This window comes from Gambusia affinis, linkage group LG08 (assembly GCF_019740435.1).
Source record: "Gambusia affinis linkage group LG08, SWU_Gaff_1.0, whole genome shotgun sequence".
NCBI classification, from domain to species: Eukaryota; Metazoa; Chordata; class Actinopteri; order Cyprinodontiformes; family Poeciliidae; genus Gambusia; species Gambusia affinis.
Window position 1 is genome coordinate 13,213,856 of NC_057875.1, and position 116,241 is coordinate 13,330,096.

At 40.0% G+C, this 116,241-nt stretch overlaps 7 protein-coding genes across 11 annotated transcripts; 5 read left to right on the top strand and 2 right to left on the bottom strand.

Moving 5' to 3' along the window:
• Positions 1-20,518: 20,518 nt before the first annotated feature.
• On the top strand, positions 20,519-32,825 carry slc17a8 (solute carrier family 17 member 8). The gene is given in 12 exon segments (XM_044124581.1): positions 20,519-20,682; positions 22,096-22,351; positions 22,998-23,116; positions 25,146-25,260; positions 26,087-26,178; positions 26,808-26,905; positions 28,108-28,250; positions 28,322-28,471; positions 28,824-28,956; positions 29,285-29,395; positions 29,667-29,794; positions 30,574-32,825. Coding segments are annotated over 12 exon segments (1,773 nt in total). The 5' UTR covers positions 20,519-20,584; the 3' UTR covers positions 30,904-32,825.
• A 1,262-nt stretch (positions 32,826-34,087) lies between these two features.
• Positions 34,088-49,802, top strand: nr1h4 (nuclear receptor subfamily 1, group H, member 4). Of its 3 annotated transcripts, none has more exons than XM_044124576.1 (11): positions 34,088-34,239; positions 36,301-36,389; positions 36,505-36,668; positions 39,493-39,870; positions 43,982-44,122; positions 44,865-45,007; positions 45,083-45,181; positions 45,269-45,368; positions 45,834-45,980; positions 48,775-48,888; positions 49,014-49,802. In XM_044124576.1, the coding sequence occupies exons 3-11, from the start codon at positions 36,572-36,574 to the stop codon at positions 49,250-49,252; spliced, it is 1,458 nt and encodes a 485-aa protein (XP_043980511.1). In that variant the 5' UTR covers positions 34,088-34,239; positions 36,301-36,389; positions 36,505-36,571; the 3' UTR covers positions 49,253-49,802. The 3 variants fall into 3 exon arrangements, with proteins under 3 accessions (XP_043980511.1, XP_043980512.1, XP_043980513.1); XM_044124577.1 differs by having other exon boundaries at positions 34,100-34,239; positions 36,344-36,389; XM_044124578.1 differs by lacking the exons at positions 34,088-34,239; positions 36,301-36,389; positions 36,505-36,668 and adding an exon at positions 37,947-38,112.
• A 176-nt stretch (positions 49,803-49,978) lies between these two features.
• On the bottom strand, positions 49,979-57,728 carry c1qtnf13 (C1q and TNF related 13). Its single transcript, XM_044124579.1, has 3 exons — positions 57,586-57,728; positions 54,216-54,400; positions 49,979-51,781 (listed from the first exon to the last, which is right to left on the bottom strand). The coding sequence occupies exons 2-3, from the start codon at positions 54,244-54,246 to the stop codon at positions 50,724-50,726; spliced, it is 1,089 nt and encodes a 362-aa protein (XP_043980514.1). The 5' UTR covers positions 54,247-54,400; positions 57,586-57,728; the 3' UTR covers positions 49,979-50,723.
• ube2na (ubiquitin-conjugating enzyme E2Na) lies at positions 55,674-63,384 on the top strand. The gene is made up of 4 exons (XM_044124580.1): positions 55,674-55,813; positions 59,958-60,204; positions 60,495-60,635; positions 62,269-63,384. The coding sequence occupies exons 1-4, from the start codon at positions 55,784-55,786 to the stop codon at positions 62,313-62,315; spliced, it is 465 nt and encodes a 154-aa protein (XP_043980515.1). The 5' UTR covers positions 55,674-55,783; the 3' UTR covers positions 62,316-63,384.
• Positions 63,385-64,736: 1,352 nt separating this feature from the next.
• On the top strand, positions 64,737-77,860 carry nudt4a (nudix (nucleoside diphosphate linked moiety X)-type motif 4a). 2 transcript variants are annotated; one of them, XM_044124790.1, is made up of 5 exons: positions 64,737-65,188; positions 70,884-70,994; positions 74,061-74,105; positions 74,305-74,392; positions 76,542-77,860. In XM_044124790.1, the coding sequence occupies exons 1-5, from the start codon at positions 65,090-65,092 to the stop codon at positions 76,742-76,744; spliced, it is 546 nt and encodes a 181-aa protein (XP_043980725.1). In that variant the 5' UTR covers positions 64,737-65,089; the 3' UTR covers positions 76,745-77,860. The 2 variants fall into 2 exon arrangements, with proteins under 2 accessions (XP_043980725.1, XP_043980724.1); XM_044124789.1 differs by having other exon boundaries at positions 64,740-65,188; positions 74,302-74,392.
• A 1,000-nt stretch (positions 77,861-78,860) lies between these two features.
• eea1 (early endosome antigen 1) lies at positions 78,861-98,958 on the top strand. Of its 2 annotated transcripts, XM_044124690.1 has the most exons (30): positions 78,861-79,007; positions 83,043-83,120; positions 83,208-83,320; positions 83,839-83,893; positions 83,985-84,050; positions 84,156-84,186; positions 84,273-84,377; positions 84,827-84,948; positions 85,047-85,202; positions 86,014-86,028; positions 86,273-86,389; positions 88,361-88,699; positions 89,011-89,160; positions 89,296-89,415; positions 89,712-89,915; positions 90,673-90,873; positions 90,976-91,089; positions 91,231-91,386; positions 91,457-91,596; positions 91,694-92,024; positions 92,114-92,215; positions 92,287-92,481; positions 92,570-92,752; positions 93,377-93,562; positions 93,639-93,770; positions 95,079-95,264; positions 95,348-95,586; positions 95,861-95,981; positions 96,068-96,166; positions 96,271-98,958. In XM_044124690.1, the coding sequence occupies exons 1-30, from the start codon at positions 78,984-78,986 to the stop codon at positions 96,391-96,393; spliced, it is 4,203 nt and encodes a 1,400-aa protein (XP_043980625.1). In that variant the 5' UTR covers positions 78,861-78,983; the 3' UTR covers positions 96,394-98,958. The 2 variants fall into 2 exon arrangements, with proteins under 2 accessions (XP_043980625.1, XP_043980626.1); XM_044124691.1 differs by lacking the exon at positions 86,014-86,028.
• A 626-nt stretch (positions 98,959-99,584) lies between these two features.
• On the bottom strand, positions 99,585-114,631 carry plekhg7 (pleckstrin homology domain containing, family G (with RhoGef domain) member 7). Its single transcript, XM_044123961.1, has 17 exons — positions 114,274-114,631; positions 112,910-113,670; positions 112,265-112,287; positions 109,018-109,136; positions 107,880-107,920; positions 107,428-107,529; positions 106,879-107,028; positions 106,533-106,628; positions 104,766-104,864; positions 104,326-104,439; positions 103,791-103,965; positions 101,651-101,766; positions 101,402-101,489; positions 101,227-101,306; positions 100,976-101,129; positions 100,760-100,857; positions 99,585-99,866 (listed from the first exon to the last, which is right to left on the bottom strand). Exons 2-17 carry the CDS (start codon positions 113,525-113,527, stop codon positions 99,756-99,758), a joined length of 2,184 nt encoding a protein of 727 aa, XP_043979896.1. The 5' UTR covers positions 113,528-113,670; positions 114,274-114,631; the 3' UTR covers positions 99,585-99,755.
• Between the last annotated feature and the right edge of the window lie 1,610 nt (positions 114,632-116,241).

Genomic DNA, 116,241 nt, shown 5'->3' on the forward strand with positions numbered 1-116,241 from the left:
GCCATCAGATCTGCCACCTTGAGTCCTCTTGAAGCATAATCTGCCGGATTTTGACTTGTTTCAACATAAAACCATCGATTGGGGTCAGTAGAATCTATGATCTTCTGAATCCGATTTGCAACAAAAACGTGAAAAACGGGCCTCATTCTTGATATACCCCAGTACCACTTGTGAATCCGTCCAAAAGTACTCAGCATCGATCTTCAAGTCAAGCTCTTCTCTGAGAACTTTACTTACGGCTGCAGAGATTGTGGCAGCGGTGAGCTCTAGACGTGGAATACTGACAATCTTCAAGGTGCTACCTAGCCTTGGCCATAACTAAAGTGCAATGGACTTGTTCTTCAGCCACGATCCTGATATACGAGCACTGCCCATAGCCATCGTTACTGGCATCGGAAAAGTGATGCAGCTCTATTTTCTGGATCATGCCAAGATTGTTGGGAACAAAGCACCTTGTTATTTGAGCGGTTTGAAGATTGTTCAGGTCATTGAGCCATGCCTCCCACTTCGGCCTTAGCTCCGGCGGGACAGGCTCATCCCAACCTACACCTCGCTTGCACATTTCTTGCAAGATTCTTTTCCCAGTCAAAATGTAGGGGGCCAGAAATCCTAGCGGATCATATATGCTGGCGACTGTGGATAAGATGCCTCGACGAGTGGCTGTTCTTTCTTGTTGGACCACATTGAATGAGAAGACATCCTTTTCGATGTTCCACTTAACTCCTAGCACTCTCTGAGCTGGTAGCTCTGCGTAGTTTAAGTCCACGTCCTTGACTTGTGGAGCACGCTCACTCTCTGGAATGCTCTCCAAAACCTCTTCGTTATTGCAAATAAACTTGTGCAGACGCAGCTGTCCCTTCTGACAGACTTCTCTTGCTTCATGAACAAGTTGCTTGGCCTTTTCCACGGTGTCCAAACTGACAAGACCATCATCCACATAAAAGTTTCTGCGGATGAAGCTTGCTGCCACGGGGTACTCATGCTCATATTTGGTGGCGAGGTATTTCATACCGTAATTCGCACAACCTGGCTGGCGATGACGCCCAAATATGTGCACCCTCATGCGGTATTCCTTGGGCTCACTTGCTGTGTTCCCATTCTCCCACCACAGGAACCTCATGAAATCCCGATCTTCTGGAGTGACATGAAAGCGGTGGAACATTTTCTCCACGTCAGTTGATTGCAATTGGATACTGTCGGAACCGACACAGCACTCCAGTCAAGGCGTTGGTTAAATCCGGTCCCGTGAGAAGGTGGTCATTCAAAGTGCCTTCATATTTGGCAGAGCAGTCAAGACAACTCTAATCTTTTCTGGCTTTCGCGGGTGGTACACTCCATGGTGTGGTATGTACCAGGTGTTCCCATCTTTTGATGTTGCATGGACTTCCTCTGCATCACCATCTTTGAAAACATTGACCATGAACTGACCATAGTCCTCCTTGTATTTGGAATTTTGTCCATTTTTCTTTTCAGATGTTTCAGCCTAACTGTGGCTAGATGCTGGTTGTTAGGAAGCTGGGACGCTCTCTGAAAGGCAGAGGCATCTCCAGATGACCATTGTCATTATGATGGATTCCCTCTTTCAGAATATGTAGGAACTGAATATCTTCTTGGGAGATCGTTACATCTGTAGGATTTGTATCCTGAAAATCTCTCTCAAGAGCCTTAATCGCACATACAGGTGTAATAGGTGGAATTTCCTTTACAGAGGTGCGATAGCAGAATCCTGCATTTGTTTCTCCACCAGTATTAGGCGTTTTGGCACCAACCACGCTCCACCCGAGGTCTGTTTTCACTGCATATGGCTCATGCTCTGCTCCGGATACGACTTCTTTTGGTTTTAGAGCTCTGACGCAATCGTAGCCTATTAGCAGTCCAGCAGAACAGTCTAGCAAATCTGGCATCTCGTCAGCTATGCTAAGCAAATGTGTCCATCCTTTGGCTGTTTCGAGTTGGAATGCTGGTCTTCTCCAACGGAATATCGTCTCGAGTGTAAGCTGGTGGTAGTTCAATGCATTCTTGAACTGTATCCTCTGACCTTTAACCCACAGGCTCTGTGACAATTCACTATTGACCTGTCAGTCATTGTTGACAACTTGAGCTTAATTGGCTCAGTGTGTGCTTAGTTTTTCACACACATCTTCAGTGACAAATGTATTGCTACTTTGTGTATCTAACAGAGCATACACTAAGATCTCTGGGCTACTCTTAACAGTACTAGACAGCCACACTGGGACTATCATTGAAGTGCGTTCAGCATTCGCCCTGTTCATACTACGAAGCAATAGCGGTACTGTCTCTCTGTTGGTTGGCTTCAGGCTTCTCCTCTTGAGCCGGTTCGTCATGAAGCGGCGTTGGATGGCTTTTTCTACAAACATTGCATGTAGCCCTTTTCCGACAATCCTTTGCAACATGGCCAACTCTCAAGCAGGCGAAGCACATCTTGTTGGTTTTCACAAACGCTTTCTTCTCTTCAAGAGTCAGAGCAGCAAACTTTTCACATTTGTAAATGAAGTGGTTTTCTTGACAGCATATGCATTTTATTTGATTCTTTGTTTGAGCAGCAGATGAATTATTTGTCGAGCCTGCTGATTCACCTGAATTCTTAGCTGGAGGATCTTTCCTTTGAGCAACCCTTGTTGTTGTCACTAGGGTTCTGGCCTTGATGCGTTTACTTCTGTGCCTGGTTTCTCGTCTGTCTTCTTCAAGGCATGAAGCGAGGAAACCGGGTTGCAGGCAATGCGTGCCTCCTCGGCTAAGAAGTTTGAGAATACTTCAAAACTTGGGTATGGCTTGCAGTCATCCAATTCCTTGGTGACAATTCGATTCCATCGAGTTGTTACCCAGTCAGGAAGTTTCTGGAGTAGCTTTTGATTCTCTTCACAATCGTCTAGAACTTTAAGACCTGATATATGAGGCATTGCATTTTTGCATGACACAAGAAAATCACTGAACTCTCTTAATTTTAGTGGCTCCTTTGGTCCTATCTTGGGCCAGCTACTAAGTTTACCCCTAAAGCTCTTTTGCACTATGAATGGGTGTCCATAGCGCTTGTTCAGTGCATCCCAGGCTTCGATATGCTTCATCATCACTTGGTAAAAGGTTCCTTCCAGCACAGACAGCGCATCTCCGCTTATGTATTTTCTGAGATAAAACAGTCTATGTGCTGGGCTTGTACAGGTAGTCTCTATTAAGGCTTTAAAGCTGGTACGCCATTCAGTGAATTTCAGCGGATCACCAGTAAAAACGGATGGCTCCGGTGCTGGAAGTCTTGTCATCATCAGAGATTCTTTGAAGGCTTGCACTAGCGTCGCATCATTCAGCTTTTGCTCTGACTGTTTTTCAGAATGAAGAGGGACTGGTGTTTCAATCTGAGCACATGGCGCTGGGTTATACTGAGTTTGGAACTGACCTGGAGACAGAGATATACTTTTCCTTTCTCCTTGGGGCTGACTTGGAGGCAGAGTTATTTCTTGCTTTTCTCCTGTTTCAACATTCATTTTCATTTCCTCCTCCTCGTACACATCATATTCAGCTTGCATAGCTTCCAGATCCCTCTGGTTTTCCAACATTTTCAACTTCTCTTGCTGAGCAAACACTTCCTTTCTTTGTGCAGCTATTTCACTCTCTCTGTTTATTTCAGCACGTTTGGATGCTAAACGTGCAGCTACTTCCGTTTTTTATTGACATTCGACTTCCTCTGCTACGCTACCTCGCCAGCTCTCGATACAGTAGATCCATATACTGATTTCATCATCTCTCTGAAGTAATTTGATGAGCGATTCCTTCACTGCAGCAGCATCAAACTCTTTGCCTATTTCTGAGCAACGATTTTCAACAGAGCAACTACTTCCTTAGTTACTGAGGTGCAGCTATCCATTCGCCGTCTTATGTCTTGGCTTGGTGTGGTCAATGCACGTAAGCTTTCATACTCCTGCTTTAGGTGTGACTCGTATCTTTCTAATGTAGCTGTCATATTTTCAAGACTCTCTTTGTCACATTCTTCTTTGAGTTGACTCCTAATGTACTGAACCTCACCTTTAAAGCTTACATAAGTTAACATAAACTTTCTTTCCTTTTTGGCACTCTCTTCTTTTGCATAGTTAAGCCACTTTTCGGTTGGTCTACGCTCTCTTTCTGATCGCCTAGGTTGTTCAGATTCAGAAATTGGTTCCTGACTCTCTACGCTATGTGCTTGCAGACTGTTACCAATTTCAGCAATGCGTTCTGTCATTTGGTCTCTTAATGTTGCATCTGTTTCAGTTTCTAACTTGGTTTGTAAGTCTATTTTTTCTTCTTCAAGAGCCTGAATTACTCCCTCAAGTACAAGAGCACTCTCTTCACTTTGATCCATTTTCTGAATTATTAATAATCAAACTCTTAAGCAAAACCTTAAACTAAACTTGTGCTACAAGTTAACCTCAGCATTAATTTCAAATATCAAACATACATATAGAAACCAAACAAGAAATCCAAAGTTGAAATATCAAGTTCCTTAATAACACAGGCCAGAAATATTCACACAAAATATGTACACAATGGCCTTTCACACTTAAATTCAAATATTTACATGTGATAATGTTTCTTATCAACTGAAAACCTGAAAGCCAAGGGCTTGGTGATACCACTCACGACCACGGCGCGCTGTTGCCCTCTTGTGTTGACTTGTGGAAACGGCGCAGTCTCAATCCTTGTCCTCATTGCAAGCCGACGCCATATTTTGCAAGTCACTGCAATCGCAACGGTCCGAGCAGATTGCAAGGTTGAAAGACGAACGGTAGTTTTCTTTAAGCTGCAGGCGAGTTGTAGCCTTCAAGCTGCAACGGTCCTTTTCCCCTCTCCCCGATCCATCTCAGCATGGCTGGCGAGAAGTTCACAGCTTGCTTTCACCGCGCGGCCTCCCTCGTTGTTCTCCAGCGTCGAGCCGAGCTGCGCTGCACACGGTGCACGTGTTCACTATAGCTGCTCCCAACTTTTCTCACTGGCTGATGAAGGTGCAACGCTCCGACTGATGGTTTCAAAGGCTTTATTAAATAAATTTTCAGAATGCCCAAGACCACCGTGAACACTGCAACAAAACACACGGCGACAAACACACGTCAGCAAACCGCCATGTATCCCTACATGAATTATTCAAATGAAACCTACCACACATATACAAACACAAGAACACTCAGTAAATTGTTCACACCGTATGCCTCTCCAACCAGAAGGCCAGGAGCCGCCAGAAGTCCATTGTCCTCTCCATTACCGCTTGCACACCAACCGAATGAAAACGAAACTTAAAGTCCCACACCAAAAAGCATCACGTGACCAAGCGATGACCCAATCGCCTGCGCTCGCAACACACAGTAATAAATAAAAAGGAAATTTAAAACCCTAAATTTGAAATTGCCTTGCAACGGTTTGTCTGGACGGTCACATATATTTTAGGTAATATATACCTATATTACCTAAGATGAACATGTTACTTTTTATATATTTTTTAAGCATAATCAAAAAATGTGTTCCTTTATTTTCAGTCACGTGTGTTTGTATTTTTTCTTACTCAGTCTGAACTGACCCTAAGGCTGGTTCCAACAGTCCAGTACATCTAGTCCTGAAACTAGAACTGATTTATGTGACACTAAAGGAGGACTGGCTTCTACAGGCAGAGTCTCACTGTGGCAACCTTAAAGCTTAAAACAAATAACCGATTCGGCTCCTCCGTTGTACATATAAAACGCGTAACTACACTGTGTATTAATTAAAACTGATTATATTTGCAAACAAAGTGCTAAATAAATCTACTGTAACGTAATGTAACACGGTGTTCTCAAGAATACTACCTTAAATAAACACATAGAGAGCGATAAACACAGGCCCCGCTGCTGCTAAGCTAGCTTTAGTTGTGATTTACATGTACGGGTAATCCTTATTAGGAGCGAATAATTATATTTAACAGACAATAGGTTTTTAATATTTGACTTGTTTAGGTTGCGAAACGGTGGTGGTTTGACAAACAAGGTTGTACAGCTGTTACATAAATGGCGTAGCGTTAGAGGGCGAGCTTGCTCTACTGATCTACTGACCTAGTTTCAGAATAGCGCAAACTCCTCAGTTGAGCGGAGCAACAAACTGACAATAAACACCCCTGGACCTCACCTTGTCAGCCTAAACCTCGATTCAAGGCACCCCCTACTGCCAGCATTTGCAAGTATTACCAACGGTGACAACGGTAGTGTTGTGTTTCATTTACCTGCCGGTTCGCTTCCCGCTCTGTCACCGCCGCCAGCCGCTACGTTCTGTGCCGACATGGCTGAAGCAGAAGCCGGTGCGCTGGGGCCCAGGACTCCAATACATGGATGAGCCAGTCGACAACCCCCGATTATGTAGGACAGGGTTGTGTAGGTTCCACTAAATGTTGTAAAGCCGTTTTAATAAATTCTCTACAGGTAGAACTAAAAAGGGAATAAATAAGGATGAGAGGGGTTGGAAACGTGACCAAAATTACCGGCGTGCTGTGCAATGAGAGAAGTGAGAGGGAAACGCGGAAGCAAGAGGACGGTCTCCGCCTACCCGTTCACCGCTGCTGATCCCGTTCTCTTCATGACAGTCAAGAGCTACCCCTTCCGGACTTTGTTAACAGCACGTTAATTAATTAATTAGTTATGCTAGTATGTCTCTGTAAGTTGGAATAACATTCCAATTTGAATATCATTGAAATAAATAAATATACTATGTAAATCTTGCAGCTTTTGCTTATTATGTTAATGTTGATAGTTATGGCGTACATTTATTAATAACGCTAGAATGTTGAAAAAAAAACCAAACATATTTAGACAAAAACTTTCATCACATACAGTACACATACTTGTTTGGGGCCAATCAATAATTTGCTTCCATACCCAATTGCAGTAAAAGCACAAGGCATTTATTCAGCTGTAGCTTCAAGTTACTGTCTTGTTGCTTCAATATTTCATAGTATTCTTTCCTCAATTACACCAGTTAATCCTGCAGCAAAATGACATGAAAGTTGTAGTTGAAATAAATTACACAAAGTATCTATCTATCTATCTATCTATCTATCTATCTATCTATCTATCTATCTATCTATCTATTTTTTTAACAACTCGATGGCGTGACGCAAACGACGTGGGCGGGTAGAGAACTGACTGCGTCATCTTGTTGTTAGAATATGCAAATATTTTCTTTTATGACGTAACAGAGGTTCAACCCTGAACACTGACGTCTATTTTTACTTGTATTCTACCCATGGTAAGATCCAGTCCAGTTTTCGGGATTTTGGAGAGTGATCAGAACATTTTTAGCAGCGATTTTTTTGCAAAGTAAAACTAGAAGAATCATTCATCTATTGAACAACTTTTCTTTGCCAGGATTTACCCAGACATTGCAATGTCAAGAAGTTTTAACACGTGTATGTGTGATGCAGAGAAAGAGGAAGAATCACGCAGACTGTGCGTGTTGGAGCATGAAGCACTTGAGCCATTTTCCTTGGAACAGAGATCTTGTGATCATGAGGAAGAGTCTTTGACAGGAAAAGCCAAAAGTGACCAATACAGAAGCAAATACCTTCAACCACAGGTTGAACTTTCGAAGGTGGACTCAAATTGTAGCAGCAGTACCAACCCTAAAGAAAGCTCTTTTGAATTTCAAAATCTACTTACAAGTATCAATTCTAGTGGACTTCAGACAGAATTGTTTAGAGAGACTTTGGCGAAGGAACATTGGAAAAATCTGTACTTTCAATCCCAGGCTTGGTTGTTGAAAGTGTATTCACTGTGGAAAAATTTAAGGAAGCAGCTTCAGGAAAATATAGGTTACCTTGCAGTTGACAGTGCCTCTGATAATGACAAAAACATTGCTTTAAATAGAGAGATTAGCATTCTATCTTTGGTTTTGGATGAACTTCATGTTCAAGCGGAGTTTTTGCAGCAACAAGAAAACCAGGCACAAAACCAGCTGATTCCAAGAGATGTTTTTCCTGCTGAGCTTGAGCAAAATGAATGCAGGCATTACATGTTGTCAGAGGAAAAATATGGAGAACATTATGCGCCCAGAGCACAGAAACCTTCTGTTTCTTTTGAAATCAATTCTTCAGGGTCTAAGCAAAAGGAGATCTATGCTGGAAAGGCTCAAACAAGCAAGGAGACAAACTATAGAGCTGCGGATACTGAATCTGTGGCGAGATTTCTTTCTGTGAAAGGAGTTCCAGACTGTGAGCTTAGGCAGAGAATATCTTTGGAGCAAAAACACAAGAGACAGCAAACCTTGGACTCACAAAGATTTGGTGTACCAGAAGAAGAAGAAGAAGAAGAAGAAGAAGAAGAAGAAAGTAATCAGGCATTTCTCCTGTTGGAAAGACATTGTGATCACAGGTCGTGTTTAATAAAAGAAACAGCCAAAAAGGATTATTACAAAAGGCAATACATTAAATCAAAAGCTGAGCTTTATAAGATGTTTTCAAAGTTGGAGAAATTCAATGTCTGTTTTGAAGAAAACGTAACTGAGTTTGAAAATGTGAGTTTAGCTTGCCTTAATCTTCAGAAAGAGATATTTAAAGTGAAGTCAGAAAAGGAGCATTACATAAACCAATTCCTTCAGTTCCATGCTGAACTCTTGAGAGTGCATTCGATGTGGCAGGACTTAAAGATAGAGCTTGAAAACAAGATGTTCGAGCTTGAAAACACAAGTCCATCTTGCAGTGCCACCCAATATTTAAGTAGCGATATTGATAGACTAAGTTTAGCTTTGGATGAGCTTCTGAATCAACTGGAAGCATCTAGGCAGAACATCGACCAGTCAGAATATTCAGCAATGGCAAGTGAAGAACTTGCAAAAGGGACATTTTCTGCTGAGCTGGAAGAAAGTGAACAGAGGCGTCACAAATTTCTGGACTCTGAAGATAACCAATATGATGACTCTGAGGAACAAGACCTTAATGGCTCTTTCAGAAGAATTGTTACAGATTCAGCAGAAGAGAAGATCTTTGCAGTACGGGAGAATGTCAGTCAGGAATTTGAAGAAGACATGACTGTGCCTGAAAGTCCAAGTTCATCTGGAGATGAAAGCTTTGAAAAGGTAAATGAACGCATCAAATTTGCACGTAAACGTGAAGAGAAACTTTATCAGTTAGTAGACCCAAAAGACAGATTTTCTGAAGAGCCTGAGTACGACAAGCACAGGCTCTATATGATTTGGGAGGAAGAATATGAAGTCTCTGACACTACAGAAAGTGAGCCAGAACAAATTTCTGCCTTGGAAGATGAACTTGCCGAGCAAAGGTGTTATACTCAACAAACCCAGGGATCTGAAATGCTGTGTGTTCCAGACGAAGTTGTTATGAAACCACTTTTGGAGAAACAGAAAGTTTATCATCTTGAGGCAGAGTTATCAAATGAAAGGGTGGAAAAGGACTATTACAAAAAACTATACAATGAATCACAAAATGTGGTCTTGCAGTTGCATGCAGCGGTAGATAAATATAATCTGCACCATATAGAAAAGTCAGCAGAACCTGAAACTTCAAGTTCATCTAGAAATGATGATGATGACGATGATGATGATGAAAGTGCGGAAGATAGCATAAAAGGTGTGTGGAAATCTGTAGCTAAACTTGACTTTCAAGTTCAAACGATCAAACAGTTAGTTGAAAAATTTAGGAACGTACCAGATCCAAAAGAAGTTCTTAGCACGAAGGACAGTTCTTTACAGAATGACCTTAGAGACACATTTGATGCTCCACAACCTGCACAACTGGAGACAACAGCTCCTGAAAGCGATCAAGAACTGATGACCAAGTTAGTTCTTCTTCAACAGAGAATTTGTGATCTTGAGGCACAGTTATCTAAAGAAAAGGATCAAAAAAATCATTACAACAAACTATATAATGAGTTGGAAGTTGAGCTCCTGAAAATGCACACAGCACTGGATAAGATGAATCACAAATATGAAGACAGGACAGCTGTATCCAACACTGCATATTCATCTGGAAGTTATTGCAATGATTATGTAGATAAAAATGTCGAACCTGGATGGAAATCTGAATGTACTGAAAACATTAAGACATTAGCAAAACCAAGCGAAACAAGTATGAAGGACTCAATCCATGAATCCGTGCCAGAGGACACCACTTTTGGAAAACAAAACGAACTTGAGGATACTAACCCTGAGGACTTTACTGTGTCTGAAGACCATCGTGTGTGTATAACAAAAGCAGAAATAACTCATTTACATTCCCTTCAACAAAGAAATGATGATCTTGAGGAGGAATTGCTTAAGCAAAAGGATGAAAAGGACTATTACAAAAAACTATACGACGAAGCACAACACGAGTTGCGTGTAATGCAGGACAACTTCCTTTTGATATCTGAAGAGATGGCAAAAACAGCCAAAGAAGAGCCCAAAGAAACAATTTCTTCCAAGGCTGTGCACAAAGAGAACACATCTTACATAATTGTAGATCCTGACAACAAGGAACTGGTTGTGCCGACTTTACAGGATTCTAATGTTATAGTGGAAACTCATGCTCCACAACCTGCACAAGCAGAGACCTCTGCTGCTACAACTGAGAGATCTAAATACACACATTACATAAGCTTGGATACTAATTCTCAGCACTCTGGCACATCTTTGCACATCACATCTCCTGAATGTGATCAAGAACAGATATCCACTTTGGGTGGTGGCCCTCTAAAAAGAACACAAGATACAGAACGAAGCAAAGAATCTGAAATTTTGTGTCAGCTAGAAGCAGAAATAACCAAGGTAAATTTCCTTCATCAGAGAGTTTCCACTCTTGAGTCAGAGTTATCTGAAGAAAAGGACCAAAAGTACTACTACAGCAATCTATCGAATGAATTGCGTGCTGAACTCCTGAAGCTGCGTGCAATACTAGAGAACAATAGTCAGAAATCTACACACAAGACAGCTGTACCTGATACTTCAAGTTCATCTGAAAGTGATGGCAATGACTATGAAAATGAAAATATCCAAGCTGTGCGGAGATTTGCAGATGAATTTGAATGTAAGGTTCAAAACATTTCAGAACTCACTGGAAGACTTAAGAAATTAGCAGAACCATGTGACGATATCCAAGCTGCGCGGAGAGTTGCAGATGAATTTGAATGTAAGGTTCAAAACATTTCAGAACTCACTGAAAAACTTAAGAAATTAGCAGGACCATGTGAAGCAAATATGACAGGCACATTTTCTTCAGAGACTGACCAAAATGTGGAGATCTCCACAGTATTGGATGCTGAGCATGAGAACCAGGATGCGTATACAACAGAAGCAGAAATAAATGAGTTACTTTCCATTAAACAAAGAAACAATGATCTCGAGGAGGAATTGCTTCAGGAAAAGGATGAAAAGGACTATTACAAAAAACTATATGATGAAGAACATCTTGAGCTGTTGGAATTGCGTGTAATGCTGGACAACTTCGTTTTGAAATCTCAAGAGATGGCAATAACAGCCGATACATGCATGATTGTAGAAGAGCCCAAAGAAACAATTTCTGTGTCCTCAAGTTCTTCCGACATTGAGGACAAAGAGTACACATCTTACAGATTTTTAGACACTGAAAATGATGATCTGTATGTGCCTACTTTACAGGATTATAGTGTTGCAGTGGAAACTCATACTCCACTAACTGCACTACTGGAGACCTCTGCTGCTACAACGGAGGAGCCTAGAGGCACACGTTATGTAAGCTTGAATCCTAATTTTCAGACCTCTGGCACATCTTTGGACATCACAGCTCCTGAATATGATCAAGAACAGATATCCACTTTGGGTGGTGGCCCTCTGACAGGAACACACGATACAGAACGAAGTTTGTCTCAGCCACAAGCTGAAATAAGCTCGGTATTTTCCCTTTACCAGAGAGTTTCTGATCTTGATACAGAACTATCTAGAGAAAGGGAACAAAAGGACTACTACCACAAACTATATAATGAATCGCAAGTTGAGCTCCTGAAATTGCAATACTAGAAAAGACACCTGTGCCTGACACTGCAGGTTCATCTGGAAATTATGACAAGGATCATGTAGATGAAAATATCAAAGATGCGCTGAAATTTGCAGATGAACTTGAATGTGGGGTTCAAAACCTTTCAGAACTCACTGAAAAAATTAATAAATTAGCAGAACCTCATAAAGCAAATCTGAAGGGCACATTTTCTTTAGAGACAGACCAGAGTGCAGCCAGCTCTACATTTTTGGATGCTAAACAATATGATCATGATGTACCTAAACTACAGCACTCTAGTGACTCTGTGGAAACAACGGATTGTGAATCTGGGTCAGAGGACACCTCTTTTGCAACACCAAAGAAATTTGAGGATACTCAAGCTGAGGAGTTTATTTTGTACTCTATTGAAGCTCCAGAATCTGACGAAGAACAGATTTCTACTTCAGAGGATGATGCCCTCCAGCGAAGACAAGCTATGGAGGAAATAAGTGAAGAGGATGATGCCCTCCAGCGAAGACAAGCTATGGAGGAAATAAATGAAGAGGATGATGCCCTCCAGCGAAGACAAGCTATGGAGGAAATAAATGAAGAGGATGATGCCCTCCAGCGAAGACAAGCTATGGAGGAAATAAATGAAGAAGAAATCACCCAGCTGTCTTCAGAGCAACAGAGTGTTTATGATCTTGAGGTGGATGTACTTGCAAATGCAACTTCAACTGGTAGTGACAATGCAGAGCTTCTACATTTACCATCAGATGTACTTCAGCTTCAAATTCATTTGTCTGAACAATCTGACACAATACCAAATCAAGTAATGCCAACAGAAGTAATTCCTAGTGCTACACTAGGAATAAGCACTCAAGACGTTGCAGATTCTCACTTGAGTGAAGCAGATGAAAATCAAACTATGCCCCAGGAAAAGAAAGTCTCATCTGAAGTGACAACTCCAGAATGTGAGCAGGTTGAAGTCCTTACTCCTGTCAGGGAGCAACACGAGCAAAATCAAGACACATTTTTTACAACAGACAGAGATGCTGCTGTGGAAACAATAATTCCAGAAGAAGAGACTGCTGTCATTGAGGCAGAGAATCGTGACATCAATCGTGAATTTTATAACATCTCTTTTGGCCAATCTGACGAAACTGATGAGGTAACAGAGAGTACATCATTGGGCTTGTCATTCTCAGAAACTGAGGACGATGTGTTTGACAAATATCGGAAAGACCAACAGACCACTTCTCAGCCTATTTGTTCGACTTGTTTATTAGAGAGATCAAGTTCTTCAGATGAATTAAGACAAGATGATAGAGTCCAGGAGACCCAACAGGTCAGGCGGCGGACCATGCGTTCTGGAAGTCACTCAGCTGGACGAACCCACCTTGATGAGGCTCCAGTGCCTTTAGCTGTTAGGCGTCGCCTTCCAAGTGTTTGCCGTTCTTCAGCGTATTTACTAAAATATATTTTACTGATAGCTGCCTTCTCCCTTTTGGGTACATATATATGTCATGAATATTTTGTTATGAGACCCCACTTTAATGTGAACTACAGTCTCTTCAAACTATTGGAACCCTTCTGCACCTTTGAAAATGAATTACCAGTTCCCTTCTAATTTAGCCTACAAGAAAGCCAATGCATTTTATTTGGATAAGCTTACAAAATCCCCAAAGAAACAGTTTTTAGACAAGTACTATTGCCAAAAAAGAGAAAAGGAAACCGGAAGATCTTAATAAGAAGACAATGACAAAGGAGCAGGAAGCTTGGAGATTGGCCATACGGTCAGAGGGACCCAGCAAGGAGGACTTGAAGGTCACAATATTGCAGAGACCCACCAGGAGGACTTGGAGGTTACCCAGCTGGATTGACCCACCAGGAGGACCAAGAGGTCACAACATTGGAGAGACCCACCAGGAGGACTTGGAGGTCACAACATTGCAGAGACCCACCAGGAGGACTTGGAGGTCACAACATTGGAGAGACCCACCAGGAGGACTTGGAGGTCACCCAGCTGGATTGACCCACCAGGAGGACCAAGAGGTCACAACATTGGAGAGACCCACCAGGAGGACCTGGAGGTCACAACGTTGGAGAGACCCACCAGGAGGACTTGGAGGTCACCCAGCTGGATTGACCCACCAGGAGGACCTGGAGGTCACAACATTGGAGAGACCCACCAGGAGGACCTGGAGATCACATCGTTGGAGAGACCCACCAGGAGGACTTGGAGGTCACCCAACTGGATTGACCCACCAGGAGGACCTGGAGGCCACAACATTAGAGAGACCCACCAGGAGGACTTGCAGGTCACAGCATTGGAGAGACCCACCAGGAGAACCTCAAGTTCACAACATTGGAAAGACACACCAGGAGGACTTGGAGGTCACCCAGCTGGAGTGACCAACCAGGAGGTCTTGGAGGTCACAACATTGGAGAGACCCACCAGGAGGACCTGGAGGTAACAACGTTGGAGAGACCCACCAGGAGGACTTGGAGGTCACCCAGCTGGATTGACCCACCAGGAGGACCTGGAGGTCACAACATTGGAGAGACCCACCAGGAGGACTTGGAGGTCACCCAGCTGGATTGACCCACCAGGAGGACCAGGAGGTCACAACATTGGAGAGACCCTCCAGGAGGACCAGGAGGTCACAACATTGGAGAGACCCACCAGGAGGACTTGGAGGTCACCCAGCTGGATTGACCCACCAGGAGGACCAGGAGGTCACAACATTGGAGAGACCCACCAGGAGGACTTGGAGGTCACCCAGCTGGATTGACCCACCAGGAGGACCAGGAGGTCACAACATTGGAGAGACCCACCAGGAGGACCAGGAGGTCACAACATTGGAGAGACCCACCAGGAGGACCAGGAGGTCACAACATTGGAGAGACCCACCAGGAGGACCAGGAGGTCACAACATTGGAGAGACCCACCAGGAGGACCAGGAGGTCACAACATTGGAGAGACCCACCAGGAGGACCAGGAGGTCACAACGTTGGAGAGACCCACCGGGAGGACTTGGAGGTCACACAGCTGGGGGGACCACCAGGAGGACCTGGAGGTCACAACATTGAGAGACCCACCAGGAGGACTTGGAGGTCACAACATTGGAGAGACCCACCAGAAGGACCCGGAGGTCACAACATTGGAGAGACCCACTAGGAGGACCCGGAGATCACCCAGCTGGATTGACCCACCAGGAGGACCAGGAGGTCACAACATTGGAGAGACCCACCAGGAGGACCAGGAGGTCACAACATTGGAGAGACCCACCAGGAGGACCAGGAGGTCACAACATTGGAGAGACCCACCAGGAGGACCAGGAGGTCACAACGTTGGAGAGACCCACCGGGAGGACTTGGAGGTCACCCAGCTGGAGGGACCCACCAGGAGGACCTGGAGGTCACAACATTGGAGAGACCCACCAGGAGGACTTGGAGGTCACAACATTGGAGAGACCCACCAGAAGGACCCGGAGGTCACAACATTGGAGAGACCCACTAGGAGGACCCGGAGGTCACCCAGCTGGATTGACCCACCAGGATGTCATGGAGGTCACAACATTGGAGAGACCCACCAGGAGGACTTGGAGGTCACCCAGCTGGATTGACCCACCAGGAGGACCAGATGGTCACAACATTGGAGAGACCCACCAGGAGAACCTGAAGTTTACAACGTTGGAGAGACACACCAGGAGGACTTGGAGGTCACAACATTGGAGAGACCCACCAGGAGGACCCGGAGGTCACAACATTGGAGAGACCCACTAGGAGGACCCGGAGGTCACAACGTTGGAGAGACCCACCAGGAGGACCAGGACGTCCCCCAGCTAGATTGACCCGCCAGGAGGACCAGGAGGTCACAACATTGGAGAGACCCACCAGGAGGACCCGGAGGTCACAACATTGGAGAGACCCACTAGGAGGACCCGGAGGTCACAACGTTGGAGAGACCCACCAGGAGGAACAGGAGGTCACCCAGCTGGATTGACCCACCAGGATGTCATGGAGGTCACAACATTGGAGAGACCCACCAGGAGGACTTGGAGGTCACCCAGCTAGATTGACCCACCAGGAGGACCTGGAGGTCACAACATTGGAGAGACCCACCAGGAGGACTTGGAGGTCACCCAGTTGGAGAGACCCACCAGGAGGACCTGGAGGTCACAACATTGGAGAGACCCACCAGGAGGACCTGGTGGTCACAACGTTGGAGAGACCCACCAGGAGGACTTGGAGGTCATCTGGGTGGCCAGAGTGATCTAACCGGAAGATCCACAGAGGGGCTGATCTAAAGTAAAACAGAAGGCTTATCTTATCACCTAAAATAAAGAAAAACAGAAGCATCACAATCAAAACCTTTACAACCCAGATCCTGGGTTGTAAAGGTTTTTTTTCGAAAGATATCCATTAGGTAAAGTTAATTTGTCATGTCAAATGTGCATATCTGTCACAAAAATAAGAAATATGCCCTTATATGTTTCATCAAAAGGGCTAATGTACTTCACTGACTAGAACATAGCACACTTTAAGGTGTCCGGTTCTGGACAGGACCTTTACTTATTAAATTTGCAAGAACAGGTTTTTCTCCAGGCGCTCTGGTTTTTTCCCAAAAATCGTTCACTTTGGTTAAGTGAAGCACAATTTGAGAACACTACCACATTAACAAAGCACAATTACAAATTTAGTCTGTACTGCAGACTAAATTATTTTTAATTTCCTTACATAAACTGTCATAATATCCTAATACTTCAAATTGAGATGTTTCACTTAAAATACACAAAAAGTGAAAGAAAAATCCACGACACGTAGGGACTGGGGGGGGGACCACGACACATGGGGGGGTGGGAAACCACGACACATAGGACGAGGGGGGGGGGAACCACGACACAGGACGGGGGGAAACCACGACACGTAGGACATGGAGGGGGGGTGAGAGGGAACCACGACACATAGGACTTGGAGGGGGGGTGGGGGGGAACCACGACACATAGGACTTGGAGGGGGGGGTGGGGGGGAACCACGACACGTACGGCTGGGGGGTGGGGGGGAAGCCACGACACATAGAACGGGGGAACCACGACACGTAGGACGGGTGGGGTGGAGGGAAACCACGACACGTACGGCCTGGGGGGAACCATGACACATAGGACGGGGGGGAAGCTACGACACGTAGGACGGGGGGTGGTGGAGGGGGTGGGGGGAAACCACGACATGTAGGACCGGTGGGGGGAACCACGACACATAGGACGGGGTGGGGGGGAAACCACGACCCATACGGCCGGGGGTGGGAACCACGACATGTTGGACCGGTGGGGGGAAACCACGACACGTACGGCTGGGGGGTGGGGGGGAAATCACGACACGGGGCCGGGGGCCCATGACACGTACAGCCGAGGGTGAGGAGGAAACCACGACACATAGGACGGCGGGGTGGGGGCGGAACCACGACACGTACGGCCGGGGAGTGGGGGGGAAAACACGACACGTAGGACTGTGGGGGGTGGGAGAACCACGACACAAAGGGTGGGGGGGAAACCACGACACATAGGATGGGGGGGGGGAACCACGACTCGTAGGTCCGGTGGGGGGGGACCACGACACGTACGGCCGATGGTGGCCGGTGGGGGGGTCGGTGGGGGGTTGGGTGGGTGTCGTGGTAGGACACGTAGGTCCTATGTGTCGTGGTTTCCACCCAATCCCCCGTCCCACCTACGTGTCGTGGTTTCCCCCACCCAACCCCCCACCGGTCCTAACTTTTGTGGTTTCCACCCCACCCCCAACCCCCCCACCGGTCCCACGTGTTGTGGTTACCCCCTCCACCGGTCCGCGTGTTGTGGTTGTGGTTTCCCCCCACCCAACCCCCCACCGGTCCCACGTGTTGTGGTTTCCCCCCACCCAACCCCCCACCGGTCCCACGTGTTGTGGTTTCCCCCCACCCAACCCCCCACCGGTCCCACGTGTTGTGGTTTCCCCCCACCCAACCCCCCACCGGTCCCACGTGTGTTGGTTCCCCACCCACCCAACCCCCCCACCACCATACGTGTTGTGGTTCTCCCCCACCCACCCCTCACCGGTCCCATGTGTTGTGGTTTTCTCCTCCACCCACCTCCTACATGTTGTCCCACATGTTGTGGTTTCCACCCACCTGTCCTATGTGACGTGGTTCTCCCCATCGGCCGTCCTGTCAGGACATTTCTCCTCCCCCATCGGGACACCTGGGACAGGTGGTTCTCCCTGTCCCAAATCGGACGTCCTACGTTTGTGGTCACATGGGATTCACACATTTCCACATAGGGGAAATATGTGATTTACATATTTCACATATTCACATATTTTTGTATAAAATAATGGTCCCATTATTTTATACAACTATAAAATGATGAGACCGTTATTTTATAATTGTATAAAATAATGGGACCACCTTTTTTTTTTTACCATGAAATGTCCAGTTTCTTCATGTTATTCACTTTTCACAATAAATATTATTTTCTAAGACATAACTTTATACTAAAGTAAACTTGTAGCTATGAATCAAGACTTCTAAGACAAGTATATATGTACACAAAACAATTTATTTACTTCTGTTTGAAACTGTTAAGAACCAGGAACAACTTTTAACATCTGAGCATGACACCATACAGATTTGCCCCAAATGAGGCCCAGACAATAAACGTGTCGAAACCAGATGTGTAGAAACGGATTTAATACCATCAGTGCCAGTCCAGAGAGGGAAAACAAAACCTCAGACATTGGACAAGGATGGCCGACTTACTTTAATACTCTAATGCTCTCTCAGCTACTTGTTTCTCATCCCATTATAAAAGCTTCTCACTATACAGTATCAAATTCTCCTGCTTTTCCCTGTTATTCTCCCCAACTTCCTGCCACCCACATTAACTCTTATTGTTATTTTGCCTTGTGTCTTTTTATAAGTTGTATCATTTTATTTAAGATATCTTTATTCATTCATTATTTAATTTTGCTTGTTACATTCAGGGTGTAATGCCAACATTACACCCTAGGAGGGTCACCAATTCATCATAAGGCAACACACAGGATAAACAATGCACACACTTAAACACAGTTTGGCGAGACCAATTAACCTGTCTAGAAAACCCACACATGCACAAGGAGAACATTAAAACTTAATTGAGAAAAACCCAAGGCTGGGACTCAAACACAATAACTTTTTATTGCAAGAGAAACGATATATAACAATTTTCCACTTCAACCACTTCTTCTTTCCAACCGCTAGAGGGCAGACATGGCATTCGACACGTCGAAGTGTTTCTCTTTCAATCCTATTGATAAACTATTTTCTGTTCTCCAAACCTAAACTATGGTTGCATAGAAAATAATCTCTTCTGTAAAAAGAAGAGGCTATCTAAAATCAATTATTTTAGATTATTTGAGTTATAATTTCAAGATATTTATGATAAAGTGTATTTGTGTAAAACCTTGAACATTAAGTTTAAAAAGGCAGATGGAAAATATCAAATTGGCTCATGAATTATCAGAAAGAACTATTATGCTTTAGAGAAAAGAACCTTGTTTACTAGAAAGTGCTCAGCTTGCAGCTATCCTGCGGAGAAGATTGCCAGCTGCACATTCAACGATTACTATTATAGATCCCACCGTTTCATGCTCAGAGCACATCATCCAGTCTGTTAATTTGATTTTCAAATCATATTTTTGATTTTTAAAGACTTTTTATTAAAAAAAATCTGCAATTGGGAATATATTTGCAGCATGAATGGTTAGACGTCCCTTCTGTTAGTCTTTTAGTGCCCATCATTTTAAGATGTGTTTGTGTAACATTCACAGGTTCATGTCAACTCTAATGGACTCTGTCATCTCATTATCATCAGAGAATGTTTATGATGAAACATTTTAAATATAAACACATTTTCATCATAAACATTTCATAACTATTAAAAAACGGCATACACAGAGGGGCTGTCCTGGATTTTGAAGGCTCTGTCTTTGGTTTCAAGCTCACCCATTCTGCTTCACAGCAGTCCTCTCCTCAGCATGTCAGGCTTATGCATATTTCATTTGCTCGTCTTCAGGGCAGCTATCAAATGAATCAAGCTGGATGGATAGAGGTGGAGCTGGGGAGCTGATGAGGAGGATGATGTGTGAAAGCGAGGGGCTGGGTTTGGGGACAACCACTAACACCTGCCCCCTCCTCTCCATGAATGAATGGGTTATGAGATGAGAGGGGATCTGGACGATTTATTCTCTTCAGCTGCAGAGAAGAACGGGGCCACAATGTTTTGGGACTAAAACCTGGATTTCACACCTCTAGTTTGCTCCCCTTTGTTCAAAACCACTCCTCAATGGATCTTTTAAGGACGCATACATTTCTGATTCTGTTGCTCTTAGGACATTGAGGTACACTTTTCTCTTCTGCACGGATCCAAAAGTTGGAAAAGTCCTCATCATCACTTTAGGACCTCTAGCACCACAGGTGTCAATCCCAACTGGTACACAGTGAAGGAGGATGACAAGCGGCATCTAGTGGATATTTTTTTTCTCATTTTCTTCATAAGAACTACTGAGTAGCTAAGATTTTGTTTTGGGATAAAAGAAAAACAAAAAACCGAAAAGATGCCTTTTGATTTTGCAAGTTTGAAAAATCAGGTGCTAAAACCTGGGAAGGAGGAGGTCAAGAATACTGTGGGGGATTCTTTAGGAAAGCTGCAGAGGTGAGAGGGTTAATTTGTATGGAAATGTGCAGAAATTAAGCCATAAGGCTGCAAAAATGGTGCTGATGAGGATCAACCTCAGGGGTGAACACGTAGCATCGTCTGCCATAAGAAATCCTGGCGATAAAGAAATATCTGATTCTATTCCTTGCAGAGGGAGGCCAGTGATGTAATCACAGGTTTTATTTGTAGGCAGTAATGCATATTTTACATCTAATAAATTCTTAACAGAAGAATTTGTCAGCGGTGGAGAAGCTTAGACATGTATTCAGACGACTGTCTTTAGAAAATAAAGTGGAGGATTATTTAGACAAGACAACAAAAATAGAATTACAGAAAAGAAAATAAAGGCAACATTATTATGAAAACAAAAGACATTTATGTGATATAGAACAAAGTGATGACAGACATGTTTAGTGTGGGTTTTGGCTTAGCATTTATTCAAGACATAATTCTAATAATAACGTCATAAGAAGATAATGAAAAATAATATAGTGATGTGAAACCTAACAGAATTACTACCAACACTTATATTTCCACTGCCACAAATAATAATAATAATATTTATACTAATAATTGTGGCAATATTTATTTGTTCTCAATTTATGATGATTATTATCATTATTAAAATTATTTTGTAATTTTTGCAATACTTCTCCTAATTTCTGTCTGAAATATCAGATCCTGGACCTGGAGGGAATGATTTACTTTCAGCAACAAGAGGCACAGTGGAGGCAAAAACATAGCAATAGATAGAATAATGTAGAATAATGTAAAAAAAAAATCTGTGCAACAGCAGCAAAGTAACAGGCAATAACAGCAAATAGACTCACACAAAGATAGAGTATACAATATAAAAAACAGAATTAAAAATATAATACCGTACATTAAGGTCAAAACTTCAACATAAATACAGTGTAGTTATGAAAAAATACTCCAATCTAAAGTAATGTGAAATGGAGATGATTAAATAAAAAAAAATATATAAAATGCACATGTCTCTTTGAGCATTTAAAAGACAATATTTACAATTAGTGCCAATAATAAAAGCTCTGCACCAAGAAAGTGGCAGATGTGAAAGAAATATTACAATCCATCAAAGCTTGTTCTTCCCTCTCTTAAATTTGTGCAGAAGAAAAACTGTGCAAATTTCAGCAGCCCTCTGCACTGTGGAGATGCCTCTGGTAATAGGAGATCTATTGCTGGCTGGTGTGAACAGAGACATGTTGATTCAGGAGGCAGAATGGATGTGAAGAATGAGAAACCTTAAAGAAACCTGATGACAGCAGATCACTGATCTTTATCCTTGTTTGCTACTGATTTTTACTAACACACTATATAAATCTATATAAATACAGTGTGACATGAAAATGCAGCAAGGTGAACAGATTGCCATTCCCTTTTACTCTTTAGGAAAATGGACGGTAGTAATGTTGAGGATGAGGAAAACATTGAACTGACAGAAGATGGACGACCGGTGACATCAGCACCACTTCCTGCCCCCCTGCTGGACTGCAGCTGCGGCGGTCTGCCCAAGCGCTACATCATTGCCATCCTCAGTGGCCTGGGCTTCTGCATCTCCTTTGGCATCCGATGCAACCTGGGCGTGGCCATTGTAGAGATGGTGAACAACAACACAGTCTATATCAACGGGACGCGAGTGATTCAGGTAGATTGAAACCCAACAAGCTAACTGAATACTGTTTTGTTTTTACTCTTTGGCATTAAAGGTTTTAAGATATACATGTCTCAGTGAATTGCATGTTGTAAAAGATGATTTACTTTTATTCTTTAAAAAAAAAAAAGTAACTTATGAGCAATGTAGCCAATGTGTATGCATAACCTTGAATGGCCTTGACATAATTTTTTGTGTAGCTGTAAGGCCTAATCATCAAGATTAACAGAAATAATGATAACAATGATTTTTCAAAATATTTTGCAAATTTTTAGTAGTTTCAAGTCAGACATTCACTTCCCACGAAACATATTTTCAAGTAAAAAGGAAATGTAATAATTCTTTTTAGAAAACTTATTATTGAGTGTTCTTCTGTGCCTTGCATAGAGTCATCTTAAATTCACATACAATTAATTATAAAAAGAAGGGTTTTTAAATCTTATTTTGCCTTATGAAATATTGCTTTTGTTTCAGACACAGTCATGACACACAGAAATGTCAATGTTCACTTTTTTCATCATACATTCAGAAAGGAATTTAGATTAGTTACCAGTATGTGATAATCAAGGGAAGCACTCTGTATTTTATTCCCCAGAATATGAACATTTTTGTCTCATTTGTTTTATTAACTCCATTTCAGAAAGCTGAGTTTAACTGGGACCCAGAGACAGTGGGGCTGATCCACGGGTCCTTCTTTTGGGGCTACATTGTCACTCAGATCCCAGGTGGATTCATCTCCAACAAGCTGTCTGCCAACAGGTCGGGGTGCTGTCAGTGTCGTTTGTGTTACCGGTATTAGTGCTGGAAACTCAGCTTTAGCAGTAAAGATGCCCTTTTTCATAAGGATGAACTGGGTGTCACCCTGATTACCATCAAATACCATCAAATTTACTCAGTAAATAAGTAAGAGAACTAGAATTAGGGGGAGCTCTTCTTCTGCTCCTGCGGTTTGAAGGGTTAAAACTGTTTGGTACGGTGAACATTACTGATGGAGCAGATAGCAATCCTGTAATAAAAGCTTCACAGGAAAAAAAGGACATGCCACTGACAGAGTTAATAATGAAAGATCCTGCTTCTGATTTCCTTCTGAAACAGCAGCAGCTGGAATATTACAAGTGTCACTTACATGCTGCTTTGGAAAAAAAATGGAGGACGGGGATTTTGGGTAAGAGGGAGCATGGCAGCACCGTGGTGGTGAAGCAGAAGCTTGTGGGTTGAATGGGTTGTCTTTTTATCTCATTCAGTGAATGACAGAGGTGTCAGATGTGTCAGGCTATAAGGTTGACTGAGACACTTTGACAGACAGATTCGGAGATGTGGTGCTTTATTAGTCTACTGCAGCTTACAGATACACACACACACACACACACGCACGCACACGCACACACACACACACACACACACACACAGTGTTTGTCAAGCTTTCACCAGCTGCCTAAAGATTTGGTCAAGATCACAAATATAAATGCAGCTCAACAAATTAGAAAATTATTGAAACAATCATTTATTCCAGTTCTAAAATTACAAATAGTATATCAGTCTATATATATATCTATATCTATATATATCCTATCTATCTATCTATATATAGATATATCTATATATATATATATATCTATATATATAGATATATCTATATAGATATATCTATATAGATATATCTATATATATAGATATATCTATATATATAGATATATCTATATATATAGATATATCTATATAGATAGATAGATAGATAGATAGATAGATAGATAGATAGATAGATAGATAGATAGATAGATAGATAGATAGATAGATAGATAGATAGATAGATAGATAGATAGATAGATAGATAGATAGATAGATAGATAGATAGATAGATAGATAGATAGATAGATAGATAGATAGATAGATAGATAGATCTATAGATATATACATAGACTGTGTAGCCAACACAGACATAATGGTAGTAATGAATCTAATATAAAACTAGATATTAATCTAAACATGTACAAAAAAAAAATCTTATTTACAAACTGATTAAGAGTGGCCTTAAATGCATTAAAGGAAACAATTTATTTCAGCTTTAAGTCTTTTTGCAGTTGATTCCAGACTGAGGGAGCAGCAAACTGGAAAGCAATTTTTTTTTGAAAGATCATTGCACACCGAACAATTAATAAAATATAATCACCTGAGCGCAGAAAATAAACACCTGAAAATATTTTAACAAAAAGGGACAAGAGATACAGTCCCAATACAATAAAACAGAGGCACTAAATCTGTGATGAAATGATAAATCTTTATAAACAAGATTTAATTTTGAAATAAGAACCCAGCTTCAGCTTCATCTTTTTTACAAGCTGTTGAAGGTTGAGAACAAAACCCAGGGAATAATCAATTATAAAACCTAAATATTTAAAAAAGGCCCAGTGAAGGTTTATTTCCCATGAAGCATTTTCATTGAAACACATAAGCTATTCTTTTTTTTTTATTTTTATAATTATATTTATTGGTTTTTAACGTTTTGACAAACAAACAAATACAATACAAGACAAGAACAAGAGAACAATCCAGCTCTTAAAGTTACATACCTATATACGAGCATATGCGTACACATACACACATATACATATACATACCTATCAAAGAGAAAAGAAGGGAAAAAAAAAAGGATAGCAATGGAAGACAAATGGTCTATACCAAAACATCTCAGATGTTTACAATTCGGACATCCTCAAATTACAGACATAAGCTATTCTGATGGAGTCTGGCTGTACTGATTCATTGACGGCCCTTGTTTTCTTCACAGGGTTTTTGGGGCTGCCATTTTTCTAACATCAGTGTTGAACATGTTCATCCCGTCAGCTGCCAGGGTGCACTACGGCTGTGTCATGTTTGTACGCATCTTGCAGGGGTTAGTGGAGGTAAGGAAGGAAAATTGTCAGCTAATAGAAAATGTGCAAATTAATTTAGGTTCCTAGAGAGAGAGAGAGATGAATAATAAGGCAGGTCACCCTTTACCAAGCACTGATTAAGCATGAACCAGGAAAAATACTTCTAGATTTGTGTTGGGGTGACATGTCGTCATTCCTTATACGCCTTAGCAATGGGTGTTTTTATTTTCTTGTTTCAGGTACTCTAATGTATGCTATGCTTTTGCAGACCAAATCAATAGCCGCACAGCTGTTTCTATGGTCCCTCTGAGGTTTACAGAACCACAGAAGGAGAATTTCAAGATAACATTTGTGTATTTAAATATTATTTTATCAGTCAAATCAAATCAGTTTTTAGTTAGGGCCAACTTACATCAACATGAACAGATGGACAAGCAAAAACTACCTTCAGTAGTTTTATCTATATTTTCTGCCATAACCGGACCATAGAGGTCATTTATGATGTGGCTCGAAGTGAAAATGAGTTGGACACACTGGCTCTAGGATGTTGGAGTGGAATCATCTGATTGCCAAACATTGGATTCATTAAGAGCAATGTGACAGAAAAAGTTGCCTACCATAAAAGTTGGAAATATGAGATAGAAAAACCAAGGAATTCCAAAGTAGGAGAGCTAGACGTTTTACACCAGCCTCAACTTTTATATCCAGCCTTTGTCTTTGTCTATTGAAAGAATGATCATCTACTAATAGTTGTGCTTTCCCCCCAAAAAAATCTGTCTAAGACTTAAAAACCTGCCTCCTGTGCATCCCCAAGTCAGTCCTTGGTCTTTGTCATTCTGCACCCTGCTCCCTTTAGGGCGTCACCTACCCAGCGTGTCACGGGATGTGGTCCAAGTGGGCTCCACCTCTTGAACGTAGTCGACTGGCGACCACATCATTCTGCGGTGAGTCACGTCGCTCCTTTCTTTAATCTAACAAACAGCAGCTCTGAGCTTTTTTCACCATTCCAAACATCTTTGATGGAACCTCCTCACAAGTCACAGGGAGTACGGCAAGTAAATGGACATGAGCGAGCGTGCTTTGCTTTGCAGATGCTGACCCTTGCTGCCTCTGTTGAAATTTGAATAACAGTGTCACACTTTAAATTGGTACCATGACAACCCGTGCATCAAAACCCTCTTGACATTGTCTGTAAATGAACACAGCTCACCTGTGTAAACTGAAGGAGCTTTCCTGTCCATTCACCTAAATGAAGTGTCACACTGCTGAATGTCCAAAAACCCTCTCAGCGTTGCTGCTCTATAGAAATCAGCCGTGCTCATGAAGGCGTCAGACTGCAGAAAACAGGCTAAAACACCTTCTCAGTAAGGGCAGCACTAATGGCTCATTTTGATGGTGTTTGCTCAATGACTCTAATGCATGTCTTTGATTTGACTATGGTCATTAAGACACATTTGAACTCCCCGATGTTGGTGTCTTGTATTATAATCCTGAAAAAAAAAAAGCTAACAAAAAAAAGCATAACCAAGGGAAAACATGTTTTATGATGACTATCACTGAGATGTGATGCCTGACAGTGATGTTTGATATCATCCTACGCCGAATGTAATCGCCATGCCGTTAGCTGGAGTTCTGGTGCAGTATGTCGGCTGGTCTTCAGTCTTTTATCTTTATGGTGAGGAACAACAAAACAGACACAAAATTTACACAACTAAAGTCATTTACACATTTTAAGTTGTAGTAAAACAAGTAAAAAAAAAAAAATTGGTCTAATTTTAATAAAAATATTATTGGCACATTTTCAGTTCAGAAACATTTTCCATGTTAACCACCCTATCCAATGGTCGTACATGGTGGCGGCAGTATCATGCTTTGGGACTGAATTTTCTTCAGCAAGTCCCTCTAGGAATAAGCATGTTAGATACTGGATGGATTGATATTGAGACAATTACAGTTATGGACTTCTGTTGTAGCCCAGTACAAGTATTAATTAGATGCAAAGCATTGGTTTGAAACAAAAGTCTGAAGGCAATTTGCAAAACAAACAAATCCAGTTTATGTAAATAAATTTATAGGTAATTCAGTCCAGAAATCAGATTCAAAGTCAGTTACATACACACATGGATCCTATTTAGAAAACAATGCCATTAAATTTGGATTATTATACCCATACTGACTTGACTCTCTTAAAGCAAAGCATGTAGTGTCACTGGAGAGGAGAGCTCCAGTTCACCAGGACTAAACCTTCAGCAGTGAGAGGTGTAGTCTGTCCAGCTGGTGGTTAAATATTTTTGTCTCTGCTTTGTATCTAATAATTTAAATAATTTATAAATTTTTCAATCAATTTTATATAAAAAAAAAACCCCAACAAAAAACAAAGCTATCTAGGCTGGTGTAATGTTTGGTTTCTAAGTTTAATAGCCTAATTAGAAAATACACTAGGTCTGTTTAGTAGGGGAAAATATACAGTTTAATTTCACGTAAGGTCCTTTTCATAATCTGTGTGCGACACGTTACTCACTGCTAGTTGTACTCTGTCTGGTTTTGCACCTCGGTTTTATCTAAAACGCTTCGAGATTTGTTTAAAATGATTAACACTCACACGAAAGCCGTACCTTCACCAACGTATTTTAATAAAAAGCCACTCTGATTTCACCGTGATACGGTCTCATGATTTATTGATGTAAATTAGCATTTTCCTGTCCTACCTCTGTGACTCATGCTGGAACTATTTTTAATAACGGAAATTCCTGTGATCCAGAGACGGTGTGTGTTGGGGTTTAATTAATTTGTCCTACGCTCACTCGTTCATACTTTTATAAAAAGCACTGCAGATAACCACAGTGTGAATGTAATCTGCTCTTGTCTGGTTTGAAGGCGTGTTTGGGATCATGTGGTATGTCCTATGGCTCCTCCTGGCTTATGGGAGTCCTGCTCAACATCCCACAATCACACAGGAGGAGAAGATGTACATCGAGGCTGCCATCGGCGAAACAACCAACCAACTGAGTGCTACAGAGGTGTGCGTATTTAATAAACTCTGGATTTCAGGCTAGGTTTTAAACCTACTCACACGCTTGACCTTCAACAGAAATTCAAGACCCCATGGCGTCGTTTCTTTACCTCCATGCCGGTCTATGCTATCATTGTGGCAAACTTCTGCCGCAGCTGGACCTTCTACCTGCTCCTTATCAGCCAGCCGGCATACTTTGAGGAAGTGTTTGGCTTCCCCATCAGCAAGGTTAGGCTCTTTGACAGAGTTATCAGTGTTAAAAGTAAAAATTGATCCTATGCTTGCATCAAGAAGTATACAGACCGTTTTGAAAATTAGGTTACATGTTATTTTCCACATCTTTCTCCAATTTCCTCTTTCCTAACTGTTTGACAAGATGATGCTCTCCTCCTTTTTCCGAATGAACGTTTGCATCCTAAAAGATACCTCTTAGGATGCAAGAAATGTATCAGACTCAGCACTTAGTATCACCTAAATAAACATAAATGATTTATGTAAGTATGGATGTTTTTAATCTGTTATTAGTTATTAAATCTGTTATTAGTCATTTAATGTGTTACTACATATTTAATGTGTACAGGTGGGGCTCTTGTCTGCCGTCCCCCACATGGTGATGACAATCATCGTCCCTATCGGAGGGCAATTGGCGGATTTCTTACGAAGTAAAAAGATTATGTCAACAACAAATGTGAGGAAGCTCATGAACTGTGGAGGTACGCTGATGCAACCATTCCTCAAACATTGTTGATTTAATACAAACCACTGAGGACCACTAAGATCTGCCGAATACACGGAAAAGTTCTTATCTGGAAATTAAACTTACCTTTAAAGAATCCCTTCCAAATTATCCACCTTCTCTGGTCAGTATTCAGTTTGAAAGTTTATTAATTCAGTTTTCTGATTAAGCTGGATAATAATAATAATAATAATAATAATAATAATAATAATAATAATAATAATAATAATAATAATAATAATAATAATAATAATAATAATAATAATAATCCCTTTACATTGGCTAATTTTTGTTTTTTATTTCAGGATTTGGAATGGAGGCCACACTTCTGCTGGTTGTCGGATTTTCTCACACACGAGGAGTCGCCATTTCTTTCCTCGTGCTGGCTGTGGGCTTCAGTGGATTTGCCATTTCAGGTTCTTAAGACCTCAAATCTGACTTTATTCAAAACCTATGTGGGACAGGGCGAAAATATGCAGTGAACGGGATTTGCACGAGAACCTTTTTTTTCCTGCTATTTTTAGTAATAATTGAAGTGTGGAGAGTTTCAGTATTTGTTGCAGTATGAAGCAGTGAGGCTTTTGGTGTGTGGTTCTCAAGGAAACCAACAAATTCAAGTGTGGATGTAGATCTGTTTTCCTGTCTTTGTGTTAATTTCACTTAAAGGTATTTATGCTGCGTTTTCAGGTTTTAATGTCAACCATTTGGATATTGCTCCCCGTTATGCCAGCATCTTGATGGGCATTTCCAATGGAGTTGGAACGCTGTCTGGAATGGTGTGCCCACTTATTGTTGGAGCTTTGACTAAAAACAAGGTAAGAAATCTCTAGATAATGTAGTGCTGTGAAGAAGCATTCAGTCCCTTACAGACGACTTCTGCTTTTGTCATACTTAAATCTTTTACATTATTAAAAAAAATTATATCAGACAAAAATAAATTGAGTTTACAAAAACAGTTTTCAAATGATTGTTAAGAAAAAAAAAAGAAGAAGAAATTCATCTACTTCATTTTGTTTATTTGGAGCCATGCTGATATACTTTATGGAAAAATTCAAGAGTGTTTGTGTTGTGTGAAAGTTAAGAATCTCTTAGTGATTAATTAAAAACGATTAAAAGTACTGACTCTCTCTATTGCGGGAAGTTGGCAATTCTGTCAAATAAGAGGGCAGTAGAAACTGTGAAAGTAAAAGTAAAGTTTAAAAAAATAACTAGTGGTTAATTTATTATAAACTGTTCAATATTTTTATTCAGACATCACATTTGGCAACATGTTTTGCAGTTTTAAATTAATATACATGATTTGTCTAAAATACCAGATGAATTTCTTGCTTGGGCCCCATGTAAGTTTTATATTATGAAATAGCCACAAAATGTCCTAGAAATTGATGTTTGTGTATTTATCATGTACCATTTATTAGATTAATCCCTATATTATCTCTGTGTAACCTTGCAACTATCCTAAGTTTTTATTTATAATTTGAGTTACTGTTACATTTATTACAATTGTTACATGCAACTTGTGAATTTATAACCTATAATCTCAGTATTTCATCTCTGAGAGATCAGTGAATCTTCCTCTTCCATCTTCCCACAGACTCGTTTGGAGTGGCAGCATGTCTTCATTATTGCCTCCATGGTGCATTACACAGGAGTCATCTTCTATGCTATCTTTGCGTCAGGGGAGCAGCAGGACTGGGCCAACCCCGAGAGCCTGAGTGAGGATAAATGCGGCATTATCGATGAGGACGAGCTGGCGGAGGAGTCAGAACTTGCCAACGATGGTGGCCTGGCTTCCAAAAGGAGCTACGGAACCACAGACAATTCATACGGTCAAAAACAGGGATGGAAAAAGAAGAGAGGGGTCACCATGGAGGCGGAGGAGGAACACTATGGTAACGGGGACTACCAGGATGGGTACCAGTGAGACAGCATACGGATTACAATTAGAGGACTTCCAGAACACTCGGATGAAACTGAAGGTCTGATTTCAGCCCGGAGGAGGAGTTCAAGGGAAACAACAGGAGCTGCAGCATCAAAAGCTCCCCAACATAGTATTTTACAGCTTTCAGTGAAGAATGTACAATACTGTACAATTGTTTCAGACCTTCTGTAATTTCTGAATGTTTTGTTTCCAGAAAGCCAGACAATATGTTAGTTGACAACAACCACAGAACAAGAGATTATCACTTGTTGATCTACTAACAACCACAGTCTGGCTCCTTGGAAGCAAAATATAAACAAATGAGGGTTCAGTTATGTTTTGCACAGTACTTTGGTTACCTGATATGTACCAAAATGTAAAGAAAAAAAAATGCAAATATCTGACATTATTTTAAATTAGAGAGCCACTGGAAAGACAGAATGTGTCCAACACAAAAAAATACAACTTCAGTTATATATTTAACATCTGTTTTGTACAATCCAGCGCCACACGGAAGATATATGAGCAACACAAATAAACTTCCAAACCAATCTTTTCTTTGCCTGCAGGTGACGCTGATTGCAGTTTATGTTATTTGATGTGGACAGTCCATGAGATGTTTTGTGTCAGCTATGCAACCTGAAAAAACCCGAAGGAATGTAAAGATTAGACCTCAGTAGACCACAGTCTTTATGGTGTCAGTCTCATTAGGGTTCCCAGTGTAGATCTGCTGTTGCTGAATGGTTGCACTGAGTTACTGCTTTGCTTCTTTGAGCAGGTTTTACTTCACCATATGCTTGGAAATAATCTTTAAATCAGCGTTATTATTTACAGAGTTTTAGGTTCCATATTTTAATTGGACAAAATGAATGTTGAATGTTTTTTTTCTTCCCCTTTTTGTCTACATGGAGATCCAGCTAGAAACATAAAGTATTTTGGTATAATCACAAGAGAATGTGTAAAATGCTCAACAAAGAAAATGTGTTGTACGTTTTAACTTTATAGACTTGATTTGCACACAAACACGTCTTGTATAAAAACAAATAACTGCATTATTGAAGATTATTGAGATGGTTTATGGATTCCAACATGAAAGGCTTTAAGGTTCTGGATTAAGAGATAACGTTTATGTGAATGATTAACATATTTTTTCCTTTGTGAAATCATGGAAACTTAAAAAAGACTTTATAAAATGACTAATTGCTTGGTTATTGAAATGGAAACTGAATTGAAAGTTCACCTATTAATCAATATCTTCAGTTATGATTCATTGAATTGCAGGATGGCATTCCCTGCCCTTTGCATATTGTTCTCCACCTCCAAACAGGACTCTTAGAATAAAAGCCTTACATATCCTCAAAGAACCTGCAGCAAGCTCTTGCTACTGTTATTATTAAAGTGCCTACCTGTGTATTCATAAAGAGGCTGCACAAGTGTATTTTTCATGGGATGTGTGTAAGGAGGTAATCTTTATTCTATAAAAAAGAACAGCAAAACCAGGTTGAGGTTTTCCAGAGTGGAAGCAGAAAAGAAGCAAGATTTCATGAATGATGTTTTTCAGATGAACTGGAGAAAAAGAAAAGGCTGAAGTGGGATGAAACTCTGCAACATGACAAAAAAAAAAGTCCACCAAGGAATAAAAACATGGAAAGTCCTGGGGAGAGTTAAAGATCAGATCCTAAAATCTGTGGGATCTTGTGTGAGACGTTGAATCAATCTGAGAGAAACAGAAACATCTTACAGCTGAAAGCAAAGAGTGGGGTAAACAAACCTCAAACCAAAGTAGAAGTCTTACAATAAGCATCTCACAAAAAAAAATTGTAGATGAAAAAAGGAAAGCTATTAGTGGCTATTAGTCAGTTGTTCCTCAGTTTTAAAACCGAAGTTTTTTTAAATGGTTTTTACTTATAATTATCCACTTTCTTCTCCAGAGAGAAAAAATAATTAGACACCAAATTGTGACAATTTTCTGATAAGGAATTCATAATTTAATTGGCATGAAGTTTGGATCTAATGATAAACATTTGGATCCAATAAGTCTCTGAATAGAAGCAAATGTTAAAATCAAATAAAACAACTCCTGGCTGGTGTTTCTTTAAATAAAGACGTGCTCTTAATGATGATTGTTTATGTAAAGATGGTAACATTTTTTTAAACACAGCTGTTTCCAGTCACACTATAAACATCCTCAGTCTTATCTGTCCTTGTGCGCCTGCTTCATAATTACTAGACAGATTCTTGATTTCTACTTTTAGCTTCTTCTGCTCAAGACATTTCAGCCTGTAAAGCTCTTTAAATAAGCTTTGTGTGATTTGGCTTTGGAAAACTTGATGATTACAAGCTTTCACTTTGCGATAAGAAATTTCAAGGTTATGGACTTTGCTGCCTGTTGTCCTTGTAGTGCTGCAGTGTTGTACTTTCCAATAACAACAATGCACTCAGCTTGGGATCAGAGAGATAAACCAGTCAAAGGGAGAAAAAGAAACTAAAATCTGTAGGTTTCCTCAAACTCAACCGTGTAAATGTGAATTAAACGTGGGTTTGTTTGCGTTGTGTTATTTCATTCCTTACATGCTCTTAAATCCAGAGCAGATAGTCCACAAACAGCAGCCAATGGCAAAGGTTCTGTTTATTTCAGGGAGACTGTCTGTTGACTCAGAAGGGCCTCTTCAGATGGAGCAACAGCTCATCAATGATTAAGCCGTCCTGTTTGAGAAAAAAGAAAGAAATTAAAAGTCAAAAGGGAATTCAGTTACAGGTTTATTTCTTATTAAAATGTAAAAAGATTCAAAAATATTGCAGAGATCCATAGTCTCTGACAGTGGCCACCCCCAAAAAATATTCCAACCCAATCTATTGACTGTCACCTTGCATGATGAAACGGCTTGGATCAGTTCAAGGTCGCACTCAGCTCCAGAGATTTTGCATGATAAGACAAATTTAAAAAACCCAAAATACAAATGAGAAATAGCAGGAATATCCCTTTTGTTTTATTTTATTGAAAATATTCCAGACTTCACATCCACTCAGCTTCCTAATGATCACAGCAGTAGTTTGAGTCGTGCTAATGATGTACATGATGTTTGTGTGTGAGAGTGGGAATTCATGAGGAGGCCTGTTGACGTGTTCTGATAAAAAGCACTGGGGGAGTGGGATGACATGGACAGGAACAGACAGTTTAATTAATAACCACCACCCGTTTCTCTCTCTCTGACCTCAACTGGTCGCACATCCTCTCACTAAAATCGGACACATGCAGCTTAACGTTTAAATATTGATGGAGCTCTAGCGCACGCAAAGACGGAAGGAAAGTTTTCCACATCAGTTGGGCAGGAGAAGGTAAGAACTGCCAGACGAAGGATGGGCGAAGGGTTGGGAATGGATGTACTGTCATGGACAAAAGACAATACTGTGCAACCGACAGTCACAGGGAAGACTAAATACAACCTATAACTCACCAGGTTTTAGAACCAACTTTATTACCTCAATAACTTTAGTTTTTTTTTTTTTTGACGTTACAAATTTCTGACATTGCGAAGAGATTTGCTTTCTCTTTTGTTTACAACATTACGTTTCTTATCCCAGGCAATAATTACTATGTAGACTTGGTTGAAGTTGCTGCACATCATTATAGTTTGAGATCTGGGCTTTGGATAGACCATTGCAACACACTATCTTTTCTTAAACCATTGACTTGTGGATTTGCAGTAATGTTTGAGATTATTGACTTTAATCCAGTTTGAGACAAACTCTAGATATTGGAAAAAAAAAAAACCATCAAACTTACATCAGATATATTTTCACCTACACTGAATGAGTGCAAGCTCCCAGGACCAGTGGCTGCCAAACAAGCCAAATCACCACTCCTCCACCACCATGCTTGACAACGGATTTGAGATTTTTGTTGCTCTTTTGGAACATCTTCTGATCACAAAGGAGGAAGTTGACAGATTTAGCTAAATGGTTCGACATAAATAACTCAAGACTAAATATGATGAACGATTTTTAAAGTAAGATACTGCTAATAACCAGATTTATAGCTGATTTATTCTTTTGGACGTTTTATGTGTACAATGCACTATTTTCAAGTATAACAAACTCTGAACTGAGAGGAAACTACATGAAAAGAAGTAATGTAAAGAAAATGTAAAGAAGCAATTATATAGGTAAATGTGTGGACTAGATAATGTGAAATGAAGAAAGTATAACCAGCTGGTAAACAGATATAAATCAATCACTGTAGTCTTTGAAACATAAGTTGTCCCTATTTGTTTAGTATTACATCTGTGCAGATTTTTTTTCTTTTTAACTGTTTGGTTTTTGTTTGAAAGAAAAATGAAAAATATGCATCTCTGTCAGTGACTGAAAACAAGTGTAGGTGTAATGAGCTTCTCCCTGGACCTTTCAGTAAATAACTAGCGAAATCGCAATGTGCAATAATTTCTGCTTGTTTGTTTTTCTTGCACAAAAACAAAAAATGAAATATCATGCACCATAGCATATGTCATTAAGCTTAAACAGCTCTTTCTCATCTATCCATTCTGATGCAATTTTGCAAGTAAAGCTGGTGCTGCAATGTTTTTTTTTAGATAGAATCATCGCTCTCCCAACAACTAAAACAAGATGTTCTTGTTCAATCACTTCTTAATTGTTCGGTTATACTGAGTGATACACCTGTAGCGTTTCTGTTGATTACTTTTTGATATCTTTCAGTCTAAAGTTATATGTATGTGATTTATTGTTTCTGTTGCTCAGGCAGTAACCAGGTATAAATGTGGATGATGAACTTGATCATCACAGCTAATTTCCAATTTAACAAAGTTGTAATTTCCTACATGTTCAAGTTGATGTGAATTGTGTTTTACCTTACATACTCTATGCTTGGAAACATTTAAGCTGAACAAACAACACAAAAGTAAAAGAAAACTGATAGTCTTGCATTGTATCTGTTTTTGTACCTGTTATCTAGCGACGCCTGTATCTCATTTGTTTGGTTTTATTGTGCAGTATTAATTTTTCCAAAAGGTATTGGCATGGTACTCTCCTGCTTAAATCTTATCGGTGTAGAACTGATTTTTTCCATGACTACATTAACTGTGGCTGTACATTTGGTTTTCACGTGGGACGGAGGTTATTGAATCCATGTGGGCTGCTTTTTCATCTCGAGGGAAATTACATTGACTTAATTAAAACAATGTGGCAGCGCCGTCGATAATGTCCAACACGACCATTTTGTTACTTTACATGAAGACTCAATTGAAGAACTTCTTAATTCTCTTACAATGCTTCTCAGTTTTACTTAATTTATGCAAAGCCTTAAAATGCATCATGAAAGCAGTATGTACAAAAAGTGAAAAGACAGAAGTAATTGTCTCGTTTGCATAATTTGCTCTTCTCAAGGCTTTGTATTGACCTGACCTTCATCCTCATTCCTCCTGTTCAGAGCTACTAAACATCTCATCCCTAAACGTCTCATCTGGACCCGTAAGGTGTGTTGATGATTTATTACACTGTAAAAATGGCCAGGACCCAAATGGTTCACTGAATGTTTGTTTAAAAAGGCTTCAGCAAGGTCCTAAAATAACATTTTAAATCTTTGTGCAGGAGCAATCGGAGACATATTGTGAACCCTGTCTGGGATTTTGAAGTCGACCACAGAAAACTTTCCTGAATGAATGAGTGGGAGGGCCCCGAGATCAATGTGGTGGGACCGCTGCAAATCCCATCCAGCGATGAGTTCTCCATCTCTGAGAGCCCCCACTTCTTTGGTAAGTGTAGAGGGCAGGAACCACAACTGAAAATCAATTTTAACATCAAAAAATGGAAAGTGGAAGTGAGCAGGGTGAGAGTTTGGTATGATGCAAGAACAAGGGTAGGTGTGCTCACACTTCCTACCATGAAACAGAAAATCTGCTGCAACACAGACTACTGTCATGAAGACAATTCTCTAACTGACAGCAGCTCTCGAAAGTTAATCAGGTATAAATGTGGATACCTTGTTAAAATACCAGGGTTTGGTGATGAGAAAGCATTGATAATATTAGGCCACTCTACTTGATTTCCCCACATTTGATGAATGAGGGGTTTATTGGCGACTGAACGCTGAAAATAAATCAAAAGATCCTTCAACAAGGTTTTAGCATCAAGGGTGTGTAAATTTATGCAACCATGTTATCACACCTTTTACCTTTATTTCTTCTCTTCCTAATAGATCTACTTGATTTGAAAGAAACAGACGACATTCCATGTACAATGTTAGTGTTTTTCTTAACAATAGCACTGAGTTGAAAACTTGAATAAAAGTCAGCTTTAAAATTCTAAATAGATTTACCAACAACACAGCTATTTATTTCAATCTATATTGTTAAACTGTTTAAGGCTAAGCTAATGGATACGAACAGTGCTATCATTACCTCCTGATCCGAAGATATTTACTGCAGGTCATATCCATAAACCTGAAGTAAAATCAAAACCATTCCAGCTTAAAATTCCTCTGAGACAATCAGAAAGTTAATTTGTCGTATCAGTTGTAGGTAAATCTAAGTATTATCTACACAGCTGTGAACAGAGTGTAATATTTATTCCAGGAAAAGTCGTGTTACACAAACTCCTGATCACACCCTTTACACAATAAACCAGCAGAGCACTTTAAGACTAAAACCTAAAGCGCTGAAGGGCGGTCCTGCCTACAGCAATAACAGTATATGACTTTCTGTACAAGGTCAGCAAGAAGAAATTAACAATCCTCCCATCTTCTTTTGTTCTTATTTAGTCAAATTCAGCAGATCTGACAAATAGTTTTTCACACGACAGAGCAACAAGGCAAATATTTTGGGATTCTTCACCTGTCCAAATGTATAAGTGACCCTGCAGATATACATCCATCATACAGTAGCAGTCAGTTTGTACCCAAACTCCTGAATCAACCCGCTACCTGTAATGATGTGAAGACATCTTAACTGGGTGGTTAATGAATAGCTCCAGCAACCTTTGCTCCCTCCTCAGCATTTCTCAACCAGGCAGCAAGATGTTTTCACATCTTTAGCAAGGTGTCAGATCGACAAGTATTGAGTAGGAGATAATTTTTCTGTTAAAACTCAAGAAAAAGGCCAAACTACAAACCAACACTGGGGAGGAGGGAGAGTAAAAACTGAGAATAGTTTGCGTCGGGTCACATGGAGATGGCCATGGTCCAGACTCAGACATCCAGAGGTTTGTGATTCATCCTTCTCAACAAATATCATGTGAGGAAAAGTGTTAGTTCTGCTGATTTTCTGAAGCTGTTTCTCTGTGTTGAATAAGTTTCCCTGGATATTAATTCATAATGAATTAATTATGGATATTAATTCATTATGAATTAATATCCTTATGAGCAAATTGGTGTCAGCTTGTTTGGTGTAATGTCACTGTATTGCCTGTCTGAAAGACACAGTGTATTGTGAGCAGGTTGTTAATCATTTATGGCTTTATGGTATTTTGTGTGTTGCCTGGACAGCAAGTCTGATGGATTTTACTGGGAAAAGGTTCTTCAGGTTGTGATTTTAACATCGTCAGCTGCAAGTACACTGTAGTTATCACTCAAACTATAGTGTACTGCTTACACTGTTAGTTTTAGCATTTCCTGTTTCATTGTTGGAATTGGTTGGATTATTTCGAGTTGCATCATTTTCTACTTAAAAAGTAGATTTTTGTTATTTAACTCTAGCTTATCCATGCTCTGTCATCTAATTTTTTATGCACAAATCCCTGTGGTCATTATCTCCCTCCGATAAGGATTTATCAGATACTCGTGTTTTATTACCTTCTGTCTGAAGCAGTTTTCTTTTTGTACATTTGGTTTTATGTTTTTATCTCTGGAGTCACACCACAGAGAAATATCGTCTAAACTTACTATAAGTAGTTCTTTGTTTATGTCCCAGTATTCATCTTCCATTGACACTTAAACTCCACATTTATATTTAATGTTATGGTCTCTACCATGAAAGCTGCTGTAACAATTGATCTTTATAACTGGCCCAAGGACTACATTTGATTCCTCTGACCATGATGGATGCACTGATGATTTATAGTCTAAGCTGAGATAAAAAAATATTTAAAAACCCTGTTTTTGACATTCGGACTATAAACTGTCTTTTTCACATTGACCAACGAAAATAAAAATGCTCCCAAGCCTAGGATGAAATGTCAGGGTGGTTTTTTGTTTCATTTTGTGTTATAATGGTAAGTGATAAATTATGCGGAAATAAAAGCATGCATAATAATTAACTAAAACAAATCAATTTTAATGAACTGAGATATAACTTGTTGCCAGCTTTTGTCAGAATGAAAAAATGTTGGTAGTTTGATCTCAGTTAATTTATGTGTCACAATATTTTTGGAAACATTTTTTTTTACATTTCCCAGGATGTGCTATTCATGCTGTCTATTTGTGCAATGTGTTAAAAATAAAATGAGTCATATCCATAATTAGAATGACCAAGTGAAGACGTTGATGCAAAACTGAGCAGAGTGATTAATTTATTGTTGTTCTGGACCACAATATGTAATCACCATTGAGCGTTTCTCTAAAGCCTTTCTTCTTTTATTCATCAGACATACTGGCAGATCAAGGCAGTCCTCTTCTGCAGGACCCTGACATCCTACCGTTCACCACTTACCCCAGTATGCAGTATCCATCCCTGGAGCCAAACATGTCCGCCACTCCATACTACTCCACTCAGAACTATTACCCTCCATTCAGTGGAGACGAATGGTATTCACACATGGGCTTATACGAACTAAGGAAAGGACCCCTGGAGGGCAGTTATGGGACGGAAATGGACGAGGCCTCTTCTGTTATGCCGGCTGTTTGCAAGAGGAACCGGCACCTAAACCAACCTGGAAGGATCAAGGGGGAGGAACTGTGTGTGGTCTGTGGGGACAAGGCCTCTGGATACCACTACAACGCTCTCACCTGTGAAGGATGTAAAGGTGTGTGGAGTTTCCACAGGAGATACAGCACTGTGGGAAAGTCTTGTGTTATCCTTTATCTCTGTGTAGTTTAACAAGAGGTTCTCGTTTTGTTTTAAAGGCTGAGGTAGAAATGATATTTAAACCTTATTCTTTGAATTCTTTAAGATTGGCTGAAGAGGGTCAGTGAACAGCAAACTTATAGTCTTGCCACAGATTCTCAGTTGGGTTTAGAGCTGAACTTTAACCTTTCTAAGACACGAATATGCTTCAGCCAATACATTTTCCCCAAACACCATAAAATATTATTTTGTAAAGAGTATAAAATTCACATACATCCCAACTGCATAAATAAGGAGATGGTTTAATTATGCCTCTGAAATTAAAGGTTTCAAGTCTGAATTTGGAAAAAAATAACAGATTCTGAGAGTTCTTGCAAATAATACCTACATTTCTTTTGAGTACCACTTAAGCAGCTCAAGTACCAACAGTGATACTTGAACCCAAGTTTGAGAAGCAAGACTGTCAGGCTTCGTTCACACTGCAAGCTTAAGTGACCCAATTCCGATGTTTTTTACGTAATACGACCTGTATCTGATCTTTTCATGACAGTCAGAACAGCCCAGGTCGGATTCTTTTCAAATGCAACCCAGGCCACTTGCATATCCGATACGTATCCGATTCGAATGCGACCTAACCTTCAGGTCACATTCATCCGAACCGAAAGTCACTGATACTGGAAAAAGTATCTCACCATTCTGCACCCTGATACGCGCAAGCGGGACGTACAACAACCACGACGGACTATAATGAGGATTACGTTGTTAATATACTACTCCGGTCGGACAACAACTTCATGCTCCACCGTTAGCCTCCATGTTTACTTCTGCAAACGCTGAGCACTTCTTCTTTTTATGGCGGTTGGCAGAACTCTGAGGACGCTGACGCTATTGCGCCCTCTACTGCGCATGCGGGACACTTTCAGGTCCTTTGCCTGTTCAGACTGCAGAACACACACAAGTTGCATACCAATTGTGTCTCAGTGTGAACGGCACCGGCAAAAATATCTGATTTGACAAAATATGGAAATTGGGTCAATTCAGTATGCCGTGTGAACGCAGCCTAAGTGTCTCCACAGTAATGGCTGTCTCCATGGCAACTTACCAAATGCCAGATTTATAGAGTCCTTGGATTGAAGTTTCCTGTCCACCCGAGCTCTGAATCTGTACAGCTCAGGCCCTGCTTGTTTTATTAACGCTCTACTGATCCGGCCTGTCAGATTAGGTGAGGTAAATTATATTTCTATCTCACCATTTCAATTTCAGGTGCGCGACTGAACCGAACTCTATGAGATTTACAAAGATTTCTGAAAAGCTCTTTATAACCTGACACAGCTTTTAGACTTCTCCACAACTTTCTCCCTGACTTCTCTGCTGTGTTTCCTGACCTTCGTGATGATCTTTGTTCACTAATGCTCTCTAACAATCATCTGAGAGCATTTCATCTGTAAAAACATTGAAACACTAAGATAATTCCCCACCCGTTTTCCCAGTGATTTGCCACTTTGTGTTTTGGTATCGCCTAAAATCCAAATGAAATATTTGATGTTTTGTGATTTTAAATGTTAAATAACTTCAAAATGAAGATCTTGGCAAGGCACTGCATTATCATGTGAAGTTTGTTTAAAACTCAGTTGCATTGAGCTGTAATATGACATTTTACCTAAAAGCTCAACGACATTTGCCCCACATTGGAAATGTCTGTTCTTCGTATCTTTAGACCTTTAGAGCCTATTTATGACAGCAGTGTTTATTTCTACAGTCCAAACATCTGGGTAAGAATCATATGTGTGCATGAGGCAACAGTAGCTAGAATTACACAATATTTAGAAATCTGTGATTAAATGTCCCACCTGAAAGGACGTTTCTTTTCTCCAAAGAAAATCAGTTTAGCTTTATAAAAATGCTGCGTCCATTTCCTCAGGTGACTGCTTTTCAAGATTTTGATACAGCAATTTAAAAGAGCTTGTATAACAAGCACTAAATGCTGTTGAGTGAATGTTTAAGTACCTGCCAAGGACAGAAAATAAATCCATCCAGCTTACGACATTGGTCAGGTTTTGACTGACTGATGCTGACTTTATGAGAATAAAACAACTAAATGACTGTACGGAACAGTGGGAGTGAGCACTTTACGAGTTTTCCCTCAGTTTACAAATTATTAACTGGGTGAAAGCACCGTTGCGACCTTCAGCAGCCCCTCCCTGTGTTTTTATTGCATTGTGAATTCAGTGGGATTCCTGTCGAACGGCAGGCTGAAGGGATATGAGTGTAATTCCACACGGCCATCCTGGACAATGCCAGGAGTGTGCTAGCTGACCTGTGCTGCCGTTTCACCGAGAATAGACTCAAGTCTTCTAGGTAATGGTGCCCCGATTGGATTCCTTCTCACCTTTCTCCTACACAATGCACAAGCAACCCGAGCTTGGTCTCATCACTGCGTGTCATTGTGCTTAATGACATCAGAATGTCTGGTCTCTGTCCTAAAGTTAATGAGTCAAAGTGTTAGTTTGTTGCTATATTTGATGGCTCTAAACCACTGTTTAAACAAGTGCTTCATTGAGGTCAGAGGTGAGAACGGGTTCAGACTGAAGAGTCGCTAAAAAATAACAAGCTATGTGTATTCTCACCTGTTGCTGTCCAGAATAGGCATTCATCATTAGGAAACAGCTTGTCCATTTAAATATAGTCATATTGATCAGATGATTGGCATATTTCACAACAGTAAGTGAGGAAAACAGGGCTGTGTCCCACTTCTCCGCCACTGCAAGCTGGCTTTTGGATACAATGTGTGCAAAACAAGAACTTCATCTCAAACGTATGGAGCCACTTATTATCACACCACTTTGTAAAAATTCGTAATATTTCTTACCATTTTGTTCATTCAGATTTTGTCAGAAACACATTGTATCATGAAACTATAAAAAGCAGAACCCAAAATGCAGGTGCAGGGTTTCCCCCAGTGTATTACAAGCCTGGCGGGCCATCAAGCTTTACTTGTGCCCCCACCAGGCTTAGCATTGCTTATTTACTTACGGTTTTTTTTTCATGTTTGCATTTTTCAGACTGTATAGTTGGTGTTCAGATATTAATCTTCCAATCTTCCAATAACACATAATTATCAAGTGATATTTTCAAATTTCCTGTCAACTTTAAGCATCTTTTAAATCAAAAACACGACGGGCTGCTGCATGAATGACTGCTGAGCGCCCAATCACCTGGCTCAGGACGTTTTCTGGGGGAAACCTTGAGGTGAAAATAAACTATTACTCTAAAAAGGGAAATTCAAAGTCTTTCAAAAACAAAAGTCCAGGTGGAATCCAAAATAATAAATTACAAGAAGAGGAGGATTTGAGCAATTGAGATATTCAAGCTGAAGAGTTAATTTCTGAACAAGGAATAGGAGGTTGATTTGAAACTGGATGCAGCTGGGAGGGAAGGGAAGTAAATGGGAGAAATGACTGAATATGCAGCTATGCATATACAAAAAAATACAAATGGAGAGAGCAAAAGAACATCTTAAAATTAAGAAATAAACTGAATATAAAAATGGTGACAAACACTAAAATAAAGCAAAACAGAAAGCCAAAGATTATGACACATTGGCTATCAAACGTTGTGCAGTGTCTGTTAAATCTGCAGAATTAGAATAAAATAAATGCTGAATTATGTTTTTTTAATTGACTGTGTCTATAATTACTTAATGTTGAAAAGCAAAGATAGACAGTGTGTAAGAGTGTAACTAAAAGAGTTACTTGATCCGCAACACATGTTTTATTCAGCATCGTTCATACACTGCAAAAATTAACACCTGGCCCTTTAAATAATGAGGTAGTAGCATTCAGACTGCTGACTTGTAATAATTGCTCTAATAAATAAACGTAAGGATGATTGTATCCCCAATGACAAAAAAAAAAAAAAATCATAATAATATTAATAATAATAAAACTAGAGCATTTTTTTTTTTCAAATATAAAAAACACCCAGGAAACGGTGGATATTCAAACTGTTTTAAACTCAAATCCTTGCAACGCGTTATGTGATGTTTACCGTCCTCCTCTGCTTGTGTTCAGGCTTCTTCAGACGAAGCATAACAAAGAACGCCGTGTACAAATGCAAGAGTGGCGGCAACTGTGAGATGGACATGTACATGCGCAGGAAATGCCAGGAGTGCAGGCTGAGAAAATGCAAGGAGATGGGCATGCTGGCAGAGTGTGAGTATGGCTGCAGGTTTGGAGAGATGACAGGTAGACTTTTAAACGTATTGAAATCAACAATGAACAAATATGACACTGGACGAGTTGGGGACAGCTGAGAGGTGAATCCTCATTCTCCATTCTGACATTGTCTAGTTAATTATCCGAGGATATAATGTGTCATTTATGACATATGACACAGCTTTTGTTTGGTTTTCTGGAATGAAAGCAGTCAAGCAAAAAGTTCTCCCTATAAAAGATCAACATCATTAATCAGCATGTGGACACTGAAAGAGTTGCTCCAGCTTTCTCCCTGGTAACGTTAGTTTCAGAAACCAGCTGTGAGTTCTGTTAATAGTTGGCAGTACAAAAGCACTGAAGGATAAACTGGACTCCTGTTGCTCATAAATACTTCAGTGCAGCTGTGATCAATATTGCAGCATGGAAGGCCTTCATGATACTATCTGTCCCCACGGTAAGAGCTTAACTAATTAGGCAGGGAAAAAATGAACAGGTGAATTTTTTTTCTCTCTCATTACTGAACGTTTTAAAATTTGCTTTCCATATTTGAGTGTGTAATTAAATAGTAAAAAGAGTATGTGTTCACTATATAATAACTGGGATCTTGAATGAATTCATGTGTTTGATAGAAATTAGTAAGGGATCCTTAAGTGACTTTGTTTAGCTTTTTAAAGCTGCTCTGGATACAAATCTGTGAGGTATTTAACTCAGAAAGTGAAGCCTTCACTGATGCCTACAGGTCTGCTGACAGAGATCCAGTGTAAATCTAAAAGGCTTCGCAAGAACACCAAGACCTCCCCGGGGCGGTCAACAGGAGACGAGACAGAGGGGGTGGACAGTGCAGACAACAAGCAGGTCACCTCAACCACCAAGCTGTCAAAGGTAAACAAGGCATCTTATCGAGTCCCAGAGCAATGTAGATGAGGCAAATAAAATGTTTTTTGTTTTCAAATTTAGGAAAAGGTGGCAATTACTAAAGAGCAAGATGCACTCATGAAGCTCATAGTGGAGGCTTACAACAAACATCAAATCCCCCAGGACGTTACCAAAAAGCTGGTATTTGTCCAGCCTAACATTGAATTGTTCACATTATGAGGAATAACTAAGAATAAATAATCAGTTTATTCTTGCTTTTCCTTCCAGCTACAAGAGCAGTACAGCACAGAGGAAAACTTTCTCCTCTTGACCGAAATCGCAACAAGTCAAGTTCAGGTTTTGGTGGAGTTTACAAAGAATATTCCAGGTAAATCAGAGAACACAAAGTTACACAGAGCTGTGGAAAAAAGCCTTTGTCTTATAAATTGTTTTGTATTCCAGCCTTGCATTTACTTATTGAGTTTCTTTGGATCCGGATGAGTTGCATCTTTGGATCTTTTTTTTTTACCTACTTCATGTTGCCAATCGGGTCCTTTTTAGGTGATCTCCTCACTCTACAGATCTGACAGGAATTAGGCTTAAGAACGCCTTATGAAATTTTATTTAGCCGTCCAAAAACTGGGCTTACTCTATTTTATTCATAACTTAATTAGGAGAGGGCATTTATTTTTTCATTATTGGGTGAGGATAGTTTTGTATCTAATATAAAAGTACTGAAATGTTTAATAGTAACAAAACAGCAAAACCAGATGAAAACAGTAAGGGGGCAATTACTTAGTCACAGTATGCATGTAGTATCCAAAGAAACAAAAAGATGTAATTTCTTCGTTAGGGTTTCTGTCTCTGGATCATGAAGATCAGATCGCTCTGCTGAAGGGTTCGGCTGTGGAGGCCATGTTTCTGCGTTCAGCTCAAGTTTTCAGCAGGAAAATGCCAAAAGGACACACTGAGGTTTTAGAAGAAAGGATACGGAAAAGTGGTGAGTTTACTCACTAAATATGGTGTTGGTAAAGTCAGATTTTATCTGGAAAAATAACTAAAACTTTCTTGACGTAACAAAGAAGAGTTTCCAACGCAACCTTGAAAAATCTTTGAAAGCAATGAATTCAAATGAGGCATTCTCCTGATCAGGATAAATTTTGAAAATTTTAATTCAATTCTAGAGAAAAATACGTCAGCTTCTATGTTGAAATTTAAAATTAAATGGATCCAAACAATTAGAGCTGATTAGTTATGTTTTCCCTCTGATTATTCAGTTTTAGTTGGAAGATTTCAGGTTCTCATTACGAGCTTTAACATCATGACTATTTTTACATTTGAATTATTTACTTGAATTACATTTATTTCTGCTTTTGTTAATTTCAACCACATTAACTGGGTGCAAATTTGAATTTCATGTGAAAAATATACATGCAGGCCAATAGATATACACACACCACCACTATATTTTGTCTTTTAGGAGGCTGCAGTTTGCAGAGAATAACACCTAAAGCTTGATCTGTTCTTGAAAGTCCCCATATTTACTCTGACCTTGTTCTACCAAAACATTTGGTCGTAATTACACTAAAGGTTTGTTGATAGCTACAATAAGCATGTAGTCATAGTAGTAGTGAAACTTGGTAAGGCACATGTGACAAAATATTAGTCTTGCCCAATAACACAAATTGTTTGGCATATGAACTTATTCAAGCCTTTTGAAAACAATGCTGAAGTCCAGAATTACTTTGATAAATACTATAATATTCATCCTCATTATGGGAATATGTAAAGTTCAGGCCAAAACTGTACAACAAAGATAATCTATGAGTACAGGGTCAATCTAGCCATTTATTAGTTTGATAACTAGACGATAAACCTGTTAGGGAGTCAAAGAAAATTATTGTGTAAAATAATTATACTATTTGTAAAGTTATTTGCAGATGAGTCATACAGTTAAACAAGCAAATTTTTAACTTAAGTTTCAAAACATGTTCACTCAGCTAAAAAGGTTGTTTCTGATAAAAGATGGCAGAAAGTCGATAAACCAAAGTAAAAGATGTTTCAGTCATGACAAAAAATACAATCAGGGTATATATTGATTATTTACACCTTTTGTGCCAGTTAGCAATGAACAAGTCTTTGAGGTCAGAAGGCCTCCTTACAATCGACAAATTGAAATTCTGGCTAGGCAACTATAGAACTTTAATATTCCTTCCAGTTAGAATGGAAACGTTCAACGACTACCTTCAGCCTTAATCTGCTAGGTTATGAATTATTGTAGGCCTAAATAAAACCCCTGTAAATGAGAAATGAGTGAGAATCTTGATGGCAGTAACTTCTGCTGGATGTCAAATGTCCCTCCGTCTTTTGGTCTGTCGGGTTGAATCTAGCCAAATCTGGTCGGATTCTCGTTTAATATTTGATCTGTGTGATGCAGCGGAGAGATGTGCACTGACCTACTGATCCCAGGCTGGGTGTCGGTTACACATGCACACGAACCCTGTGTGGTTTCAGTTTCACTCTGTTCAGGTGTGCCTGCGTTGCTCCAGGTGAAGAACAGCAAACCCCGACTTCTTTTGAACCAACAGGATTAGGTTATTAAAACGCACATACTGCCTCTCTGCTTCCATAAATATCCCCTGGGCTGAATCGTTTACTGACCTGCTGCTTTTAAGAATCATTGATATGTATGTGAGGTGTCATCATGTCAACCAGACTGGACAGTTAGACAGCAAATGTGATGATGGCAAATGTGTGTGTGTGTGTCAGTAAGTCCCTGAGCGCTGCTCCTGAGTGAAGGGTGAGGATAAGAGATAGTCACACTAAAGGCCAGTCAGGGAGAAAAAGGCAGCAAAGCTGTCTGAAGAGAGCATTGTTTCTTATCACAACATCAAACGTGCCATTGTGCACTTCTTTCCCTCTGAGACCCCCTGGCATTTCTGAAAGCTCCATGACGATGATGAGGACGACGATGATGATAATGATGTCTCCGGGTGGACAGACGCCCCCACTAGATCGACGAGCCTCTACAGCTCCCAAACGTTAAACAGGAACCTGACTGAAAGACGTTGCACACTTTTTTTTTTTGTCACAATTAAATCTTTCATCATTAACATGTTTTTTAATATTGGACAAAGATACCGAACATGAAGTGTTTTTCTGAAGTTTTTCTAGTTTTTCTTTTGTTTGTTAAGATAAAACGTGATCCACGTTGGTTCAATTTGAGTACAAACTTTGACGAGGCCTTTGAAAACACTTAGCTTTATTTTTCACTGCGTTTCTGAGCCTGTCAGTGATGAACGTCTTGATGTGGTTTGGATCATTGTTCCCCTCCTTAACCGAATTGTTCTTGAATTTAAAGCCGTGAACTGTTGGCTCAAAATACTTTTTTTGAAATGGTTTGTCTGCTTTTAAAACCAATGAAAATTCTGACGCTGATGTATTTTTAGAGTTTACTGCCCAAAAAAGTATATTTTATATTAAAATCAGCTTGTTTAAATTTGTTCTGATTTAATGATTTGAAATTAAAGTGTGATTCAAAATTAGATGAAATCTTACAAAAGCAAAAAAGAAATAAGCGTTCAATTTATTTAATCAAAATTATGACATTTGAGTGTTTTTGGAGATCTTATTTTTTTCCCCCTTAATTTTAACAAGCTTTAGCTCAAAATAAAAGCTGTTCCTTGTTCCTTGTTGCACATCAAAAGCAGGTGAATCTCAAAATCTAAACTTTCACTTGCACTTAGCAAGCTTTTAGGCAAAATGTATAATAAAAACCATATTTGTTTCTGCAGGTATATCAGAAGAATTCATCACGCCCTTGTTTAATTTTTACAAAAGCGTTGGTGAGCTGCACATGGTGCTGGAGGAACAGGCTCTCCTCACTGCAATAACCATCCTGACACCAGGTGAGCCATCTTTTGCCTTCACTCAGTGCTCTTCGTGGAGTCTATTATTCTTCATGTTTCCATATCGATACCAGTACTCCTTCGAAGCGTACAGTATAATTAGAGTGCATTGTATTCCTCTCTAGATCGGCCTTATGTGAGGGACCAGCAGGCTGTGGAGCGGCTGCAGGAGCCGATGGTGGAGCTGCTGAAGAAGCTGTGTGTTCTGCAGCATCCGCAGGAGCCGCAGTACTTTGCTCGCCTCCTGGGCCGCCTGACGGAGCTGAGGACGCTCAACCATTATCATGCAGAGATGCTGACGTCATGGAGAGTGAACGACCACAAATTCACCCCGCTGCTCTGTGAGATCTGGGATGTGCAGTGAGGCACGGTGAGCAGCGAAGGAGCCTGGGAAGAAGAGAAGGACATTCCAGCTAAAAGGCTTCAGGAGTGGAACCAAGTTCATAATGGTAGACAAACAACAAGTCTGCTTTGGTTCTGCCTGACTTTATAAATAGGTAATATTAGTGTAATATAGCAGCTTTTTCCATGTTCAAGTTTTGTCATCAATATTTGGCTTAAAACGCTGACATTTAAAATGGATGAGTCAAAGAAGTACAAACACTGGAATTTTGTACGAAGCCAAGAAGGTTGTTGGAGATTTAGATTAGTGTTTTACGATGGGCTCGTTTTTATTTTATGCACAGAAATGTATGTTTTATGTACTTCCCTTGATAATTGACATTTCCAGGGAAGTATTTTCATACAACAGAGAATACATTAATTACAGCAAATATAGAAAAATGTACCACATTTCTTCTAGTAAGAGTGGAACTTTCTACATGTTATTGGGTGGCTGAAAAAAATGTTTTCAAATATTATTCAAATGCCAAATTATTTATTTCTTTTATGAAATAAATTCTTTATTTAATCTCAGAAAGCATATTCTTTCTTATTTATGACTGCAGTTGACCTTCTATTATCTATTATCGAAACACTTATTGTCCAATTAAAGGACAATAACAAAAAATATAGCAACATAGCAAAATTATTAACCTAAACTCTGGATCACTTATACCATTTATTTTGACAATTTTTGCCCCCTTTTTTCCTTCCTACTCATATTTTAATAGGCTAAGAGTTAGCAGATTGTGCTTTCTCTATCAGTGAGGTATTTAGAAACAAAGCTAGGCAGAACACAGAGGTGTAGGAAACTTCTCCATGCAGGGAGTAGTGCTAACTGAGTGGCTTCGTTTCTACATTTATCAGGTATTCAAGATGCTCTGGAAAGAGAAGGAGCAAATCCAGTGATTTCGTCCATTTTTATTTGAGACTTTCAGAGATCTGAAACCACCTGTCATTCTAATTCTTCTCCATGAGCACTGGCATGCATCTCTACACTGTCCTGTCTCACTTAAGGGTGTCCCAGTTCTTGTTCGTTTAGTATTTATTTGCACAAAACCTTGAAAGAAACAATGTGGTATGTTGTGTTTTTAAGTAAGCAGTTTTATTAAAATATACATCATTTACATTTATATTCTGACCACACAACAATCACTTTTCTATGAATAGAAAGCACTGTTTTATTGCTTCTAAATGCAAAAAACCTAAGTAGCAAATGTTGACAAAAAAAAAAAAGATTTTATTTTAAAGACTGGAGAAAATTGCATTTTCAAGTGACAGAATCTGCTGGGCAGTGTCCACGACTCTGTCTCATAGCACCATCTGGTGGATCAATCCAGAAGAAAATGCAACATGTGAAACCAAAGCAAACTACAAACTCAAGTTATGTTAAATTACTTACTCTACCTACAGAACCAGCGATTTACTACAGACTGGATTAATGGCAGAGCTGTTTATAGGCCGGTTCTGTCTGCCGTTGTTTCTGCAGACGGATAAACCAGGAACCCGGAGAAGGTGGTGTATCTCCCTTGGTTGCTGTAAACGGCGTAGCGCTTGTCCTGCTGGCTGTACAGCCACACCGTTTCCCCCCTGTTGAGCTGCAGCATTAAGCTCTGACTCTGCATCTCTCTCCTCTTGGACGTGTCCTCGTCGAACACCATGGCCTGCACCTGCCCGCTCCCGGTCATCAGCTTCACAGAGACGGCCTTGCGAGGGTGCTTCCCCACTGTGAAAGCAAAGAAGTACACTCCAGGGAAGTGGCAGGTGAACAGGCCTGAGGTTTTGTTGAAGTGGCCCCCAATGTTGACGTACTCCACGTCAAAGGTCAGGGGAGGCTTGCTGTGGTGGCCGTCACTCTGACCCATGAACGTGGATGTCCGAGCCACTGAGAAGGCTGACTGCGGCTGCTCCGCCGCTTGACCTGAGCTCTGGGGTTCAGCCTGAGGTGGGCAGTCGGGATAATACAGACCTGGTGAGGAGAGGTGGTTGCTGAGGTAACTGGTTGGCTGGAGCTTCGGGTAGACCAGATAACCAGAGAAGGTGATGTAAGGGCCAGCATTGCTGTACACAGCATACTGGGGATTCTGCTGCAAAAGCAGCCACACAGTGTCCATTTCCTTCAAACTGATCATCACACTCTGGCTTTGCACTTTCCTGCCTATCCTGCGGTAGTCATCATAAGCGATGGCTTGCACCTCCTCCCCGTTCTTCACCAGGATGACAGAGAGCAGCTTACTGGGGAACTTCCCCACAGAAAAGGAGAAATAATAAGCCCCAGGGATGCGGCAGCGGAAGTGTCCGGTGTCTGGATTGAAGTCCCTTCCGGTGTTGACCATCAGCTTGTTGAAAGTCACTGCTTTCTGCTTGCCTCCCACCACGCTGCTGGTCTGCGCGGCAGAGAAAGCAGAACCGAGGCCTGTCGCCACAGCAGGCCCGTAAAGGGATGAAACTCCTCCAGAGTACAGGATAATGATGAAAAAACATGCCAAGTGTGAATGAGACCTCCAGGAAGCTAAAAACAATAGAAATACCAGATAATATCGTAAAATTACACATTGGGGGACACAAGGATGTCTGAGAGGAATATTTGCATTGTCCCTGAATAAAGGAATAATCTGATTATATGTGAAAATGTATAATCTACGGAGATCGTTGTTTTATATTTTGTCAGAAAAACTAATCAAGGAAAAAAGTCACATTTATCTTTGTCTTCAAGATAAATCTGGTCTTCACAAGAATTGCATGTAGTTCAAAGATGGCTCAAATTTGGTCTGTCAGCATAGGTGGACAAAAATAATACTTTCTCAGAAAAAAACTTTGACTGCTTTCGTTCTATACTTTCTGAGGAGGACCTGACAATTTACAAGGTACATTTTTTGCCTGTTTGTTAAGCCACTTATCAAACATTAAATGATTCATAGGTCAAAGGCTCATAAACTGGAAATTGGGCAGCTGCTTTACCACCACGCCGTGTCGCCTCCGACACAATGGTTATTAATCCTATTCACAAGGCAAGGGGTTCAGCTCTCATCCTCTGGACCTTTGCTGTCTATCTATAAGTATGCAGATGATACACAGCTCTACATTACAAAGACAATGGATCCATTCAAGTGCTGAGTAGATGAGCGGTGTCCAAAGTCAGTCCTCAAGGGCTGGTAGCCTCAGTATTCTGTATATTTTATTGCTCTCCCTGGCTCAACACCCTGTCAGGAACTAACTACCTCCTCAGCATGTCCAAGTTCTGCAGAGGCCTGGTAACAAGACGTCATTTGATTCAGATGTGCTCAGAAAGCATGGTGACCACTTTAGAAGATTACAAGAAGGAATGATTTCAAACTTTTTCAGAGTACTACCATTTTAGCACATTGGATTTCAGTGAGAGGGACATCAGCAGAAGATTCATAGCCAGTTTATCCACCAGTTATATGCTTTCAGCTAAATATTTATCTTCAACCGCTTACCCTTCAGCCTACATCATATTTTCTTCTTTCTTTGTCCTTACTTATCCATTTTTCTACTTTTTTTTTGCCATAGTGCACAATGCTGTCATGAATGCTGGACAGAAACATGGTGAAAAAGCAGCCAAAAGCCTAAAAGACCTTTAGAAAAATAGAAAAACTACTAATCAACATCGCTTTGGAAGACTGCAAGAAAGTCAGTCTGCTTAAAATTACCAGAAGTTTAGTGACAATTTAAAGTTTTTCACACTACAGAAAATCTTGTTTGTTTATTCTTCACAAAAAAAGGCTCACAGACAAGTTGCTTCTCTCTTTTTGTTGTACTGTTAAGATGTTACAAGTTCATATTTTAGTTTAGCATCTGACTCTAAAGTTAAATTTAATCTACAAGAGAACTTATCATGCTACAGCTCAAGTAGCTGCCCAGGATAAGTTTAGTCTTTCACCATGTACTGGTCACTCTGATCTTATCCTGTATTTGAATTAAAAGATGATAAGGAAGTCTGACCACATTGTTGACACAAATTCAGAGCGGTCTGTGTGACCAGCAGTGCCTGTAATGTGACTGATGTTTCTGTTCTCCTTGTGCACTGGCGAAAAAAAGGCCTGCATTAGGCGCTGGTTCATGTGTTCTTGTGTGTGCCGAACAATGGAAAATTTCAAAGACTTCACTAAGTTAGGGCAGGAAATGAAAACATGAGTATTACTTTGACGTGTGAGTAAGTGGTAGGTGAAAATCATTTTTTAGTCAGTGAGTGGAGAATGTTTTTCTTTTTTACATTTTGAACACCAAGTTGGTTTAAATTTAAATTTATTTCACTTTTCAAAATATTTGTTCAGCATTTGTTCAGTAAATGATGTGTATTTTTCTGTATTTACTTCCCCGTGTCCTTACATTTACTAAAAATATGAAATTAAAGTTGACAATAACCCCACCAACAATTGTTGGACACTTTGAGGGTATTTGGGATAAACTAAAGAGAAGAATTACTAAAAGCTAAGATTAGTATTTTAAAAAATACCTGAACCTGAGACCAGACCAAGACCAGACATTACCAAAGCTAAGATCAATCTTGAGTACTACAGTTCTAGCACATGTGTGCATTGTGCTCTGTAATATGCATTTTAAGTGACTTGTAATTCTGTACTGGAACACGCAAGGCAAATGTGCAAAATAACAGGCAAAATAAATAAATAAATAAAAAATGTCCTTGCCTAATAACAGCAAATATCTCAAGATACTCGTCAGAGACTTTTTGTCCTTATGTTTGAAAAAATGAACATCTATGAAACAGTACTGTAAAATACAACGCAAACAGTCAGATGAGAGAAGTTTGCAACAAACTTATGTAATTTTTTGAACAAATCATCATTTTAAAGGAACATACTGTACATTTTTTTTAAAACTTCTTTTCACACGATCATAAATAGCAAAAGAATTAGTAAACGTATCACCATCTGCAGATTAAACCAAAGTAATAAACCCACCTGCTGAGGTAAATTGGCACGGAAATTGCATGCTGGACTTCGTCTTAGTCGGATCTGTTCAAGTTACTGTGCGTTTGTTGGTCTGTTAATGTAACTGACACCCAGTGGAACAAAGATTTTGTTCAGGCAAAAATTGTGGAAGGAGGAGCTCCGATCCTCCCTCTGATCCATAGCTACTATGAAGTCTGTATATGTACAAAAAAAAAAACAAAAAAAAAGCAGCTGAACTCTGCAGACTTGTTTGTTTCCAGAGTTGTTAAGTCTAAGTCATCATTGTTTGGTCTTCCACATGTAGAGCTAATGCTAGACTCCAACTCTTATGACTGCTAGAAAAAAAAGACATTGGTAGAATCTGCAAATAGAAAATGAATGAAATTAAATATATCAGTGAAAGAAGGTGATGTTCTGTCATTGGAATGGTAACAAATTTTATTTGATGTGATACAATAATATTTAATAATAATAACCTTTGTGATATATTTGTGAAAATTTGCCTCCAAAGGCTAATGCACTTGGACAAAAACACAAAACAAAATACGAGTTAGTAGATTAAAAATTAAATAACAGGAGCGTTCAATGCTGTTAGAAAGTATTTGCCCCATTACAAATGTCTTCTGTTTTTGCTTTTCATATGATCAAGTTTGTTTTATTTTATTTATTCAGACAAAGATACTTTGATAATACAGAATGCACATTTCAAATGATGCATTGTGTTACTAAGAAAAAAAAGCTATACTACAACTTAATTGTCCCTTAAACCTTTAACTATTATAGAGCTGCCATCAAGGATTTGAAATATTTGTTTCTCTCTTTGCAGAACTGCTTTTAGTCTACACTTAGTCCACACTATTTGTTTAAAGCACAAACACACAGCCAATTGTCCCTATAAAATGTATTCACCACTTGGATGTTTTACCCTTTTGTTGCTTTTACAAATCAGTTATGATTCACAAAATGTGGTATTTTGTCTAAATATTACAAAAATCCTGTAATATAAAAGTGAAAAAATATTTATACAAATTTATCAACAATTAAATAAAAATATTCTTATTTAAGTGACTGCATAAATAATCAGCCCCCTCAAGCAAGTATTTATTAGAATATTGGAAATATACATTTATTTATTCTCAGTTTGCAGCTGCTTCATCCAGCAAAAGCTAATTCTTAAAATAAAAATGCCAATTTTCTTTTTTAGGTTTCAAGATGAGAGACTTTTATGGATCCCCCCTAGGAAGCATTAATTGAATAGGAGGTCAGCCTTTACTTATTTTAAAGTAAAATAAAAGTTTTAATATTACACCTTCGGTATTTTAACAGTATTGACGTTTAATATTTTTTTTGTTTTAATTTTTCTCCCTTACTTATCTTTCTGTTAATTCGTATTTTTCTTATACTTATAGTGAAATATTTTAGTTCTATGGTAGCTACATTTGTATTCCAAAATAAAATCAGCGCCATACTGTTGCTTATGCCGTCATCACGCAGGAACCCGGAAGTGGTCTGTTTGCTGTCAATGCCAGCTACAGAGAGAAGGAGGCACCGAGAGCTAGAAGCCCGCATTTAAGAAAATGGCAGGACTGCCCCGCAGAATTATTAAGGTACTAAATTCTAAAAGAATAATGTTTTCTTCGGTTATTAAAAATTGGAATTTATAATTTAAACTAGTTTTTCTCTGTCCGCTGCACAGTTTTGTGTTCCAGCGTTAGCATCGATTAAGCTAGTGTCGGTTTCAGAAAGTAACTTCCGCTTCTTTAATGTGCCCAGAAACAGCGGTTGTCAGAAGCTATGAATACATAAATACTAGTGACAATTATCCCGTTGGCCTGGCTCAAAATTTTAATTGTAATATTGTTTTTTAACTAGGTGTGGTTTCTAGTTTTCTTTTTGTGCTTACAGGATTGCTGAGCAAGCCGGCTAGCTAACTATGTTAGCCATTTGGTAGCTTCTTAGCGATCACTTTTAAATGATCCATGTTCATTAAACTGGCTCCAATTTATAACAGAGATACATGTAGAAACGAGCCATTTCTGCAAAAAACCGTTTAATTAAATGTTATTGTGTAAATCTACTATTTGTCGTGTAGTAATTCAAAGGATTTGTCATTCACTGCTGCTGGAAATTAATAACGCAACGAGTGCGTTTCTATCAGGTGGAAGCTTAATCATGAAATTAATAATTTCAAAATAATGAATTCTCTGCTGCTCAAAACTGACCGAAGTGATAGGCAGAATTTCTTTGTAGACATCGAAAAGGACAGAGTTTCACCATTGTCCTGGTCTGGATAATTTTGGAAAAACATTTATATTTTCAGACTTTATCCGTACCAGGTTTTCTCAAGTTATTTCTGCTGGAGTTTGTTTTGGTTTTGTGTTTTTTGTGTTTTTCTTTTTACATAGATCATTGTTCATGAGTTTACCTACACCTTGGGCAAAGTTAAATAAAACTGCGGAATATTCTTTGTCTGCACAGATGTGGAACGTCATAAGCAGTTGGACGATGGTTCCTTCAGTCTTATTTTCTTAAACTAACTTTCAGTCTATGATTCCACTTTATTTTAAATATTTCAGCTCATGTACTATTGCTACTAGTAGCAGTAGCCAAAATCCACTTTAATTGCAGAATGAAATTTAAAATATTTTCACAATAGTTCATGAAATTTTATTGTCAAAGACTTGTCTTTTTATGCAAAGAATGTTGTTTTTGTTGTTGTTGTTCCCAATAATACAGCCCACATGATATTATTTACAGCCAGATTACAAATTGTGCTGCAGTGAAACTTGCATCTAAGACATTCTCACCATACATACAACAGAGCATCACCCAGAGGTCACTAACATTACTAAGGATGTTGCTTCCATATAAAAGTTACTTAACGTCTGTTCCCCGTCATTAAAGTCCTGGATTCAAAAATACATATTTTGCTTGCCAGCTATTTTATTGAAATGATTATGGGTTTTGATATGAAGTAATTAAATGTTCATAATTGGATTTTGATCTCGTTTTGACCATCCAACATCGGAGAAAAACTCTTAAACAACTACTGAGTCCAGTCCTTTAGGAGTTCACTGAGGTTAGTCAACTCCTAAATGTATTGACTGACATCAGTAGATATCAATAATTATTCAGTAATTTTTCTTTTAAATATCTGAAATACTGCTAAACTGGTGTAGTGACTATTCCTGTCTTATCCACAATTTCCTCTCAAGCCTGTTGTACTCATTTTCTCCTTTTTCTTTGTGCCATAATTTTTTATTTTTAAGCAGTTAGGAAGCACGGTGGTGAAACAAACAGCTGTTGCACAAACTATTCAACAGATTGTTGCTAGGTAACCAGAGAGTGAGTGAGTTAGTTAGTTGATACCACCACCAACCTTACTTAGCTGACCCTTTAGAGCAGGGGTCCTCCAGTCCTCAAGGGCCGGTGTCCTGCAGGTTTTAGATGTGCCACAGGTACACTGGAATGAAACAGCTTAATTCTTCTCTTAAGGAAGAATTAAGAGAAGAATCTGAGGCTCAGTTCTCCAGAGTCCTGCTAATGACCTAATTATTCTATTCAGGTGTGGTGCAGCAGAGGCACACCTAAAAGTTGCAGGGCAGTGGCCCTCCAGGACTGGAGTTTTACACCTGTGCTTTAGATGTTGAAGTCTTTCCTCTGCCTACATCCCCCAGAATGCTGTGCAGTTCTGGATCGTAGTTAAGGAAAATGATTGAGCATTCATGTGTTTTTTGCAATATTTATTGGTTTATTGCCCAGCCCTGTATCCCCCCATTATTTTTGTTTATTTATTCAAAATAAATAATTGACCTTTTTTTTTTTTTTTTTTAAAGACTGGTCATTTTTTTTAAAAGGACAGCCAATTGGTTAGGTATATCTAACATGCTAAAGGGCTGTTTTGAATGCAAGAATTCAGTTCAAAGTGTCAAGGTATTGTATTTTGCATCCCACTTTGGATTCAGTTTAACAGCAGTAGATTAACACGCGTGACAAAGATTCAGAGCCCAAGATGCCTAAAGGTCACAGAGAGCATTGGGAGCACCGAGTACAAAGGAATAGTTTGATTTAACACATATAATTGTCAGGATACCTACCAGGTATATCTCAGTTCAAATATTATTTTTTGACTTGACAGCATTAATCTATAGCAGTTAATGATGGATAAACTATACAGTAATAATGCTAAAATGAGGGAACACACTGGTAACTTTTGACTATGCTGCTTTTTTGCAGAATTATTTATTTTTGACACATTTACGGTATTTGTTTGTTCTCTAGTACTGTACTTGTTCCCACAGATGAAATGTCATATTTTATGAGTTTAGATTGATTTTAAACTAAATAACGCACACAGCTCTTAGTCAGTGTGTTTATTTAAATATCTTTTTGTGTTTCCTGCAGAAGTATGGCATTAAAAGACCAGAGTTTTTATCAAAACTATCAGTCTCTGTTTTTTTTTTCAGTACTTTGTACTCTGTAGTTTTTCAAATAAAGTTATTTTAGAAGGAACGTTTCTCTGAATAGCAAAAGATTGAGAGGTGTGTGAAGAAGTGTACCGACTGCCTAAAGTTGGTGGGAAAAGATGGGAGGGCTGGGAACAGTACTTACTGGGCCGAGCCCTTGAGCCCCCTGAGCGTGTGACTGGGACAGGGAGCCCCTCTTCTGTCTGTGTTTTCACTGCATGGTTTTGTCTGTGGGTTATCTGAAACATTTCAGGAATCTCACTCACAGTTGCACAGAGGAAAAAGATGGCAAAAACTGCTGTCGCAAGTGTTAGCTGTGACTTTATTGGTTCATATTTCCATTTTTTACTCTTCCTTTGTAGTTAAACATGTTTCAAAGAGCCATAGTAAATATGCCGGATGCTTTTTTTACAGTAACAGACTGGAAACTCTATTAAGGAAGAATACATCAGAGTTTTGATGGGACATTCAAATCATGTTGAACATAATTCTGACTTTGCTGCAAATATGCCTCTGAAAAGTGGAAGTACACAGCAGGTTAACCAAGAAGGGCATCTATAGTAATAAAGAAACTTGAAAAACGGGACTGCAGATTGGTGGTTGATGCTGCCTGATCGTTTTACAGCGTGATATGACAGTGGACAGTTTTTATAGACTTGCTCTGTATTAACTTGTTGGTGATCTGACCAAAGAAAAACAATTATATCAATTCACAAAGATGCAGAAAGCAAGAAGGAAGTTTCTGAAATGTCGTCTTTTATGAGAATAGTTTTAGGTTTCTCTGCAATGCATGTTATGCTATGCAAACTTTCTTTAATAGTCCATAAATATGCACTTAAGTTCATTTATTAAAGGGGGTCTGAGTGTAGGGATTGTCCCATCTTTTACAGTTTTAGTTTGATTGCATGTCAGACATCTGAATGAATAGTTTGTTCCTCACTTCCTTAAATATGCACAATCTCATCTCTTTAAAATGTTTCACTGCTCAATCTGTACAACATCTTAGAAATGTAGAGCTGCATAAAACACTCAGTTGAAATGGCAGTTTTAATGTGCGCAATATTTCAACCTCAAAGGATTACTGGGACTTTTAGTAGGCTGTAATATTTCAAGTCCCATGCATCAAAAAACTGCTTTCCAATCATATATATTGACTGATGAATTTATTTATTTTTCACTGTTTCGTTTGGGTCATAACCGATGTAGGTCTTAGTGACCAAGATCAGCAGCTCAAGTATGTTAATGTGTTTTTTGTTTGTTTTTTACCCCCCCCCCCCATATCCAGGAAACCCAGCGCTTGCTTGCAGAGCCTGTGCCAGGCATCAAGGCAGAGCCAGACGAAGGCAATGCGCGCTACTTTCACGTCGTCATCGCTGGACCTCAGGACTCGCCGTTTGAGGGAGGCACATTTAAACTTGAACTCTTTTTACCAGAGGAATATCCCATGGCAGCTCCTAAAGTACGGTTCATGACCAAAATATATCATCCCAATGTGGACAAGCTGGGAAGGATATGTCTGGACATTTTGAAAGGTAGGCCAAAACTTTTTCTCTAATTCGGTACTTGCAGTTTTTTTTATTTTTTATTTTTTTTTTTTTTACACTTTTTAAAGCCATGCACCTTCTCAAACCTATATAAATCAATTCTTCTGTAATAAAGTATTTGGTTCCATATTCACTAAATGATTCCTTTTTTCCCAGCAAAGCATTTTAACTAACTCAAGTTTGAGCCCATCTGTACAGAGCATCACTAGTTGATTCGCTGCTCCATTGCTATGTTAAGTGTATTAAATTTGTTTGTTTCACTGTTCTGACATTTTCAGATAAATGGTCACCAGCTCTGCAGATTCGAACAGTTCTGCTATCTATCCAGGCTTTGCTAAGCGCACCCAATCCTGACGATCCCCTAGCAAATGATGTTGCAGAGAAGTGGAAGTCCAATGAAGCTGAAGCCATAGAAACAGGTGAGTCTATTAAAAAAAAATCAAAGCTAGACCCTGAACAAATATTGATTTAATTAATTTTAAATGTTTGTTTTTTTGCTCAGCTACGAATTGTGATTTCCATGTCTACGTCACAAATTTTCTTTACCGAGTTGTAAAATATAATTAATATGGAATAATGTTGTGTAAAAGAAACTTATCATATCAGTTTATCCTCTTTATCTATTTTTGGCACTAGAATGTGAACAACATTTTTTGGAAAAGAGATGTTTCTCAGGCATAAAGACTGGACCACTCAACAATTCTGCGATCTGGCCACTAAGAGGCACTCTTCTTTAATCTGCTTCTACAAATCAGGATTCAGAGCAGATCACATATATTGTGTTCTTACATAATCAAGACAGATTGGCAGATTGATTTTAATGCAGCGCTGCTCACCACTTCACACCTGCTTGAAAACTCATGTCTGTCTCAATTTAAAGAGCTATTAGAAATTCCAGAGATTTGAAATCATGCCAGTTCACTCTTACTGGGTTTGCGTTTGCTGATAATGAACACTTCATGTTATAAAAGAACATGGTAATTTGTGGAAAAATTAGACGGATTGAACAGATAGAGCAAACATTTTACTCACTGACTTGGTTGCTTTAAAATCTCAAATTCCATAAGTGCTGGGATGATTTTGTGTTTTATTTCAGCTTTTCCAATGAAAAGGTAGAAACTTCATACCAACCCCTTAAAAAAGAAAGATGACAATCACAACAAGTTTAACACAAAGACCAGTTCTCACCTTCAATCTGAAGTTCTGCAATTAGAGTTGCAGGTGTGCAAAGACGACACAGATCGATGTCTGGGCGATACTTCAAACACTGCTGTCACTGTGTTTTATAGTGTCTTGCAAAAGTATTCATACTTATTGAACTTTTCTCAAGTTACAACTCTGTTCAGACTACTTTATTGGAACTTTATGTGATAAATAAGCAAAAGGTAGCACAAATAATACATTTTAATTTTGGTGGAGTCAGATCTCTAGTGAACCACATTTCCTAAAGTCTGATGTATTTGGATGGAAAGCATCTGTTTCAAGTCTTGCTACAGATTTTAGATTTGATTTTGGTCTTGAATTTGTTGTATGCTGGAAAGTGAACCTTGTCTTTTTCAGGCTTTCTTCCAGCATTACTATTTAATACCTCAGTTCATCTTCCTATCTAACCAGCTTCCTTATCCTTGAAACAAAACATCCCCAGATCATGGTGCTGCCACTACCGCGTTTGACTGTGCATGTGTTTTGCATCTGTTCTAAATGTACTTTCTACTACATGGGTTTCTACATCAAATACACCGTTTCTGGAAAACATGACCTCCCCTGGCCTTCTGTCAACACTGACTCTTAACACACTCCAGATTTTTATATTTATATAAAACAGAGAGAAGCAGGTATTTTTCAGGTAGTCTTCACAGCACAAATGTGTGCTACTTCATAGGTCTATCATGCACTATCCCAATAAAACACATTGCAATGTTTGTCAAAATATGTAAAAGTACAAAGGTCTGAATTATATCTCATTTATTTGATCCTACTCAAAGTGTTTGTGGATAATTTAAGGAATAATGTTGCTGAATTATAATCCATCCTTCACATTTTCCTCTACAGCCAAGACATGGACCAGGCTTTATGCTGGAAACAAAAATGAAGTGTAAAGCATCCTCACAGGTGGAAACACAAGTGAAAGTCAAGTGAACACAACTCATCTGCTGCCAAGACCTCCTCCTGGCTTCATTTGCATTTAAAGGACACAGTCTTTTATTTTTTATATATAAATATATATGTGAAAACAACTGCTGATGTTCTATGATTTCAATGCACACTAGTACTGAATGACTTGTCTATGTCCTAACTCACTACTACTATTCAAATGCATGGGCAGAGGTTTTAGATCTATCCACCTGGCTTTCTTTGTCCAATTGGGAGGAGAGGGTGTCTCAACGTCCCACATATCTGGGGGAACGTGGCTTTAGAGGACTGAGTGGGGATGGGAGGTTGGCTAGATGTGAAAGTTGATGTACCTTTTTTATGTTTCTTTTAATTTTATTTTATTGTGTCGCTGTTTAATAAAAGCATTTAACTACAACTACTAGCCCACTGTATACACTCACGTAGAGGACTTTGTCCTGAGTAGATCTCTGCTTTAGGTGCCATCTGTTTTCACTAGCTGCACTGTAATAGGACTAAAAACCAAACTGAGCCTGCCTCTGACCTCTCAACATCTCCGTGTTAACTTGGATGCCCTGCAAGCCTCTGGATGGTAAAACTGTGAGTGATGGAGATTGTGGACCTTTCTTTATTTTTCATACAAACAGTGTGTTATTACAGTACTCAGATTTTTTTATGACATGTTTTCTGCTCTTCCTTGACTAACTACTTTTACTTTTTCTTCCTTTGGGTCAACAAGGCTCAGTAGTTTCCCTGCTCCCATTAATATTTATTTCACAAAGGAGTGGTTACGCTTGAGTCATGAGATGTCTTGTGTTGTGACGGGAACAGGTGTTGGGATAGGAGCTTTCTGGGTGGCGCTGAGACGGCGGCCTGTCCATGAATCAAACTCAAACACATGAGCGACGGCTCTGACTCCAAACTGTTGTGATTGGTGTCTGTTCAGTTCAATGTGTAAAATAATTATAACTCAAGAGGAGCAGGTTTGCTGCTCAAAATGCTATGAAACTGTTCACCTGCATACTTTTATGTTCTGTAAATAAACTGTTGATTGATAAAAATAAAAAAAAGTATGTGATTCCTAAACGGGGATAACGCGGGATTAGTTAGTTAAATGCTGCAATTTAAACAAATGAGAGACATTTTCATTTTGAGGGGGGTCTTAAGCTTTTATTTTGGAAAAGTATGAAAAATGATTTAACGATTTTAATGTGTTTTACTTAATAGTCTACACACTTCAGCACTGGGTTCATTGTTAAACCGGGTGTGTAAACACTATAATCCACCACTAGAGCGAGTCACTGAACTGTGGAGCCACAAGTCTGGAACTAACGAGAAGCCATGGCTTTAGCTAAACATGAAGAGACGTCAGCTCCTTCTCTCTGGAGGAATACAAAAATGAATTAAAATGCCCGTATATTAAAAAAAGTGTTCTTTTTTTTTTTTTTTTTTTTTTAAAGAAAAAATGTGTCTGCAAAAAAAATTGTAAAAAAACACTAAAATGCATTTTTCAGAAAATTACAATATCACAGAAGGACAAAGTATAATATGGCTTACACAAATGGGAATGCTGCTGAAATGACAGTTGTAAGTCACAAAAGTGCTTAGCTAAAGCTTAACAGAAAGTTGAGTGGAAGGAAAAACGTCAGTAAAAGAATCAAAGTAAAACCTGTTAAAAACAGTTTGTGGGGCATTCAACAGCCAAGGACTGAGCCACCCCATGCAGCACCACCCAGAACACAGAAAATATGAAAACTTTAGAGGCATTTTTCCTAGGTTAAGAAAAAAGAAGTCTGAACTGTTGCTCGGTGGCCTGAAGTTCCCATTTAAGATTAAGTAAATTTTGCGCTGTGGGATACAGAGTCCAAATTGCCTCAGGGTCAGTGTAAAGTTTTCAATCTGCCTTGTGAGAGGCCGGTGACTTGGCTAAAGACAATACTGAACCAGAACTTTCAATAGAACATATAAAACCTGATCCATAAAGTTAAAAGCAGTGAAATCAATCAGCATTATGGATTTCGACTGAGACAGAAAGTATTGTAGTTGTGCAAATTAACCAATCAGATGTTAGGGTTTATTTTACGTGCCATGGTGAGAGCTTTAATGGTGGACTGTGTAAATATTCAATAATTACATACTGAAAATATTTAGAGAAATACAAATTTAAATACTATATTTATTTTCTTTGTTTGCATGAGTTTTTGCGATCAAATATTTATTTATGTATAAATTAATATTTTATAAATTATTTGTTTGGTTCATTGTGACACTTAATTTGCTTCCATAGTAATCCCAAGAAGTGAACTCCTAGATTAATAAATAAATACATGAGCCAGATTGTATTGTTATATGTTTTCGTGGGGGCAAAAAGTGTCATCGCCTTTAATCCTAACATAGGCTACTTGGTAAGGGTTAATCTTGTGGAAGACCAACATGGAGGTCCGGTGGTAGGAGGCAGCTTGTCGCTCTGTTGGGTCAGCTGATACGCCACCAGCAGCAGCAGCAGATTCTCTCTGACAGATGTGAGCCACTTTGTTGAACCATGCGTGTTGACAGCGACTGTAAACCCACGGAGCAGATGCAGCCTGACTTCAGCCTCAGCGCAGAAATGAATGATCCGACAGCCCTGTTCGGAACTGGGACAATTTGAAGAGGAAGAACTGTTGCACCTTCCGAGCAACAATCGAGGTTGTTTTTTTATCCTCTTTCCTCCCACGCTCTCTGTTATTGTTTTAAATATTACTTGAAGAATAGAGCATATATGATGAAATGCAAGGCCAACCAGACCAGGACGTACGACGGAGATGGCTTCAAGCGAAGAGCGGCGTGTTTGTGTTTGAGAAACGAGAAGGAGGACGAGGTAAGCTGCGGGGGTTTTCCACGGCTGAAGTTAGTAGTTCTCAGTGTTTACAGAGGGGGAGGCCACTTTTTGCTCTAATCTGAACTCAAACCAAACACTGGCTTTCTTTATCAACGCGCAGCCCAGTCAGCTCGGTCTGCGTGCAGAGCAGAGGTGAGCTTTAATTGGTTGAGGGGTCAAATATTTGACCTATTAAACCACATGGAGTCAGAACAACCCCAGCATTGAAACATTACTGAGGAAATCAACACAGCTTGTATTTCAAAAAGACAACACATCTTCAATCTGTTGAATCGGTGTCACCCAAGCATTTGTTGAATGACATTTTTATTTAACTGCTGGCAGATGCCTTTCACAACCAGGTTCCACCTATGTTAATACACTGCCTAACCAGTCGCTGCCAATTTAAAGACCTTGCATCTGTATTTAGTTTTAAAGGTGGTCTGTTCTGTTTTGAGTTTATCTTTATTCACAACGACAGGAGATAGATGTTGCTTTTACTCTGTAAACTGTAAAATTGACTTTTTCCTCACTGCCTCAAACTATTGAGTTTTTTTTTTCTTTTTTCACTTTACAAATTCAAAAGCTAAAAACTATATATATTCATCAGAATTTGGTAGAACTGCCTTTTTATGTTTACAGCAGGGGTGTCAAACTCCAGTCCTCAAGGGCCGCTGTCCTTCGGTATTTAGATGTGCCACAGGTACAAAACACCCGAATGAAATGGCTTAATTACCTCCTCCTTGTGTAGATCAGTTCTCCAGAGCCTTGCTAATTACCTAATTATTCTATACAGGTGTTGTGCAGCAGAGGCACATCTAAACGTTGCAGGACACCGGCCCTTGAGGACTGGAGTTTGACACCCTTGGTTTACAGTGATACATTAATTGTCCTTCCACAAGCTTTGCAATAGTTTGCTTGAATTTTCTGTTGACTCCACAAGAACAGCAATAAATATCAATGTCTTTAAAATAAAGATAATTGTTTTTTTTGATTGTTTTTCTTATGTTTTCATCAGCAGTACTTGTGTTTCTGAGGTTTTGACTGCAGTGATTTGCAAGGAAAGCCATTAATTATGTTCCTCACTTTTATTGTTACCCCCAAAATGTTGTGGTCAATTATGAACATAGCACATCCAGTGCAAGTTATTTATTTTTCTGTTCTTAAGCACTTGGAATCTAAATTGGACACATGCGTAGGGTCATCGGCCATTTGGAAGATCTATTTCTGCCGAGGCTCCAACTTCCTGTCTAATATCTTAATATTTTGCTTCAATATTCACAAAATCTTCTGTCCTCATGATGCCATCTGTTTTGTGACGTGCACCAGTCCCTTATATCATGTGAGCAGCAATATCATATGATAGGATGCTCATACCACCTGTGAATTCACAGATGGAATAGTGCAAATGCCCCCATGCCCTTTTCTTTCCTAGCCGCCACAAAAGTCCTTAATGTCCAAACATTAACGTCTCAGTTTCATTAGACCACAGAAGATGTCCTCAAGAATTGAGACTTTTGTCCCAGAGTGCTTTGGCGGACTATTATTTGGGTTTTTGGAGTAATGGGTTGTTGTTGATACAGGACTTGTTGTAGTGTGGATATTGACACTCTTACAGTGAAGCCCAGTCGACAACATCATCCTCTAGGCTCCCCCAAATAAATAGAGAGAAATTCTTTAAAAGATTTTGATATCTACGTGTGTAAGAAATGCATTGAAACAATTTGAAGTTATCTTCCACTTGGTCAAAGTATGTATAATTATTTCAGTATTTGCTTTTTGCATATTTTCTGTGCCATAAATTATGAAACTATTTAAGTGGCTCCTGGTGTTTGTGTTAACTCACATAAATACTAGAATTCAGTTAGTTAACCTGTACAGTAAATCCTCTTCAGACCAGCTATAGTGACTAGAGCAGCCATAGACCTGTCCACTGACTGATGAAGAAGGCTTACTGATAAACTGAGTATACGATGTGTTAAATCACATATATACTGAATAATTTGATTATTAGCTAAACAGTTACTCATCCTTTTTTCTAACAAAAAACTATTTTAACAGCATTTTTTATTATTCCTTTAACATGCTGTGAGTGTATTAATTATTTTATTTCACACTCAACTGTAGTACCTTGTGACCTTCATAGTTTTAGCATCATTTGGTGCAAATAGCTTGTTCTGTCACGAGGCAAAAGCCACAAACAAATTCTGATCCCAAAGAAAAATGACAATACCAAATTTACTTTGTTTTATTCTATCTGAAATTGGAATGTCCAGCAAATAATCCCCTAATTGTTATCATATTGGTGTAAATATCAGCAAAGGGCTGAAAAAATCAGCGTTTTAAATGCTAGGAGCAGACTTTGTAGAGTCTTGGTTAATTTGGCAATGGCTCCTGGTTATGTTTATGTTTTTTTTTCTGTTGAAACTCCTAAAACCTTTCCAGTTAACACATGGAGGGTGTCGGTCAGCCTGGTGACGGCAGCAGTTTAAGGAGCACATGTGATAGGCAGAGTACGGAGCTGAGTGCCTGTTACAGTGTGCTCAACACCAAGTGACCCCTTAGGTGCAATTTATAGAAACAAGGTGCAGGCACTGACTGTACAGACAGATCTGCCAGCTCCTTGTGCTCATACCCCCTTTTCCACTGTCTGTACTGCTATTCATCAAGGTCTCCATTTCTCTTCTTCAGGGATTTGCTGCCGTAAAGCTGTCAACGGCCTTTGGTGCTGTTCAACGTAGTGTGTTACTATTAAAACTTGAACAGGTTGTTGGTATTAAAGACAGTAGTACGCTGAATTGTCCATCCTGTTTGCTTTGCTTATCTGGGATTAACTTGTGGAGGAAAGTGGTCAGACATCGCTCTCCATAGAAACACTCCATTGGCTCAATTGTAAATCCAAAGCAAAGCATTTTGGCTCGTCTCTATTATTGACCACAGACAAGGCTCAGTCCATCTCTCCATCGCCTGCTTCATAGTACTGCCACTCTCAAATGACACTTTGAGATACTTGAATTCATCTTTTTTGCATGTAAGTCTTTGTAATCACCTTATTTAACAAGAATAGGTTTTTGTTTTCTTACTCAGGGATGTGTCTTTGGGTCTCTGTGGTTAGGTTAAAACATGCTACAATTGTGGGACATGGTAATAACTAATTATGAGTCATAAAAAATAAGCTTCATAAATGGGGAAAAAAAATCAATTGGAACATTGTTCTCCTTTTTATTATTCTATTGAGTGTGTCACTGTGTCAATAGGAACACATTTGCTTTTATTGCTTCACAGATGACATTCAGGTCGAACTATGTTTTAAATTTATTTACAAGTCCTCCACAACTCTATAGCTCTTCTGCTAACTAAAAATCAGGAACAAATACTGTTTTACTGATTTGAATAGCAAGTGTTCCTTTATATTTCCCATTTTGAAGAGTGGTCGAGGGAAACGCTTAATGTCAATACGACACCGAAACAGGAAGCTGTGAGTTAATCATTAAAATTTTTCTTAACACTCTTATCAACTTTATAAAGTAAATATTGCCACCTTCCTAAAATAATGGTGTATATTTTGCCTAAAACTTGTTTTGGAAAGAGAGAGGTGGTGATTTTATTTTGTTTTTTGCCAAAATCACGTTTTGCAAAACATGACTTGGGCCATTATTACAATATATTTAAAGACTGTGTACACTTTATTGAAGGGAAGCTGATGAATAAATAGAATGCTCTGTATTTCTGGGCCTATAATGGCATGGCTGACTTGAAATATTATCCATATTGTTATTATCTGAAATGTTAAAACCTTCCCAAATTTTCCACTGGTTCTATACACACATCACCTCCTGGACAGCAGCACATCATGTGTGCTGTGCCTGCTGGGGTCATTAACCTCCTCTGCTAAGCTTCTTGTTGTTTTCATACCAAAAGGCAACTGCTGATCCGGTGGGTTTTTGAAAAGCCTTGTCGCCGTGTACATGCGAGTGCCTACGTGTTCTGCATGGTGTTTCTGTGAGACTGCTTTTGAGGGTTTAGGTGTTTGTGTTTGAGAGCCAGCCGTCGCTGTTTCTACTGTCCCCAGAGAAGGGCTTTAATGGACTCTGGGATTCATAGGAGAACCACCACCGCTCTCATCCTCTGCACCGTTTAATTGCCTGCAACACCACATAAACGTTGCAAACAACACGATTCAGAGCTTTCAGAAAATTGGGGCAGTATTTTAATTCGTAAGGAACTGCTGTTTCACTTTGATGTCTGTTTGCCTGACTGCTTAATGTTTTTAACGAGTACTACATCTGTCAGGATTTTCATAAACGCAACGAATCACGATGGAAGGCATTCCTATTGATTCTTAATCACATGAGAAAGCTTGGTTTAATTAGACGCAAAATTCATCTTATAGGAGAACGAGTGAAAGAATAACTTCCTTAGGATTGTCAAACATGTTTTATACTTTGCCTGACAAAATGTGCTGTGAGTCAGTCAGTCTGCTCTTTGTTAGTTCATCATTCTGTAGTTTGGCTCACCCACAAAAGTCAAAACAGATCATCCTGTAACAAGCAATGAGGCCTGCAGAGAGGATCACCAGGGCTGACCCGCTAGTGTCAGGAAGAGAGCAGCTGATATCTTTGCAGAGCCGATGCATGCTCAATACAATGTTTGGACTTTTAACCGGACGTTGACTCCATAAAGTGCTATTTGTAAAAACCAACAGAGACAGTTTCTTTTCCCAGGCTGTTGTTCATCAGAGATGAACAATTAACAGTCAGAGTGCCCATATAGTGCCCAGCAGGTGAATTAGTAACACAATTAGATCTGAAGCACAGACTTTGTTGGAAGATTAACCTCCATCATCCGTTCAAACTAATGTTTTATTGAATTAAAAACTTAATTCAGTGCATTAATAGAAAGCGAAAAGTTTTCACTTTGTAAGTTTTGTTAAAGGTACACTGCAAAATCAGGTCAGCAAATGATATGAAATGATACGAACCCTTAGAAAAGCAGCGCTAATAGTTAGATTAACAAAACAATTTCTAAATAAAGTTCTGCAGCTTTTTTTTTCCTGGAGTTTTATTCCACAGTTATTTGCCGTACTATCTGATCTCAACAAAATCGCAGACACCTCTCAGCAGTTTGAAACCTCAGCTCGGACAGCTGACTTTTACTGGGTGTTAAAAGGCTACTTTTTCAGAGCTGGTGTGAAGTCAGTCCCTGCCATGTTGTATGCTGGCAGCGGATGAGTTGACTGTGTATGTTTGGTTAGCTGAAGCCGGGATTACTCTTATGTGAACATTATGTGGGTCAGTTTGACTTCGGGTACAGCTAAAGGAAGGGTGACTACATCAGAAGGACTTATCTGAAAATAGTTTATGTAGATGCTACGTTGATACTTTTGACTTAAGCTTTCAGTGTCTTATTTGGCCAGTTGAATATAAGCTTACATTTTCAATCATGATGAATCTGTGAGTAACTGGACTGAAATCATGGATGCTTCAATGCAGAAATAACCAATAAACTCTGATGGGACACTACATAAAACAATTATTGGTTTTTAAATTCAGATCCATCTTCATGTTAATTAAAATAATCACAAAACCAGTATAAGCTGCTGGAGAAAGATACCGTTGGCTTCCATTATGTGGCAGACTCAGTACTTGAATGGGCCGTGTCTGGCCTGCCTGATGGAGCTGTCGCTCCTCTGCAGGTGCTGCTGGTGAGCAGCAGTCGACATCCAGACCAGTGGATTGTTCCCGGAGGAGGGATGGAGCCTGATGAGGAGCCCAGTGTTGCTGCTGTCAGGGAGGTGTACGAAGAGGTGAGTTTGCGACACAACAAACACTTCTCTCGTTTTTCTGGATCGTGTTGGTGTTACACGGTTGTAACAGTCCGTAATGGTGTCTTTCAGTGCTCTTCCATAGATTTAATGATTGGGACAATTGTTAGTTCTGATGCCTTGGAGGTTCTGGGTTCGTACCCCACCTCTTGCCCAAGAAAGAGGCAGGGAATAGTCGGTCTCGCCTCGACGCATGGCTCTGGTTCTGGAACCAGTCTCTGTGGCAGACTCAGTACTTGAATGGAGGGTCTGGCCCTCCGCCTGATGGGTGTCCTGACTGCAGGTGCTGCTACGGGCAGCAGCTCAGGTTACCCACCAGTGGAGTCCCTAGGAGGGATGGAGAGTGCCCTCCGAGGGACTCCTTGTTCTGCTGGGGACTGTCACGTGGGCAATGACAGTGAGTCCTGGAGGGTCGTGGTTGGGAGGAACGGCCCCCCCGATCTGAACAGGAGTGGTGTTCTGTTGTTGGACTTCTGTGCTCATCACGGATTGTCCATAACAAACATGCCTGTTGATGGTTCTGGGTTGGCACCAAGACACCGCCTCTTGCCCAAGAAAGAGGGTGTGTGCTGAATAGTGGTCAGAGTACTTCAAAGACCTCCTCAATCCCACCAACATGCCTTCCATTGTGGAAGCTGAGCCTGGGGACTCTGGGTTGGGCTCTCCAATCTCTGGGGTCGAGGTCGCCGAGGTGGTCAAAAAGCTCCTCGGTGGCAGAGCCCCGGGGGGGGGGATGAGATCCACCCAGAGTTCCTTAAGGCTCTGGATGTTGTAGGGTTGTGTTGGCTAATGCGACTCTGCAATATTGCATGGACATCGGGGGCACTTCCCCTGGATTGGCAGACTGGGGTGGTGGTCCCCCTGTTCAGAAAGGGGGACGGGAGGGTGTGCTCCAATTACAGGGGGGTCACACTCTTAAGCCTCCCTGGCAAGGTCTATTCAGGGGTCCTGGAGAGGAGGGACCGTCAGATAGTCGAACCTCAGATTCAGGAAGAACAGTGTGGTTTTCAAATAAAGTTTGATGGCATCCAGCAGGAAGCCTTTTTAAACCACAATGCAGTGAGTGACAGTAACCTTAATTAAATGTGAAAAACCACTGGTATGATGCTGTAACATTCCACAAAGCCAGTCAAATTAAGCACTTATTGTTTTAATTTCATCGATGTCATCATTTCTCATAGTTTAATATGGTCATATGATGACAGGAAACCCAGATGAGGGGAAGAAATATTTGGCAGTGCTGTGTAAATATCCCATTAATGAGGTCTGTGGTTCACTACATTGGAGTGCTGGTCGTTTTCCAACCTGCTTCACAGCAGAGTGAGCTGTGAACTTCTGCTGTGGCTCAGATGGTGCGCTGACAGCTGTGAAAGATGGCTGTGACATTTGGGTAGAGTTTCCAGTTACTCCAGTTACCCAGATGTTTACAGATATGACGTACACATGGATATAGACGGCCTGCACGCTCACTGCAATTATATAAGGGGAAATTTTCTTTAAAAATTTTTCCCAAGCTTGTATTTAATGGTTAAACTAACATTACAAACATACTTAAGAGACTCTTCGAGCATAGTAGAGTTACAGTAGAGCTCTGTGGAGCTACTCAATGATGACGCAAATGATAATCGCAAGTATGTTGGTAGAAACACATTTATTGGACTTGAGGAACAGTAAATATATCGTCGTATTGCTGCTCTCAGAATGAACCGTTTTACACAGACTGACCTGCATATGTTTGCACCTGTTTTAATGTCCTCCATTTCTATCGTGTTTTAGTTCTTCTGTTTTCTCACAGAGGAAATAAGTGCTGTCAAGACACATATCAACCACCATTAACACCACAGTGGAAGTTGATCTGGTTATTCCACGTTATAATTTGGTGTATGTTACAGGCAGCGTGTGCCACAAAGTGTTTTTGAATGCTGCACTATATAGATAGTGCAGCATTTATATGCATAATCCACTGTGTTGGGGAAAAACATATACAGGAAATCTATTCTCTGTTTTTTTGAGGGAAACTTCTCAGTCATTTATAATCACTGGTTCTGAATCCTAACAGGATTACATTCACCACTTTATAGCAACAATGAAAAAAAGAAGGTGGTTAAAGGACAGTTGATCTCCTTTACCCACCTTACTTCATTTCGGTTCTAACATACATTTAATTATTCAAAATATAAAATGGATTTCAGTCAGTGTTTCCTTTTAAAACAATACAAGACAGATTTCTTTAGATAACAATTGAGTTGTTGTATAAAGATCTGCTTATTTAAAGCCGTTCTTCCTGTGAGAAACGTAGACTAAATTATCAGTTTTTGCAATAGTAATCTCCTGACTTATCCCGGTTGTTTTAAAATGACAGAACGGAACTGTGCTGCTATAAGCAAACAAAGTACTGGCCAGGAACTCCTGGAGAGCATTTTTATTCTTATTTACAAAAAGACAAATGTGTACAGTTTATGCTGTGTTTCTAGCAGCTGTTGTTACTTTTGAGAACAGAAGCAGGTGCATTTGTGGCTCTTCTTCTGTGGTTGTGCTGTTCTCACTGAATGCTTCAGATTCTTTGTTTCTTTGTTTAATTCTGAGATTAAAACCAAAATTCTGAGATTAAAGTCAGAATTCTGAGCTTGTAGGGTCATGGCAGAGTTGGTGCTACATTTTGTGTAGACTTCTCCACAGTTTTAGAGAAGAAGAGATATGAAGACTTTTTGGTGACGCTGTAAGTTGCCAATCTGCAGAGAAAATTAATCAGTCATAATGGCGGCAGACCAAAGTTAACTTATGGCATACTATTCAGAAAATTTTGCAAGTTTAAATAGAAATGCATCTGTTTTCATGTCTGCTCCATTAAGCTGTCTCAATGACATCTGGCTCCTTCTGACTTACACACTAAAACAAGCTGTTCGTTCCCAGCCACACATTTTTTTTTTGTCCTGCTCAATCTACAAAGTAGCAGCCATGTTACATACAGTTGTTGAATAAAATGCATCCACAGCAAACCAAACAAAATATTCCCAACCTTTTATGCACTTTTTTTTTTCATTTCAGGCTGGTGTGAAGGGAGAACTTGGCAGACTTCTTGGGATATTTGAGGTAAGGCTATCAACTGCCTGGCATTGTTACTATAACTTTAGATTCCAACAAATCACGCTGCAGGAAATCCTGCAAAATGCCCTGCCATCATGGCTAGAACAGTGCACATGGTGAACTGTTTTAGATAAAATCATTCACAGATTGTGTTCACTGAGTTTATATAAAAGCTGATAATTTATTTTCTCTTCCTATTCAGCAGCACAATCAAGACAGAAAGCACAGGACGTACGTCTACACTCTTATTGTGACAGAAACGCTGGAGGACTGGGAGGACTCTGTTAACATTGGTATACTTCAATTTTAATTCCCTGTTTGTCACATCAAAGAATACATTATAATAAAAAAAATATTGCCTGAACTTCTTTTTTGTATAACATTTTATAAAGTCAAGTTTTCAATGCATAAAAAAACTCAGTGTAAGTTCAATTTGCTCCAGAATTACTTGCAGATTTTGTGCAATTTTGCAGAGTAGCAGCCAAGGACTTACTCTGAAGCTAATATTTTGAAATTATGCAGCTGCATTTTGCTTGGGTAGGCTTTGTTAAAGAAAACATCCTGAGATTTGTAAAGGGATATGTAAACACTATGATGTTGTAGCAATTAGAATTGAGATTGCTTTGTGGATTCCTGCAGGGTTTCATGTGGCATTTGCATAAAAGTAGAGACAGAGAAGCATGTATTCAGATTTCCTGCTGTGGTTGATCTTTATATCTGATGCCAAATTAATTTTATATCCTTTCTAAGAAAAAGAAGCATGTATTGTGCATATCTCATTTACAGCAGATTGTTGCTGTTGAAATTGTGATAAATGTTTATTGCAAAACCTTCATCAGACCAAGAACTTTTAATGATGTTCTCATTGTCAACAGAAAAAAGCTGCAAGTGTGAAAAATATTCAGATGCAGATATTGGAAATATGTTTAACGGAAGCACTAGTTTAATTTTTAATCACGTTCGTTTGGTGACAACCTGTAAAATGTGATAAATGATTTGGACAAAGACTTTGCATTATGAATATTTTTACTTTACTTTAGACAAAGCAAATCTGACCACAAGAGATGTGGATATTAACTGGTTTTGTTTTATACCCCATCACATTATTGCATATCTGTCACAAAAGATGACGATCGCTGGTACAGAAACTGTACCTTAGTGCTCCCTAGGACCAATTTCATGTTTTTAACGTATTGTGTTTCTAGCTTCGGCCATTTTAAGATAGGATCACAATTTTTAATCAGCTTGATCATTAGGTTTTGATACCTGCAGTTCTAGAGCAACAAGTGTCTCTGATAATGTTTTAACTATGAGATATACAACTCTGATACATAACTGTTTTCTTTTTTCTGTTTTTGATTTTATTCTTTTGTACTGTGTCCCCATGAAAAACCTCTTGACTAAACCCAGCCCCTCTGGTAAAGTTGATCTAGACCCGCCACTGACTCAGCTTATAATTATGTAACCTCTTGGTTGCATAAACTGTGTATAGATCAGCAAATGTTTATTCCAGGATGGTCAGGGGATTATAAAGTTTGGAAAAAGGGGAAAACATAAGGTGGTACACTCACTAGAAAAAGCAGTCAATTTTAACATTTACCCTAGTTCACACAGTAGATAGAAACGGTAAAAGTTGCAAACATTTTGAGGTTGACACATTTTATTTGGTTTATACCAAAATGCTTTGGAAACTTTCTCTTTTGTTTGGTTTTGATGAACTTTTGCTCTCTTTGGCCAACCAAAAGTGAGCAATTTTCTCCTCTCACCACACTGTATAATTAAGGTCTCTCCGCCTTCTGCGTCAAATAAAATGAAAGGACCTTTTGTGTTTATTTTCTCCCACACAATGTTTTCTGTTTATGTCCACTGTGTATTATACTCACCGAGCTCTAAAAACTGTAATTGAAATATACTTTAGTCATTTTTCAACAAAACAAAAAAAGAAGTTATAGAACTTCTGGAGCATTCAGACGTCAGCAGAACTTGTTACAATTAGAGAACCATGTAGTAAGGCTGGACTTACAATGCTCCACAATATCCATACATTGAAGTTCAGCAGCTGCAGGAAGGAAAGGTTAGAGCAGCTAAACTCTGACTGCTTTGGTTACAGTTCTCATGCAGGAGAATAGAGCTGGCTGCGGTGAGTGATAACTGGAAAACAACTGGGAACCCCAAACATTCCTGCGCCCCCCCCCATTGCTCCCCGTCAACAGGCTGAATCTATTTCTGTGGATGAATGGAGTAAACAGTCACAAGCACCTTTAACAAGAGCAGTTAGAAATAATTGTTATGACGAGCTATTCTATTGTCGAGAGACGGGACACATTTCAAATATCGAACACATTTAAAATAACTGGGGGCACGTTTTTATGTAACTCGCATTACATAGTCACACTCAAACTTTTTACTCTGCTTGTTTCTTCTTCCTCTTCCTTTCCACAGGTAGGAAGAGGAAGTGGTTCAAGGTGGAGGATGCCATCAGGGTGCTGCAGAGCCACAAGCCTGTCCACGCAGAGTACCTCTGCAGACTCGCGGACACCTGCGGCCCCCCCTACGGGCCTGGGTGTTGCCCCCGAGCGATGGACAGCAAGGCTCCTCACTATGTTGTTTGCTCAACGCAGGACTCGGAGCTCTTCAACAGTTAGGCCTTACAGCTGACCTCCAACCTCTAGAGGACAACGCTGGACTATACTGGAGCATTGGTTGCTTTATGAACACAGGTTTTTCACTTGAACAATATTGATTTTGCAAGAAGTTAATAATAATAAGAAGAAAAAAATAAAAACGTAGTAGCCCTTCAAAAGTGCTGTGATGCTTTCTAGGTGTATTTTTGGATCATTAAAGCAACAGTTAGCAGCTGACAGATCAAATGCATCCCCCTTTAGGGGTTCAGTTACTGTGCAGTAAAGTTCTTGCCGGGGTCTTACTTGTTTGACCTCAGTGTTCCCAATGTGTTGGTGGCTTCCAGAAGACTGAAACTGGGAAATGTTGACCTTAAGAGGAAGCTCTGTTCCGACTCTGACTGACTGCCAAATAATTTCCTGTCGCAAGAGAAGGTAGCAGCCACAAGCAATTTTATTCATTTTTTCCTCATGACACTCTAGATTGAGTTTTCTTCTTATCCGAGTTGGTTTAAAGTTAGCTTTGCTGCAATAAATGAGTCAATTGTTGCAACAACCAGGGTTATTAGTACTTTGTTTAAAACCTGAGAGGTTGGCTTAAATAGCATTGAGATATTATTTATATATATGCACATATATAATGTTAAAATGAGCAACAATGAGGTAAAGATGAATAAAGTTTACTCACTGGATAAAATAATGTTAAGTATCATGATGCCTTAGCAAGGATTCCCAGACGGAAAGCAGGCCCAGGACATCTCAGATCACCCAATATATGGAACAGTGGCCTTAAGATGTTTTTCCACACATTCAACCTTTGTTTTACATCATTAACTTGTTGTGGCCAGAAAGATCAATCTTACTCTAATCTGACCAAAGCACACAGTTCAGGTTAAAGTCCCTGTAGCACATGGCAACCTCTGCATGTGTGATGGTAAGACGGAAAAGGTTTTTATGGCATGCTTCCTAAACACTCGGTTGCCATGTCTAAAGCGTCTAATTGCTGTTATGAAGGCTTTGGTAACACCAAGATGCCATTGTTTTCTGCAGGGCTCTAATATTGAGCCTCAAATTTTTGTTTTTCCCTTATTGTCCTGCTTACTGTTCATTGTGTCAAAATAAATTGCTATCCTTTTTCCAGCCTTGTTTCTTACAGTTTTAGTTGTTTAAAGCATTTTAATCACACTCTTAACTTTGCACACTATATCAAATATTTTTTTGTGTCTATAATATGACTTAGTAAGATCAATACACATCTGACCTGACATGATGGCATTGTTTGTTTTCCCTATTTTGAAGGGTGGCTTAGAGAAACTAGCAACTGTGCTCTAGGGGAACAGATAGTTTTGGATTAAAATCCTAGAAAATCTGATTGTTAAAAAAAAGTAAAGCATAGGTTTGAGAAAACCTTCTGGTGACATTAATTTTATAGGAATTGCCCAACTGTGTGCCACTGGCAGTTTTGTTAGAAACAACGCTTGCTTAATCTAATGTTTTTAATCTAAATGCTCCTGATCAGCAGTGGTTTTACCAACTCCAAGCTACAATACAACTATTACAATAACTTATTACATATATTCTTGTAGCTCTAGGTTATCATAAAACTGTTGTGTGGCTCGTTTTTCAAATGTTAATAGATCCTTGTTTTAAAAAAAGTGTATTGTAGTTGCATAATTTCCTCAGAATGGGTGGTGGGTGTAATGATATTAACAGAACCATATTTTAATTAAAATGATCTGTTTCTTGTGTCTGAGCTCATATTTCAGAATAGTGATGATGGGTTTAGCTGGTACTGGGCCTCCCAAATGGAATAAATGGAATAAACATTTCTGCTTAAGACCCCATACAACCCTGAGTTGCCCTGTTGTTACTATTAGCTGTATCAGTAATGAGAAAGAAACTAACTAGGACAGAAATTCTTTGATCTTAACATGTCTTAAATTTATTGGCTCTTGTGTTTAAGTTTTAAAAAATGAGTAAGAGTTGAACATTTCTAGAGTATGTTGTAAAGGAAACATATAAATACAATATGTTTGATGATTTATATTTACAGTCTTGTCAATGAAGCAGAACATGACAGCTCTGTGTTGACAGTAATTATATGAGCAGCGACGGTGAATGCAGCCACTGAACCATCCCCTCCACGACCCGCCCATCCGCCGCTTCTCCCACAGCCTGGTCAGGTGTTCGCTTGTTTCCACACGTAAACTTTGGATTTTGATAACTGATCAGCTTCTGTGTCGTGACAAACCCAATCGAGGACATGTTCAGACGGATACTTCAAATGGTAAGCCTTTGTGAGGTTTATCAATCGGGATCGCTTTTGTTTTGAGCATAGCGGCTCGTTTTCCCTGGAAGACGCAGGCCCATCTGTGTCTGGTTTCTTGATGGGTGCGCGTGTTTAGTTAAATGAGGTACCGCTGATGGGTGGGGCTTGTGGGGCTTGCGTGTGTTTGTGGTTCGTGGATTTCTTGTCCGGAGTGCTTCTCAATATCGTCACGTTGGGGTGGAAACATCAAGCGCTCCTTCCATTTAGATGACACAGCTAGCCATTAGCGCATGCTAACTTGATGTAGTTGAATGATTGTACTGTTGACAGTAATGAAAATAGGTTCTCCGAACAAAATTCAGATTTATTTGGTTCTATTACACGACATTAGAACCCAGTAAGATAAAAAAGGGACGGTTAATGTTAATACTAAGGCTTAGTTAGAGGTGGTTTAATTCATCAGATGCTAACGCTATCGTTAGCTACAGGCGTTGAAGAAATGCTCTATGAGCAAGCAAACAGGCGTTTTAAGTAACTAGGCTTATAAATGTATGTATAAACAAACTGCATGGTTGACAGTAGAGTAAGTTGTTGGACTAACGTACTAAATTGAGCTGAAAAGCTTTCGCATTGGACCACATTAACCACAATGCATTGCTACCCGCATTGTGTACATTTGGAGCACATGACTCGCCGACTTAAACTATTCAGCCATAACTTTATAACCAGTGACAGGTAAAGCGGAAAGCAGAGAGTTTGATATAGTGACACCCGTTAGATTGATATGTAGGGTATATACAATATGAAGCTACATAATACTACATGCAGTGTTCTACTTAGATATTTTTCCATAAATGTGGTTTTAATCTGTTCTATATGACACGGAAGTTGTATTTCCTGATGGCTCTAGCATTGCTCTGCAGAAAAATAAAACCTCACTAAGCACACAAACCAGTAGGATGTTGTTTTAGTATTAGAACGTGTTCAAATAACACGGTATTTATCACAATGTAAACAACAAAAAACACATAACATGCTCTTTTTGTTTTTATTTTTTAAAAAGAAAACGTAATACTCCTGCTGCTGAAAAAGTAATAAATCATAAAGTTATACAGTTTGCCATTCTGGGTCTAATGGAGTAACACCGGGAATCTAACAAGTTTTAAACAGAATTTGCTCAAATTCCAGCTGACCAGCAGTCTGCAGGAACAGATTGTGGAGGGAGGTTGTGCTGCCTCCATAGAGCCAGTAAGAACTGGTCACTTCTATACTTTTTCTGGCATGTGTACAAGATAAAAATACAAATGTGAATTTTAAGTTTACCTTTTAAAACCATGCTTTAGATTGTTGCTGGTCACTGGCTTGTTCCTATCCACCACTCAGGCAAATCTCAGGCTTGGTCTAAAAACTATAAACACATGTTTAAAGTATATACCTGACCTTAAAATTCTCCAGATTACATTCCAGACCAGCTTAAATAGCACGCAAGTGGGATGTGATTAAGAAGTGAGTCTGGTCCATTGAGACCTAACAACGTAATTTCCTTGAATCAAGGCACCTGCTGCTGATGGCTGGATGCCTCAAGTCATTTAGCATTAAAGTACAACTCTGTTTTGAAGAAGTAATAAACTCAGCATTAGGTTGTATTTTTGAAGCTGGTTGATGTGTTCTCATCGTTTAGGAAAATAATCTTCACTCCCTTGAGAAAGTATTCACACCCATGTCATGACACATGTGTTTTCAGCCCAAGTCTAATCCTCTGAGTCTGTAACAAATGCCTCATTCAAGCAGAGAAAACTAATTACTCCACCAGAAGTCATCTAACTAGAGTTTCGAAAGTCTTTTACAGCAACTCTAAACACACAACCATTGGTACAGTTTAATGGTTTAGATCAAAGCACATCCTCTGAAAGAACGGCACAGTCAAAGGCCAGATCAAGGTCTAATTGAGAATCTGTGGCAAGACTAGAAACATTGCTGGTGATCTAAATATGACTACGGTAACCTGTGTTTCCTGTTTTTTAGGATGCTGTTTGTTTTCTAAACCTTTGAGGTTTTTCACAGCACAGCTGGATTAATAGTAAGATTAAAATTACAGAAGCCACCAGTGGTGTCCTCTTGGTGAAATGTTTTTTTTTCTTCTTCTTTCTATTCCCTCACTATTTCTAAACCAAACAGTTACTTTGAACTTTTTAACTGGAACCAAAATGTCAGAACATTAATGTCTAATCAATCTGGCAATGTCAAGTCAATTTGTCAGGCGACTAAACGACACTGTAGTTTCATTACTGCTTTACGTCACAGCTTTCTGACCTTTGGTCACAACGTCCACCACCTATAAGTGATATTGCTCCATGTTAAATGTTTTAAGGGTGTATTGGGCTAAAAATGTTCATCAATAAATCCCAGAATCAAATTTTATTTTATGACATTGAATTAACGGTAGTAAAACCTCAAATTTATGATAAGTAGTGTTTTTGATTTGCTGATGATGGTGTCGTGAGGTTATAGGCTTGCTGTTTGTTTGATCTGGATCAAAGGTTGTTCCATGACGCAAACCTTCAATCTGCTTTCAGACAAATTGTTTATTGCGTCTGCAGTCGGCTCCGAACAACGAGGCTTGAAGTGTTCAATGTATATCACATGGGCCTCATTCACTAATGTATTCATTTCCCAACAAAATCCTATTTTAGTACTGAAACTCAGATAGAAAATGACAATGGGCTCAAATGACCCTGATTAAGAATACATTGTTTAATTGGAATAGCTCTCTCTTTTGGATTAAGTAGCATAATTTAGAATGCTTAATTTTCTTCCAAATGACCAGAAGAAACATAAATTTACTAAAATGATAAAAATGTTGTCGCTGTTGTTTGTGGAGTTGGAAGTGATGATCTTCTTGCTGAGTCTATAATTTGTGGTTTGGACCCAAAACACTGCTGCAGCTCTTCTTCTGCAACACTGAGAGCTGACAATGTTTGAACAGAAATGCATCCTCAGAGCATTGTCAGTATTTACAGACTTCATTGTAAAAATATGTAAAGGAGACCCTAGTTGCACAATAGTATTAAAAAGAGAAAATCCCATTTAAAATATTCCCTGGATCCAACATTTTACTCAGTGAAATTCCTCAAAATGAAAATCGAAAAATCAAAGCAGTAGGTTTTACATGGAAGGAGTGGAGATGTCAGCTCCACTCTTATTATTGGTATCTCTGGTAAAAATGTGTAAAAGCTTGAGATTTTTCCCCTTGATTATCAAATCTCTCAACGTGTAAAGAGACAAAATAAACTTAAGTCTCCGCCCAGCATTGTTCGTCAAAGTTCCTTTTGCCATTAAATCTCTTATTTATGTTCTGTTTTGATTGCAAGACAATTGTCTTGCAATCAAAACGTGGTGAGTTTGAATCCAGCTTAGCAGCTACTTGTCAAGAGACTCTTAACGTGGAGTTGCTTTGACGTGTCGGTATGAATAGAAAAGGCCTGTGACTCCATTTATCCAGCAGCGTTCAACACATCTGTGTTATTTCAATGGGCGTTCCCTTGTCTTTCCCCTTTTTAAGCAATTCGAAAGACAAATATCTTTCTGACTCGCATCATATTTGACTCGGGGCTTCAGGGAAAAAAAATATGGATTACTAATTAAAAGTTCTCAGGAACTCAGTTCATTGAGAGAAGGTAAAGGATTTACTCTAAAAATGGCTGCTGTGAATTTATTTTAAATAAACTGCTAAGGGGTGGAGGGTGAACATTTTGGCACCAGTTATTTTGTTGACTGGTGCCAACAAAAAGTATGTACTTTCTGTGTAAGATTACGCTACTCTGATTAAAAACAGAAAAATAACTACAGTCACTTCAGCAATAAAATACACAATGCACCCTACAGGAGATCTTTCCTGCCCACAGCATTCACCATTTACAATAAAATTTAAATTATATGGAGCTTTATATAGAGCCTACAGACACTGCCGCTCTTCTCTGTGTCAGTCAGGTGATTAAACAAGTCGCATTCATATTAATTCGCTCTAGTCAAAGTGTGTGTTGTCGTCTCCAGACTCCTGGGAAGGGAGGCTCCCAGAATGCAGAGTCGGAGAAGCCCACCACTGACCTGAACCACGACCAGACGTCCGAGGTAACGTTTTTCTAACATAACGCTGAAACACTCTGAATGGGTCTGGTGTGATGTTTTTAGCGTGTGATGACGCGTTTCTGTCTCCAGGGTTTCATCTGTCCTCAGTGCATGAAGTCTCACAACTCTGCAGACGAACTCTTCAAACACTATGAGCTGTTCCACGACACTGGAGACCTCCCCGCCCATGTGGCTCCCACGCGGTGAGGCTAGTTTTAACATCTACAGTGACTTGAAAAAGTATTCATGCTTCCTAAACTACATATGAGGGAAGCCATATACACTGCTGTGTGTATTATTCACACCCCTTGAACTATTTCAGATTGTCACAGAGCAGCCATAGATTTCATTCAGTGATTGAACCAAAGAAGGGCACAATTGTGAAATGAAAAAAGTGATTCATGTTTTCCAAAATCTTTTACTTTTAAAAATGTGTGGCAGTAAATGAACACTGCACATCACACCGTCTCCACTGTGAAACACAGCGGTGGCAGCATCATGCTGTGGGTAGCCGGTGCTACACTGGAACAGTTTGAATCAAAGCTCAATTGTCATTCGTCCATCACATAAAATACATTCAAAGTTCATGGATATTATGTGACAAAATGTGGAAAAGGTCAAGAGGTCTGACCCCTCTTGCATGATACTGTAAGGTCACGCGTCCGCAGCTGACCTCACTGTGGCAGAACATTGTCCTGATTCGTCTCTTTCCTCCCTTCAGTGAAGACCTCACCATGTTGCGGCAGGAGGTTCAGGATCTCCACGCTTCTCTCAAGGTGAGGTTGAAGTTTCAAAGCAGTGAGTGTCGCAGAGCTGTGAGAACATCTGCTGTAAGATCTACTTTTGTCCTTTTTTATTTTTTATCAGGAGGAGAGATGGTTCTCTGGAGAACTAAAGAAAGAATTGGACAAAGTTCAAGGACAACTGAAGCAAGTAAATCCTTTAAGATATTTATTATAATACAGTAAAGCACTGGCCCTCTGAATACACAACTGTGTGATCAGTAAAGATGCTTTCCTTTGTCTTTCTGCTCCGCAGAACGATGAACCGATAAGCGCTGAGGATTCAGGTGCTGAAGCGTTGCGTTCAAAGAACACGTTGAGATGGAATCTTCAGTTATTTGTCGCTGACATGCTGGATGTTTTTCTTCCTCAGTCCTCGAAAGAAAGCTAGTGGAAGCAGAGACGGAGAAGTTCAACATAAAGCAGATGAAAGACCTGTTTGAGCAGAAGGCGGCGCAGCTGGCCACAGAGATAGTAGGTCAGTGTGGGACTGGGAGACTATGAGGTCAGAGTCTGGGGGTCAGCTAACAAGCTGAAGTTCTGTTTTACTCAACCGCTGTCAACCTCAAAGCTGCCTTTGTGTTGTATCCACATTTTCTTGAAAGCTGTGTGGACATTTTACTTCCTTTTAAAAAAAAAATATTTTTGTTGAGTTTTCTTGAACACACACTAAAATACAAGTTCCAGTCATACAAATAAATAAATTGAAGTATTTTCTAAAAAATAATAATAATAAAATGTGTGGATACAACCACTTTGAAAGATTACCATGTCACATACCGCTCTTCTTTGTCTTTCATCTCCAGTTTTACCTTTTCTAGATGAACGTCTTTCATTATATGCTCTAGACACATTTTCCTACTTTTTAAAAGTTTTTTTTAAAGACATTTAATTGTTTTGATTTCTGAAAAACATCGAATCTGTTAGACCTGAAGTCTCGCTATGACGAGGAGAAAAGCCTGAGGGAGGCTGCCGATCAGAGGGTTTCCAGTTTGAGCGAACAGCTGCAGAGGGAGAAGCAGGAGAATGAGAAACTTCAAACAGAATTGGTAAACACACAAAACTCCGTCTTTTCAGCTTTTGCTTCCAGCCCAGCAGCTCTGATGCTCCTCTCTGAGTGACCCGGTGTCTCCGCTCTGCCCCCTAGCTGCAGCGGCCGGGAGTGGAGGACGTGGAGGTTCTCCAGAAGGAGCTGGTCCAGGTGCAGACGCTCATGGACAGGATGACCCGTGAGCGGGAGGAAGAGTCCGAACGCCTCAAAAGCCACTACACAGAGCTGCAGGCTAACTACACTACCTCAGAGGTTTGGGCGCTAAAACATCACCACTTCACTTTTTCAGGGAGAGCTTCAGAAATCTATCCAGGGAGAGCTGTGAAGTTATTACATCGTATACCACTGCCCTGCACATTTTGCAGCTCTTAATTACCTCCCAGTGAATAATTCAGAGATTTTTTTTTTCCCAGCATTTTGGAGCAGAGGAGTATTTATAGCTCCATCATGTAGCTCCAGGCTCTGAGTACTTTCTTTTCTCAACTATCAGTTCTATTTTTACCCAAGAACCACATTCTGAATAGATTTTCCCTCTGTCATGATTAAGATCACAGTGATGTTAATGGCTGCATATTGAACCCGTTTTTAGCAGCGAGCAGCGCCTTGTTGAGCACACTGAGCTGAGAAATGGCGAGCGATACTTTTTACGAAGCAAAACTCAAAGATTAACAAATTGTGTCCTGGTCCAATGATGAGTTTACATACAGTCATTGGCCTGGGTGTAACATCAATTTTAGGCTTTTACAAATGCATTCAAACAGCTAAATAACAAGTAATCTCAGTGAGTTTTTAAAACTAAAGATGGGAATATGAATGGTGTAATGTTTGTGTTTCGTATGCATGAATCATTAAGAAGGCAAAGGCAAAAACAAACACACTAAACCCATTTTGTGTCAAATACCCCCTTATTTCCCTCAGTTTATAAAACTGTTTGTCCTCCTGAAACTGAAGCTTGCTGTTGTTGTTGTTTTTGTTTTTTTTCTGACTCACCTTCTGTCCTCGTGTCTCCTTCCCCTCCCTCCTTCCTGTGCCTCTCACTCACTGTATCCCTTCGATACACAAGATTCAAAAACTGGAGGTAAAACCGGTCGATTCAAGTCGGTCACCAATTTAATTTAACCTTTAGGAGTTTTCCTTTCCGAATGCAGATTTTTCTGTTGTCCAAGCAGTGTGAAACTTCTTTTCAAGCACTTTTTTTTCATGCAACCATTTGCTTTTAATTGTTTTGCATTAAATTTTTTCCATCCCTTCTTCACTGTAGTTTATTGAATACACACTTAAGGACGTTGGCAAGACTCTAACACAGGTCTGCTGATGTGCAGATGACCATATCCCAACTAAAAGCCGAGCTGGAGAAGGGTCCACAGGAAGCTGCTGTCTACACACAACAAATCCACGAGCTGCAGGGAAACCTCAATAATTTGCAGCAACAATGTCAGGTAATATTTACACAGCAGCGGAAGGAAACATCCATTACAGTCACGTGATCCTGAACAAACAGCTGCTGCTGGAAATGTGTGGGATTTCACCTTTCCGGCAGTTACTCTCACAAGCTTTACCAGCGGCCATCTTGTTGTCTGTGAGCCTCCCTTTCTGCAACGCAGTGTCGCGATGTCACTAGCCGCCTTTAGCAACAGACACTTGCTGACAAAGATTATGGTGAGCACTATTAGAAAACCAGCAGGGCGTGATAGTTGGTTGCCATCCTTGTCAGTCTGTGTGAAATTTAACCACAGCCAGGTAATGTGACTGGTGCAATGGGAGGAGAAGAATGTAGCGCAGAGATTAAAGTGTCGCTCATCGGGCTCATGTGGTCCCACGGCCCGCGGAGAAGGTGTTTATTTACAGATAGCAGAGGGATTACAGTGGTGGATCCTCCAGTCTGGTGCCTTGTTTCTTCTGACAGAACATTGGTTTATTAGAGGCCAGTTGAGCAACCATCAGGAGGTTAATTGGTCTCTAAGTCTAACATTGAGAAAAGGAGACGCACCAAAGTAGACTTTAAGAGATGAACTAAAGGCGAGGGTTCAAAAAAAAAAAAAGAAAAAGAAAAGCACATGTGTCCTTTCGACTTGTTGGATTTCATCTGCTGAACCCGGGTGTCCTGTTACAGTCTGAGGCTGGCCGCCCATGTCGTCGTCGTCACCAGCATTTTGTTCTCTATGACTCTGTTATCGAGCTTGCTGCCAGAACCCGGGCCGTGAAAAGAGCTCTCCATGCAGAGGCGACATGCCGCACGTCAGTCCGGCCTCATGACTGTTCCTTTCCATTGCTCCTATCGCACAGAGGCTGTGGGAGTTCACGAGGCGTCACATCAAACTGTTTTAACTGTAGACGTTTTTCTTTTAACATGTTTCTTCTTTGCGTAGGTATGAAAAAAGTCGAATGGTGTATTTATAAATGTCCCCGTTTCATTCTTCCAAAATATTAAAATCTGCCCTGCTCTGTTTAGTGCCACAATGTTATTTTGTTTAGGTGCTTGTTAGTTTGCAGGTTTTCATGTCACTGTTTGTGTTTGTATGTAAAAATGTCAGAGGTTGACAGACGGGTGACGTTATCTCAGGATGCTGAAACAAGCGGAAACATCTCATTATCTCAGCATGTAGTGAGATCCTGAAACTGTTTTCACTAAATCAAGCTCTTGTTATCCTGACAAATCAATCCCGACATCCCATTATCTTGACATAACATGATATTTAGATAGATGGATAACTATATTCCCTCCCCCAAAAAGAAAACAAGCTCAGAGTCTCATTACTTTTCTGTAGTTGTTTGTTAAACGTATTGTGACGAGACTAGAACTGATGGTTTTGTCATTGTGATGTTATAACAATTAACTAACTGTAGCAACAAGCTCATGGTTTTGTTTTCTTTATATAACAAGTTTGTGTACAAAAAAAAATCAAGGTTGAGAATTAATAAGATAATTATGATGACGTGAGCTCAAGGTCTCATTCCTCAATGTATTTGAAATTGTTTCCAGGACAACAGAGGCGCAAAATTTCTTTATCCTGATTTGAAGCTATTATAAAACTCAACAAACCAAGCTCAGGATTGTGTCGTCGTAAGGAGATCAACCATCTGTATTAAGACAACATGATAAAAACAAGATGAATGAAATATTGTTTTCTGACAGTTAGAAACTATTAATGCTTGTAGAAACAATAACACTAAAAAGATGCACAATGAACACATTTTGTTCTAACATGTCAGAAACTGGCAGATTATTGTATGAAATAGTTCAGATTTGTTGGAAAACAGGAAATGTGTAGGAACTGTGGAAAAAAAGACAAAAGTATTAGGATCTACTGCGATATCATTCCTGTCAGGCCAACCACAAGAAACACAGTCTTACTTATGTTTCTCCTCAGAAGGCTCATAACAACATATTCTGTTTTTTCCCGCGCTAGAGTCTCTCTGAGAAACTTGTGCGTAAGGAAAAGGAGCTTCAGGAAGTGGAGGACACTCTGGGAGCCGAGAAAGCCGCCAAGAAGGGCGTCCAGGACAGCCTGAGGGAGCGGGACTCGGAGGTGCAGGAGCTCCAGGCTCGAGCCGCGGGGGCCGAAGCGTCCCTTCAGAAGGCCCAGGCCGAGCTGGCGGAGAGGGCCGAGGAGGCGGCCAAGCTGAGGAGCGAGATAGCAGAGCTGGAGGTGAAACACGCAGAGCTGAAGGTGGAGAGGAAGCAGCTGGAGCATCAGAGGGAGGAAAAAGAAAGCCAAGGTGCCCAGCAGCAGACAGAGATCAGTCAGGTGAGATCAGTAGTGTGCAGAACAAGAGCTGTGTGCAGACAGATAAAAAAATAACAAATAAACAAAAAAACTACTGAGTCATTCAGATCAAACCTTAGCTCAAACAGCACTTGTTAATCGTCATGACTCATGTCCTATATGTTGAGACAGAGACCCCTTTATCGACTCAGACTGCATTATTGTACAAACTCGGCGTTTGAGTCGCAGTCATGCAGAACCAAAAGGCTCAGGTTCTAGAGGGGCAAGTATGTTTTTCTCTCCATTTCTAATCTTTTTGTCTTGTGTTTTCACACTTCCTGGTGCCCCTGCAGCTGCATGGCAAACTGCTGGAGGCCGAGCGGCAGGTAGGTGAGCTGCAGGGCCGTCTGAAGGAGCAGAGGCAGCTGTCTGGTGAGAAACTGAAGGACAGAGAGCAGCAAGCGGCCGACCTCCAGTTCAAACTCTCCCGAACTGAAGAACAGGTGGGAATGTGAAACTTTCCGGCAAGATTTATTCTTATTAGTAGATTGGGTTGAAGACAACTTGGACTTAAAATGACACATTTTTGGGAGCAAAACAGGAGAAAATGAGCAAACATTCACTGTGTTTCACTTCAGCTGAAGGAGAGCTGCAGTAAGAACTCGGATCTGCAGCACCAGGTGGAGAAAGCCAAGCAGCAGCACCAGGAGCTTCAGGCGCTGCAGCAAAACACCAACGGCAAACTGCGGGAGGCGCAGGTACTGCACAACAACACACACACTCTTATCTGAGACCGGAAGGCCAAGAGAAAGCAGATATTTATTCACAGTGCCAAAGCAATAACATTTGTCTTCAGTGAGTTGGATTTAGGTCTGGGCTTTCTTTAGGCCATTCTAACACATGAATATGCGTGATATAAACCAGACCATCGGAGTTTAGCTCCTGCTCTGTGGGGAAACTAAACCTGTGCCTCAGTTTCAACTCTCAAACCCCCACAGCGTGACACTGCAGCAGCAGAACTAAATATAAAATGTTTTCTTGCATCCTTCTGCAGAATGACTTGGAGCAGGTGCTGCGTCAGATTGGGGACAAAGACCAGAAGATCCAGAACCTGGAGGCCCTGCTTCAGAAGAGTAAAGACACTGTGAGCCAGCTGGAAGCGGAGAGAGAGGATCTGTGTGCCAAAATCCAGGCTGGGGAGGGAGAGACGGCGCTCCTCAACCAGCTGAAGGAGAAGAACCATGCGCTGCAGGAACAGGTGGAGGTCCACACACTCTGCATTCCTCTGTGGTCTCCTCAGTAATTGTATCATGATGTTCTATACGTTTCTGTGCTCATGTCGTACGCGCTACATTATTTTAATGTCTGGAGCCGTACAAATGCCAGTAAATCTTTGATATATTTTTTTTCTAGGGCTGTAACTAACAATTATTTTAGTAATCGATTTATTCGATACATTTTTCAGTTGATTGATCGGATAGAAAATTGGTAAATTATGTTGATTTTTTTTTCTTTGATCCCTTCAAATAAAAAAAAATAAAAATTTCAAAATGCAACAACATAGCAATCTTTTAGTGTACACTTGATCATTTGCAGCAAATGACGCATCTGCAGCTAAAAAAAACAATCCCAACATGTGAAAAACTCAACCTGTTCTGTTTGACTTAACACTGTTAGACTGATCTGTTGATCATTTTTTTGGGATTAACCAATTAATAATTGGATTAAAAAGGTACTTCTTATCATACAATTTGCGCCAGATGAATCTTAAATTGCTACTTGTGGAGTTCTGGGTAGTACATATTTATTTATTTCTACATTTGTTTTTATGTTGAATGCAAAATGCATACATTTATTTTGTACAGGTTTGGCTTTATTACTGCTCTGAGGGTGTTCTTATCGTTAACGATTAATCGATTATTAAGTCAGTTAACGATTACTTCAGTTAATCCACTCATCACGATTGATCCGATTGATCGCTCTGGCCCTAATTTTTTCATGCGGGACTTTTAAAGGTTGCGCAGTTGACGGACAAGCTGAAGAACCAATCGGAGAGCAACAAGCAGGCCCAGGACAACCTTCACAAGCAGGTCCAGGAGCAGAAGACCCAGCTGCGTTCAGCCCAGGACCGAGCGCAGACCCTGGAGACGTCCGTCACTGAGCTCACTGCCCAGCTCACCGACAGCAAGGAGAAAGTATCCCAGCTGGACGCTCAGGTACGTCTGTCACTCGAAGGCGGGTGACTTTAACTCAAAACGTCAAACAGTGTGCCGTCCTGTTGGACTAACAAGTTTTTCCATTGGTCTGTTTTCCTTTAGCTGAAGGCCAAAACAGAGCTGCTTCTGTCTGCAGAGGCGGCCAAGGCTGCACAGAAGGCCAACCTGGAGAACAGCCTGGAGGCGTCTCAGCATGCTCTGCAGGACAAACAGCAGGTGGGGTTTTTTTCTTTTGCGCTGCTTATTTATTTATTTATTTTTATTTCTATGCTAAACGGTTGCTTCTTGAGTTTTCTGCGACGTTTACTGGATTTCCGTATAACCGCCTTCGAATGTCCGTGATGATGTGTCGTGTAGGAGCTGAACGAAGCTCAGAAGAGGCTGGAGGATCAGGCCCAGAGGCTCAGAGACAGACAGGAGCAGAGTGCCCAGCTGGAGAGCAGCGTGAAGGACTGTAAAGACAAACTGCTGGCCTCAGAGCAGCGGGTGGAGCAGCTGGAAGGGCTCAGCAAGGTTTGTATTAGAAACACAATCGAAACCGTTGGTGACGTGTGCTTAAAAACCAACACTTTGATTTGAACAGAAACTGGAGTCTCAGGCAGCGGAGGTGCAGACTGCGAGAGATCAGCTCCAGCTGGAGGTGCAGAAGCTGCAAAAGGAAAGTTCAGAGGTGAAACGGAAAGCGAATGAGCTGCAGCGCTCCCTGGAAACAGAAAAGGAAGGGTGAGCTCAGTAGAAACGCATTGTAGCTTCACATCTATGAAGGCTTTCCTAAACGTTTGGCTTCTTTAACGGCTCTGATGGGTTTTTCTACACTTAGAACGAAGAGTCTGCATGAGGAGCTGCAGAAAAAGGCTGCAGCTGAAGGTAGCTTGCAGCAGCAGCTGGAGCGCTGTGAGCAGGAAATGGCGGCTCTGAAGGTGAACCTGGACAAGGTGACCCAGGAGGGACAGAGTCAGCAAGCGGAGCTGAGCAAGAAGGCTCAGAGTCTGGCTGCGGAGCTGCAGAAGGCCCAGCAGGAGAAAGAGGCGCAGAGGAAGGAGCTCGGAGCGACTCAGGAGAGCCTGCAGAAGGCCAACAAGGCTCTGAAGGAGAGTCAGAATCAGCTGGAGGCCGACAGGAAGAACCATAAATCAGCCATGGAGGACAAGGTGGGTTCGACCTTCAACCTGGATCAATTAAATAACCACTCTTTTATAAAAAACAGAAACTGAAAGCAATGTTCTGCTCCGATCTTCAGGACAAATCTATTGAAAAGACAAAGAAGGAGCTTTTGAAAACTAACGAGGCCATCACTAAGAAAATGAACGAATCGAAGGAGCAGCTGGAGCAATCGAGAGAGGTAACGCTCTGAAAAAGCAGCTGAGCTTCACTGTTTCAGGTTGTACTCATAAGTGATTCCTCAAATGTCAGGCAGAGAAAACGTTGAAGGCGCAACTCACGTCATTTGAGCAGCAGCACTCAAAGACTCAGGGGACGCTAAAGGCTAAGGAGGAAGAGTTGAAGAAGTTGCAGGATCAGCTGAAGACGGTTCGGGGATCCATGGAGGAGGAGGCGAGGAGGCTGAGCGGCCAAGTGGCTGAGCTGCAGGAAGCGGCTGTCAAGAAGGTGAGGATCTTCTGTAACGTTGACGAGCAGCTTTGAAATAACGCACAGGAGGATCCGAGCATACGTTTTGTTTGATTCTCCTCTCCAGGCAGAGGAGGAGAGGAAACTGGCGACTCGGGTGTCGGAGCTCAGCCAGGATTTGACCACTGAGAGGAGCCGGGCGGCCGAGCTGCAACAGTCCCTGCAGCAAAGCCAGGAAAACCTCTCCAAGCTTCAGTCCGACTTTTACGGCAAAGACTCTGAGGTTTCCTCTCTGCGTCAAGACCTGAAGGTACAAAAATCACCAGATGCAAACCAGGTTCACAGTGCCCAGCAGAAAAAGGACTCTTTTTAACAATTTCAGCTATTTTCTGTGCAGTTCAGAGGAATTTTATATGTTGACTTCAAATTTTTTACTTCAATTTGCGTCTCAACTACTTCTAAAAACAGCCCATGCTCTTAAAGAAAACCCACCCAGCTGTTTTTTTGGCATCAAGTTTAAAGTTTTAAGTGTTTTGTTGACTTACCATCCAGAAACCATTTGCTGCATTTGTGTTGGTAGTGCATGAGGCTCCACTTGTGCTTTTCAAACATGCACGGTTGTATAAATGCACACCTGTTTGCAGCCATTTTCACATGCCAGTATAAATGTTAAGTTCGCGGCGTGGCCAACAGCAGCTTATTTGGATTTAAAGTGGCAGGAGGCCCTAAAACAGTTGGTTCTGAAAGGAGCTCAAAATATGTAGAACTTAGCAGATTAAAACCTCATTGTCTTATAGACTTATCCTAACCTATTTAAGAAAGCACAATAGGTTGTCTTAAAAAAAAAACATTTAAGGTCCTTGTTGTGACGTGACAAAAGTGTGAATACTTTTCTGAGGTCTTGCACAAACTAAGAGATGTTTTGTGTCTCCAGAGCTCAGAGGAGAAGCTGAGCATGGCTCAGGAGGAGCTGGCCGCCAATCGGACTCATCAGACGGCCTTAGAGGCCCAGATCCAGGAACTGAAGGCGGCCCGGTCAGCACTGGAGCAAGAACTCTCCAAACGGCACCAGAAGCTCCAGCAGCAGGAACAAACCCTGAAGGAGCTGCAAAAGCAAGAGGTCGGTCAAAGGGTTTGAACAGCAATGTTCACAATTGTGTTGTCATAATTTGCTAAGCGTGTGCGAACTGATGCAGGGTCAAGTTAAAGAGGAACTGCAGAAGGAGAGAAGCAAGACGGAGGAGCTGAACAAAGCCAGGAGCGCGCTGGAAAAGAAAAGCAGCAAACTGACCTCTGACCTGAAAACGCTGGCGGAGAAAAGTGAGAAGGTGGGTCAGCTCTTCATGACCTCAGTGACGTTTTAAAGTCATCATCAGTTCAACTGGGTCTGGATTTTTTTTTTTTTACCAATACACTTTTTGTGTTTCCATGCAGAGTGATGTCAGCCCATTCAGGCTGCCATTTTTATTACTTTGAATTTAGCTCAACTCAACTCTATGACAAAATATTAGGGCGAGTCTAAGGTTTTTTCTTTTTTCGTATGACCAGAATAACAACAATAGAGTCGAAATAATACCAGAATAAAGCTATAATATTAGGAGAAAGAAGGAGTAATCTTGCGAGAACTTTTACACAAAAAGTAGAAAGTTTAAATGAGCAATGTCGAGCATCTTAAGGAAATACGTAATCTTTTACCACATCAGTATCAAATTAATATCAGTAACAGGACTTTGAAATTACCATGCAAACAAATCAGTATTTTGAAGGAACCACACGGACTGATTAGCGCTGCTCACACCACACTGAGAACTCTAAAATTACGTCTTTACTCAGCTAATAATGTTCTCATAATTACTGTATTTTCCAGACTATAGAGCGCGCCTCACTATAACTCGCACCTACATAAAAAAAAAAAAAACAACAACAACCTGGAAACGTACATATATAAGTCGCACCGGGCGATAATCCGCTGGTATTTCCTCTGCTCTCGGTTTTCCACCAAGAGGCATCAGAGGGCTGCGTCCTGAATACACCTGCTACTCAGGACGCAGCCCTGCGTCTCCATGGATTCGTTCACGCCGAGTTTACGTGCAGCTTCAACTTAAAAGGGGCATCATATGAACTTCTTCATGTTGTTTCCATGATGAGCAGGTATGAGTTTGACGAAATTTTTCCGTCGGGCCTGCTGCTGGCATGCGTTTGTTCTAGGCAGCCCTTTCTTCTTTGATTTTCAATTTTGACTTTCAATGATTCACTTCCTGCCAGACAGCCCCCTGGTGGTTGAAGAAAAATCCACAGAAAAGCCGCACCGGGCTATAAGCCGCATGGTTCAAAGCGTGGGAAAAAAGTAGCGGCTCATAGTCCGAAAAATACGTAAACAAAAAATTACCATGCCTGAATTGAAATCAAAGTCACTTTTTGAAAGTAGTTATGTAATATATATTTTTTTAGAAAAGAAAGTGAAAAAATGATTAAAATCGGATATGTTTTGAAAAAAAAATATTTTTACTAGTGGAAAGCCATTTGAGTATGACTGGAGAAACACTTTAAATTCAGTCCATTTACTATTTATTTTCATAAACACATGTGATCCTTTGTTGAAAGCACCTGACCCTTTGTTAATAATTCCTCTTTAGGAACTAGGAGAGTTGCAGGAAGCCAAGCAGCTGCTGATCCAGCAGAAACTGGAGCTGCAGGGCCAAGTGGAGGCCATGCAGGGGGCGCTCAAGGAGGAGCAGAAGGAGCACCAGGTCACCAAGGACAGCAGGAGCAAGAGAGAGGAGCAGCTCGTTGTCCAGACAAAGGAAGTCCAGGATCAACTCGTAAGTTCCCCTCCAAGTAAATGCCTCTGATCCCCTCGCTGCCTCTTCTTCTAGCGACCTGTTCCTCTGCTCTCCTTCTACAGGCGGCGGAGAGGAGAGCCAGAGAGGAGCAGGTGAAGCGCGGGGAGGAGGCTGAAGCTAAGCTGAGCGTGCAGGTCACGGCCCTGAATGAAAACGTGGCCACGCTGAAGAGGGAGTGGCAGAGCAGCCAGCGGAGAGTCGGCGAGCTGGAGAAGCAGACGGACGAGCTGAGAGGGGAGATCGCTGTGCTGGAGGCTACGGTCCAGAACAACCAGGACGAACGGCGCGCTCTTCTGGAGAGGTCAGTGGACTCTTGGACAAAGAAAGTTGTTTTAGTCAGACTTTGAGAATACAAACATGAGAGGAACGCTTAGAGAGACGATCTGATTTTTGGTAAACGGCTCTGCGGAGACAACTGGTTGCACAGCACAATGAGGGTTAAACTTCATAAAAAGGGGATTTAAATCTGTCCTAATCAGGTTCCTCAGAAAATGAAGAGAAATCAAAAGACAAAAACTCTCATCCCTCCGAGTACCACATACACCTGTTAGTGATCTGTGCCGTTTGCCCTGCAGGTGCGTCGCCGGTGAAGGCGAGATCGAGAAGCTCCAGGCCAAAGTGGTGGAGCTCCGGAGGAAGCTGGACGACACCACGGCGGCCATGCAGGAGCTCGGCAGAGAGAACCAGTCGCTCCAGGTGAGTTGGCCGCGCTGCACATGCAGCTCACAGGCGGGTTGATCACGTTGCTCCCTGAGTGTGACTGCTGCTGTCGACGCCCGCAGATCAAACAGTCGCAGAGTCTGACCAGAAAGTGGGCGGAGGACCATGAAGTCCAGAACTGCATGGCCTGTGGGAAAGGCTTCACCGTCACGGTCAGGAAGGTGAGAACTCCTCATTGTTCCCAGCGAGAGACGCGTTCTGCTTCCTGTTTGTATTCACTAAGTGCCCGTCATTTGCCTCCCTCCCTCCTTCTCTGAATCCACAGCACCACTGTAGACACTGCGGGAACATCTTCTGCGGCGAGTGTTCAGCGAGGAGCGCCCTCACGCCGTCCTCCAAGAAGCCCGTTCGGGTTTGCGAGACGTGCTTTGAGGAGCTCCAGGGCTGATCTGCAGTATTCTCCTGCCCCTCAACTCCCTCCCTTTAACCCTTTATATTCCAGTGGGCAGAAGAAGGCTCGTCTTTGTCATTTTTAATGTGCACTAGAGCAAAAAGACTCCCATTTGCATAGGCCATCTGGCCGTGGTGCGGAGGAGACGCAGCGGAGATGCAGTGGGATCAGCTGGGACCGTCCGTATCTGTTTTTGTGCCTTTTGCTCCTCCTGTGGACTGCCAGAGAGCGGAGGCGGTGGATCCGCGCTCACCTCTTTAAGTTCATATTCAGGCCTCCATCGGCGTTCGGCATCGTCAGCAGTTGTGAGGTGGCTGCTTTGATCTTTGCTCATGTCTGCTAGTGTCACTCTGCACCAGGGAATGAACCGACTCGGCTCAGTGCAGCTCTGCCATACAAAGATGAATGCGAGTAACTTATGATTTGCTTGTAATTATACACGTCTATTATAGGACTCTTGAATTCATGCGTTTGAAGTGAGAAAGCACTACCTATAAAAGTATATTTTAAAAATAAAATTTCCTATTAAATAAAAGCTTATTTAGGTTCTGAAAACTGCAGCAAAAACTGGACTGGTTTGTCTTTTCTAGGCCAAAAACTATCTCCACTCCTGATAGTGACTTTTTCCATAAGGAAATTTTCTTGTATTACTGACAATAATGGAAGAAAAGTATCCTGCAGATGCTTTGGTATCAGTAGAGCTAATTAATTCTATGGAAAGTGAAGAAATTCCAAAAATAATGGATGAATGCAAATGTTCCAAACTTATATTTGGTGCAGCAAAGCACGTTGACGCATTCATTGACCAAAAATAGTGTTAGGTTTTAGTAGAATAAGAGCTTTTTTTCTGGTTTTACCTGCAGATCACACCTGTCTCATTAAATAATTACAGTAATTAAATTCTCACCTTAAAGTCATAAAGCTACATCTGAAGTATTATAATTTCCTCAGTGTTTTCACTTAACTAAGAATTAATCTTGGGTTCTAAAAATAGCTTCTTTTTTTTCAGTTTATTCTATTAACTACAGTTTTGATCTATTTTTTTGATCTATTCTATTCTATATTTGATTTTGGTGTCAGCTAAAGTATTTATTTTCTATATGCAAATTTTATTCAAATTAGGCCTTTTTAAATTGTCAAACATTTACAGTGTTTATCTTATTCTTGATTTCTTCAAAGATCAGTCATCTTGTCCAGAACCTGTCATGTTAGTTACTTCCTGTTCTCTTTGTATGGCAGCACGTTTCCTAATCTGCAGAAATGTATGTATTGAGTCCATTTCACGACCAAAGAATGTCTGCAGCAGAGTTTGTAATGTGTCAGTATTTGCCTGAAAGCGTTTGAGTTGTGACATTTTTATTGTGAGTCTTTGTGTTGCTTTGTCACTTGATTGTCTGTGTGTTTATTATCTTCAGGTTGTGGCAATGCAGTAACTGAAGGTGCCTCCATGTTTTAATTTGGTCTTTTCTGCAGTCCAACGGCACTGATTGTGTTTGAGTGTGTGCGCGCTCTGCTTTGAAGCAATAACTGTAGTGGTGTGCGTGCGTGTGTGTAGGCGTGTGTGTGTGTGTGTGTTCACGGTCATGCCTGCTGCATGAATCCTGGCTGCTCAGAAGCTTGGCATCTCTCTGACTCGAGGTTCAGGAACTGCTGCCTGCAGGTACAGCAGTTACTGCCAGTTCTCTGTCCAGCTGAGAACACTGTAAAGCTAAAATTTCTGCTATTTTAATTTATAATTGCTTGCGGGTTGTGATTGGATCTATTGTACTTTTTGTTTTTCTCTTTTGACTGGAGCAAGTGGAAACACTGTAAAACAGATAATGCACAGTATTCTGCAGCAAGCAGCTTGTCTCAGATTTACCAAATTAGCTCTTTGTGTTTGAATGATCATCAGACATGAATGTCCATTTCACCTTCTGAAAAATCCTTGGGTTTTTTTTATGTTAAATTGGTTTCATGCCTACCTCAGCTTGACTGAGAAAAAGCACTATTTCTAGACGATGGACATCACAAATGTATCACTACTTGTATCCGATTCAGGATCTACGACTGGTGAGAGGTTTTGCACCTTACCTTACTCCGGGCCCGTCTTTGCGAGGCTGCAAACATAGGACAACCAACTTTATACAGGCTTCAGCATCTCCTGCTTGTTATTTACTAATGCTGTCATAATTATCTTTGTAAATGTTCGTAATGAGAGAGATAAATTGCTTACGTGTGGCCGTAGAGATGTGCAGTAAAACAGTGTTTGGATTCATCAGTGTCTCGCTCATTTTTGACACCACAGACTTGCTTCAGGCACTTTGTGGCTTCATGTGTTGCTGTCGGTTATCGTGTATGACGGCTTTACTTTTCAGTTTGGGGGGACGTACCCGGTGGTTGCTCAGGTGTGCCTGAGGCCAGGTTCCTCTGCTGCTTGCTGAGATCTTGTACAGTGTGGGCGGCTTCGTTTGACCTGCATGGAGGGATGAGGTGGTGTATTGTGTGTTCACGTGCGCCATGTTGATTTTCTTTTTCATTGTCATGACAAGTGTAAATAAAAACCTGCAGTATGTTTCTAAAGGTCTGTGACGCATGTTTTTCTTTAGGTTCTTGTCTGAAAATTGTCCACTTGTTTGTTTTAGATGTGGCCAGGAAATGGAATAGTGAGCTGCTTGTTGTCCACAGAATGATGCTGCCACCACCATGTTTTGAGGATGCTGTATTTTCCAGCATGTTTCCAGTCAGTCGAATTTTGCTCAACGCTTCGTCTCCTTCAGATTTTTCTTTCATGAACTCCTTATGTAGTTCGGGTTCCTAAATTCTGTCTGCAAATTTTCTCACCTGAGCTGCTAATCTCTGCAGCTCCTCCAAAGTCAACATTGGCCTCTTAATTATTGAAAGGATTAAACCGTATTCACTGATCTTCAAATTCTTAAATATTTTGTTACCTAACCCTGCAATCATTTTGATATTCAAATGTTTTTGTTTTGCTTGCAAACATTTTAATTGATTTGGAAAAATGTCAACCTGTTTCTTCCATCATAGTCTGATCATGTATTAACGTTCATAAATTTAGTATTTGAAGTTTTATTTTAAAAAGCTGCCCTTGAGATAAATTTGGCAACAGAAAGTCTAAGAAAAACATGTAGGAAATACAAACAGAAAATCCTTCAGCAGAAGCGAGAAAAAAATAAATATGAACCAAATAAATCATAAGAATTTATTGCACATTAATGCATTAGCTACCTTTAAAGGCACACAGAATTTACAAAATAATCCTAATGTTGGAGCAGTCATTGTGACGGACTCCTAGGGACAGTGAAGTGCACATTGACATCAGAGACGTTTCCAGTGGCTTGAAGTGCTGCTGGATGGGATCAGATCTGGGACGACTCCAGCCACAGGGAGGAGCTCTTGACTCGCGGATACTGAGAGTCCAGCGTCAGCAGCGCCGTCACAGCGCCCTCTAACTTCGTCATCCATTCCCTCTGGAAAAGTTGCACAAGAAGGAGGTCAGGAGCAGAAGCAACAGCAGCTGTGTTTCAGGATCGAGCACAAACTTTGTATTATTACTGCAGGAACAAAAGGCAAAACTGAAACAGGAAGATGTATAATTATTAAGTTACTGATAATCAAGAATGTATACAATTTACATTTTACAAATGTAAATCCTTTAGATTTTTCATAGCAACACAAGGAACTACATAACTGTAGAATAAAAATCTGAAAAGTGCGGCATGCATTTGTATCCAGCCCCAAAAATGTTTATAAAAGGTCCATGAAGCTAATTGCACTGGTCAGGTGAGATCAAAATATACATTTTTAATCTATATACAATATGGGTTGCACAGTGGGTCCGTTGTCAAAAAGAAGACCGTTGGTTTGAATCATCACTCTCCATCCAATCAGAATGAGCTCAAGCTGGATGAAAAGCTAGTAGAATAGGGGTCTAACCACTGGCTTCTACACAGTAATGTGTAGTAATCTAGGCAGTGTAAATAAGTGAATATGAGTAGTTTTATTTTGAAAAACCCAGAAACATCCATGTTCTTCTTTTGATGTGCTTGAGAAACATTAGGATATGGAGTGAGGAGGACAAGGAAGATGATCATGGCGGCCGCCATGGAGAAAATGCGACTCACCCTCCACGGGTCTGATCTGGGGTTGGAGACCCCAACCCTAAAAGACTTGCAGCTGTGTTTGCATGAGAAAGGTGGTGCTACCAAGTGGAGTAGTGATCTGAAGCACAACTAGAGTTGACTCAGAGGTGAACACAAACACATGCAACAGTTTTCATATTTACATTTGATAAAAAAACAAAACCTTTCACTTCACAATTATGGACTACTTTGTCTTGGTCTGTTTTGTGGTCCGGATCTACCTTGGCAGACTCTGAAGCAGCTTGCAGGATGAATGCACCGATACACTGTTGGTACCGGTTGTGGTGCATTATGATGAAAGAATGTGGCAGCCCTGATGCTGTGAACAAAGCAGAAAGTTCTGTCATCAGATATGAAATGTAAGAGAGTCTGATGTTTTAATTGTTCAATCTTCTCTGCTAAAACATGTACAAAAACTCTGAATGAGGTGTAGTTACTGGAGGCATTTAGCTGGTCAATGTTCCTGAGCTGCAGTCGATCCAGAGAGATGGGCTGATCGAGAACCGTGAAGGTGCATCCCTCCTTCAGCAGCTGGTCCAGCTCCAAGTTCTGCTGCAGCCTCAGGTGATTCTGCTCAGAACTGACAGACCTCTGTGCACAAAGTCAGAGCAAAAAAAAGGTACAAAGTTCAGATACATGAACCTCTCCCCAGAGCATCTACCACTGGCCCAGAACAGTGGATGCATACCTTCTTGATTCTCTTTATCTTTGTGATCAGCAGGAATTCATCAAACAGGAACAGATAAACATCTATGAGCTTTGTGTTCTCTACAGATGAACCAAAGAGACATTCTAAGATCCTGTACAAATTTTAAAAAAATGGAGGACATGAAAAGTGTTGGATTTGAGCCAACGGTAGACACCTGTGAGCACCAGCCTCCCTTCGTGCAGCAGACTTCTGTGGGAGATCAGATTGTCCAGGGTGACGGCCTTCAGGAGATGTTTCAGACTCTGGAAACAAGCAGATCACATCAGATCTGAGCTAAAAGATAAACAACTTCAAATGCGGAATCAGATATTACTTATCACATTTTACACATAAGTGATGCTTGTGACAATCATGTGTGATGATCAAACATTAAGATGTCAAAATATATGCAAATCAGAAGAACCTCAGGGACGAAGGCACGTTTGTCTCTTTCCCAAACCGGCAGCCACACCAGCGCATCTCTCAGCTGTTTCACCTTCTGGTAATTATCCAGCCACTTGACCTTCCCTTCTAAATCACCTGGAAACAGAAAAGCCACAACTTAACATCTAACAAGGACGAAGATTACATTCTCAGTAAAAACAATGTTCCTTTGACAAGACTGAAATAATGTGAAATCAACCATTTGAATGAACACCAAAAAGCACCATCAAACATTAATACAGCAAACGAGGAGCAAAACATCCATAACCAATAAACTTAGTTCATTCCTTAATTTAAAAATATCCACAAAAAAACCCCCCAAATGTAACAGAAGAACAAAACATTATGATTTTTTAAGCAAGCCTCTCAATCCATTTGGTTTAAAGGCAAAATGTTACTGACTGGTACTTTAGTTTGTAAAGTTTAAAATGAATTGGAATAGAACATGGCCGTCTTGCAGCTGTTTCAACTGAATATCCAGCATTTACTGAAGAGTGGGATGGAAGTTAATGATCTGAACATGTACATAAATATTCTGTACAGCAGAGGTATTCAACTCCAGTCCTCAAGGGCCGGTGCACATTTTAGATGTGTCCCTGATCCAACACACCTGAATGAAACAGCTGAATCACCTGCTCAGTATGCAGTCCAGGTCTCCAGAGTCCTGCTATTGACCTCATTATTTGACTCAGGTGTGTTGAAGCAGAGACAACTAAAAGTCTCTGTTCTGGGAGCTGGAGTCGAATACTTATAAAGACTCGAATACTGTGAAATGAGCCACTTGAATCAAGATGCTAATTAAAAATGAAAGAAAGGGACCATCATCCTGAATAAATGCAACATATAAAAACACAAGAATCCATCGTAGCATTTATTAGATAAATGAAAATGCTGTCTCTTAAATAATTCTGCAAAACAAGGTTGTATAAAACGGTAAATCACAAAAATAAATTGATAAAACTTGCGTAAATGATAATGACTCTGCAGGTTGATATGCTGTGATCTCTAATACACATCAAAACCCATGAATGAGATTGGGGATTTGGACATTAGTGAATAAAACACTTCTGCTGATTTAGATTTACTGCAAAAGACAATATATAAACCAAAACTGAATTGTCTTATTTCTAGTAAGTTAAAACTAATTTTGCACAAATTTTTGTAAATTTAAGGTATAAAAGCTTAGCTCAGTCACTCAATATCAACAAATTCACACCAAAATAAATCAAAAAAAGATATTTCGGTCAGAGCTACAATAGCTGCTCTAAACTCTTAAATGTTTACAGGGTGTCTAATTTTTTTTATAAAAATATTGGCACTGTTTAGAGTGAATTACAGGATTCTATTTATTTACAGAAGCTTTTTACAAGTAAAAATGTCAGTGTCACTTTTACCTACACTGACAAGGAAATGTAGCATCTTTTTTATCACAGTAACAACATTGCTAATAAATCTTATCTTACTGTGCTCATTTCTGCACGGTGATGCCAAACATGGGTGTGGCTGAATTTCGTGAGAGATTACAGATTTTTTGATAAACATTTCCCACGTCCAGAGAGGACATTGGCCGACATATTTCACCCAGGAGTGCCAAATTGCCCATCAGCTGCTCCTTTTATCATCACAGCCATTAAAAAAGGTGTGCTGCAGGAGAATGCGTCGCAGAAAGAGGTGGTAAGCAACTTGGCATTACAAAGAACAAAATGACACCAAAGTAAATGGCTGCTGCACATTTTTCTGTCCTGGTTCCAGAGAGAAGTGCCACAACAGGTCCGTTGGCTGCTCTCCAACACAGCTAAGTCACCTCCTGTTAAAGAAAACTGGTCTGTTTGTGATGAGGCATAACCACTCTGACACCTGTCACACATGCCATTTGGGTTGAAATAGAATTGTAAACACCTGCACAAATATGCTGATGAAACCCAAGTGAGTGACAACACTTTGATGTCTGGCGACTGAAGATGTGGCAAAAAAAAGATCTGATTGTTTTCTAGCAATCTGTTGTACAAATCCTACAATAAAAACTGTATTTTTCAGCCTGAGATAAAGTCAAACACTCAGAAAAGTTGATTCATATCAAAGATGAAGACATTCAGAGAAAAGGTGTACATGCTGCTCACATATGGATGTGTCCACTTTCTCAGCTATAACCTGCAGCTCCCTGCTTTCCTCCAACACCTGACATCTCTTTGCGATATTCCTCAGCAGCAGCGGGTATCGGGTTAGCCGCTGCAGTGGCGCCACCAGCAGGTCGCGTAGCTGCAGCCTCCGGCACTGTTCGCTCCTCTCACACCACTAAGCAGAAAGCAAGGAGACAAAGAAAGGATTCATGAGAAGAAGATGGTCGAGTGGAGACAAGCATCTCATAGTAAATGAGCCACTGTTGGGAACAATAGTGCAGAGAGCTAACTTTTATGGAGGGAGATCCCTCTAGGAAGCACATGTCAACAATCAGAAAGGATAAGCTGCAAAAGGATGACATTCCTCATTGGTAGGACTGTGAGACACTGAACTAATTGTTTAAAAGAAGCGTTGCTGGGTGTCCTCACTCATACTTGGCACACACTGCCTGCAGCCAAAGGTACACGGCGTTCTGGCATTTGCTGACTAACACAAACAAATCAGCTGCTGCCTGAACTCTGCTGTCTCCTGTACCTTTACGTATGACCTGAAGTCCTCCCTGGGCATCAGGTTGTGCAGATAAAGCAGCGCTGCTGAGTAGTTGAGGCAGTACTTCTCCAGACAGTGACATATGCTCTCCTGAAAAACCTGTCAGCAGATTGAGACGTTATACAAACTGATGGGTGATCAGACTCCATATAATTCATGGGCTTCACTGTTTATGTATTTAGGTTTTTTTAAAGATATTCAGAGCCACTTGCAGTTCACATCTTTCTTAAAACATTTTTGAAAAACACCAGTGAGAAAAAATTGTCCCAGTACTGCACATAGCACCAACCTGAATTTTAGAATAAAACATAAACTAAAGCATCTGCATTGAAATGCAGCAGGATGTGCAAAGCCATCAGTTCTACATCTTCACACATAAACAGTGTGTGTAAAAGTCTGCTGTCACAGAGTACACAAACACTTGCCTTGCTCAGCAGCTCCAGCAGGGTAGGCCCGCCTCCCTGGGTAATACTCAACAAGTTCTTGATGACACGCAAGAGGTTGTTCAGGAAACTAAAGCTGACCTGCACAGGAAAACAAAACGACAAGTCAGGGGTCACTGAAAGGCCAAGAGACTAAGTTTTCAGTCTAACATGACTTGAGAGTTCAATTTGGAATTTGACGTTTTTAACATGATCGTTATTTTTTGGTTTGACCTTGGTTAAAGTTCAAATCAAGTACAGGAGTGAACAGATTAACCACATTTTCTAAAATGAAAACATGCACCAACCTGACAAACATTATAAGCTCTTTTTATTTACTTACTGTTTTAATTCGACAGTAAGTAAATAAAACAAGATTAGACAGTCTAGATCCTCTCTAGACAAGAGAGCATCTAAACTGTTTCTGTCTGCCACAGAAATATTTGATTTGTACAAGTATGAAATATATGTATATATAGCTATAAATTTGACTTTGTTATTCAATTATTATTTTTTCCCACATTGTTTTTCTACATACTTTTTTGTTAATTATCTAGCTGAGCAAAATCTGGACCTTAAATCCCATTTTATGATGTTATGCCCCCCACCTCCTTTTTGGAGTTAGTTTGATTTTTCTTTGTGTATTTGTTGGGTTCAGATGGGAGGCAAAGTGCTGGACCTTCTGGTGAAACTTAATGTGGAAAAGAATTGTGTCCCCGAACCTGAGTTTAATATAAGAATTACAATTTAGTAAAGTTAACAATTAAATTTCTGACAAAAGGAATGCCATTAAAATTAAAAATGATAGTTTTAATCACGTTTTTTAGCCCCTCCAACACTAAAAGGACAAAAATAGTTGTACTTTTAAATTTTTTTGTCTGAAATGTACAGCAAAAGAGTTGCAGAGTTGGCAATGGTGTACAGAGCAGAAGAAGATAGTGGTTCATTTTAGACCTTTGCTGACATGGATAAGATTGGCCTCACATAAAAGTATCGGCCAATATCAGATATCCCAAAATTAAGGAAAGTGGCACCGATAAAACGGTGCATCTCTACTGTTATCGCTACTACAAGTTGGTATCAGGCTGTGTTAACTCTCCCAATTGGGGAAAACTCCTGATCTAGATCGGAGCTGCCACAACGATCTACCGTAACACACCACACACTACAGGATGATCGGTTACGAAATCACAAGCGACAATCTTAGAACGATCAACGTTCTAAGATTGTCGTAAGGGAAAAATCGTGTAGTGTGAACTATTGCATCAGGTATTGCCCATCTTCTCTATTTAAATCTAATGATTACTGAAGGGCAACATGGTAAACGGACTTTATAATCTGCACTCTTTTGGTTGAATGCAGTATTTATTTACACTTAGGCTTAATGTTGTTTAGTTTTAATTCAAGTAGATTTTTTGTTAATGGAGACTGAGAATATATTTTATTTTTGATTGTTGTTTTTTTTCAGTTCTAATGTTAAGTGCTCTTTAGAAAATAAAGTGCATCTATCTCTGGCAGAAAATTGCATGCATTATTACATCATTTCCATTAAATCAGTGAAAAAAGGTCTTCAAATTTATCGCAATAATTTTTGAGACAATTAATCGCTCAGCAAAATTTGTTATTGTGACAGGCCTACTTCTAAGTTTTTTTTGTTTTTTACTTGTTTTTTTACTTGGTTTTGGTTTTTTGTTTTTTTTTTTTCCAAAATAATTTACATTAGAAACATAAGTCAACAAGTTTAATCAGCTTATTTGCATCATGTCTCACCAGGCAAAGTTCATTCAGGTTTGCAAACAGGCTCCATGAATCAACATCCGTGAGGCAGTTGTTCTGCTGCAGGTACGTGAGTGTGGCTGAAAACACCTGAAAGGAACAAAACAGTCACACACAGAAAGAGTTAATTGTCAAAATGTGGTTTAAAATTTCAAATCCACTATTCTGTGGGAACGACAACCCAACAGAGATTTCTACGTGAACCAAAGAGAAGAATTCAGGGAGAAAATAAATAAAACACAAAGCAGCAGGAGTTGGGTTTCGTTTGGGTTTGGTCGATTTGTTTGTGGTTCTGTGTGTTTGCGTGCAGCATTGTGAGGCTTTGAATGGACAAGGTCACCTCTTTGATAACCATGAGCTGATCCAGGAAGTAAACACACTCGCTGGTGAAGAGTTCCCAGATGGCCTCTTGTCTCTTTTGACCCTGAGGGTCAGAGGTAACGCCCACCTGTGAGGACTGATCCTGGAGGAACTCAGCCAGAGAAAAGTCCTGCAGAGACAAACGACAACAGTGAGAAACAAGGAAGCTGTGTCTCCCTCAGAGCATGTTGGTACAGAAAATAAGCTGCATTTTCTTTGTATGTTTTCTACCACCATGGTGAATCAGATGCAGGTCGCTGTTTGTTTATAGACTTTTGTAGAAAGGATCTAACTAGTTGCCGCCTAGAAATTCTGGTTCTTGAACAATCTGCGTCACTTACACTCTGCAGGACATTTTCGCTAACAGCTGTTTTGTCATTTCTAAGTCATTTAGCAAACAGTGAGTTGTGTTTAAATTAGAAATCTGAAGGTCTTTGTAGTTCAAACCTGTCCTGGATGAGTGCACATACTAAACCAATATGACAATTAACATACAAAGCAGAGAAGCTTTGCTGCTGATGGTGCTCACCTTATACTTCTGAAAGTCAGTGTTTCTCCAGTCTTGAATTTGCATCGCTGGAAGATATTTTTCAATATCTGATACTGTGCCCACCTGTGATTTCCCTTTAGTCTGAAAAACAGAAAACAAAACTCAGACACAAAACAGACTGTATTGTAGAACAAGAGATTATTTCTTTATTTTCTGTTTAGCTCTGGTAATTATGAGCAAAAATAACACCTTTAGAAGTGAATTAAAATGTCTGGCTCAAGTTCTACATTTCAACCCCCTGCGAAAACTGTGTGACCTAAAGGGGATAAGAGGAAACGCACTAATCTGCTTTGAGAAGTGGGTCAGAGAACAATGTCCAAACCAACTGACCAGTTTTGTAACAAAGTACATCCAAACAAACCACAGACCACATTACTGGCACCAGTCACGCACACACACCAGACGGACCAGCAGACAAACAGCACACCTACCGTATTGCGCCTCAAAAAGGGCCACTTTGATTTCTTTGCATCTACAGAAGTCAAACACAGAAACAAAGTGTGATTGTGTTGTGTGGCAACAGCCTGGACGCAGACATTAAAAACCTTCTGACAAAGTTTGCTTTGATTTGAGAACAATAGTTTAAAATAAAATAAGAACTGTGACTGAATCGATGTGCCCCTGTGCCAATTTACACCCCCCATTTCATAACAACACAAAGTCCCCTCCTAGTGCCATTTTACACTTGTAGAGAATCACTTTTGTTCCCATGCACACAAACCATGGTCAAAGTATTTATGTATATCCATGAAATATGAAGATAAAATTCTACATACAGAAATAAATTCATACAAAAACTTTGTTTTAACTGTATTTATATGTTTTAGTAAGGTCATTTTATTTGTATAACACATTTTTAGCAATAAGGCAATTCAAAGTGCCTTACACAAGTTAAAGGAAATACAAACAAAATAACTAACCAAAGGAAAGAGCCTGATTCTGATCACCATTATGACCAGTCGACTGTCATAAAACATGACTCAACTTATTTTCTTATTATGCTTAGTTTTCTTATAAACATGGGTGAGTAAAAAAAAAAGGACTTTATAAAAACCGAGACAAACCCTGTATAATCTATTCATAGTCTACCTTTCCAAAGCCTGACACTTCTGTTTGACATATTTTTATTGACCATTTGTAAAATGTTAATTTTCTAGAACAGTGAATTTTAGGTTCAAAATTAAAACAAAAACTTAAAATCTGTACAATGTGTAAATTTCACTTGTTGAAATGTAATATAATTTGTCATTTGGTCATGGAGAAGTAAAGTGCTTCAAAAATAATAATGCAGCAAAGATGTATAGCACAGATTGCTTTTAATGAGCTCTTTATAACCTCTTTTGCCCTCAAGGAAAAAACCCAGCCAAACCCAAACTCTTAAGTTGTTTGCCTCACATTAATAGTAAACATGGGTGGGATATGGTCAAACCTTTTGGAATCAAGAAGCAAACTGTTAAAACATTGACTCATAAACTCAATCAGAGGGCATTTCACTTGGCTAAGGATCATATTGCAATCAAACAGAGAAACATAAAACTGACATATAAATGAGAGAACGTGGAATTTTACCAGCAAGATTTGAGTCATTGATCATGTCCGCCGCTCCATTGGACACAAACAGGTCTCCTGGTGAGACATCGAGTCCAGGTAAACTGACCACCACTGAGCTCCGCCTCCTCTCATGAAGCCTGAAGCAGAAACATGAGGACCTTTAGATGCTGACCAGCTTTATCCAACATCATAAAATAAAAATGAATAGTCACTGTATTAATTTGCAGTAGAGTAAAGTAGTACAGTACAAGGAAACGGCTGACTCAATACCCAAGAATCTCTTGTAACAAAAATAGTCTATGTGAAACGTAAGTAGACTGTCCAAGCTGGGGGCAAATGAAATTCCCTTTGTCGTTTTGTGTAGCAGATATGCCACTGAAATACCATCCGCTTTGTGTGGAAAACCAGTGATTAATGTGACTAGCAGATATTATGAAGGATAAGTGTTATGTGTGTGGCTAATGCATAGACAGCTGCCGATTAATGGATCACCCTGTTTGCGCAGAAGGAGACAAGCTGTCAATGTGTGCCAGTTCTAATCCTCACAGTCTTCTTTTCATAGTTGGTAACTGAGGCATGGCTTTGATTGAAAAAACACAGGCCTGCCTTTTAGCCTGGGGACAAAGCTCACACAGCCGCTGTTCTCAAATATTATGACTTATCCTCTGTCGCTGTACATTTGGGATTACTGTTCATGGCGAAAATGAACTTTCACGAGCTAAAATTAGCAGCTGACAAATGTGATTATGTGACGAAAGCAACATTAAAGATGGCAAAGATGACTACAGAAGGTAAGGGTGTGGGGTGACTCATCTGTCATAGAGGATTAAATGGAGGTACGCCTTGAAAAACTTGATCAGTGACAATGCCAAATGACAATCACAATCAAATCAGGCCTATGCTAAGAAGAGAAGAGAAATTATTGAATGTGGCTGCTGTCGGTTAGCAACTAGATGGGCTGGTTTTTCCTCAAAGTACGGCTAGATGTGCTGGTTTCACATATCATGGTAAACCACGCCATACTAAAGAAGTTACTTTTTTTTCTGGCTGTACGGAGAACAGAGTAACTTAGTCCCTGCCCCACCTGTTGCTGCACACTACTGGTCAGCTGACCAGAAAAAAAAAGAAACCAAATACACCAAACATTTTTTTCTCACAAAACACTACAGACAAAATTGACTATATTTCCAGCCAAACAATCTTAGTGCAAAAACTAAAGAGCAGCACTCCTACAGACACATGATATGTATAAGGAGTATTTGTCATAATAATAACTTATGTTAAATTAAATTAAGAAGTGTATTCTAAATTATGCTTAGCTTTGAGCATAAAGATAAAAAACAATAATGTTTTATTTTATGATTTGAGATTGACACAGCTGATGTACATTTCCCTTAAGTCATAATAATCCAAATATTACACACTATTTAGCGGCAGCAGAAATATTCATTACTTGTTTAAATAAAGGTCGTTGCACCATGTTCAACATTTTGGTTTTAAAATGTTTGTGCAAATACTGTGAAGAAATACGCTGTCATACCTACTTCTTAGGTATGATAGGAAGTTTTACTTTTAATCCTAAAAAGCCAAGACTATTTACAATATGTAATTTCAGTGTTTTGATATGTATTTCAATACTTTCATCAATAACCTGAGGTATGGCATAAATGTCAGTAAATGCATTTTGCACATTATAAAAATTCTTGGGGAATAAAAATATTTTTTTTTAGTATTGATACACGACTGCAAAACCCCAACTGTGATACCAAATACGAAAATGAAAAAAGTAGCAAATGTTTTGAAAATATTTGTTACAAAAACCTATATTAGGATTTTTTTTGTTACTTTAAATTCTTGCATCAGACTGTAGGGTTTAAATATTTAACGCTCATGGGGGGAAGCTCAAAAGTAGACAAAAAATATTGCAGCAGAAGTTGGATTCTCATTGTTCACTAAAAGCACATCCTCATTTCTGATTGTGTTTAATGACATTTACTGACAAACCATTGTCAAACAATTCGCTGCAGAAGAAGTACCAACAACACTCTTACTTCACATATTGTTAATGACAGCTGTTATATTCAAAAACAAACCACTGACTTTTTCCTCTTACACTGCAGAGCACCAGTATTTAGTATAGTGACTGCATTTTTCCAACTGTACATGTATAGTTGCACAAGCAGCTTGGGACACTAACAGAGCAGCTATAAGCTGCATGGCTGCAGTGATAATATGTACGCTTTACAGGATAAGCTAATGTGCCGCTCAACTGAAAATGGGAGTAACCTCGTACGTTACTCCTTCAGCATGCTTTTGTTAGAATGTGAAAGCCTCAACTGTTCCTTCCTTTTGCTGTCCTTCCTGCTAAACTATTAAACACGACTCCACCAGTCCCCAACTCCAGCTTAATGCACGTACATCACAACAGATGGCAACCGGCATCAGCATTTGAACGCGGCATGGGCTGATGGGGCGCTAAGAAAGAGCAGACTGCACCTCTAAACCAGGTCAATGCTTCATCGTGATTCATTCCGTGGCATCGTCACAATGAGCCCCTGTTGCCTTGTGATCATGCAGAAAGCTTCCTCTGTACCAGCCTCTCTGCCAACAGAGAGCACTTGCTTGTTTTGTCTCCAATATTAACGAGAGAAAATAACGATGTTCCAAAACAAAGCTGCCCTAACAGACGGCTGGCAGGGCCCGGACACTGTCCCAGGCACAGTTCCAGGATGTAATTAATGGGACAAAAGCTACCTAATTATCCAGTGTGAGGAAGAGTCTCACTGCCCATGAGGAGGGGCGTGGGTGGTGGTAAGGGAAAACAGCTTTAATGAGGATTTGTGTAGCCCAAATGTAACCATGGGACTCTCACAACTTAACCTAACGTGCTTATGAAGCATTAACAAAGACGTGAAGGACAATGAATGCACAAAGGGGCTCCTGAAGCTAATGGTCCAATCAGCATCCAGAGATCAGATCCAAAGCACTTTGATGTGATGGAGCTCGACTTTCTACTTTATTTCCTTCTTGCAAATAAATTATTTGCCACAAAGCAGCACAGCTTTACCATTTGAACACCTGACAGGCACAACAGCAAAACAAATGTGCGCTCTGCAAAAAAGTCCAAAAAATTTTACTACATTTCTGATAAGCAAATATGTTCCCACACATTGGAGCCCGAATTTTTTATGCTACAGTGCTCACAGTCCCAACTGACAACATGCAAACAATGATATCCACAGAGTCAAATGCACAGTGCACCTACCTTCGATGGCACTGTTCTCTCTCCTGTAGGAAGACAGAGAAACTTTATTAGAGCTGTAAGCTTTCAAAAACAGTAAACGTACAATTTCCATGCTGCACTGACACTGTAAAGACTGAGCATGCAAAGACCTCCTACTGCTAGCGGCACCACTAGATCACTTTCAAAGACACCGAAATCTGAATCAGTTTTTTAAGTGGTCGCTTGGATTCTAAAGCCCTTGATATTGTGGGAGAATGTCGACACTATAGAGAATGTGTCTGCCTGGAAACCACGAGCTGATGAATAGAGCTGCCCATTATCTTTTTCCAATCGCTCACTGACCCCTCCATTATTGGGTGACTGCTGACTGCGGTGAATGGGGGCCCGAGGAGAGCACTTCCCAGGGCCCTCCAGGCTGTGGGTTTGGTCAGAGTTGTCAATGCATGTAACTGCTGATTCATTTGCTGTCAAAAGCTTGCATTGTGAGTGACCGCTCCAGGAGGGCTTCTGCAAGTGCGGAATGTCTACCTATTTATTAAAGGTCATGCATGGAAATACACAAGGGAAAAGGCCTTGAGGTGTTGGATTGAGGTCTCAGACTGGTGGAGGATATGTTACTATTTATGTTTCAGTTAAATTTAAATGGAAATCAACAAAAACACTTACCTGCACTTCTACATCGGAAAACCGAGACTCTTTCATTAGAGCAGGATGAGCACTGTGGCATTCCCATCTTGAGGAATCGACACCATTTTCAAAAGTCTTTGATCTATGCGATCTGGTTCTCTGTCGCCCAGAGGGTGAAACAGGCTGAGGTTCCTGACTGTTCTCTCCATCAGAGGAGGGGGTTGTTGCTAAAGGTGATTTGACTCTCTGCACAGAGGACAGTGGGCTTGCAGGGCATGGCTCCTCCTGAGTGCTCTCCATGCGGCCCAATTCTGGACGTCTGGTGCTCCTCATCCTCCTCAAGGTGGGAGATGTAGAGATGCGTCCAGGAGCCTGGCGGTCGAACTGGAACAAAGGTGCCAACTGTCCCTCAGTGTCCACCAGCGACAGATGTCTCAGCTTGGAGTGCGTCCGTGTGAGATCTATGTGCATTATCACTGGGCTGCAGGTCTGACACTCCTTGTGCTCAAAAGACCCTGAGTCCGTTTGGGTCTCCGTGTCCGACATTCCTGTCGTGACGACTTCATTCTCGCCCCATTCGTTGATGTAACTCCAGTCCAGCTTCTTCTCATTGTCCTGGTCTTTGTCCTGCAGAATAACGTGCTTCAGCGTAGACATTGTAACCTCAAAGGCATTATTACAGTGCAGCAGACATCTGAGAACATGTAATCTTACAGCCTGATCGCTTTGGGTTCCTTTAAGGTGACGTCAGATGATAATCCTGTTGTACTCCACTTTCACACCATTTACTTCTCAGATTGCTGGAGGAAAAGCGGAATATTTCAAATTATGTTCATTCAACCAAGAAGTGTGTTGCTGATCAGAAATGGTAGATGTATCTCTCAAAAGATAAGACAATGTAATTTTGAAGAAAAATGTGCTGCCTTTGTTTACATTAGAAAGTTGAAATGTATTTATATATTTCTCGGCAATAAAAGAAGAAAATCAACCCTTCATCAAACTAATGGATCGAAAAGGAAGGTATTGGGTTCAATGATGCTCCAGCAAAACACCTGTTACTAGAATAAATATAATTCCGTTCATTCAGTATTTAAGATAAGAAGTAACCTTAGTCTTGCTCTTCAAAGACTACTACCACTTTGTTGGTCTCACAGATATGAGCCATTTCTAAACTAAAGTGTTTTTGTCGCACGTCAGGTGCATTTTATTGACAAGTCAAGCTCTTAACTCGACATTATCCATTTGGGAACAAAAGACAGCGTGCAGATAGCGGAAACAAGTCACAAGTTTACAGCGTTAAGCTACAGACAGCCGCTCTATTAAATATTACTTCTGTGAAAGCGAAACCCGCACCTGTTTCGGAAAGACGGTAAAAAATTAATCAACAGATCTAGTTTACTTACATCCCCACAGCTGCTGCACCTCGACTCTGCCGCCGTGTTGAAGTGTGGCCGCAGAGAGCAGCAAGTTTAGCAGCATGTGGACCGGGTGAAAGTCTGGAAAAAGTCTCGAAGTTGGTTAATTCCCAGGAGAACCTAAACAATGCAGTGAACCGTCCCGTGAAAAGGTGGGAAAGGTGCGTCTGCTGCGCCCTGCTTGCCTGAGAACATCAACTCTCTAACCCGGGCGTCCCTCCCTCCTTCCTCCAACACAAAGCAACGTCACAGGCTGCCTGGAACAATGAGGCTGTCCTGAATAACATGCAGTCACATACTGCCACACTACTCGCGTCATGTGAGTGGAAAATTAAACACCACATGCGGCTGCGTTCTAAATAATGACAGACTATATAGATGTAATTTAGATTGCTGACAGTTTACAGTTCTATCAGGGCAACAAAATCCCGAAAGTAGAGTTTTTAAGAGCAACTTTCACATTTATATATATATATATATATATATATATATATATATATATATATATATATATATATATATATATATATATATATATATATATATATATATATATATATATATATATATATATATATATATATATATATATATATATATATATATATATATATATATATATATATATATTTTTCTGGGATAGAGTTGATGACAGAATGTTTTCTACTACAGAAAACAAAAACCTACAAAATATACAAAATATTACGGTTTGACGGAACCAAGCTAGAACAATTATATATATATATATATATATATATATATATATATATATATATATATATATATATATATATATATATATATATATATATATATATATATATATATATATATAAAATCTTATATATAAAACGATATGTTTTGCACATAAATTACCCAGAACATCACTAACAGAAGAGTGAAATGTTCGTACACACAGTGAAATATGGTGATAGCAGCCTCATCATGCTGGGATTACTTTTCAGAGGAAGCAAGACATTTTCTCAATACTATTACTATTATACTATTACATGTAAACAGATCGAAACACCAGTCAGTTTTGACCCTAAACCTGCTGGTAGCTTCCAGAAATCTAAAGATGGACGAAGATTTTGCATTTCAACATTGTAGTGACTCCAAGCCAAAATCAATAACAGAATGTCTTTGTGAGGAGGAAATTAAATGAAAATTGTAGAGTCACTTGTAATCCTCAAAATCTAATAGGATATCCAAAATGAAGTTGACAAATATTGCCAATCTCAAATGAGGGATTCTGATAAACTCCAATCAAAGAAAACCAAATGATTAAAAAGGTACATTAATAAAGTTAGATTAAGGAAGTGCACACTGATGCAACCAGATTATGTCAATTTTTAATTTATTTTACTTTTTTAAGTATATAAGTATGTAAAAAAATATATTATTATGCATTTAATTTGTGTTTTACATTTTAAAAATACACAAGTATGATGATGTGTTTAAACAGGATTTAGTGGGTGTGGTGCTCCAGTCTGCTCCATTTTTTACTCAAAGTAGAACTTAATTACTTCAGTGGTGACTAATTATCTTTAATCTATATCTAATCTATAAAAATGCAGCAGTTGAACACCAATAAAGTAGAAGAGTGATAGTGAAGCACTGTACTTTGTACTTCAGCTTCATTTTGAACACGAGGAACTGTAAATATGGCACTTACAGGAAGATATAAACTGTTCTGTGTGCCAACATTAAATCAGCTGTTATCTCTGATATGTGTTGTAAAAAAATGACTTAAGTCAGGTTCCCACAAGCAGCTCTCGTTAAATTAGGGAACGCTGTTTCTTCTTCTAGTTTCACTGGATTATTTCCACATTCCTTTTTGTATTACATACAAATTCACTGACAGTCCAACTCATTGGAATAGGTGTAAAAATGTCAGTGTGAGTTGTGTTTGTATGCAACACAGCGGAGCTGAAGAACTTACGCTACGGGGCGACA

Excerpts from the sequence above, each read along its gene's own strand:
- plekhg7 (XM_044123961.1), bottom strand. The coding sequence starts at position 113,527 with ATGTCTACGCTGAAGCACGTTATTCTGCAGGACAAAGACCAGGACAAT. Across the intron at positions 112,288-112,909 it reads TTTCCGATGTAGAAGTGCAG|GAGAGAGAACAGTGCCATCG; the intron begins GTAAGTGTTTTT and ends GTCTTCCTACAG. Across the intron at positions 106,629-106,878 it reads AGCTCATGGTTATCAAAGAG|GTGTTTTCAGCCACACTCAC; the intron begins GTGACCTTGTCC and ends TGTTCCTTTCAG.
- c1qtnf13 (XM_044124579.1), bottom strand. The coding sequence starts at position 54,246 with ATGCAATTTCCGTGCCAATTTACCTCAGCAG. Across the intron at positions 51,782-54,215 it reads GTGCCAATTTACCTCAGCAG|CTTCCTGGAGGTCTCATTCA; the intron begins GTGGGTTTATTA and ends TATTGTTTTTAG.
- eea1 (XM_044124690.1), top strand. The coding sequence starts at position 78,984 with ATGTTCAGACGGATACTTCAAATG. Across the intron at positions 88,700-89,010 it reads AGCAGACAGAGATCAGTCAG|CTGCATGGCAAACTGCTGGA; the intron begins GTGAGATCAGTA and ends GTGCCCCTGCAG. Across the intron at positions 93,563-93,638 it reads AGGAGCTGCAAAAGCAAGAG|GGTCAAGTTAAAGAGGAACT; the intron begins GTCGGTCAAAGG and ends GAACTGATGCAG.
- nr1h4 (XM_044124576.1), top strand. The coding sequence starts at position 36,572 with ATGAATGAGTGGGAGGGCCCCGAGATCAATGTGGTGGGACCGCTGCAA. Across the intron at positions 45,008-45,082 it reads CAACCACCAAGCTGTCAAAG|GAAAAGGTGGCAATTACTAA; the intron begins GTAAACAAGGCA and ends TTTCAAATTTAG. Across the intron at positions 48,889-49,013 it reads AATAACCATCCTGACACCAG|ATCGGCCTTATGTGAGGGAC; the intron begins GTGAGCCATCTT and ends ATTCCTCTCTAG.
- ube2na (XM_044124580.1), top strand. The coding sequence starts at position 55,784 with ATGGCAGGACTGCCCCGCAGAATTATTAAG. Across the intron at positions 60,205-60,494 it reads ATGTCTGGACATTTTGAAAG|ATAAATGGTCACCAGCTCTG; the intron begins GTAGGCCAAAAC and ends TGACATTTTCAG. Across the intron at positions 60,636-62,268 it reads AGCTGAAGCCATAGAAACAG|CCAAGACATGGACCAGGCTT; the intron begins GTGAGTCTATTA and ends TTTCCTCTACAG.
- nudt4a (XM_044124789.1), top strand. The coding sequence starts at position 65,090 with ATGATGAAATGCAAGGCCAACCAGACCAGGACGTACGACGGAGATGGC. Across the intron at positions 70,995-74,060 it reads TCAGGGAGGTGTACGAAGAG|GCTGGTGTGAAGGGAGAACT; the intron begins GTGAGTTTGCGA and ends TTTTCATTTCAG. Across the intron at positions 74,106-74,301 it reads GACTTCTTGGGATATTTGAG|CAGCACAATCAAGACAGAAA; the intron begins GTAAGGCTATCA and ends CTTCCTATTCAG.